Source organism: Telopea speciosissima, chromosome 10, assembly GCF_018873765.1.
Source record: "Telopea speciosissima isolate NSW1024214 ecotype Mountain lineage chromosome 10, Tspe_v1, whole genome shotgun sequence".
Lineage (NCBI taxonomy): Eukaryota > Viridiplantae > Streptophyta > Magnoliopsida > Proteales > Proteaceae > Telopea > Telopea speciosissima.
Window position 1 is genome coordinate 59,218,256 of NC_057925.1, and position 112,585 is coordinate 59,330,840.

Here is a 112,585-nt window from a genome sequence, read left to right on the forward strand (position 1 = left end):
CCCTGAAATCTGAATAGGGTGGTGGGTAAGTTTGGGTTGTCATATGGTTTCAGAAATCGTAATCTGGTCGGTTGAATCATCTGATTCTCCGTTTTGTAGCGGTTGATTCAAGGGTTTTTTGCGACCTGATCACTAGTTTTGCCAATTCCTATCTGTTCCCCATTTTTTAATTTAAAACCCTAGGGTTGTTTTCTATCTTTATTACTGCACAAGGTTTGGACTTTGGAGTCTGGACAAGGGTTTAAAAAACCTGAAAATGACGATCAAATTGGTCAGAATCAGCCAAAACATAACCAAACGTTTTGGTATAATGATTGGCCGAGCTAAATCAGCCAAAACATACCCTAACCCTAGAATCTTGATATGTGACAGCTGAGGTCTGACTTGCAATCCTTATGTTTCTAATAATCAATTGTTCTTTATCAAAAAAAAAATAAAAAAAAATCATCAATTGTTGAATTTTCTACTTTATGGGGGAACAGAGGTCAAAAAGTGGTGTGGTAAGTAGTATCATTCAGTTTCGTCCTCTCTAGGGAATGTCCCATATTCCACAACTACTACCATCCCTTGCACTCTTCCCGTAGTTTGGGTTTTAATTAACACCCAAACACAGCTCATTATTTTCTGTCTGCGTTTTCTTTGCTCTCTTCTTCTGTAAGACCGTTTGGTGACTGGATGAATTATTGATGATGGTGATGGGGATGGGGATGGTGATGGTGAAGATGAAGGTGAAGGTGAAAGTGATGGTGGCCCACATTGATTGATGTAAAGAACAGAACTTGCCTACTACTTCAAGTATAGCTTAGTGAATGGAAAAAGAAAAGTATATCCATCTAGGGTCTTAAATGTTTGCTCTAGTCGATTATAGTCCCTATTGTATAGAATTGATAATATCCCGGTATTATTTTCTGATACCCTTTGTATACCATCTGAATGCTTCGGTCTCCCCTTGGTTGTGGCTAAAGGAAAACCGTCCGTATTAGTAAATATATGTATGACATACATAATATATATTTTTTTTTGGTACGATGACATACATAATATATGAGTTCTTATAAAGTGGCATGGCTTGATATAGAACTTGGTTTGGAATCTACGCTTGAATGTGAAGATATTGACACTCTGGTTTGTAGTGGCAATTTGAGTCATCAATGCCTAAGAACCAATTGATGTGAATAAATATGATTCATGGATTATATTTTGTAGGATTTCATGGGTTGTATATCATATGATAATATATTACTTGGGGAAAAATATCTCTATTTGGTGTTGTTTCCTACATTCTCTCATAGGACACCGTGAGATGACGTCTCTGTCCACTAGGTAGATACCCAGACATACTCACCTATTGACCCAGACACTTGTGTAGTGACCATGCGATGAAGTAGAGATTTGTTGCCCTATTAGTTAATATAATAGTTGGGATGATGACTAGGTTATTGATACATTGATGGGAGACTTCCTTTTGATAAGTTTTTTTATTTTAAAACCAATTAACACCCTTGTCTAGGGATTTTTATCCGCTGCTGTAACTGCAGCGTTGCTGTACTCATCATGCGGCGCTGCAGATGTCATGTGTGTCATGTGGGATCTGTTGTGCATACATGGCACCTGCAATGCCGCATGATGAGTATAGCAACACTACAATTACAGTAGCGGATTAAAGAGCCTAGTGGCCCATTTACACAAACATACATTCACACTCACCCACAAAATTATTTTTTTTTTTTAACTAATGGGCCACCTGGGAAAATTTCTAGTGAATGTTCACATGAGGGAAGAGCTGCTCCTTTTGTAGTTTTGTTACCGCTTTAACATTACAAGACACACAAGATGTGACTGCAAACTGCATTATTCCTAGGTTGCATTCATTGTTTAGCCTATATTATTGAACCCATCCAGCACACACACACACTCTGTCTCTCTCTCTCAAAAATGACTTTTGGGATCATATTTTACATTGAAACTACAATAATGCTAAAAGAAAATACCTAGATTTCTTATGCTATAACCATGGTTTAAGTCTCGGTATTCATTTCGGTTTCCAAAAAGAAAATTCAGTATTAATTTCAGTCAATCCGTATCAGTATCGAGGTAGTTCAATATTTATATGTATCGGTTTTGGCGGAGCCTGATATCGATATAAGTCTGATCCTGTATCGGTAGTACAATTTCTTATGCAACATGTGGGCAATAGTTATAACCATCAATGGTATACTTATGAATTGAAGAAAAATGATATAGAAACATCTAGTTAAGGGTATCAATTCAGGATTAACACCGTCAATAGTCCCTTGCTTCGTGGCTAGAGACATCTTGGTGGATGCTGTGTCTCAGGTTTGAGACTCTCTAGCAATCCGTCCAACCAAAACCTGACCATTTGAAGACCAGAGGGAGAAAGAGAAGGAGTTGAATAGAAAAATCCAACCCTGACCCGCCTTCAGGGTTACCCAAGAATTGTTTTATGTCTTATAGATGTTAGCATTTCTATGATTAAGAATACATAGTGTTCCCATTCTTGTTTAAGAATGGGAATGCATACCAGCCACAACCTTGATTTAAAGTGAGTTTAAAATTATAAAAATGTCATTTTGTCATAGTAGAAACTTAATTTCACTTTTGTGGAAAATAAATTTTATGACATTTTTCCAACTTATTTTGGGTCAAATCTTGACCACTGAGGTGAGTGTGTAGTCCTTTATGACCTGAAAATCCTATCTGCCATGTGACAATAGAATGCCACCAACAATGGTTGTATGTAAGCACCCACTTTCTTTGGGGAGGGGTGAGGTAGTGAAGTCTTATTTGGTTTTAAAAAATTATAAAATTTGGTATTTGTGTAAACTATTCATATTTTATTATCCTTGGCATATATTATATTTTAATAAAAAACTATAATAATTAAATAAAAAATAAAAAATTATTGTCTGTGTTTCGTAGCATTTCTAGAAAATTGTACCCTTAACCTAAGAAAAATGTTCTCAAATTATCATAAACTCTTTCTCCTATTCTTTATATGTATATAATGGGAAAAAGAACACTAACCGATGTTGTACCTCGTTGTATACCTACGCTGAGGCACAGTTGCATGCAAAATTTTTGACACACCCCTGGTCATTTTCGTCTTTGCAAGGGGTGCATCAATCATTTCACATGTGACTGTGGCAGAATGCAAGTACACGCCAAGTCACAGCACCAGTTAGCGTTCTTTTTTCCCATATATAATTGACAAACAAGTTAATTTTTTTTTGGTAAAGGACAAACAAGTTAATTTACCATACAGTACTAATACAACCATTCTTACCCAACCATTGACGCGTTGACACATGTCATCCTTGAAGAGTAGATCGGCCCAACTGACCTGAATCTAGGGATAACCCAAGTTGACCGACGAGACGCGATGGTTCAAAAGGATTCGAGAACGACCCAAGCGTCGTGTGACCGACGTTCAACATACTCGATGAGGAGATCAGCACGACCATGACCAAACCGATCTCACCCAGGTCACGCAAGCCTTGTGAGCTAGGGTCATGCATCTGGGATGACCCTCCTGGACAGGTGTCAGCCCAGGTAAAGCTTCACCTACGCATCCGCCAGACTCAAATAACGATCTATCATCAGCAAAAGCCTATGACGGTCCAAGGCGCAGAACCTATAAATAGCCAGACATCCCACGGTTAAGGGACGATTTTTAAGCTCAGATTTCTAGATCCTAGAGTTCATCTGTGTGCGCGATCTAACTTAAGCATCAGAGTTCAATCCGACGGCTTAGACCAGCACTCCCTCTGCCCAAGCTTGTTGTCTTATAGGACAGTTCACGATTACAGATTAGCAAGACCAGATCACGTCATAACAAGTACGAATTATGGTCAATAATTTGAATGTATTCTGAAACGAGAAAATAGAGAAAATTTATATTTCAGCAAATATTCTAGACCCATAATCTATTCTAAAAATACATACCAAACGCAACCTTAATAAAATCCCAAGCACTGCAATGGCGCTTTGGTTAATCCAGTTCTAAATAAGGTCATTAAAAAGAAAAGGGCTAAAGTAAAGGTCATCGATTTGATGAACACTGGAGTATTTTCTACAAAATACAGGGTCATTTCCGTCACTTAATTCCACAAAAAAAACTGATAACGACAACATAACAAAAATCGGATTCCGATCCAATTCCATTCAATTTAGATTCCGCTCTGTTTGTTCCTCTGCTCTTCAATTCTTCCCAAAAAGTTATTATAAGACGAAAGTCCAACTCATGAACAGCGATTGTTTAATTAGTCCAAAGGGTTTATCTCTATCTTTTTCACAGTAACAACCGACGAAAAAACCTTAACCACTCGTCTTCTTCCCTGTGATAACCATCGATGGAGATATACACTACTACTCCTACTACACTACTACGGTTTATTGTTCTTATTTATACTCTACAATCAACAAAGAAAGAGCTTCGAAGATCGAAATCTTCTGTCTATACTGTGTTCACGGACGTTCCTGTGAATAGGAACGACAGTAAATCCGTGAATTTGATCTGTCGTTCTCGCGCTCCTCCCAATAGTGTTTTGTTTAATCTCTTCAGATTCCTATATTTTTTCATTTTACGCGAAATCTTTCTTACCTTTCACGAGAGGGTTAAGTTTGATACTGACTAGTCCAGTGGCCCGAGTTATAAATAGTGTTCTATGGATTGCTTCTCTGTTTTTGAGCTGAGTTTTTGAACTACATGTTTGAAGTTTGATCGTTTTTTTTTTTTTGGGGGGGTTCAATTTTGGTGAGATTTAGAGTCTAAATGGAGATATTCAAGCTCTCTGTTTTCTACTTCTTCCTCGTTGTATTGGTTTTCTCTTCTGGTTTTGTTTATGGGAAGGAGTGCACGAATATTCCAACTCAGCTCTCTTCCCACTCGTACCGGTTCGAGCTCTTGTCGTCAGAGAATGAAACTTGGAGGGAAGAGATGTTTTCGCATTATCATCTAATCCCAACAGACGACTCCGCATGGATCAACTTGCTTCCTAGGAGGATTTTGAGCGAAGATGGGGAGGAACGTAATTGGGCGATGATGTACAGAAGAATGAAATACTCTGATAACACTAATAAGCCTCAAGAGGCAGGGAGTTTTCTCAAGGAAGTCTCGCTACACGACGTGAGATTGGATCCGAATTCCCTACATGGGCGGGCTCAGCTGACAAACTTGGAGTACTTGTTGATGTTGGATGTGGATAGCTTGGTCTGGAGTTTTAGAAAGACGGCAGGTTTGCCAACTCCTGGGACGGCGTATGGAGGATGGGAGGACCCAACTACCGAGCTTCGGGGTCATTTCGTGGGTTAGTTCTGTTTGTTAATCTTTGCTTGTTTATTGTTTTGACTTGTCGTTTCATTTCCCGCATAACCCTCTTCTTGTTGGTTTGCTTTATTTCCCCTTTTAGGGGGAGAGGGGGGGGGGGGGGGAGGAGAAGGTGGGTAGTAGTTCCTTATTTGCTATACTTACTTGGGCTTCATGTACATTGAAAATATCAAATATGAAACGGAGAAGCATACCAACTAGGAAAACAATACGAACTAACTGAAAGATGAGAGCAGTAGTTCATAGAACTGAAACATTAGCATGGTATAGCTCATAGGCCTTAAGAGAACTCCATGACGCCATCCTGCTTTTAGTCCGTGATAATAGAGTTTTAATTTGTTTGACTTGCAGTTAAACGTGCCATTCAAAAGTTGTATTTTTTTTTGCACTTGTGGAGGAGTGCGTTAAGCAAAAAAAAAAATGCTCCATTGGAATGGGAAATATATATCATGTTTTACAGACTGAATTTCTTACATATTCAGAACAACTTATGAAACCAATTAATCCTCCTGGACCCTGTAAATGACTTTTTTATTTTTATTTTTTTGTACAATTGGATTGGTCTAGTAGAATGATCTAAGAACTTGGTAACAATACATTCTTATTATCCAACATCAGCCCTTTCATTTGTTGGTTTATACTTTATACATGTTTGGTTGGTAGTTCCATAAACGACTGTTTCTCGTATCAGAAGTTTGCATTGAACTAATATGTTCTGCAGCACTGTGTAACATGGGTTGAATTCGGGCTCAACTTTGAAGCAAACTGCGCTGAGCTTTGCCAGACTAGTGCTCAATCTCGTTCAAAATTCATCAATTTCCTGACACAGGCCTGCCCGAGTTGCACCCCATACTCCTATGCCCTTTCCTTGGTCAATTCTAAGTTGATATCTTTCTATAATTTTATCGTTAAATGACTTTATGCCAGGCCATGCCATCTTTTGTGAGATTGAATTCATCATGAACCTCATAATGGTTGTAATTTCCTAGACTTTCTTTCTTATTTCTAGTTTTTTGAAGGTTTGATCTGCATGCTTTATGACAACCTTCTTTTGGTTTGCATCTTGAAGGGCATTACATGAGTGCCTCGGCACAAATGTGGGCTAGTACTTACAATGCCACTCTACTTGAGAAAATGTCTGCTGTGGTTTCTGCACTTGATGCCTGTCAGAAGCAAATGGGCTCAGGTTACCTATCAGCTTTCCCATCTGAGCAGTTTGACCGTTTTGAAGCTATACAACCAGTGTGGGCACCATACTACACCATTCACAAGGTAGCATCGTCTGATTCAAGAATCTTATTATGTGTGCTCAATAGGAAGTTAGGTATCATAAACATTATTCTTATTTACTTTGACAGATCTTGGCAGGCCTTTTGGATCAATACATGTTGGCTGGTAATACTCAAGCTTTAAATATGGTGGTGTGGATGGTTGAGTACTTCTACAACCGTGTTCAAAATGTCATATCAAAGTATTCTGTTGAAAGGCATTATCTGTCACTTAACGAAGAAACTGGCGGCATGAATGATGTCCTTTATAAGCTATACAGCATAACAGTAAGATTTATGTCATATTATTTTATTACTTAATATGTTATATTACAGCATGCCAGTATGACTTATCTGGTTCATCTCAATATCATTTTCTTACTTAGTATGTTACATCGTCTCAGACAATAGTTAGTATGGAAACTATATCATGTATGATTCATTTCTTGTTTGGTGTCTTTCATTCAACTGCTGTATATTACTATTTCCGCACCATTGGTTCCCAAACTAGATAGTGCATCTTCCCCTATTTGGTTCACTCACCATGTATGGTTTCAGGCACAACCCTTGCCCTTGTAAATATAAAATAGTTTTTATCTCTGAAAGTATGATGCCCTAGTCACACCATCATTTTACAATAATTTACTAGAAAGATACCTGTGCTGTAAAGAGCACCAACTTCTATTTATATGGGAAGCTCTAATAACATAATAAGATTAGTTACAAATTTGACATTTGTAGCTTGACCAGTTTGGAAGGCAGTTGTTTATTGAATCTTTGATTTTTGATTAATACTTGAAGTTCAAATATTTTTCGAATCATTTTTTTTTCTGTTTTGTTGACTTAAATGTTTTATTTTAAAATGTCTGCAGGGTGATCAGAACCATTTGGTATTAGCTCACCTTTTTGATAAACCATGCTTTCTAGGTTTGCTTGCAGTGAAGGTAATTATTATTATCGACAGCCATAATCATTGGTTTTCTTTATCTTGTAGATGTTGTTTGCTTCACCATTCTATTACAAGATCTCTCTCTCTCTCTCTCTTGGCCTTTTCAAGTTCAGAGAAAGTGATCTTCTTTAGTTGGGATAAAGCATAGTTGAGTTGAGTTAAGATAATGATCCTTTGAAGTTGTTTTCTTTGTATAAAATGGTTTGTTGATAAAAAAAATTATGATAGGATCTCGCAAGATTATAAGGTGGACAATAGCTTGTTATCTAATCTTCCCCCCCCCCCTCCCCCCTTCCTTTTATTTTCTCTAAATTAGAAGAGTAGTCAACTATGAGTAGAGTACCAGACTTCCAGTTGTTCACGGGAAATATAGGGAAAATGAGAGATATGTATGTGCAAACAATAGAGAAGTCTGACATGTGGAACTATCAAATCTAATTCTTTGGTCAACTATTATTGATGTTAAACTTTTATTTGAATAATGAAATTTTGTTTATTTAATACTGTGTGAACTAACTTCATTGGGGAATACTATGTTGGAATCTGAAGATCCAAGTTCAAACCCAAAAAGACAAGCTTAAGAGGTAAGAAACCTGAGAGGAAGGATTGCAGTTGGTCTGCACCATGCATGTTGATGTGCAATTTTCTGAATTAATGGGATTTCTATTCACCTTAGGGATTAGGGTTTAGAAAACCCTGGAAATTCCAGAACCACAGGATTAGGATCTAAACCAGAATTGGAGAATTTTATTCACTTACTGAAATCAGTCTCATTGCCCTGAAATTTTGGTTTGAAGGGCAGAATCGATGGCCAACTAGAAAGGTCTGAAAACAGTGCTGAATCAATGAATAATGAGATAACAAACAGAAACCAGAGTTCAGATCAGGAATTCAGATTCAGAATCTAGAATTTTGAAGTCTTTAACTTGAACTAGGAAAACATGCAATAGATTGAAAATTTTGGAACTTGAGAACAGAAACCTAAACTAGAAACTTGAATGATAAACTGAATTAGTTAGGGCTGAAACTTACCGAGCAGAGCAGCCAATCAATAAAGGTTTTAGAAAAGATAAAAACAGTTAGCGGCAGGCAGGGTTTGAGAGTTCAGAATTCTGAGCTGAATTTGAAAGAAGAATAGATAGGATAGAAGATTCAGTTCGGGAATCCACCTAAACTGAAGATCTGGAATCCACCAGAAACCTTACCTGGAATCCACTGGAACCTTGCTACGGAATTCGCAGCAGCCTCCACTCAGAATCCAAAAATTACTACCTCTGGATCCACAGAACCAGCAAGCAACAAGCCTTTATAACAGCCCTTACATATATTTATAATGTTGTGCTTAAACTGAGTCACTCCAATCAGGAAAGACTACATTCCTGGACAGGTAAGGACATAAAAAATAAAAAGGGAAAGATTGAATAAAACTCCTCAATCGCAGGCTGTGATGAATAGTCATATTCTGGCTAAGACTTTGATAAAATAAAGAAAAACTACTCAAACAAGAACTGGAATTAATCTACTCCTATTCCAGCCAACTATGGACAATTAATTACAATTAAATACAACCTAAACAGGACCCATGATTGGACTGGTCATCAGTTTCTGAAGTGATCAGGAATCTGGAGCTGCAGGCTTTTCTTCTTTTTTTTTCCTGCTAGCATGGCTTAAATTCTGCATCATGAATATTTTTATGCAGGTGAGGGAGGAAAAGTCCAATATGGCTGCATAATTTGCTTTATTTTTTTAATTTGGTGGGTCTGTAGGGTAAATAGTTAGTAGCTATATGAAGTGCAGGGATATATAATGTAGTAATGCATTATTATAGGGACCACAGTCATGAGATAGATTTTTAAAAGCCAGTTGTTTTGGAAGCAAAATTGCAGCAATTGTAAGATCTCTAAATAACTAAAATATACGGGTTACAATATTTTGGTAAAATTCAACTCAATTCCAAATAAATATACAAGTGAAAACACAAATAAATCAAATGGAAAGAGAAGGCATGTGCTCACACACACAAAGAGAGGAGCTTCTTTAACAGTTCTAGTTAGTTGGTTATTGATCATGTGTACTTTTTTTCATGTGTAAAATCTATGTTGAATGAAAATATAAAATAATAAATGGAGGGGCAGTAAATTGAATACATTGTGAGTCCCCAAAAAAAAAAAGAGAGATGAGAAGCTAATACCATTCACATTGCACTTCTGATGAATTAGCTTTCCACTTTTATTTTCAAACATATCATTATTGTTTCTTATCATTAGAATTTTTGAATTTTTTTTTTTGTCCTTTGCTTGCCAGGCGGAGAGCATTTCTGGTTTTCATGCTAATACTCATATCCCAGTTGTCATTGGATCTCAAATGCGTTATGAAACAACTGGTGATCCGCTTTACAAGGTAAATGCCTAAATGGCTCATTTGTACATCATCTTCTCTCGTCTTGAGTTGAGTACTACTTTTTAAGTATATGTTGGATTGACTTCTTTAATTTTCACATCATGCAACTTCAAATAGTAAATCTTTTAGTCTGAAAGAAGGGATTTCATTTTCACCTCTCAATGTGAAATTCCAGAAGTGGAACATGGATTTGTATAACATTACTTACCTGAGGCCTTGGGTGCTTATTATTCTTGAGGAATTCCTATTGTGTCTTGCTTCTAATATCATTATTTTTCATGATAGTCAAAATGTAGATTGATTTTCTTAGTTTCTCACCATATAGTGCCACCACCACCACCACCACCCCCCACCCCCAAAAAAAATATAATAATAATTTTCTGGTGTTGAACAGTATGCTAAACTCAAAACTTTAGAATAGTCTCATATGTTTGTAAAGCATGCTTCAGCCTCTACTTAAGGTCTATTATTTGTTGGAATTTCTATTATGCGTTTCTTCCCATCTGTTTATTAGTGGCAGTAGTTCTAGAGGGAATCTTCTCAATTGAAATGTAAACAGTAAACCTGTTATATGTTGCCATGATTATTTTTCCATAAAATTCAGTATTGTAATTCTTGTTTAATTTGGTGTGGCAGGAAATAGGGACATTTTTTATGGATCTCGTTAATTCTTCACACAGCTATGCTACGGGTGGAACATCAGTTAGTGAGTTCTGGTAATATAATTAGGCATCCTTGTGTTTTAACTATCAATCGATCTTAGATAGATTTTTCCTGGCAACCAATGCTGTGGACTAAGACAGGACATGAAGCGCAATCCTGAGCTTTATGTAACCTTCAAGGCATCAATTTGATGATACAGGATCAACTATTGTTTCATGGCGTTCACTTTCTTGATCCATGTGCAGGTCTGACCCAAAACGCCTTGCAAACACTTTGCAGGCAGAGAATGAAGAATCTTGCACTACATACAATATGCTAAAGGTAGATCCATTTGTGTTTATCTTAATCATTCCAAGTGGGAACACTTACAGTGGGTGTTCTCTGTAAGTGCTACCAGTTGTAGCCCAGATGTATGCTGAGCATGGTATGCTAAAGATGTGGATCTTCATCCTCATCTGGCTTCCTTAAGACCAGAGATCAAGAGAGTTGGGAATAAAAACGACATCTATAGAAAGTTGAGGTGGATGGTTGATCCTAATTGAGTTTGCTGATTTTGATTGGCATTTGGAAGATGTATATTCACATTCTTTTGCAAGCAGAACACCTGGATTTGCTTTCATATTTTTGTTTTCTTTGCTTGATAAGACTATTCAGTGACATTATATGTTTCAGGTTCATATTACTTTCTGTGTAGGTTTCTCGCCACCTATTTAGATGGACCAAGGAAATGGCATATGCAGATTATTATGAGCGTGCCCTGACGAATGGTGTTTTAAGTATCCAGAGAGGAAGGGAGCCTGGAGTTATGATCTATATGCTTCCTCAGGGCCATGGGGTATCCAAGGCCCGAAGTTACCATGGATGGGGAACAAAGTTCAACTCTTTCTGGTGTTGCTATGGGACAGGTCTATACTTGAGGCTCCTAGTGTTTAACTTACATGCATTCGTTGTTCAGCATATCTCCTATCCATGCATTTTACTAATAGAGGCTGTGCCTCTCTCTCCCCTGGAGTAGATTTATCTTCATCCACTCACACTGGCACAAAAATAGTTATGATGATGACAAAAATAAAGAACCAGCTTCTGAGAAGTGGGGTTTTGGGGGGGGGGGGGAGGGGAGAAAAGGAAGTTTCCATTCCTTTTGTTTTGTTTTTTTTTTTTTTCCCCCCATTTAATTCTACTTCAAGTGCTCTATTTATTGGTCATGTCCTGATCCTTCATCTTACTTATCTAGGAATCGAATCATTCTCAAAGTTAGGAGATTCGATTTACTTTGAGGAGGAGGGGACACTTCCTGGTCTTTATGTGATCCAGTTTATATCAAGCAATTTTGATTGGAAATCTGGACAGGTTGTGCTAAATCAAACAGTAGAACCTGTTGTTTCATGGGATCCTTTCCTTCGACTGACGTTGGCATTTTTTACAAAGGAGGTATTTTGAAGCTAGTCTCAAGAAGTTGCATTTTAGTCTTCCAATTTTGCAACAAAATTCTTCTTTAGCTCTTGTTTTTTTTTTGGCAGTTTTTTCTTTTAGTGCACCTGCAATTTGCTTCTCTAATTACAGGCATTTGTTTCAATAAATTGGGTCCTCTGTCTAATTTATACAGGGAGCAGATCAATCATCAACCTTGAATTTGCGGATTCCACTTTGGACATATTCAAATGGTGCCAAGGCAGCATTAAATGCACAGAATTTGGATTTACCTCAACCAGGTGTGGATTACCATCTGGTTTTCTCTTTTATTTCATCCCTTATTTCTTTGTCGTTTCTCAACCCCCCCCCCCCTAACGTGTCATAATCATTTTACCTTAAATACTTTTTCTTATTTTATTTATATGCATATATACATATAATTGTATCATCTAACAGATATCGCATGCAAAAATAATGATTGCTGACTCCTCAATGTTCCCATGACCAGGTACTTTCCTGGCAGTCACAAGGCAATGGAGTTTTGGAGACAAATTGACTCTTCAGCTACCCATTGGTCTAAGAACAGAGGCCATAAAAGGTAGAATCAATGGAGCTTTTCAATATTCAAATTTTATTTTAAGCTGATATACCTGCCTGTGTATTATATAGATTTGTACTTGCATCTGTTGCACACTTACTGACATATTTTTGCCCTTGGAGACAACTGACAATCTCTTTGTATGTTCAGATGACCGACCTGAGTTTGCTTCTCTACAGGCGATCCTTTATGGGCCCTACCTTCTTGCCGGTCTGACTAGTGGCGACTGGGACATTAAAACAGGACCAACAAACTCACCCTCGGACTGGATTACTGCAGTCCCAAGTAGTTATAGTTCTCAGCTGATCTCTCTTTCCCAAGTGGTCAGCAATGAGACGTTTGTCTTTGTGAACTCCAACAATTCCATTACAATGGAGAAGTTACCAGAACGAGGCACAGATTCTGCTGTCCATGCAACATTCAGACTTATCTCCGAAGACATGAACTCCTCTAATTTCTCGTCTCCGACAGATGTCATTGGCAAGTCAGTTTTGCTAGAACCATTTGATCTTCCTGGGAAGCTGGTGATGCAACAAGGACCAAATGGATATCTTTCTGTGGCAAGTGCAACTAGTGACAGGGAGTTGTTTAGATTTAAGGTGGTGGCAGGATTAGATGGGAAGAATAACTCAGTTTCCTTGGAGTCAGAGAGCCATCAAGGGTGTTTTGTGTATAGTGGGCTGAACTACAAGGCAGGCACAAGTGCTAAGCTCAGCTGCCAGTCAGGGACAGCAGATGCTGGATTCCAGCAGGCAGTAAGTTTTACCTTGGATAATGGAAGAAGAAAATATCATCCCATTAGCTTTGTGGCAAAAGGCGCGAGTCGGAACTTCTTACTGATGCCATTGCTGAGCTTGAGAGATGAATCTTACACACTTTATTTCAATATAGGAGCTTAAGTTTAGGTGAGGAAGTGAGTTGTTCAATGTGAAGCTAAAAGTTATATTGTTTTAATTAATTTTATTTTTCTTTTTCTTTCTTTGCTTTGAGGGGAAAGGGTTGGTTAGTGATGCTACATTGGCCGTTTGTCCACTCCTTTCTTTCGCATTTCAGTTGTGAGCCCAACCTAATTCGATCCCCTGGTAAAAGCTGTTATTAAAGTATTGGTAACCAACCACATTAGGTATTGGATGCATCAAGGTTTGAAAATTAGAATGGTACCTCTCTGTGTTGCAATTCCAATGACTCAATTTTAAGTTACAAATTTTACTATTGGATTTTCTCTGTTTACACAGAACTTTCATAGATTTTATGCTTGATCAGATGAATTATGCTCCTCATTGTTTTAAGTATTGGGATTGTATTGGATGAATGCCCAATCTGGACTGATGGTTGCGTATTGGAGCAATACATGCTAGTATTTCAGGGATCATGAATCCGACCTGGATCACCCCATACAAGAGCTTGTGGATTGCTGCAACGGAAAATGCAAGAAATTTACCAGGCTTTCATATTTCTTTGATTTCTCCCAAATATTAGGTAGAAAAAAGGTTCCTAACATAGGGTTTAGCTCTATTTTGGGCAGATCTACTTTTCCTTTGCCAAAAAATCAAGAAAAAGATACATTATATAGGAGATTTCAAGGAAGATTTTCAGGGTTTTGTTTTTTTTCCCCCTCATTTTCATCCACTGTAGGATTCCAATGTACGTACTTGTTTGAATGAAATAAATAGGTACGCCGTCCATGCATCCATGAAAGATTACTTGATTTCTGAAAGTGTTCATATGATTAAAAAGGAAGAAAGTGTGGAATAATAGGAGTTTTCGCTTTTTTTTTTCACTGAAGGCACTAACACATAACACAACTGCCTCCCATAAATAGATCCACCGACCCTGACCCATTATTACATGACCTACAGGCACATTTCAACAAACAAACATACATAATTTATCTTAGGGCTAGCTTTATAGGGGCTTTGGTTTCTTCCATTTCTCATAGTTATGAAAAAGACTCAGCTGCAGTTACCATAGAAGGAAGCAAAAGCTAGTCCTGGATGTTATCACTGTAAAAGAAATGATGTTTCCCATTGTTTCTTTTCATCCATGATGTTATCACTGTTCTGGGTAAGAGGAATATCCATCTTTGTTTCAGAAATGCTGAAACAACGTTGCTTTGGCAATGGATTTTTATGAATCAAGTACTTACAAGTTACAGACGTGTTTAACAAGTTAGTTGAAGATGAGAAAAAAGAGCAACTCATCATCAAATTTCAGGGGGCTGTCTTTGAGTTTTGTTCATGTTCTTCTAAATGATACAACGAATCAAATCACTATGTGATTTTATCCTTCATACATGGGTGGTTGTGTAATGTGAGAATCAAATCACCGTGTGACTAAACCCACCGTTCTAAAGGAAATTGGATCAAATCTACCATAGAAAAGATGAAATTTGTGGCAAGTTCGAGTACACCTGAAGGCCGGAATCGGAATTTGATGAAATCGAGGTGTCTCTGTTGGTCCTTGGAGCAGGCATCATCGTTTCTGAGATCTCAAAACCTTATGGAAACTAAGATTGGCGATAAGATTTAAGAAGGGTAAACGCGTCAGTAGAAGTCTCTGTTCAAGAACATTGGCTTCTACCGTTTCTAAAAGAAAGTCTCTTCCAAGACATGTGGAGAATCTTCACTGCTCATCACATCAGGGAACCGCAGCCATGGCTGTCGGTTTTTCCTTTTTGGTTGCAGGAAGAAGAAGAAGAAGGAGGGTAATTTGGTCATTTTAATTTTACTGTTTTCTATTGAATAGGTGATAAGGGTAAAATAAACATTTTCATTTAAACACTAACACTAGACAAACACCGTCAGGTTTCGGGGGTGTCAAGTAATTGTTTCAAACGTTGTTAATCGTAAGCAAAATGGAAATCACCGTCTCCGATCACTTTCGCCATCATAAAAAACTCCATAAAATTGCGCTAGTCTACGAAGGCAAATCGTATTAAAACACTCGATTTGACAACTTTTGTATTATTGAAGACGTTTTCTAGTAAAGGTGGCAAATTGCCTTCCGCATTTCGAAGCCAATGCACTCAGACCCTAGAATTTCCACAATGTTCGCGCTTATGGGCGAACGCATTCAAATTGTGATCAAAGATTACAAAATTCCGGTTGATTCCATCATCGATATCCTGTAGATGCCCATCCATTGCATTTCTATGTTGGAGAAGATTTGTAAGCTCCCCCTGCATGGTATTTTGATTTTGTCGAATATCTTCCAATGCATCCGTCATATTGCTCATCGTTACCGTGAGACCTTTTTGTTGATCTATAAAATCTTGTTGTTGCCCCATAACAGTTTGCAATTGGTTATTCATATATTGTTGTTCATCTTGGATCTGCTGTTGTTGTACTAGAAACTGCTGTTGTCGATTCGTCAAATTAAGCTGCATCAAGTTCAGATTATTTACGTCTTGTGCAAGTTGTTCAATCTGTTGGTTAACTTGAAAAGCGGGTAAATTACGGAGGTAAGTAGTGTTTCTCGCCACACCATACATGTTATAGGCAGCAAGCACCCATTATGTGATAGGAAAAACCATTGATGTAATCAATTAATTGATTAACATCAAGCTGTGGAGGTTGTGGAGGGGGCCCATTCTGCGATTACGCTCTACGTTCCATCTGCCCCGCATTGTCTTGGTCCATCCTGAAATTGAAATGACCAATTAGTATTAGTATTAAACAAGTGGAAGACGAGAGAGAGATAGGTCACAGGTCGGACTCTGTGGAGAGAGAGATGGAGATGAGGAAGAAGAGGCATGTGGGAACAGCTTTTCTACAAGTATTGTTCATAATCTCAGGAGATGCATGCGGACTTGTCAGAACCTTAGGGGGGGCATGAGGAATATTGGGTGCATTTTAGGGGGTATCTGAAAAAATACAGACAAAAAAAAAAAAAAAAAAAACCAGAAGATAAATTAGGGATTTAGGGCATTTGGTGCAATAGCATTTGGGAAAGCAGCATTTGGGTTATAAGATAACCCTAATTTGTCCAGCAGAGGAAATCGCCGTCTCCGATCACTTTCACCATCATAACAAACTCCATAAAATTGCACAAATCAACGTAGGCGAACCGTACTAAAACACTCGATTTGATCAAGTCTTGTATTATTCAAGATGTTTTCAGGTAAAGGTGGCAAACTGCCTTCTGCATTTTGAAGCCAATGCACTCGGGCCCTAGAATTTCCGCAATGCTGGCGGTTATGGGCGAACACATTCAAATTGTGATCAAAGATCACACAATTCCAGTTGATTCCATCATCGATATCCTGCAGATGCCCATCCGTTGCATTTCTATGTTGGAGAAGATTTGTAAGCTCCCCCTGCATGGTATTTTGATTTTGTCGAATATCTTCCAATGCATCCGTCATATTGCCCATCGTGTCCGTGAGACCTTCTTGTTGATCTATAAAATCTTGTTGTTGCCCCATAATAGTTTGCAATTGGTTATTCATATTTTGTTGTTCATCTTGGATCTGTTGTTGTTGCACTAGAAGCTACTGTTGTCGATTCGTCAAATTAAGCTGCGCCAAGTTCAGATTGTTTACGTCTTGTGCAATTTTTTCAATCTGTTGGTTAACTTGAAAAGCGGATAAATTACGGAGGTAAGTAGTGTTTCTTACCACACCATACATGTTATAGGCAGCACGCACGCATCATGTGATAGGAAAAACCATTGATGTAATCAATTAATTGATTACATCAAGCTGTGGAGGCTGTGGAGGGGCCCCGTTCTGCGGTTGCGCTCTACATTCCATCCGCCCCGCATTGTCTTGGTCCATCCTGAAACTGAAATGACCAACTAGTATTAGTATTAAACAAGTGGGAGACGAGAGAGAGAGACCGATCACAGGTCGGACTCTGTGGAGAGAGAGATGGAGATGAGGAAGAAGAGGCATATGGGAACAACTTTCCTACTGGTATTGTTCATAATCTCAGGGGGGTGCATGTGGACTTGTCAGAACCTTAGGGGGGCATGAGGAATACTGGATGCATTTTAGGGGGTATGTGTATTTAACCAAAAAAAAAATCTATCTGTGAAAAAAAAACAAACAAAAAAAAAGAAAAAAAGAAGATAAACTAGGGATTTGAGGCAGCAACAGCATCATTTGGGAAAACAACATTTGGATTATAAGATAACCCTAATTTGTCCAGTAGACGAAATCGCCGTCTCCGATCACTTTCACCATCATAAAAAACTCCATAAAATTGCACAAGTCTACGGAGGTGAACCGTACTAAAACACTCGATTTGACCAACTCTTGTATTATTCAAGACGTTTTCTGGTAAAGGTGGCAAATTGCCTTCGCTTTTTGAAGCCAATGCTCTCGGGCCCTAGAATTTCCGCAATGCTGGCGGTTATGGGCTAACACATTCAAATTGTGATCAAAGATCACAAAATTCCAGTTGATTCCATCATCGATATCCTGCAGATGCCCATCCGTTGCATTTCTATGTTGGAGAAGATTTGTGAGCTCCCCCTGTATGGTATTTTGGTTTTGTTTAATATCTTCCAATGCATCCGTCATATTATCCATCGTTTTCGTGAGACTTTCCTGTTGCTCTATAAAATCTTGTTGTTGCCCCATAACAGATTGCAATTGGTTATTCATATATTGTTGTTTATCTTGGATCTGTTATTGATGACTAGAAGCTGCTGTTGTCGATTCGTCAAATTAAGCTGCTTCAAGTTCAGATTGTTTACGTCTCGTGCAAGTTGTTCAATCTGTTGGTTAACTAGAAAAGCGGGTAAATTACGAAGGTGAGTAGTGTTTCTCGCCACACCATACATGTTATAGGTAGCACACACCCATCATGTGATAGGAAAAACCATTGATCTAATTATATAATTGATTAACATCAGGCTGTGGAGGCTATGGAGGGGGCCCATTCTACGCTAGCGCTCTACGTTCCATCCACCCCGCATTGTCTTGGTCCATCCTGAAACTGAAATGACCAAGAAGTCTTAGTATTAAACAAGTGGAAGACGAGAGAGAGAGAGACAGGTCACAGGTCGGACTCTGTGGAGAGAGAGATGGAGATTAGGAAGAAGAGGCATATGGGAACAGCTTTCCTACTGGTATTGTTCATAATCTTAGGGGGTGCATGTGGACTTGTCCAAACCTTAGGGGGGCATGAGGAATATTGGGTGCATTTTAGGGGGTATGCGTATTTAACCAAAAAAAAAAAAATCTATTTCTGAAAAAATACAGACAAAAAAAAATAAAATCAGAAGATAAACTTGGTATTTGGGCAGGAGCAGCAGCAGCATTTGGGTTATAAGATAACCCTAATTTATCCAACAGACAAAATCGTCGTCTCCGATCACTTTCACTATAAAACAAAATTCCATAAAATTACGCAAATCTATGAAGGCGAACCGTATTAAAACACTCAATTTGACCAACTCTTGTATTATTCAAGACGTTTTCTGATAAAGGTGGCAAATTGCCTTCCGCGTTTTGAAGCCAATGCACTCGAGCCCTAAAATTTCCGCAATGCTGGCGGTTATGGGTGAACGCATTCAAATTGTGATCAAAGATCACAAAATTCTGGTTGATTCCATCATTAATATCCTGCAGATGCCCATCCGTTGCATTTCTATGTTGGAGAAGATTTGTAAGCTCCCCCTGTATGGTATTTTGATTTTTTCGAATATCTTCCAATGCATCCGTCATATTGTCCATCGTTTTCGTGACACCTTCCTGTTGCTCTATAAAATCTTGTTGTTGTCCCATAACAGTTTGCAATTGGTTATTCATATATTGTTGTTCATCTCGGATCTGTTGTTGTTGTACTAGAAATTGTTGTTGTCGATTCGTCAAATTAAGCTGCGTCAAGTTTAGATTGTTTACGTCTTATGCAAGTTGTTCAATCTGTTGGTTAACTTGAAAAACGGGTAAATTATGGAGGTGAGTAATATTTCTCGCCACATCATACATGTTTTAGGCAGCACACACTCATCATGTGATAGGAAAAACCATTAATGTAATCAATTAATTGATTAACATCAAGTTGTAGAGGCTGTGGAGGGGGCCTGTTCTGCAGTTGCGCTCTACGTTCCATCCACCTCGCATTGTCTTGGTCCATCCTGAAACTGAAATGACCAACTAGTATTAGTATTAAACAAGTGGAAGACGAGAGAGAGACAGGTCACAAGTTGGACTTTGTGGAGAGAGAGATGGAGATGAGGAAGAAGAGGCATATGGGAACAGTTTTCCTACTGGTATTGTTCATAATCTCAGGGGTGCATGTGGACTTGTCAGAACCTTAGGGGGGCCATGAGGAATATTGGATGCATTTTAGGGGGTATACGTATTTGACCAAAAAATAAAATCTATCTCTAAAAAAATACAGACAAAAAATAAAAAACAAAAAGAAGATAAACTAGGGATTTGGGGCAGCAGCAGCATCATTTGGGAAAGCAACATTTTGGATTATAGGATAACCCTAATTTGTCCAGCAGACGAAACCGTCGTCTCCGATCACTTTCACCATCATAAAAAACTCTATAAAATTGCGCAAGTCTACGAAGGTGAACCGTACTAAAACACTTGATTTGACCAACTCTTGTATTATTTAAGACGTTTTCTGATAAAGGTGGCAAATTGCCTTCCACGTTTTGAAGCCAATGCACTCTGGCCCTAAAATTTCTGCAATGCTGGCGGTTATGGGTGAACGCATTCTGTAGACACTGAATTTTGTCACCCCCCGGCGATGATGACAACAGGACACGGACAGACATCGGCATCTCTCTCAAGAAGGACTCTTGTCCCTACATCTAAACCAAATCACCCTAACATCCCTAAAATGACTTATAAGACCCTTTTACCAAATGCTGAAGGAGGTACTACTCACCCTCCCCCACCACGGCGGTCCCTAGAATTTCGAAGCCAATGCACTCGGACCCTAGAATTTCCACAATGTTGGCGGTTATGGGCGAACGCATTCAAATTGTGATCAAAGATCACAAAATTTTGGTTGATTCCATCATCGATATCTTGCAAATGGCCATCTGTTGCATTTCTATGTTGGAGAAGATTTGTAAGCTCCCCCTGCATGGTATTTTGATTTTGTTGAATATCTCCCAATGCATCCGTCATATTGTCCATCGTTTTCGTGAGACTTTCCTGTTGCTCTATAAAATCTTCTTGTTGTCCTATAACAATTTGCAATTGGTTATTCATATATTGTTGTTTATCTTGAATCTGTTGTTCAATCTGTTGGTTAACTTAAAAAACGGGTAAATTACGGAGGTGAGTAGTGTTTCTTGCCACACCATACATGTTATAGTCAGCACGCACCCATCATGTGATAGGAAAAACCATTGATGTAATCGGATAATTGATTAACATCAGGCTGTGGAGGGGGCCCGTTCTACGATTGCGCTCTATGTTCCATCCGCCCCGTATTGTCTTGGTCCATCCTGAAACTGAAATGACCAAGTAGTCTTTGTATTAAACAAATGGAAGACTAGAGAGAGACAGGTCACAGGTCGGACTCTGTGGAGAGAGAGATGCAGATTAGGAAGAAGAGGCATATGGGAACAGCTTTCCTACTGGTATTGTTCATAATCTTAGGGGGTGCATGTGGACTTGTCCAAACCTTAGGGGGGCATGAGGAATATTGGGTGCAGTTTAGGGGGTATGTGTATTTAACCCAAAAAAAATCTAATTCTGAAAAAATACAGACAAAAAAAAAATAATTCAGAAGATAAACTAGGGATTTGGGTAAGAGCAGTAGCAGCATTTGGAAAAGTAGCATTTGGGTTATAAGATAACCCTAATTTGTCCAACAGACGAAATTACCGTCTCCGATCACTTTCACCATCAGAAAAAACTCCATAAAATTGCACAAATCTACGAAGGCGAACCGTACTAAAACACTCGATTTGACCAACTCATGTATTATTCAAGACGTTTTCTGATAAAGGTAGCAAATTGCCTTCGACATTTCGAAGCCAATGCACTCGTGTCCTAAAATTTCCGTAATGCTGGCGATTATGGGCGAACGCATTCAAATTGTGATCAAAGATCACAAAATTCCGGTTGATTCCATCAGCAATATCCTGCAGACGCCCACCCGTTGCATTTCTATGTTGGCAAAGATTTGTAAGCTCCCCCTGCATGGTATTTTGATTTTGTTGAATATCTTCCAATGCATCCGTCATATTGTCCATCGTTTCCGTGAGACCTTCCTGTTGCTCTATAAAATCTTGTTGTTGCCCCATAACAGTTTTCAATAGGTTATTCATATATTGTTGTTCATCTTGGATCTGTTGTTGTTGTACTAGAAGTTGTTGTTGTCGATTCGTCAACTTAAGCTGCGTCAAGTTCAGATTGTTTACCTCTTGTGCAAGTTGTTCAATCTGTTGGTTAACTTGAAAGCGGGTAAATTACGGAGGTGAGTAGTATTTCTTGCCACACCATACATGTTATAGGCAGCATGCACTCATCATGTGATAGGAAAAACCATTGATGTAATCAATTAATTGATTAACATCAAGCTGTGGAGGCTGTGGAGGGGGCCCATTCTGCGGTTGCGCTCTACGTTTCATCCGCCCCGCATTGTCTTGGGTATCTTTTCCTCTTTACAACCTTCTCATTTGAGTGTCACTTTAACTGATGGTTCCTGTGCTACAGTTAGAGGCACTGGTACTATGCAACCCACTTCTTCTTTGTCCTTAACCTCTCCCTTATATTTGTCTAAATTTCCTTTTAATCTCTTGTCTGTTAGTCAACTTACCAAAGCCTACAACTGTTCCTTAACATTTTTTCCTGATTCTTGTGTCTTTCAAGATTTGCGGACAAGGTGGACGATTGGTAGAGGTAGGGTCTCGACGGGCTCTATCTTCTTGAAGACACATCTTCATTTGCTTGTTCGAGCATCGCTACCCCTCATCATCTTCATTGTCACCTTGGTCATCCATCTTTACAGAGTTTACAAAAATTGTTTCCTAGTTTGCGTTCCCTTTCAGTTTTACATTGTGAGTCATGTTAGTTTGGGAAACTCCACCGTGTGAATTATCCCCATCGTGTCAATAAACGGGCCTTACATCCCTTTTCTTTGGTTCACTCCGATGTATGGGGTCCTTGTCGAGTGTCTTCTAAGTTGGGTTGTACATATTTTGTTACTTTTGTTGATGACTACTCTCGTGTGACTTGGTTGTACTTAATGAAAAGTAGTTCTGAATTGTTCTCCATCTTTTCTTCATTTATTGCTGAAATTAAGAATCAATTTGGATTTTATATTAAGGTATTGCGTAGTGATAATGCACGGGAGTATTTTTCTGCTCCTTTTTCTGACTTTATGACCACTCGTGGAATCATTCATCAGTCTTCTTGTTCAAACACACCCCAACAAAATGGTGTGGCTAAACGGAAGAACCGTCACTTGATGGAAGTGACTCAGTCCCTTCTCTTTGAAATGAAGGTGGACAAGACTTTCTGAGCTAATGCAGTGTTAACTGCTTGTTATCTTATCAATCGAATGCCCTCCTCTATCCTACGTGGAGGCCTTTCTTATGCTTTGCTTGTTCCTTCTGAGTCTTTATTCCCTTTGTCCCCACGTGTCTTTGGGTGTGTCTGCTTTATTTGTGACCGTACTCCAAGGTTATCAAAGTTAGACCCCAAAGCCATTAAATGCATTTTTGTGGGATATTCTAGTGTTCAGAAGGGGTATCGTTGTTATTCCCCTGTTCTTCGCAAGTATTTTGCTATGGTTGATGTTCCTTCTTTGAATCTCAATCTTATGTGCATGAGCCTGTTGAGGATCCTTCCTTGGATGAGGATCTTCCCCTTTGTGTTATTCAGCCTCCTGTGCGGTCTCTTGTTACTTCACCTCTTGTGCAGCCCCCTGTTCGGCCTCCCATCATTCATGTGTATCACCATGAACCTCGTTAAAGAGAAGAAGTTGCTACCCACGTCTTTGCCGTCTGTAGATCCTATACCTGATCCTCCCTTTTTTGACTTGGACCATCCCATTGCTCATCGGAAAGGTACCCGTCGTTGTGTTACACATCCAATTTCTTTTTATGTTTTTTATTCTGGTTTATCTCCTACCTTTCAAACTTGCCTTTCCACTGTGGCATCTCATCCTATTCCTAAGAGCATTGCAGAGGCTTTATCTATTTCTGGCTGGAGGACAGCTATGGAAGATGAATTGCAGGCTTTGGACCATAACCACACTTGGATTTTGTTCCACTGCCTCCTGGAAAATCTGCCATTGGTTGTCACTGGGTTTATGTGGTCAAAGTTAATGCTGATGGCTCTCTTGCTCGCCTGAAAGCTCGGTTGGTGGCTAAGGGCTATGCCCAGGTGTATGGTGTCGATTACTTGGATACCGTTTCCCCAATTGCCAAACTCTCCTCTGTTCGTGTCTTGTCTCCCTTGCTGCCTCGCATCACTGGCCTCTGCACCAGCTTGATGTCAAGAATGCTTTCCTCCATGGGGATCTTCATAAGGAAGTGTATATGGAGCAACCTCCTGGGTTTGTTGCTCAGGGGGAGTCTGGGCTGGTTTGTAGATTGAAGAAGTCTTTGTATGGATTGAAATAGTCTCTGAGAGCACGATTTGGCAGCTTTACAAAGGTGGTTCTTGAGTTTGGCCTATCACGATGCAATAGTGATTATTCTCTTTGCCATCGTCAAACAAGTACTGGAAGAATCTTTTTCTTCGTATTCTTCTTCCGAGTCTTGTTCTGAGGTTGTGACACTCCAAAGAGATTGCAACCTAAGCATCCGTCTATCTTGCATAATCCACATTTATCAGATTCTGGGAGCGGCCGAGGTATACTCTGTTCTTGATCAAGTTCAGGGCTTGATTTAATGATGATAGAGGAAGAAGATGTAGTGGCAGATGAGTTGATCAATGGTGGAAGAAGGAAATGTTGAACAATGTCATCGTCGTTACTGCAGGTTCCACCGGAGATGACATGCTTGAGAGCGGAGACGATGATGGAGGATTCCAAGTCGCTGGTGAGAGACAATGAGAGAGAGAATTGGGGTCCGAATTCCTGTTTGAGCTTTTTCGATGTTGTCTCCATTTCTTAAATGAAAAAAAAAAAATTCCTGGTGTTGAACAATATGCTAAACTCAATACTTTAGAACAGTCTCATATGTTTGTAAAGCATGCTTCAACCTCTACTTAAGGTCTATTATTTATTGGAATTTCTATTATGCGCTTCTTCCCATCTGTTTAAGTATCCAGAGAGGAAGGAAGCCTGGAGTTATGATCTATATGCTTCCTCCGGGCCATGGGGTATCCAAGGCCCGGATCGAGTTACCATGGATAAGGAACAAAGTTCAACTCTTTCTGGTGTTGTTGCTATATATGGGACAAGTCTATACTTGAGGCCCCTAGTGTTTAGCTTATATGCATTCGTTGTTCAACATATCTCCTATCCATGCATTTATCTAATAGAGGCTGTGCCTCTCTCTCCCCTAGAGTAGATTTATCTTCATCCACTCACACTGGCAGAAAAATAGTTCTGATGATGACAAAAACAAAGAATCGGCTTCTGAGAAGTGGGGTGGGGGTGGAAAAAGATCCTGTCAATCTGGGCAGCGTGCAGCCGTGTGCAGCGCTTGAGATGAGGCAGGTGCATTGACCGCCTCACCCTTGCTCGGACAAGGCGTGGACAGGGGGTAAGGCGATAAATGCACACCACCTCATCGCAGGTGTTGCACATGCACCACTGCTGCCCGGATTGACAGGAGCTGGGCGATCCTTTATGGGCCCTACCTTCTTGCCGGTCTGACTAGTGGCGACTGGGACAGTATTAAGACAGGACCAACAAACAAACTCACCCTCGGACTGGATAACTGTAATCCCAATAAGTTATAGTTCTCAGCTGATCTCCCTTTCCCAAGTGGTCAGCAATGAGACGTTTGTCTTTGTGAATTACTCGAACAATTCCATTACAATGGAGAAGTTACCAGAACGAGGCACAGATTCTGCTGTCCATGCGACATTAATCAGACTTATTTCCGCCGAAGACATGAACTCCTGTAGCTAATTTCTCGTCACCGACTGATGTCAGTTTTGCTAGAACCATTTGATCTTCCTGGGAAGCTGGTGATGCAACAAGGACTAAATATATGGATATCTTTCTGTGGCAGCAAGTGCAACTAGTGACAGGGAGTTGTTTACATTTAAGGTGGTGGCGGGATATGATTAGATAAGGGAAGAATAACTCAGTTTCCTAGCTTGGAGTCAGAGAGCCATCAAGGGTGTTTTGTGTATAGTGCTGGGCTGAACTACAATGCAGCCGGCACAAGTGCTAAGCTCAGCTGCCAGTCAGGGACAGCAGATGCTGGATTCCCAGCAGGCAGTAATTAAGTTTTACCTAGCTTGAATAATGGGATATAGAGAAGAAAATATCATCCCAATAGCTTTGTGGCAAAAGGCGTGAGGGGGAACTTCTTACTGATGCCATTGCTGAGCTTAATTGAGATGAGATGAATCTTACACACTTTATTTCAATATAGGAGCTTAAGTTTAGGTGAGAAAGTGAGTTGTTCAATGTGAAGCTAAAAGTTATATTGTTTTAATAATTTTCTTTTTCTTTTTCTTTCTTTGCTCCTCTCTGTGTAGCAATTCCAATGACTCAATTTTTACAATTATAAATTTTACTATTGGATTTTCTCTGTTTACACACAACTTTCATGGATTTTATGCTTGATCAGATGAATTATGCTCCTCATTGTTTTAAGTATTGGGATTGTATTGGATGAATGCCCAATCTGGTCCGATGGTTGCGGATTGGAGCAATACATGCTAGTATTTCAGGGATCATGAATCCAACCTGAATCGCCCCATACAAGAGCTTGTGGATTACTGCAACGGAAAATGCAAGAAATTAACCAGGCTTTCATATTTCATTGATTTCTCCCAATTATTAAGTAGAATTAGAAAAGGCTCCTAACATAGGGTTTAGCTCTATTTTGGTCAGATCTACTTTTCCTTTGCCAAAAAATCAAGAAAAAGATACATTATATAGGAGATTTCAAGGAAGGATCAAAAGGGTTTTTTTTTTCTCTTCCATTTTCATCCACTGCAGGGTTCCAATGTATGATTTCAATCTCAAACCCTCTATTTCTTACTTGATTGAATGAAATCAATAGGTACGCCGTATGTGTTCTAAGACGATGGTATCCATGCATCCATAAAAGATTACTTGATTTCTGGAAGTGTTCATATGATTAAAAAGGAAGAAAGTATGGAATAATAAGAGTTTTCCCCCTTTTGTTTTTTTTAACTGAAGGCACACACACATAACAGAACTGCCTCCCATGAATATATCCACTGAATCAACAAAAATACATAATTTATCTTAGGGCTAGCTAGCTTTATAGGGGCTTTGGTTTCTTCCATTTCTCATAGTTATGAAAAAGACTCGGCTGCAGTTACCATAGAAGGAAGCAAAAGCTAGGCCTGGAAGTGTTTAGAGAAGCGAAAGAGAAAAAGATTCTGTAAAAGAACTGAAAGAGTGCAGAATCATCATCATTTCAGCCATGCCTTTTTTTTCATTGTTTCTTTTCATCCATGATGTTATCACTGTTCTGGGTAAGAGGAATATCCATCTTTGTTTCAGAAATGCTGAAACATCTTATTGATAACAGAAGAAACACAGACTATTGACTATTTAACCTAGCATTTAACCCAATGACCCAACTGGACTGCATGAGATGCTGTATATTTATTTCTTGGTATAAAAGAGATTTCATGAATATTGTTTTAAATTCATTTTAGCTAATTCACTGTACCATATTCTTTTTTAGTGGCTCATAATGCTTTGAACCCCCATTGCGTATTCTTTTTGAAGCAAGGTTTCTGACAATGTCTCGTGGCTACTGGTAGATTCTAAATTCTATTTGGTGGGTCTTTAGCTCAAATTGGTAGAACACTTGGAACATGAGCATGTCTCAAGCATGTTGCAAGGAGACGGTGGTTTAGATCCACTAAGACACTTTTTATTCAATTGATCGTTAGCATTAGTCAAGTAAAGTAATCATACACACAAAACAGTAACATTCATGATTGTGTCAACAATCCTTCTCTGTTGTTACAGTTCCAAATCAGATTTGCCTCAACCCAGCAGTACACGACATACAGGTATGGTTCTTTGATTCCATTGTTTATAGAAAAGGTCAGCAAATTGAGGTGAGGTATTGATCTTAAATTTTTCATTTTTACAAATATCATCAGATGCTTGCATGCTGTTGATGTGTCAAAAACTCTACTAAGATTATTTTTTTGGATTTTGGAATAAATTGGCATGTTGGAACATCAAAATATTCTTGCGATATATGATGGCCGAGATTATGTAATAAGGTAATTTTAAATTTAGCTCTACTTTTGTTCAATATTATGATTTGACTTTAGATTCATGTATACTTCCTTAAACATAAAAGTTCTTCAATTGAAACCAATTATCTTTGAAATCCTCCCCCCAAGGTCGTAGTTAATGCTTTCAAACTTACTAGTTTAAAGTTTTTGACTTTGAGGCTCGTATGTGCTTGCCACCAATACATCTTGCTTGATATCTTTTTTTTTTTCTACAATATAATTTTCATAATTATTATTTTTTTTTTTTTTTGGGTGCGATTTTCATAATTATTGGATATAGTGTCAAACATGATAATGGCATTTTCATAATTATTTGGGTTAAATGTGAGGGTAACGAGTGATTCTGTCAAAGGTCTTCCAAACGTTGTTTCTGTTCTCTGTTCTTGGAATACTTCCGAAACTGTTTTACTTGACACTAATGAAAAAAAAAACACTTCTACGTCAAGAACAATCTCCTGTAACCGAAGCTTAACTAGGTAGATAGTAAAGAGTTTAACCTGTATTTGTATTATAACTTAAAGACCAAATGATTATTGAAGCACTAGTTCTTGTGAATTAACAAAAAAGACGCACCCAGTGCACGAGGCTCCCGCTACTGCGGGGTCTGGAGAGGGTCATAATGTATGCAGCCTTACCCCTGCTTTCTCAGGAAGGCTGAATATTCCTCAAAATGATTGCAAAAAAAAACAACTGATTGGCAGAATTTTCTTCATTCATCTCTGTAATATAGAATCTCAACATGGAAGAAATTTGCATCTTTTCAACATCCACGATACATTATTAAAAATGGAGCCTAGCAATTTGGGTTATGGTCTGTAAAGACATGGTTAACATACCGACAAAAGCAAATTGCTGCAAGCAAATCATCCTCCAAATATGGAAATGAAGTAATTGATGATAAATGCCTGCATTTTGACTATCTTAAAAAGTAAACCTCAATATAAATAAAAGAAGACCCATAACTATTTAATAATTCTATTAAAACATATCCAATTAGGCTCGTACAAGAAGAATAACTGTTTACTTGAATAGTTAAGCATAAAATGCTTCAACTATATTTGCTATAAGTTATTGTTAGGTTCACTATGTTTTGTGATATTCTCTTTGCCTTCACCGGCGGGCCAACTTTTGAACAAGGTGATCCTCGATTTCCATTCTCTTCTTCATAAACAATGTGTATTTGGAAAACAGTTCTGGATCTCCGGCTGTCTTTGAAAGCTTGCAATTGAGAGATGTTTTCTCCAATTTATCCTTGTACAGGCCTAAGATGGGTACAAAACTCTCCTTGCTATTGCACAGCCAACCATGGGCTGCCCTCAAAGCAGCACCTAGGGAAGCAGAATCTGCCAAATGGGGAAGACAAATTATGAAATAAGTCCTAAAAAGGAATAGGTAGAATTTAAGAGAAACAAAAAAAAGGAAAATATCCATCAAGGGAGATTATTAACACTTGCTGAGTAAGCAAACTGGTTCAAGATTGACCATTGTGGTTTAGAGTCATAAAAACTAAAAAGAGAAGGCCAACTTGAACTGCTATCCCTGTTGAAGGATGCAGAGAAAGAATGGGCAGTGGGTGGGTTTAAAAGGGACATACTTGTATCAAGGACGTGAGGATAGAAATAAATGAAAATTGTCACAGCCACATTCAACATTTGCAGTTCCACACAATGACATGAGACTCCCAAAACAAATCCCATGCCGGAACCTGGATCTTATTTTAGTAATTGAGTCTACCTGGACTCTGACCAAACACAAAGTAGTCAGATGGGAATATGGATCAGGCCAATCATTTATATAACTATGACTGCCTCATGTAGTGTTTGTTTGGATGCACAGGAAGAACGCACTTTTTAGCAGCCACAATTGAAAAGCTGCTGAGCAGCCTACAAAAAGCAGCCAGATAAGAACCATGGTTAGGCCAAAAATTGTGTGGACACTCACGTGTGTCCAGACACAACCATAATGTGATTGAGATCAGACAGCAGCATAGTTGTCAAGGCATTGCCTAGGCGACTGGCATCCAATTGCCTTTGTCGCCTTGCATCTAGGCCCCGTCCAATGCCTCAGGTATAATGGGGTTGCCTAGACTCCATCTCCTTGACAACACTTGACAGCAGTATAATTTCATGTTTCAATTTTTGAGGAAAGTAGTAGAACTAGAAATATGGGAAATAAGAAATGATGATATAACAGGTTCGCACCTGGTCTTTGGACTGTATACACATCACAGCCAAAAATGGTAGCAATTGAGTTGAGAATGCTCTGGTTTGCTGAAGCCCCACCTGTCGCTATCATACGTTTTGGAGGAATTGGCATCCCATACCTTTCTGCATGAGCTCGCATTGAGAGCAACTGGCCTTCAATAATTGCTCTTACCTTTAATGAAAGAGAATAAAAAATTACTGTCATTTGCCTTATTAAAGGAACTAGAGATCAATAGATAATGAATTATTTACAAATAATTCACTTTGATTGTCCTCTTCAAGAAACCCATGTGGACCCCCCACATAAAAAAGTGTAAACGAGGGCTCAACAGATGGTACTTGCTAGTTGCAACTAAACAGTTCAAAATGACTTGGTGAAAATTACCAACCTCTGAAGGAGCATCAAATTCCCTCACTTCATGCTCTTTCAACCCATCCAAACAGTCACCCGCAAAGTTTTCAAGAACATAACGATGGAAACCAACTGCAAGCATACATATATGTCCAAGTTAGAACTATTAAACGGTTCATTCACTTACAGAAGTTTACTTGTTTAATAACATCTGCACATCCGGATCTTAGCCTAGCTAATGCTACAAAACTGGTACAAACAAAGAAGTGATCCACCATTTAATGAATCTTACAAGTAGATATCCTAAGCGAAGGGTTTCCCCAATCAGGTCCAAATCCTTTTTCTTGTGGTTGGTCTTCTAACAATTTAGAAGAATGTCATACCCCAGATCAGGTCAAATGTTAAACCAATTGATGAAGACATACTTTTGGGGAAGGAGATGGCCAAGCAGAAAAAATTAAGGGAAAATTGCCTAGGTCTACTAGATAAAAAAACAAATAACAAAACAAGTAGGGTTGACTTTGTTTTACACCTATTTTTCTTGTAAACCTACTTGTTTTGAAATTATTGTTTAATCTATAGATCTAAGAAATTGTCGCAAGAATTAAATGGTGAATGTGAATCATGTTACCATAAAATTAACAAAGGAGATGTGGCATGAAGGTTTCCTGACATAAGTATTATTGATAATAATACAGAAATATTTTGCAACATATGTCATTGCATTATTGAATGAGGAAGATGTGCAAACACTGTTACCACCTGGGAGGGGAGGAAGAATTTCATGCTCCTTATAGTAGAATCCCAGCTTCCCACCTATTCCAGTAAATGCCAGGAATTAGAGAATAAATAAAGGGTAATTTTCTATCACTCCCCTAGTTTGAATAGTAGAGTTTGAGTAAATGTAGGGTAACTATAGGAAGAGAAATTTTCCCAATAATAAATGATACTCAGGTTAATCAATTAAACATAGACTTGAACCATTTAGAGCAGGCGTTTCATCCAACAATTTGCCGAAAACCTCCCAAGATTGATCTGCACACTGATTGCGTACATCTAGAACCACAAATTTAGGCATCACACTGTCAATAAGGATATAGAACTTTTTTCTTTTGGGATGAAATCATGAATATATATACAAGGATAGTACCTTCCCGAGTCAAGGACCCATTCTTATAGCAAAGCATTACCATATACCCTTTTGTATCAACAGGATTTGGGAAGACATGTCCTTCTAAACTTGGCTTAGGTTCACTGGTAATCCCAAACACCTGAATGGTAAGGATGACATATCATAAGGAAAACAATTAGTCAATGGCCTTCAGGATGGATGGGAAAATATGTGAGTATTTGAAGCAAGTAATGTTTTTGTTGTAAAGAAAAATATGGACTCTTTACAACATTAAGTGCATCATTAAGAATCTCCTACACCAATATTCACAAAATTGGGTAATATTCAGCACTAGAAGTTACTCGATAAGAACCAGGAAAAAAATGTAATAAAGCTATCATATTGGATGTTGTTGCGAGAGACCATCTAGGTTAGATGAATGAATATGTGATTTTCATTCCTTTGCATTAGAGCCACATGTTCAGCTATGCTGGTTCAGGTACATATGGTCAATAAAATGAGATGGGCAATCGTCACCAAAACAGAATGCCCATTGGCCAAAAACTAAATGATTACTACATAGCTTACAGTGTCACTTGTGCCCAGGCTAATTGCCAGATCCCCTGGAGTATTAAGGGTCAAACCTGTCGAAGGTCAAACATGGATAACACATAATCAATAATCAAGGTAAGGATTAGGAAAACAAGTATTTACTCAGAAGGAAGAAAAAAAAAATTTCCCATACAAAAAATATGCATGACTGTTTATGAAAAAAAAAATGGTGGCTAAGAACAGTAAACGAGAATAGATAAGAGAAAATAAGTATACTAAATTCTGGAAGATTATAAAGTGCTTAATGTTTCCATGTAGCTGTTTTTTCATACATGTCACTTGGAGAAAGCAAAAATATCTAAAAAACCCAAGATAAGAAGAAACCTTATCCAAAAGGGAAAGGGAATTTCAAATCAATAGAAGGGTCGAGGAAGGGGGCCATATCTCTTGATCACTTCTACAGTTCTCAGCATGGTGAATCATACTAAATAACAAAAATATCCTCACTGCTAGCATAAAATATAATTTTGAGAGCTTCATTGTAATTTTTGAGAGCATCATTGTCACTTTCATGATTGCATAAGGATTGTAATTAGAGAATGAAAAATATACATTCTTTAACAGTATATTTTTATGTTTAAAACATGCTTATCAGGTGTATCGGTTTCCTTTTAAAAAAGAAATGGTTTTTCCCTTTTATCATTCTCCTAATATCCAAATTAGACAGCGGAAAACCAACACCTCAGCTATCACCTGGTCATTTAAGAACATAACTTGAACTCTAGGTGACCAACTAGTTAACATTGACAGAGCCTGCCTCACATACAAATCCCATTACTGAATTTGCAACCCTCAGCAAATTGATGGAGTCTTCTTGTCTCAATCATGTTGTTGGAAAGACTCTATCTCTTGCACAAGCCAGGTTTTGGGATTAACACTCAGATGCTCAAATCTTATCTGAAAATGTGAACTAGCACATGTATTGCATGCAAACTTGTTGCCAAACAATATATGCCATGCAGTTACAGCTAATTAATGAGACCATTTTCCAATGTGTCCTGTGTCTGTCTCCCAATACAACCTCAAACAACTTTCACAGCATGAGCAGGTTCTTCTACGACATCCTGTATCCATGCTGGACACTGATATCTGTGTTCATTTTTGTTACCAAGGGTTTTAGGAGCTGTTAAGCAGACTATGTAATTATTTCTGTGCAACTGATTCTTTTCTTTATCATTTATTGGCTGGGAATATGTTATGCATGCTTTTTTGCAAAGGAAACAACAAAGATGGGGCTGTTCAAACAGGTATATTTAGCTCATCAAATTTGAAGTATCACTTGGATATTGTATGATGTTTTGTAAAACAGATAACTCGTGGCATTAGTAGATGTCTTTCATATGAATACACAAATATTCACAGGAGAAGGAATTAACAAAAGTATGATAGGAAGAAATTATAAATGAAAAGTTATGTACCTGCCACGCTATTTGGGTTGTCCCCAGACCACTGAATAACCAAACAGTTCTTATTGAACTGGAACCTGAAAACATTTCAAAAAAGTTTCTTGTCATCACTGTAATATGTAAGAAGGCAGCTTTATAGTTAAGTTAGTTAGCATTATTGATGATAGTAATTATGTTATAATTTATAATTATATCAGTTAGAATCTGACAATGACATTAATACTTTCAAAGATCGTCTAGTCAAACAACAAAATGTTAACATTGAAAAATCTGATGTGTTCTTTAGTAACAGTGTGTTATGAGAACTGAAACCTTTTCCTGATCATTCTGACAAGGACAGGGCAGCAAGCACTTCAACTTCACTGAGGCCCGCTTAAGCTCCAACTCTACAGAGTTGCTTGGAGGGTTCTTTGAGGTTAGTTGTAACCTGCAGATAGTATTAATTTTCATTTTTTTTCTATCTTTAAGTTCTGTGACTTATCTAATTGTTCAGCTGCACTAGGGTAATAATTCTGTCATTATGAAAATTACTTTTACTATAATGCTCAAGTCTTTTAAGCAAAGGCAAGAAAGGAGAGCATGGCATTTTAGATGTTAACAAATTTAATCTTGCTTTTCTAGCAATGCAAGCTAGAGGCTGATTATTAATCCGAATTCCTCATGTAAAACTACGAGGAACTGTATTATTTGAAGGAATGCTCTCTTAAAATGAAAGTTTCAAATTAATGCTCCAAGGATGAAGAATAATAAGGTCATGCTCAAAGCGGATCAGGAAAATCGAAGGGAAGAGGGGAAATAACTGAAATATGAAAGGTTAAAATTTTACATGAGGAGCATAACTGCTACATGGAGAGATGAAATGATATCATCGCTGTCCAAAATAGCTTGTTTGGAAATTGAAAAACCCTGTCTACTGACTCTACTCTATGTCCAATTTCCCACGTTAAGGGACAGTCCATTGGTCTCTGATGTTTGGGGTGGGGTGCAAAACATGGCTGAATGGTTAAAATAATATTTTGATTATGCATACCCTTTAGAAGATCAACCATTATACCGTATGGCTCAAACCTAAATCTGTTGGAATATATGGTGTACCATGAATGCTATGTCATTCTGACTTCAATCCTACTGTTGTGAAATCGGGACATAGCAAACAATTCCCTGGGAGGCAGTCCTCTTCACACTATAACCAGAATCTGAAACCCTCAGAGTAACATGCTTGGGAGACTGGTGAGGCTTTATATGCTGAATTGATGATTTGCTAAAGCATGTTCATTAGAGATGCTAAGTTTTTTCTTCTTTTTCCCCCTCTCCTGGTTACTGCAAAGTTAAATTATATTCCAAGTTCCCCCTGTTCAAAGACAATTAAGCAGCTTCGATTGGCCACTGTTTTGTGAAATCCCTTGGTGCTGAAATACCTGAATCCCCAACATTTCATGTGTCTTAATTATGGAATCATTTCTTTCTTTTTGTCAAATAATTTTTGGGTAAAAAATTGGAAGGATGACAGTCGCTACAGAACAGGAGGGGTAATCCACCCTAGACTCATTACTGTTCCAACATATTTGATAATGTTGTGGTGAGGTAGGCTGGTAACATGAATATGGTTGTTCACAGACTCGAGGAATCAGAAGCAACTGTTTTTTTTTTTTTTTTTCAATCGCCAACTAATTAATATTCCTAATACATGGCTCTATAATAGATTTCCTTCATGTTCATAGCACTAACAAACCCATGTCTTATCTTCCCGTTTTCTTTGTTCATGGAATTTACTATAATTTTGGCATATTCTCAATGCACCACAATAGAATTATCATACTGGGCATAGGTTCATACAGTGAATCAAATGTAAGAAATCATGAGAAAGAATGAGAATCCAGAGGCCATCTATAAGTATAAGATTTACAAAAAGTGGACTGCTGACCTCTCCACAAAATATGCAGCTATAAAACCAGCGACAGCATGGGCAGGTGCTAGTTTCCCAAGCTTTTCTTCTGCACCCGGTGCGGTAGCCTATCATGACAACAAGAAGGGGAAAAAAAATTAATAACAGTAACAATATTTAATTTATGTTCATCATTGACGAGGTAGAAATATGAGAATTCTAAAAATAATATTAATAAATAGACCTCCAAGGCAATTTTAGACCAGTCACGCTGTTGGATATCCATCAAATTCATCCCTGCTCCATCGGTGTGATCAATACTCGCATAAGCTCCAGTCAAAAGAGAAGCCATGAAGGAGCTAACAAGGGATATCCTCTCCGTCTCATTATACACATGTGGCTGTGTCTCGAATATCTTTCGGATTTGTGGACCAGTGAATCTCTCATAAGCACGGGAACCTGTAAGTCGAGACAGTTCCAATGCACCTCCAACAGCTTTCTCTATCTCCTTGCATTGCTCAGTTGTGCTACTATCCATCCAAACTGGCGATTCTTTTGTGGAGAAGGCATCATGGAGCTGTTCCTGTAATGTCTTCTTGGGATCCAGAGAAGCCAACTTGAATGAACTGCCGTTCTTCCAGTAGACACTACCATGTTGCTGTCCGCTGCCGGAAACAGCAGCAATCCTTCCGAAATCCAATTTCGATTTCGTGAACTTCTCGAGTAGGATGTCGAGAGCTTCCACCCACATTAAAGTTGGGGACACGATTCTACCATTTCCAGATGGGTCTCTATAAACTCCATCTTTGGTCTTGTAGTGGGGCAGCTCAGAATCAAACTGAACAACCTCAGAAGTCACAATGTTAAGATTGGAATCCAGAACAGTGGCTTTCAGGGACCTAAAGCAATCAATAATTCAGTGTCTCAGTGGATTCGAAACTTGTAATTACGCCATTCACAATTAAACAAAATCGAACAAGAACAACACCAAATTTTAAATGTACTGAGGTGCCGATAAAAACACAATCTGCGACCGTAGGAGTTCCATTCGATTACAAATAGTGAAATAGAATGGAATGAAGGAAAAAAGGGAGAAAAAAAAAAGTAAGGGAACTTACTGGGTAGAACTATCGAAACCAAGGAAGAGGGAATCCTCAGGGAGAGAGTAATCCTCCATTGTCGAAACGAATCCGCTAACGCCAATTTTCAAAACGGGGATCAGAAGAAACGAACACGAAGCAATCAAAAAGAGAAGAAAGAGATAGATAAATACCGACGAAATTGAAGGAAATAGGAATTGCTTCGCTGATTATACGGAGAAGGATACGAAGATTTCGTAACGATAAAATTTAAATTACCAAGAAAAGGATTTTAAATATGATCGAGTTTTGTATTAATACAAATCCAATTCGAAGATAAAGAAGAGGGATTCTATTATTAGAGAAAAAATCTTAAGCAGTTACAAACAAAACTGAATTCTTGGAGAAACAGATGGCACCAGCCAGCTGGGATTTGCACAGTTCTCATGCGAATGGGTTGGAGAGTTGGATTCGGAATCCCGAACTAAATCCACCGTGGAAGCGTGAAAAATATATGAGCATGGATTATCTCCACGTACGCGCAGGTGAACGTATATGTGAGAGGTAACCACTTGTCTTTTTTGTTTTCATTAATATCCCTCCTTGTTTTTGTAAACAGTAAAGATGGGAGAGGTGCTTATCTCTCACACATATGTCTTACACGTACGTGTAGAGGAACTGGGCTCAAAATGTAATGCTACTAGAGCCATGGAATAAGGTATTGGTGTCAGATCGATTGGTTCGTATAGGTATCGATCGAGGTTTATACCAATATATCACCGACCTTGGACTGGGTATCTATATCAGATCAAGTAGGGGTACAAGTTTGGCTCTGTCGCCTCGAACCTGCTCTGGCCTGTCTTGAGGCCGAACAGGGCCTCAGCTAAGATACGTGGCCCTGAGGACCTTTAAGGCTAAAAATTTCTACCCCAAGTCAGGGTCGGGTCTGACCAAGGTTGAGGCCTTGAGCTAAGCCCGGCTCGGACCAGCCCAGTCCTTTTTTAAGTTATACTATAAAATATATATTGATATATTATATATATTATAACCTTTAAATGTCATACATATTTTGTTATATAATATATTATATATGAAGAAAATAAGTGATAATATATTTTATCATAGTGTTATTTTATGTAAAATTTATAATTTTCTCCCCGATCTAGCCCAATTCAGTCCACTCCATGCATCTCTCCCTTCCCCCACTCCATGATCAGGGCCAATCAGGGTCAGCCTGGTCCGATCCTAAGGGTGGGTCAAGATTGGATTTTCCAAGCCCTGAGTTAGGGTCAGGTCGGGCCTCGACCCAACTAAGGGGATTTAGGGTTGGGCTGGGGTTTTAAAAAGCCCGACCCAACTTGACCCTGTTGTAGCCCTAAGATCAAGTGTAAAACCATTAAAAAGCCCAATTTTTTATGAGAAGCAAAGGTAAAATTGTCCGATCGAGGCCGATATTGATCGATCTAGATAGGTATCAACAATGACCGATACCAATCTTGATACCGATATCTCAATCCTTGACTAGGGCACACACTCATTCTCACAAAATTGGATGTGAGAGAGATTCTCTTTATAGAATGGGAGGAGAAATGCTTGGCCTAGTAACAAACCTAAACCGATTTAGCTCTATTGAAATCGATTCAAATCAAACAATTTGACACACTTATATCACGTAGTTATTCTCTTACTAACTAAATATTATAAGAAATTTAAGTAATTTGTACAATCATGTTGGTTAATGAGCACCAAAATTTTATTTGTAGGTTTAAATTTTTTTTCACTTTCCTTCTCCTTATGACATATCATTATTTTTACAAAGGCATGTTGTTTTATATATTTCATCACGTAGATAGATGATGTGTCAATTCCGACCATTGGATAGAAGACATGGTCCATATTAATTACGTGTGAAATTTTAAAATCTAATTCAATCAAATGCCCCATGTATGAAAATTAGTGTATGTTAAACTATAAAAATGTTATACAAAAAAAAAAAAACTATAAAAATGACCAAAAAAATGAATGGTTTCAATTTGTACTGTGTCTACCAAAAAAAAATAATTAGTACTTTGTGATTTTTCGGAAACGTCACGTGCATTGTTACATGAAAAGCAAAAGTGTTTTTGTTTTTGCCCTGTGAAATCAAGCGCATTGATGAGCCGGGATTCCTAATATATGTTCCCGAATAAAGCATTAGGGTTTCTTCAGCTGCCGAAAGCGAGATAGTTAGGGTTTTGGTCCCGAGAGAACTGCAAGTCTGCAACAATGGTGGAGAAGCCGAGTAAAGGTGGAAGAAAAGAAGAGGTGGTTACTAGAGAGTACACCATTAATCTCCACAAACGTCTACACGGATGGTAAGGGCGTATCTCCATGACAATATAATTTCGTTTTGTAATTTTTTTTTTGCGTATATTGTTAGATGAGAAATGGCTTAGATCTGTATGTACTTGTATCGAAAGCTTACAACTCTCCCTGGAACCGAGTTCTGGTTGTCCCCGTGCGTTCCATTTTTTCTTTGTTTGTTTTAGATCTGTTACAAAACTTTGTGCATTTGTTACCATTTAATTGCATCTTCTGTTGATTGAGCGATTATTATTGAATGAGATTGGAATTGAGCGCAGACACTGCCATTATATTTGTTTTCACGCCTCAGTATCTTTTACTACTGTTCTGATGAGCTCTTGATTTGCCGAGTTTGCTTTTATTGGCTGTATTTATTATCCTAACAGCGGTTTTGTATGTGATATGGGATTGTGCACACCATATGTTGGATACATCTTCTTGTCTTTGAAATCATTTTCACCTTTATTGGATAGTAGTTCGCTATGGCTGTTGCAGGGTGTGGGTATCTTGTCCATTTTCTTGATGTGAGTCTTTTCACTCTAGATGAATAGTTCAATCTCCAGGGTTTTCCCCACCAGTCACATTTTTGTTCTTCTCCCAATCCAAAAAGATAATTTTAAAAATGAAAATATTGCCAACTTTTGGGCAAAAAATTAGAAAAAAAGTGTATAGAGGTGTAGTTTTGGCTGTGTATTATATGAATTTTTCCAACAGAAAGTTCTGGAAATTTACACTTTCCTACCACCCTGGCTGCCCTCTAGTTAAAAAACTGGGCTATGGATCTTGAAGTTGTGATCTTTTTGGTGGCAGATGACATCAAGGACTAAGTGAAAAATAACCACAATGGGTTCTACTGGAGGGATAGAAGCCCTCAAGAACTAAAGTCAATGGGTTCTGGACAAACAAATATGAACTATTTTTCATCCTCTATTAAATTCTAAATATTTTTGGAGGTGATAATCTATTATAATCTAAGTGGGAGTTTTACCCCCATGTCAAATACATCACTTCTAATCTACAGAATGTGATATCTAAGTTGTATTTTTGCCAGGCCTGGGAATTATCATTTCATGCTTCATGGACCCTTCTACATCTTCGATTCCTCACATTGACATCTTTTTTATTTATTTGGGTAATGACACATCTTTGGGAACACGATTTTGTAATATAATAATTTTATTTGGCCATGGTACAGTAGGCAATTCAATGTGTCATTTGTTATCTATTGCTACTATTGATCGTGCAAAAGTTTTATCTGCCATATGATATCTGGTCATAGTTTTCAACCGCTTCAATAATACTCTTGCTCTTAACATGGTTGTCTGTTTCTTTCCCTCTATTGCCTTGTATGAATCCTTTTCTTTATACCGCTTGCTTGCATTGTGATCTTGTTCACAGCACATTCAAGAAGATGGCTCCCAAGGCTATAAAGGAAATCAGGAAGTTTGCCCAGAAAGCAATGGGGACAACTGATATTAGAGTTGACGTGAAGCTGAACAAGCATGTATGGAGCCGAGGGATCAGGAGTGTGCCAAGACGGGTCCGTGTACGAATTGCCCGAAAGAGGAATGACGAGGAAGATGCCAAAGAGGAGCTCTACTCATTGGTTACTGTTGCAGAGGTCCCACCTGGGGGGCTGAAGGGTTTGGGAACCAAGGTCATTGAAGAAGGGGAGTGAACTAACATACTCTTTTTATTGAGGTAAACTTTCAATTTTGGTCCATGTAGTTTGGAAATTTGTTGAGGTAAAACTTCAATTTTGGTCCATGCAGTAGTTCAGAAACTTCGTCCTTGGTTTTGGATTTTGCAACAAATTTTCTGGGAAAGGCTAATGCGATTTGAATTATTAACAGCGTCATTCCTGTAAGATTGAGACTTGTTAATATGTACTATTGCGCCCCAAATAGTATTAGCATGAGACTGTGACAATCAAATTATGCAATGAATTTGTTTACAAAATAAACCAGAGAATGGAATTTCTCTTAGGTTATGTTTGGATGCCAAGAAAATATAAGGCATGATAAGATAATGATTTATGTGTGCATCTCTGTGTGAGAATCAAATTATGCAATGAATTTGTTTACAAAATAAACCAGAGAATGAATTTTCTGTTAGGTTATGTTTGGATGCCAAGAAAAGATAAGGCATAATAAGATAATGATTTATGTCTCTCTCTCTCTCTCTCTCTCTCTCTCGCCCTTCAAATTCAAAATTTTTTTATTTTTCCCCCTTTTCTCAGCATTCAAACATAGCCTTAATGAAAAGTGTCTCTGGACCGCTAGGGTACCCTACACCTCTGTGCATCAATTTGTTTATTTTTTTTTGAGAAGAGGGAACAATAAATAAAATATGGGAGAGGGTAATCTGAGCAAGCAGCATAGAGAGCATACTAATGAGGTACAATAAAATGATATTGTACTTTTTTTTTTGTTGATGGAAGATATTGTACGTTGAAGGGCATCAAAGTCATCTAGAACAAATTCTGAAACGTGATTCTTTATTTTTTAATGCGTTCTAGACCATCTATTATGAGAATGCATGCCAATGAATTGTATAATTCATAGTCAAGTATGAAAAGAAAAACTAGGGATTCAAATCAGCTTGAGGAAATACGCAGTGCACTGGGCTCTCTTCAAATGCGGGTTGGTGAGGCTGTTTTGGGATTCGAACCGAGTGAGACTACTAATTTGCAATGGAGCAATCATCGTGCAATATTTCTCCTTGATTCCTCATAACCAATCTCAATCTCCAGGAAGTGGCTTAAAAACATCTAGAGCATGTCTTTGGATCGATCTCATCAAGGTGTAACTCTTGAATTGACTGATTGAGGCTTCCAAGTTCCAACCACGACGAAATCAATCCTTTTTCCAAATTCTCAATCGTCAAGGTGTTGAAGTAGTGAATCGCATTCTAGTTTGAGCAGCTTCAAAGCAATGATTTCATGTGCCACTTTTGAAACGATTCACTAGATAGGCTATAAATTAAACTGGTGGCAGTAGTTTGAGGCTTGTCATTCCTCATATAATCTCTATTGTGCTGCAAATCAGTCCTCGACAGAAGATCACCCACTTCAGGAAAGTTTTGGTGTTTGACAACAGCAATCAATACAGCAAAAACATATTGCGGAGTGATGCCAATACCTACAGAAATGCCCTCTTCCCTCGAGTCAAATTTTGGGATAACAAAAGGATCCATACCATGTTGGAGGTTCTATTAGGTGGAGACAGCTCCTCAAATATATTAAAGGCACCAAGAACCAGAACAAAACAATGTAAAACAATAGCTCTATAATTCCAACATCTCAACACCTTACGTGCAACTCCTAATCTCTCTTTTTATATAAATATTGGGAAAAAGATCTCTGTCCAGGAGTGTGGCCTATGCCAGCACTCCTATAAGTCTATCTCTCTCCTCCTCATGTGAAAAGACACCTCTGCCCCCTTGTTTTAAAAAGAAAAGAGATAGACACATGGGAGTGCTGGTGTAGGCCACACTCCCGTACAGAAAACTGCTTCCCATAAATATTTTATCAGCATACAAAGTCCCAAACCTCAGACTTAGAGAAGATCTTCATGCCGTGTCAGTATTTTGATTGAGTCCATTTGTATCACAATTTGCTCCAAACCCAATTCTTTGGCTTTCTTAACAACTCGTTGGTTGCATTAGCTTCACCTTCAATGTTGGGAATTGATAACTGTATCTGAATAACTAATTCATTGGGTTTCATATTGTGGAGGATTTTTTATACGATGGGACCTCAAAAGAGTCAGGCTTAATGATGTATCAAAAGAAAAGAGAAATATTTTTGTCTCTAGCTTTGCAATTGGTTAACTATAATTTTCTTCATTTCCTTTACTTTCAAATCCAAATTTTTAACCCTCCAAAAAAACAATCCACTTTTTTATCTGTACATAAACAAGAGGTATATATATGTATAAATAACTTTGCATCACTCAAACAGACCAGACCTCCCTAAGGAGTTCATACCTCACCTGCCCTCCACTGTAACTGGTATCCTGTTTGTGATTTCCATTTCCATTCCCATTTCCTATGGTTGGCGATGGTGGCATTTTATCAATGATGGATGTTTGAGGAGAGTCCAATTCATCCAGTTCTTCGTCACTGGTATACCCTTTTCTTTGAACCATCGACACATTCCTTTCCAACTGCAATTTTCCTCCAACATCTCCAACTTTCTCTGTGATATCAACTAGGGAAGGAGGGATGTAAACAACTGGGGCTGCTGTACATGGGAAGCTGCTGACTGACACCCCATTTGATAATCTCCGTTCCACCACACTCTGAGAGTACATCAAAGATAATAATATCATTCACCAATATTATCACAAAATTCTTAAAAATAGAAAAGAAGTTCTTGCAAGTCAGCAAGGTTATGAAAAGTGTGATGACTTTTTTCCATGTTGAAATTGAAACCGGGCTTGTTCCCAATTTATTCTTACCTTTCATCAATATTTTCTCTGCAGTATCATCAATCAGTCATAATTTTTAGAATATTAAATAGAGTACAAAAGTAGTGCTTAAACATAGTATTTCAAAACTAGTCTATACTGATTTCATCTTGTAAAAACTACAAAAAACCAGGTGGGTGAACTTGACCTGGTGAAAGACAAGATGGTGTGAGTCATGATATACCTATTACAGTGGGATATGGGGACATCTAGTGCCGAAATTAGAACTGCAGGATGATCATACCCAACCCTAACAGTTGTTTATTTTGGGGTTCCTCTGACATGTTATCTTCCCTGGTAATCCCGAAGAAATATGCTGCATTGGATGCTTATAATAATTCTATTGGACTTTGGCAAGCAAAAATAAAATGAGGGTATCCTTAGCCAATGTACACTACAGTGTCATATGGTTTAATTGTTAGCTTAGTCTCCACAACGGTCAGAAATTTAAGTTTAGTAAATTGTACCTCAGCATTCAGGAACTCCAGGACAGCCCCTGGTACAGGATCCGGGCAGAACTCATCAGGAGTAAAATTGCATAGGATCCGCTTAATTAAGGGGAGGCTTATGGAGGGGCATACCTGAAAAAATAAAATTGGAAAAAAATCCTAGCATTAGGGTTTTGATGAAAAGACTGAAAGTGGATCTTGCAAATTGTAATATAAAGAGGCAAAATTGACCTCTTTCCTGATGGATCTGTCCATAAGCAGGTCTTTTGGGAGCATCAGAAGATCACTCAATTCATTAAGTAGGCGGAAGGACTTGGGTTCAGCATTCCCACCTCGTCTGTCTTCGTCTTCACCGTTGACCTGTTCTTCCTTCAGGGACTCAGTACTGTCCATACCAAATATATCTGCCAACCATCTAGACCAATTGCCAACCTGCAAGGAGAGTTTTGTCCTCTAGCATTAGCATCAATAAACTTGAAACAGTTATACAACCAGCAGGTGTGTCATCCAGGGAGTGTAAGGGCAAGCATATATCTTCAGGCGTATGTGATTAATGCATGCTAAACAGAAAAATGATTTTGAAAATATGATGCATACAGAATTTTTGAGTTGTGCACCGGATCCAAAGCTGAGGTCGCCAGCTGGAATAGGCAGCACCTTGGGATCAACAATTGGATCTGATACAGGATCAGTTGGAATCTCATGGGCCGACTCACGCAGAATAGCATTAAACATTGCAACATCCAGCCTGGCCACACATTGTTCAATTACCTGACAACAGAAATGTAAAACCGTATTACATTCCAAGACATATGAAGCTATAGTTTAAAGCTTCTCCCTCGTGTAACGAGTTTATTAAGTAGTAGGTTAGAGACTGCTGAAATGATATTCTGCCTTAGTTTTGCAATATCTTTTTCCACCATCATGTCCATCACAAATGAATTGCTCTATCTATTTAGTCAGCAAGAAGATTGGACCCTAAATAAAGTTTAATGGTGATTGGTGAACAGGTATCTAAGATTGCTTACCATTCTTGCCAACACTGGCAAGCAACCGCACTCATGCCTTCCTGATCGGACAGGACACAGTTTTTGTGAGGCATCCTGGAAAGCACTTCTCCAAAGGTTAATAGAAAATCTTCCCTGCTGCTGATCACCTAAAGCTGGTCCCAAGAGTCTTTTAAAGCTTTTGTTGGCATGCACATCCTCAACTGGAGATTGCATGTACGGAGTTAAAGCCTGAAACAGATTATTTATATCAACTCAAGGAAAAAATCCAATCTAACATCAACAACAGTACTAAATATAAGACAATAACTTGTATATAATCCAGGTTTGTAGAGTCTTCAAAATTGTTTGAGTTCATGTTAGAATGATTAGTCAATTGATTGCTTCAATAAGATGTGGACTCTTTCAAGTTATATGCCATATTAACTTATAAACCTTCAAAGAACACTTAAACCACTTCTTACCTGCCACCACACTGACTCAACAATGCGAGAGAAAATCCAGCATTCAACCTTTTCTAGGGCAGCTGTAAACGTGCTTGTTTCCTGCCAGTCATCAACAAGTTGGATGAAATCAAGTTTCTTCACTTGTTTACCTCCAGAGCTCCCCTTCCACTTGAATGACGAAGGTTTGCCTTCACTTCTATAGCTGACACCATTTGACTCGGTGACCCTTGGTCCTGAGTGATGCAGATTGCCAAATGCTTGAGAGATAATCTCTCTAAGGACTATGGTATTTGATAACCAAAAGGTTAATCTTACATAGTAAAGAGGGAAATGGGGAGAAAAGAAAAAGAAAAAACAGAAACACAAAAACATACCCCTGTATTAGTTTATGAGAAAGAACAACTTGCATTAGATTCTATTTGAGAGGTGCAATAGTTTGCTAATTACCTTGGGACATCGTTACCACAAGACTTGGCTATCATTACAAGCCCTGAGACTGTGTTTCTAGCAACACTTGCTTGCTTGACTTGAGTCCAATGCTTACAAGCATGAATATATATTCTTGAAAGACGTCGAGCTGGGGTGTGCACCTTATGGGCTGAGCTCCCATGTTCTGATACAATAGAATAAAGTGAAATCTCAAGAGCAGCAATTTCTCTTAGCTCTTCTTCAAGTTTCTCTATTCGCAGTTCCATTTCTTCAATCCTTTGATTTAAAACTTCTTTTTCTTCATCCAAACCATCTCCTTCTGCATCAACAGATTCATCTTCACTTCCAATGCTCAGAGCACCATGTGGTGCCTCATCCAAAATATCTATCTCCTTCACCTCTTCAATAGGCTTATCATCAACTCCTTCAGATGATTCCGATGAAGACCTAGGATGAACTTTCATATTCTTTGGTTTGTCATCATCAACCGTTTTAGAAATCACTTTAGAAGGCCCTGTTTTGGATTTCACGGATTTCTTTTGAGTATGTGAAGCATTGATTTTTTGTTTATTCAATTCATGCCGATCAGTTCTTGCTCTTGATGCATGGGAATGGATTTCAGAAGATTCCTTTTTCACAAGCTTTTTAGGAACCTTAGGAGTCCTTTCTACCTTGTCATCCTGAATTGTCTGCCCATCCCCTTGAGATGATACAGAATCTTTCACCGTCTCACAATCAGATTCTTTATTGACTTGCTTTGGATTCTTTTCCATATCACTGGAATGTTCTTCTAAATCATCCTTGTTCTCTCTGGCAGCCATTTCAGGGGCTTCTGAATCTACTGCTGCCTCCTCAGACCTGTAGACATCATCCACGTAACGTATAACCATGTCTTCATATACCTCAGTAGACTCTGTGCCTGAGTTTGAATCTCTTACTAAGATGATGGAGCTTGGATTAGAGTCCAAAATTTTAGATTCAAATTCTTTTGCATTAAACTTTTTGGAGGTATTCTCTTGAAGTAGTTTATGTTCTCCCTTATCCCCTCTCCCAGTACGTTTTACATGATTTTTGTTTGGCAAAGCTTTCTTCTTTTCTGTCTCTCTCATACTTTATCTATTTCACCTTTTCCAACTATACAATCAAAAGCACAAGCTATTGAGGAAGAGAAAAATAATAAGAAGTTTCCCTTGGAAAACTCTTCAATTTCTTTTCTACTTGTTTATCAACTATGCACAAGACACTTATTTCACACTCAATTTTTCTGGATGACTGTATCTACGGTTAATGGAAATGCTGTATGAAAGATGAGCTTCCTCTGACCTTCAGCTTTGTAGTCCGGGTTTCTGCAATTCAAGAGCAAAGCCAGTCAGAAAGAGTTGATTCCAGGCAGAGCAGAAGATGCGCAATTGAAAAAGAGGATATGTTAACTGAGAGTGCACATCAAACAGCAGATGTCTGAACAACAAGAATTACCTTCTAAAAACTGAAATTTCAAATGTGAATCAAGCCAAAAATCAGTAAAAAAAAAAACTTAACTTTACCACATAACGCATAAAACTCTGCAGATTGAGACACTGATCAGACTTACAACTTGGAATTAAGGCATTCCAACACTTCCTACCTACTCATTCATAGATTTCTAGTAATATAGTAATACTGAAATTTATCAACTGTTTCTCAACTCATGGTTTAAGTGAAAGGCCAATAAAAAATTCCTCAAAGTTGTAGCCACATACTTAAGTAAACACTTCCACCATTTGCCATATTTTTTTCACATAGTAAATTATGAGCTTACTTCTGAAATTAACTCAGACAATGTCACAAGTAGGAATACCATTATGCTGTGAAATATAACCTAAATGCTTCGAGAGAGATTACTTTTTATTGCTTTTATTAAGTAAAAATTATTGACAGATAATAATATGAAAACTGAAGTACTGAAGTATGTTAACCATGAAAAGAAGAAAAACTTAGGCAAGTATAAATGAACATGAATTAATAACTTCAGTAGTATGTTAACCATGAAAAGAAGAAAAACTTAGGCAAGTATAAATGAACATGAATTAATATATATATATTAATATATATATATATATATATATATATATATAAAGAGAGAGAGAGAGAGAGAGAGAGAGAGAGAAAGAAAGGATGCATGAGATAGCATTCTCATCAAGCTCTCTTCATCTCTCAGGGATAAGACGGCTAGGCATGGGAGGTTTCGGTGGCATCAGATGCGAAATCCACACTAACAACCAATTCTACAGATGCCATAATTGCATAGGTTAGGTCTGTGAGTTGACACCACAGATAGGGACTGAAATCCATCTTCAAGCAACCCAGTCAAGTAAACACTAACCAACACAGCATCAAGGCTAGTATTGTATAAACCTAAATGGACTGAAGCAAAGAAGGATAATGCAAGTCATGACGGAAACCTCTGGGATATCAGATCCACCAAGGATGTATGGACTATCAACTAAAACACCAACTATCATGAAACAGTACATTTGCTATATAACCCATCCAACAAGGGGAAATTGAACTCCCACATCCACCTTTTTTTTTTTCTTCTGATAGTTAGGCCCCAAGGAGAGTTGAACTCATGACCTAATAATTGAGAGGTGTTGGTCTTTTGCAAACTTAGCTACCCCCTTGGAGTTTTTTTCATTTTTCTTTATTTTGGGAGGGGGTGGGGAGATGAAAGTAGAAGGCCCAGAGGAATTTTCTTAATCAGTCTATGTTTCCCATAGGGGATATCCCAGATTAGAATCAGAAATGATTCAATTAATAAAACCAACGACCCCTGCATGTTTGTCTTAGACAGAGTATACTGTTCATGGACCTTAAATAGACCATGGAAATTAAAAAAAAAATGGTTCAAATAATGAAACCAATGAACCTCCATGTTTGTTGTAGACACAGGAAAGCTGGTCATGGCCCTTAAATTAAACAGAGAACATTAAATAATCTTGTAATTCTGGAAATTCTGTCCAGGGGTAAGAAATCAACAGTCAATTGAGTCATTCTAAATCCAGATTGCCCAAATTTTAGGTCTCATTATGACAAGACTAAGCACACATATTTTATGTATCATTATGAGAAGATTAAGAACCAGATATGATTCTCTAACTCATTACCAACTCTGTACAAACTGTAGAAAGTCAAAATAGCAAAAAATGAGGACAAGTTTGGATTTTTAGCTAAGGGGCTTGATATGAACATCAAAGGGCAGTAAAGACTACAAACCAACCACTGTTGCTACCAAAATTTTGCAGAGTTGAGCCACAAACTATGGTTGGGAATAGAATCAGGATATGAATAATACATCAAATTTGGGAAGTATCCTGTCTAAATTGGAATTCCCAAAATCCTAAAGAAGTCAAAGAAATAAAATCGCAACCTCACCTGAAGAATTTCATCAGATTTGCTCCCTTCACACCTTTCTAAAGTCTTCTTCCATACGAAAGGAAACAAAACCGGATCTACTAAAAATTCGTCAGTTCCAACTAACAACGACCAAAGCATGAACAGAACTAACTATTAAACTTAAACCAGATATCAGGACTAAAGGAATCTGTAATTGTCATCTGAAGGGAGAAAGCTAAAATTCAGTTTCACCAAACGCAATTTCAGAGAGCTGCAATTACTATTAGACATGATGATCCAACATATGGAAAACGACACCAGGACTTCAAATTCCTCAGAAACGTATGATGGAGCGTTATGGAAAACGATACCCAGGACTTCAAATTTCTCAGAAACGCATGATGGAGCATTGTTCGGATACTAAAACAAGCGACTTTAATCTTCCTCCTCTGGAATCTAACAAACCGGAGCTTTAGCCCATTCAATAATACAAAACATAGCAAGGGCAGTTCAAAGATCACAATGCCACATTAGTAAAACCACATAAGCACAGTGAAACACGAAATTATATAGAAAAGACATGAAAAAGCTTTACAGAGAGTCAGATCAGAATAGTTTCAGTACGAATCAAGAAAGACGAAGACGACAAAAGATTACTGAGCAACGACGTTGATATCATGTAAAAGAAAGGCCAAGTACAGAACTCACCAGAACCACTTTTATAGTTTACTTGGTCTCCGAGGCTTAAGAAAATTCAAATGCAAGCCTCGTTTCATGCAATTTGTATCTGCTGAAGTGAGAAATTGCAGTAGAAAAATCACGGGGATTGGCAGAGTTCTTATACTACGATTGACGAGATTGAATTTGAAATATTGTTTCTCCTTCACGAGAAGAATATCGGATTGGTTGGTTCGAGGCTTCGAGCTTCGAATCGACTCTGACTCTGTCTCTGTCGTCTTCTTCTCTCTGCGTCTACGTCCTGCAAGCTGTCTGAGAGCTACACAGAATTGGGCAGTTCAGTACGAAACAGGAACGATTCCCCTTTTTCAAAGAACGGACGTTCTCAGGTGACCGGGAAGGGTTGTCGGTGGCCGAAACTGACCGGGAATTTCCAGTAAGTTACCCCACCGGAAGTTTAAAACCGTCAGATTGGAATCTCCAATGTATGGTCAAAGTGGGACCTACTCAATTCGGGCAATCAATATAAAGTACAGTAATAGTTAATAAAAGCACTAAATAACGGCTTTTTGGGATAACTTCCAGAGGAGCCCTTTTCAATTCCCATGCACGTGATTTTATTGGTTGAGCTTATGTTGGTCACGTGACTATATTTGTGACCGTATGATTGCCATCCAAAAGGAGAGATATGATTTATCTTCAAATGAAGATAAATCTTTGGATACACGTGTCCCACTCATGCTTGGGTGATCAAAAAAGTGGGGTCCTCAATTTAAGTTCGGATTAAAGATCGAATGAGGGGTATTAGTGTAATTGTGCATCCACTCATCGGGCACCTTCGCAGTCACTACCTGGCACCGACAGGTGACGCCTTTTTGTGAGTGGGGTATGGTAGAGTCGTCACAACCGGGAAGTTTTTTGTATCCAAATTACCAAATTAGACCTGAACTTCAACGGGAATTCCCGATTTCCTTCAAATACGCTGTAGGATTGGAATCGTTCTTTGGTGGGTGGGGCCCAAACAGTAGGCCGATGAGGAAACATCAGAATCAAAATCATTAAATTGCTTGATTACGAAAGGGGTCCTACCTGAAATCCGAAATAATGGCTCCATCCTCCATTATTCTTTACTGGGAATAACAATTTTAATGAGTTAATTATTTCTCACCACTTAAATCCTTCCCCTGTGAGGTACTGTCTCGTTGCCACGTCAGCAATTGGGAGAAGCCATTATTAACGTTGCAGCTTTGTCTTCTCTTCCCAATCACCTATTAGTGCATATCGTCACTCGTCAGGCTTTGTATTTTTGTCTTTTAATTTTCCTAAAATAATACATTAGAAGTTGGCGCCAGCTTTGAGTGGGCCATATCAATGGGCCTGAAGCCTGATGGGTTTAGTCTAGGTTAGAGTTTGACCGGGAGTTGATTGTTCTCTTCCCATTTAGGTTGGAAGAAAGAGAAGTGAAGTATGGCGAATAGGGGCAAGGTCATAAAATACAGAATCGGTATTATATCTGTTAGGTATTTAACTGATACATCAAAAGCTTTTTAATCTATCTCATACTAAATTCGCCTAAATTAACAGTCACACACTAGATCGAATTCCATCAGGCATATTAAAACTTAAAAGTATTGGTCATTATCGACATCAGTATTGGTTTAGTTTGACTTGGATTGTATTGTTAATGATATTGATAGGTCTTCGATTATACTAATACGTGTCAATCAATACGCTATTGATACCTAAAACCTTGACAGAGAGGCCATCCTTACAAAGGTCCACTCTACTACATTTTTCTTTTTCTTTGTTTAAGTAGTGATGGCTGACCTGAGGAAGAGCTAGGGGATTCATCCGGTCCTATCAAATGATGGGAAAAGGAACCTATTTATAATAATACATAAAAGAGATAACATTGTTAAAATAGCTTAGATATTAAACCTACTCACATTTCTACCAAACAAAAAAAAAACCTACTCACATTAGATATGGAAACATTCCACCACATATACAATGAAGCGACAATGACAGCGTTTGATGGGCCAAAAGCGTGTAACCGCTCTATATAATAGTACTTAGTTACTATCTTTGATAAGCTGAATGATTAGGAAATTTATCCTCTCAAATGTGGTGCAACATACTTAAGAATCCAGCATTAGGTATTTTATACCCACTCCTATACCTCGGCCCAGCCCAGCCCGACTCAGTCTCTATGAAAAAGCACCCTAGATTCCCCCCGACACATTAGAGAATGGAGAGCCTCTCCTTTATAAGGGGGTAAACCCGCCTTTCCAAATCCAACTCCAGCCCAATGTGAAAAATAAGCCCAAGTCCAACCCAATGTATAAAATATAGATATTTTATATCAACTCCCACGCCTCATCTCATGAAAAAGCACCCCAAACCCCGACACATGAGAGAAGGGAGAGCCTCTCCACTAAAAGGGCTTGCACCCTTATAGAGATGAAAAAACGAAAAGGGGTTGAGTTTCCTCTCACCACATTGAAAGAGAACGTCTGGATGATACTACGGAATGATGTTTTCGAGGATCGTTATTCATTGCTATAATTGTAGTGTTGCTGTACTCATCGTGCGGCGTTGCAGGTGCCATGTGTGTCATGTGGGGTCTGCTGTGCACACATGGCACCTGCAATACCGCACGATGAGTACAACAGCGCTGTAGTTACAGCAGCGGATAAAAATCCTGTTTTCGACTTCTTACAATAGGGGCAAGATTTAGAAACTCACTTGCTAGATGAGTTCTCTTGAGTTCATATCAATTGTGTCAAGGCAACCACTCTTGGGTTCTACCATTGCATAATAGTCATTTATGTCATAGTCCAAGAGTCCAATTATAGGGTCACATAATTGTAAATGAAGAATTTTTCTAGAATCCAATTATAAGATCACATCATAGTAGATGAAGAAATTTCCTCCCTCTTGGATGATGAAAAAACTTTCTCCAATAAAAAAACAAAGAAGAAAAATGTTGACAACTATAGATTATTGAGAGATGTTGCAAATGAAAGGAAGTTCCTCCTCTTGTGGTCCAAGGTAGGCCTCCCACCTCCGCTTGGAATCAGTCCCTGGGTCAATAGGTTTTGTTTTGGAGGAACAAGAAAAAATAAAAACCTGTAATCTTGGGTTGCAATGTTTCCTACTTCCTTCACTATCCTATGCATGTACAATAAGGCGTCCACCTATGGATTCGTTCAAACTTTTTGAGTCTAATTGTACCCCTTCATTTCAAGTTGTTGACTTTGATTTCCTTATATAAGACTCTCTATAGTATGATTCTATTTCTAGTTCTATTCTAATATTTGTGATAAATTCTTTTGAGAACAATTTATGGGTCAGCTAAGGCCCTGGTGGACCCATACTCTCTTTCTTCATTAAACACCCCTCTACTAGACGTTTCGATCATCCACCCCCCCATTGGTGGAAACTACACTTTGACATCATAGTGACCTCTCTCCAGTTATTTAAGTACCTAGAATGCAAACTTCATTTTGCTCTTTTGGTGGAGGTTAGTAGGTCTGAAGCATCTTTCCTTCTTAAACAAATAATGGATGGTAAAATATAGGACATCAAAAACCAAATACATGAGTGTATGCTACAAGAGCTCCATGTCTATTAATTAAGTGAATGTAGAATTATAAAGATTTGAATGTATGTATCATTAAGCAATGAATCTGAAATAAATGATTGATAATAATTTATTTTTTAACCTCTTCATGTTAATGTATCTAAGGGAAAAGTTTAGGATTAGAAATTACAAAGAATCTGATGGAAACATGATTTTTTTTTTTTTTTTGGTGAATAAAAATGCATTAGAAATAGGAAACAACAGTTCAACAATATTTTCATTAAAGATACCTTGCATATGACATAAATGACTATTGTGCGATGGTAGAGCCCAAGGATCGGTTGCCCCGACACAAATCATTTCAGCTCGAGAAGGAGTTCTTATTTTGAGAAGGGGCTCAGAATTCCCTCTCGATATTGATATGAACTCAAAGGAACTCATCCACCTCAAAAATCAGCTTGTAAGGTGAGAGAACCCAAGAACATGTCAACCCCCACCATGTCCCTTTATGGAACTAGTGTCTTATATATGGGAACGTAAATTTTGCACCCACAATAGGCCCTTATGCAAAGAAATGAATGATTTTTCACTGAATGCCGACGATCCAACTCGCCCATATTGGTCCTTCCACTTGTCTTTGTTTGCAAACTATTTGGTAGTTGAAGACTCCATTATTGATATTCTCTCTCTATTAGTTTTTCTTAAAAACGACAAAGTTCTCTTGTTTTGAAACTGGGTAGAGGAATGCATCGTCTAAATTTTTTTTCGGCTTGTAAATCCCCACAAATGAGGCAAATATCATATCAACTATATTCCTGCGCTGAAGATTTGCAAAGACCCCAACAACGTTGATGCAAGCTTTTCAGAGGAAGGTTTGGACCTTTGGGGGTATATTAGAGGACCAAATAATCTTCCATACAACCTTTTGTATGGCAACAATCCTTAGAGTTAGAGGAGGAGGAAGCTAGAAAGCCTCAGGCTCCTAGACGATAAACAATCATAGAGAAAATCCCTTTTGTGTGTGGGTCCCAACAAAGCATATCCCAACAATCCTCTTAGGTAAGAGGGATCTTGTTGGAATTTTTCAAAATATTGATGTGGACTTTTAGTCCCACATCGGTTATGAAAGGAAAGCTCATTGGGTTTATATGTGTTAGTAGTAAGTAGTTATTATTATCACATGTAATGCTAGAAGAGATTGTACTGTGCACTTGCGAGTGAGGACGGTACCCGTCCGAGCGCGTACGCGTGCGCGTGCGCGTGCATGAGGCGCAATGTGGCGCTTTGATGGCTCACTTTGCACTTTGCACGTGCGCATCATCGCAGTATGTCGCCTTAATCTTTTCGGGATCGACGGTGTTTGATCAAAGGGTGCTTAGGATCGATCCGACCGTTGGATCGGTGGCTGATCAAAGAGGGAGTGCAACCCTTGGTTTAACATTGACCCCAGGAGTTGCAGCCCATACGAACAGCCAAGGGAGCCCAGCCCAATAGTCATGACCTATCAGGTCAAGCCATATGAGCTAATGGGTGTGACCCATCTGAATAGGCCTTGTGGGCCTATAAATGGGCCACGAATTCTCTCAGTCCAGATATTAAAAAAATCTCTGATAGCTTCACAGTGTTACTGGCTCTGCAACCAGTAACAGTCCGCCTGATTTATCTTGGGAGGCAGGTTTGCTGCAACCCTTTGCAGGATTATAAGGGTGCAAATACTGTCTTAAGGATAGAACGATTTCGTTCGACTCAGGCCTTCTTTCTGTCCTCTCCTTTTTGTTCAGATTTCTAACAATCTTAAGACAGTATTTGTTCAATGGAGGAGACTGCAATCATGAAGATACCTGGGAACGAGATAAGCAAACTTGAGAAGTTTGATGGGTCATTTTTCAAACGTTGGAAAGGGAAGATGTATTTCTTCCTCACTGCTTTGAAACTTGCTCATGTCCTGAACGAAGAGAAGTCAGTAGCACCGACACCGACAGACACCACTGCAGAAGCTTCAAGTGGAGAGACACCGGTGCAGAAACAGCAGCGCCAAAAGTGGGAGCAAGATGACTTCATGTGCAAGGGCTACATCCTCAATGGGTTATCAAACACACTTTATGATGTGTATGAGCCCAAATTTGCAGACAGCACGTCGAGAGAACTATGGGAGGATCTCGATAAAAAGTACAAAATTGAGGATGCTGGCAATAAGAAGTTTCTTATAAGTAAGTTGTTTGATTACAGGATGGTAGGAGATAAGTCTATTATTTCACAAACCTATGAGTTGCAAGGTCTCATGAATCAAATCATCTCTGAGGGCAATTCTCTTGACGAATCTTTCCAAGTGTCATCTATTATTTCAAAGTTACCTTTTGCTTGGAAAAATTGTCGGAAAGAGTTGAAACAGAAGAAGGATGCAATGACTATGCAAGAGTTGATTAAGTATATCCAAGTTGAAGAGAATTCTCGCAAACTGGATAAACTTGAATTGGAGGAAAAATCTCCAAAGGCTCATGTCATAGAAAATGCATCTTCTAAGGGCAAGAAGAGAAAGTATGATGGGAAAGGCACTGTTTCTGAGAAGAAAAAGGGTACATTTATTAACCCCAAAGCGGTTTGCTGGAAATGCAGAAAAGCCGGTCATTTCAATAAACAGTGCAGAGTTTATATCAAGGAGAAGCAACAAAAGGACCAAGCCAACATGGTTGACAATGATGACTGGGCTGCTATGATATCTGAGGTATATGTAGTGGGTGATGATGAGGAATGGTGGATCGATTCTGGTGCAACCAAACATGTTGCCAAGAACAAAAATTTGTTCAAAGTTTATGAACCTATAGCAGATGGACAAGATCTTTTTATGGGAAATTCTTCAACTGCTAAGGTCATAGGTAAAGACATAGTGGTTCTGAATCTCACATCCGGAAAAAAGCTTACTTTGAATGATGTACTTCATGTTCCTGATATTAGGAAGAACTTAATGTCTGTAAGCTTGCTTGACAAACATGGATTTAAAATCATGTTTGAGTCAGGGAACATCATAGTGTCCAAAGGGGGAGTTTATGTTGGGAAAGGATATGCATCGAACGGGATGTATAAATTTAATATGATTAATGAAAACTCATCTTCTGCTTACATTGTTTCTACTTTTGATACATGGCATTCTAGACTTGGGCATGTTAATTATAAGTGCATGAGAAATATGGTTAAATTAGGTTTATTACCAGAAAGTATATCTTTTAGTCATGACAAATGTTCTGTATGCATCAAGTCTAAAATTGTTAGAAAATCTTTTAAGAAAGTAGAAAGGAATACACAACTCTTAGAATTAGTACATTCTGATTTGTGTGAGTTAGAAGGTATTCTAACTAAAGGTGGTAAAAGATATTTCATCATATTTATAGATGACTGTTCAAAATACACATATGTATATCTGTTAAGGACTAAAGATGAGGCTTTGGAGAAATTCAAAATCTACAAAGCCGAAGTGGAAAACCAATTGGATCGTAAGATTAAAATCTTACAAACTGATAGGGGAAGAGAATACTTCTCCACTGATGATTTTTGTGAAGTTTATGAAATTATCCATCAAACAACGGCACCCTATAATCCTCAACAGAATGGAGTAGCAGAAAGGAAAAATAGGACTCTAACAGAAATGGTGAATACACTTTTACTTACTTCTGACTTACCAAAGAATTTATGGGGGGAAGCATTAATGACTGCTTGTCATATACTTAACCGTATACCCTATAAAAAGACTAATATCACTCCCTATGAATATTGGATGAAGAGAAAACCTTCTCTTGGATATTTCAAAGTATGGGGATGTAGAGCATTGGTAAGATTAACTGATCCTAAAAGACCTAAATTAGGTGAAAAGGCAATTGAATGTATTTTCATTGGCTATGCCCAACATAGCAAGGCCTATAGATTTCTAACGATGGAATCTACAGAGACCGTTAGCCAAAATATAATTTTAGAATCTAGAGATGCTGAGTTCTTTGAGGATTCATTCTCTAGGAAACGAAAGAATGAAAATACAAACAAGGGAGATCAAGATATTATTCAATCAAATTCTGAGAATAATGAGAGTGTTGAACTTAGAAGAAGTAAAAGAGTTAGAGTGAAAAAATCCTTTGGTCCAGATCTCTACCAATTCTTGGTAGAAGGAAACAGAAATGAAGTTACATATTCTTGTGTGTATAATGTTGAACATGATCCATTGACTTTTCGAGAAGCCATGAATTCTCAAGATTCTGTTTTTTGACAAGAAGCTATAAATGATGAAATGGATTCTCTCATGGGTAATAAAACATGAGTTTTAACAGATTTACCTCATGGATTTAAATCTATTGGTTGTAAGTGGATTTTTAAGCGAAAGCTTAAAGCTGATGGAACCATTGATAAGTTTAAAGCTAGGCTTGTAGCAAAGGGCTTTAAGCAAAAAGAAGGCATTGATTATTTCGATACATATGCTCCTGTTGTTAGAATTAGTACAATTAGATTGTTAATTGCTTTAGCATCGATTAATAAACTTGTTATACACCAAATGGATGTTAAAACTGCTTTTCTAAATGGAGATTTAGAAGAAAAAGTTTACATGGAACAACCTGAAGGGTTTGTTTTGAAAGGCCAGGAAAATAAGGTTTGTAAACTAGTCAAATCTTTATATGGTCTAAAACAAGCTCCTAAGCAATGGCATGATAAATTTGACCAAAAGGTTGTAGCAAATGGATTTAGAATAAATGAATCTGATAAATGTGTTTATTCTAAATTCAAGAATGGACATGGTGTTATAATATGTTTATATGTTGATGATATGCTAATCTTTGGTACTAATACAAGCACTATTTTGGAGACAAAGGCTTTCCTATCTTCGTGTTTTGATATGAAACATATGGGTGAAGCAAATATAATTTTGGGAATCAAAATTATTAGATCCTCTGATTGTATTTCTTTAACACAGTCTCATTACATAAAAAAAATATTAAAGAAATTCAATCATGAGGATCTGTAAACCAGTTGCTACCCCATATGATCATTCTATTAGATTAATTTCTAATGAAGGAAATTGTATATCTCAATTGAAATACGCTAGTATCATTGGCAGCTTAATGTATGCCATGCAGTGCACTCGTCCTGATATAGCTTTTGCAGTTGGTGTTTTGAGTAGGTTTACTCATAACCCTGGACAAATTCATTGGAATGCAGTTTCTAGAGTACTTAAGTACTTAAAGGGCACAATGAATTATGCATTAAGTTATAAGGATTTTCCCGTAGTACTAGAAGGATACACAGATACTAATTGGATCACAGGATCCGATGAATCAAAGTCCACAAGTGGTTGGATATTTACTTTGGGTGGAGGATCAATTTCTTGGGGATTCAAGAAACAGACTGTAGTTTCACACTCCACTATGGAGTCTGAATTTATCGCTTTAGCAATGGCAGTAAAGGAAGCAGAATAGCTTAGGGACCTCTTAACTGAGATTCCTCTGTGGCCTAAGCCAATACCTGCTATATCAATATCTTGTGATAATGAAGCAACATTATCAAGGGCTTATAATAAAGTCTACAATGAAAAGTCAAGGCATATCAGTTTAAGATATAGCTATGTAAGAGAACAACTCATCAAAGGAGTTGTGACTATTAGTTATGTAAAGTCAAAGGAAAATTTGGCTGATCCCTTTACAAAAGGCCTGGGTAGGGATGTGGTATGGAAGACTTCCAGGGAGATGGGTTTAAAGCTTTTAAATGAGAGGTAACCTGCAAGTGGAAACCAACTAGACACTAGACCAACATCTAGTCAACTAGTTCAATGGAAAAACACTTGTAGTAATAACCGGTAATGCACTCAACTAGTAGAGATAAGATCTCTTGACATCTCAAGGTAGTGCATGTTTGTATGGAGAAACCGACAGAGGGTAGGATCAGTCCTTCAATGAGTCTATGCCTTATAGGAAATGCAAGTCATACAATTGCATTTTATTAGATTCACCTATATAAGTGCAGGAAGTGGGGCCGCTTATGCGAGATTCAAAGCTTGTCTCTAAGGCACTTATGAAAACCTAAGATGAAAGCACAAGGCCATAAATGTGCGGGTGTTATTGAAACTATGTTCAAGTAAGTCATATGTCTAGTATATTAGATTTGTCGCTATAAAATTCTAAGTTCAAGGCTACGGCTACTTCGTTTTTGACAAATATTAATGTATTTTGACAACATAAAGGTTCAAGTCGAAAGACACCTTTATGTAAATATGATTTAGAAGTACAGAGAGTTTATTGACTGAGGCTCAATTATTTTAAAAATTGGGGGAAATTGTTAGAATTTTTCAAAATATTGATGTGGACTTTTAGTCCCACATCGGCTATGAAAGGAAAGCTCATTGGGTTTATATGTGTTAGTAGTAAGTAGTTATTATTATCACATGTAATGCTAGAAGAGATTGTACGGTGCACTTGCGAGCGATGACGGTACCCATCCGAGCGCGTACGCGTGCGCGTGCGCGTGCATGAGGCGCAATGTGGCGCTTTGATGGCTCACTTTGCACTTCACACATGCGCATCGTCGCAGTATGTGGCCTTAATCTTTTCGGGATCGACAGTGTCTGATCAAAGGGTGCTCAGGATCGATCCGACCGTTGGATCGGTGGCTGATCAAAGAGGGAGTGCAACCCTTGGTTTAACATTGACCCCAAGAGTTGCAGCCCACACGAACAGCCAAGGGAGCCCAGCCCAATAGTCATGACCTGTCAGGTCAAGTCATATGAGCCAATGGGTGTGACCCATCCGAACAGGCCTTGTGGGCCTATAAATAGGCCACGAATTCTCTCATCCCGATATTAAAAAATCTCGATAGCTTCACAGTGTTATTCTCTCGCAACCGAAGATGATCGCTGATTTATCTTGGGAGGTAGGTTTGCTGCAACCCTTTGCAGGATTAGGAGGGTGCAAATCTTGTCTTAAGGACAGAACGATTTCGTTCGACTCAGGCCTTCTTTCTGTCCTCTCCTTTTTGTTCAGATTTCTAACAGATCTTCAACACCACATCCACCTCTTATACAGAGAACTGGGCTCTCAGCTTAGACATATCCCAGGGATTATCTAGAGCTATTAATTCAGCAACCCAAATAAAAAGACAATGGGGAGGTTGGAGGGAGAGATGAATCCAAAAATCACTCAAAATATTAACACTCCTCCCATTACCCACAATCCAAATCAATCCCTTAATTAGAAGCCCTCTCTGCTTTATAAGATACTTTGTTATGTCCAAGATGGACAAGACCCCGACAATGCTTGGAGAAATTTTCCATCATGAAAATAAATGCTGCTCAAAATTTGTCACTCGAACTTTGGCAATATGGTCAAATTATGGTTGCGAAGATCTCGAATCTCAAGCCTACCATCCAACTTTGATAAACAAAAGCAATCCCTTTCATTCTTCTTTTGCCCCCACAAGTATTTGGGAAAAACTCATTTGAAATTATTTCAGTATAGAATTCTAAACCCCCCCACCCCCCAAAAAAAATAAAAAAAATCACTATAGACTCGGCGATCCTCTCGGCCGGTTCGTCTGCCCAGTGTGTGAGTTGACTGTTCCGAGTTTTAAAACTACTGGTGGGACAGAGAAAGTTCCAATTGCTCGAAGCCTCGAAACCGTCTGCAATCTGCATAACATATGGTGTCGTCCTTCGTTCCTTTACAGCATTGAGTGAGGAAGAGAGTAAACGATGAGCGCAAGTGAAATTCCAACGAAGGAGGCTAATTTGCTAAAAGGGCACGAAGGAGCCGTCCTCGCCGCTCGGTTTAACGCTGACGGCAATTACTGTCTGAGCTGCGGCAAAGACCGTACCATCCGCCTCTGGAATCCCCACCGTGGCGTTCACATCAAGACCTACAAATCCCATGGCAGAGAAGTCCGAGACGTCCATGTCACCGCGTACGCTCTATCTCTCTCTAAATTGAAAGTTATCTCTTCCATTCGATTTACTAATGTTTTCTTTTTTAGTCTTCTTTCTTCTCTTTCCCGTGAACTTGCTGCATCACTTTATATTATTTGATTCAGTGAACCTGTCAGTTGTTCTGATCATGATGATGTAAAGCTTTGCATCTGGATTAGCGAATTGGTTCTATAACTTGCATGGAACAATTCTCGAATTCCTGCTCAATAGTCAGTATGAATGGAGTATATCTTTACCGCCTAAGACGATATGTAGGGTCACATATTACTCTATTGCTAATCAAAATTTGAGGAAAAAGAGAAATTTCTTGTGTAATATCTTTTGAATCTTAGAACTCAGACCAGATGAGCCAAAATATAGAATATTAAACGAGCTTATGCTGGCAAATTTAAGTTCTTTTGAACTACTAGAAGTATGGATCTTGAATTAAACGAACCAACGAACCAACGAACCAGCTAGCTGTAAGTAAAAATGGGAGCACAAAAAGGAGATTGAAAAGAAACCCAAATTATTGCCTCCTCAAAAAATATTCCCTGTTTGCATATTGGCATATTGCAAATGCTTGAATTAAATGAAAATGCAGTTCTTCTGACTAGTTTTCCAGTAGATATATAATAATGAATAGTTCTGGAAAATATAAAGGTAGCCCTTTAGGTTTTTTGGTGTTTCCCTTTTCTTTCTTATAAAATTCCTTTTCGAAAAAAGTAAGATTTATTGATAAAAGGTAAATATAAAGGTACAACAATATTTATTTAAAAAATAGAAAAAGGAGTACAACACCTAAGTGGAGAAATAAGAAATTGAAGAAAATTCCTTCCCTGAGGTTCAGAGGAAAACACATTCTACCTTCCTGTCATAATATTTTGACCTCTAAAATATTAAATTACTGAGAATGGGTTTGTTGAGTATCATATGTACACATATTAGAAGTCCTTAAAGGAGAAAACTATGACTGTAGTTTTCAAAGACCTTCACTAAAGAGGGTTAGAAGGTAGAAATGTAAATGCTAAAATTATGAGATGTTCATGCTGTTGCAGAATGCTCTATAGATGTCTCAACCCAAAATGATTGGCTTTCTTTTGGCCTGGACATCTTAAATCCATGACTGATAGGACTGCAGTAATAGCAATAGATAATTCTAATGAGTTTTGCAATTGCTAAAAATCTGAGAGTATTGAGAAAGCATGATAGTGATACAAGTTTCCTTATGGGTTCAATTTCATGGAAACAATGATTCCCTGAATGATCTGGCATCATAAACTCTCCAATAACCTTGAACCTCATAAGGAAAAAGTCATTGAATCCTAATTGGCTAGGGAAAGGAAAAAGAGGGGGTCATTGGGGCCCTAATTTCTTTTATCATCATATGGGTGCAAATGGGCCATATAAGTTTTAGTTATAGTTATTGAATAGAGGTTCTCAAGAGCGTAGCTGAAACATAATTTGTAGTTTAATTTAAAGTTTGAACCAAAACAATGCAAATGAAAGGTAAATCCAGATCAGGAATTTTTTTTAATATACATAATGATGAAGTAGTGGGTGATTTGTTTTCTTAATCAGGTTGAATTATCTTCATCATACAAATTACAAAGATGTTAAGAATTTCTGAACTGAAAACTTTCAAACTCTCCATTATGCCTTTTATCCATTTACCTATAATCATATACCAGTGACTAACATGTATTCATCTTCCTATAGGGACAACTCCAAGCTATGTTCTTGTGGTGGTGACAGGCAGGTCTTTTATTGGGATGTATCCACTGGTCGTGTGATTCGAAAATTTCGTGGTCATGACAGTGAGGTATGAGGTTTCTTCAATATTAAGTTCCTTTTTTTTTATTAACTTTTCCATTATTCTTTAAGTTCTATTTTGTTTCATTTTTGTCTTGTAAGTGGCTCTTTTTAAAATATACAAGAATACAACTAGGGGTGTGACACTAGTGGGTTGGATCAGGTTGAGAGCAACCAAATCCCAATTCCAGGAGCTGAACAGTCAACTTTTTACCTCACCTAAACCAACAATTAACACAATATTCAAACACAAATCAAATAATTAACCTCTCAGGTTGGTTGAGCTAAGTAATATCAGGTTTGGAGTAAAAAAATGTTATATAATTCTTCTTGGTGGGATAACAAGAAAAAGATAGAGGCTGAGAGTTGCAGCACAAATACAATATTTGATTGACATCTCCCGGGATTGCTGAACCCATTGCTTTGCAATGGTCAGGGATCCCATAGACTTTGGCTCAAGTTGCACCAAATATTCATGCTTTTTCACATGATTTGTGATAGCCAACAGGCAACCTGAAGCTCCAATCAAAGAGCAAAACACTTTTGCAATTGAAAAGAAATGGAGGAGAAAGGATACAAGAGAGACAAGAAAATATATTTAGGTAATCTTTCCTAGGTTTTATAGCAATCAAGCAAGGGTTCTGTAGCAATTGCACTTAGAAGTTGAACTTGAAAGCAATGCTTCCAATTTGAGAATAACTCTCCAAAGCAATGTTATCGTCCTTTTAACTTGAAGTATAGTGAGTTTGTGTATGCACTTGGACTCATTACTCCAGAGTGACTTTGGCAGGGAGGGTGCGGATAGGGACATCATTACATAGGGATAGGGCCCTACCATTACATAGCATATGGTTTTGTAAATAAAAGTGCAATTTCAGTTGGATATACTGTCTGTATTTTGAGCATAACTTCTCCAAATCAGCTGGGATTTGCAAGTTTTTGGTCACGGTGGAAAAGGCAATCAAATAACCTTCATATGAAAAAAGTAACGCATACATTTAATTATCTTAGACGTATATCCTCCGTTCTTTCTGAAAAATTCACTTAAATGAGGGTTAAGAAAAAAAAATGACTCAAAATCCAAAATTTAAACAAAATGTTGAACTAGAAAAAAAAAAAAAAAAAAAAAAAAACCCTCACTAGGACCAGAGACACCACCACTCCTGATGCAGATTCATCACCAAATAGAGCTTGTTTCATTGGGAATAAGTCTAAGGTTGGGTTACATACATGTTGGGCCTTGGATCCCATGGGTTTCTAATGTAATAGGCCACTTTTATGGGCCTAAAATATGGGTACATAGGTTGCATACGGGATTAGTCCAATACTTAGTTAATTTTTATGTTTTTTAATTGAACCGGTTCAAATTGGTTGCATCCAATTGGTTCAATTTAAGTGATCATGTGACTTGGTTAAGTGCTCATGTGATGTAAGTTGGGCTGGATTAGGACTCTATAAGTCCAGCCATGTTTTGAGTCTATTTCTTTTAGTATTTTAGTTTCCTAGTTAGTTTAAGTTGCCTAATAGGTTAGGGAGAGGATTAGGCCATTCTTTTTTAGTGTCTAAGTCTTTTTTGAGTCTTCTATATAAGTTTGTAAGGGAGGCCAGCATTACAGACGAATTTTGATTAATAAAAACTCAGTTTTATGCTTGCTGCCTTTGTTGCTGCCTTTGCTCCATCGTGAGTGTGCCTTGTGAGTAATATCAAGGTTGCCTTTTGAGTAATATCAAGGTGAAGGGATTGGTGAACTCCGATCGACTCCTGGCATCTTGTAGATCAGGAGGTCCTTCTTCTTCAATCAAGCTTCCTCAACTTGCTGCTACTGCAGATCTGCAGATCCGGTGAGTTGTTTGTTAATTTAGTTATTCCCCTAATCCACACACCCCTCCGTCTATCAACCCTAATTCTCCATTAAACCTGCATTCCTACCTCCACTAGGATTCCCCCATAACTCCAGATTTAGCCTTCACTTTCAAACCCTACTACCAGCCTACATTCCCCACATCACTCCCTACATTCGACCTTAAACCTAGCCCTTAGTCTCCTCTACAACCCTCCATTCCTCCACTCCATTAAAACCCAAAACCTGCAACTCAATTCTGTCCAGAATTGCAGAATTTTAGAACCTTCCCAAACCCTAATATTTATACACCATTAAAGCCTCCTCGACCTGCATATTAAAACCCCATTACCATTATTCAACCCTAACCCTAATTTCTGCCCTAATTAGCCTAAGCTGTCCCAATCGGCCAGCCTTGTTAGGTGATCCTATTACCCTGGTTCCTAGTGGGACTACTCCTACCTAGGACTACATTAACTCCTGGACATTCGCTTCACATCGTTACATTAGAGAAGTATATATTCTTGGGGTGTAAATTTGTACCTTCTTTTCTTTCTTCTTATTGTGCATCCTTATATTCAACTCAACTCAACTAAGCCTTGCCCCAAGTTCCAACAACTTTAGATCAGGCACAGAAATCATGTTCCACAATTCCACTCCACCAGGACTATGACTTCTCTCACTTCTACCAAAAATCATCTTTCTTACTTTTTGTTGTCCTTCCTTTCAAGATTTAACGCCTTCTTTGCATCATTTTCATTTCACTCTCTTACTGGCACAATATTAGCCTGTCATTATCTTATGTTGTCACCTATTGCTGCTATCGCTATGTTTCACTTGTATATTAATTTCTGATTCTACCTTTCTTTGTTTTGCCACTCTTTTATCTCAACATCCACATCTCAGGTAGAAACATTTTATTTATGTGCCTTTTGCTGTTGTGTTACATTTTGCTCTGAAACATGGATGGCCTTATATGGCCAGAAGTGCCTCTTGACTTCTCTGTCAAACTCCGATTCTATATGCAGCTCCCTTTTCACCATCCTTATGCGTGATACAATCACTGCTGACTCTTGGTTATAACTCTTTTAAGTCTGAACTGCTTCCTTTTTTTATGGTGCAAATTATTACTAAATCAATTTATTTATTTGGGTTTTAAGTCCTTGTAATCTTTGATTTTAAATTAGGACTTAATTGACTCTTTTTTTTTTTTTACTTTTGATTTCTTCTTATTTCAGGTGAATGCTGTAAAATTCAATGAGTACTCATCTGTGGTAATTTCAGCAGGGTATGATCGTTCAGTTAGAGCTTGGGACTGCAGATCTCACAGCACTGAACCAATTCAGGTTAATCTTTTGTCTGGCAAACTCGATTATTATATATTGACTTCTTTTCCTAATTTTCTGGTTCATGTGCAGATTATTGACACATTTTCAGATAGTGTAATGTCTATCTGTCTGACAAAAAGTGAAATTATTGCTGGAAGTGTTGATGGTACTGTTAGGACATTTGACATTCGTATTGGTAGGTATGTAGCATCATAGTAGTCAAATTCACTTCCTATATTCAGTTTTAGAGCCTTTTGCTTTTCTTCTTCCCAGTCCTCCTTTTCTAGTAGCTTAATTCTCTTTCAATTTTATATAAAACATGAAAACAGTTCTTCTAATGTTGCCTTCTTGTGCCTTAAACTAGAGAAATATCTGATGACTTAGGCCAGCCTGTCAACTGTATTTCAATGTCAAATGATGGTAACTGTGTGTTAGCCAGTTGCTTGGATTCTACCTTGCGTCTTTTGGACAGGTAATAATTGATAATTTCTTATTACTGTAGTTAGAGTTTTGAAAGGGTAGTAAGGCTTACACCACAAAGTGTGAAGGACACATGGGGCAAGCACCTTATGTTAAGGGTATGCACCATTTTCATAATAATAGGGTTTTCATCGCAATATTGTGGCTTAAAAATATTTACTTCCTTAACCTATCGCTAAAAATAAATTTTTATCATATGTGGGAGAGGATTTTTCTCTAAAATCCCTTTTAAGTTGTATTTCGCATCTAGAGAACCATACTTGCTAAATGGAGTTTTGGATCCACTGGCCTGCAATGTGATTCATTATGACTTCTTTGCGACCATTTGTTGGAACTGAAATCTGATTTTTGTATTATGAATCAATGACTACTTAGCTTTACAAACATGCTCGGACATTATCCTACAGTAAAGGCAAAACATGGCCAACGAAGTTTTTACCATGGCACCCTCCAAAAGGTTCCTTCAAAACAAAAAAAAAGTAGAGAAATTTCGTACCATGTTCCTTCTTTTCTTTTGGTGATCAAGTGTCCTTAGCTGCCTGATATAATACCATTATATTTTAGAATTCAAATTATTTTTTAGCAGTGATTGAGTTGAATATGCGTTTTCCTCCCTTGTTTTGTCATCGGTTGTCCGAAGAGGGTGCTAGTACCATTTCCCATTCCTTTTGAGGCTATGACCTGCTGGACAGACATGACCCACTTTGGAGGCCTGAACCAAGAACTGGTCCTGAACCAGTTTTCTGGTCTGGCAAGGGCTGGTAGACGTTTGGCAGTTTCTTATTCAGCTAGCAGGGATTTTATTTGTTATCTTTTTATTCCATCATTTAGTAGGTCCTGTAGGGATTGTTTAGAAGTTTCTCTTTTCTTTCCTAGTTTACTTAGTTACCAGTTAGAGAAGGGATTTCCTCTTTATTTATATGATGTAATCTGGCAATTAGAGACAATTTTGAATGAAAGTATAATGAGGTTTTTGCATGGTTCAAGATCTCGGTCTCCCAAGTTTCTGAGACGAAACCCATATGTATTACTGTATCAACCAGGTTTCGACATATTTCAACATTATTTTGGAAATTTTGATAATTTCGACCAAAAAATACCAATTTTAACCAATTTCAACCAGCCTATGACATGTCGAGTTTTGCTCAAAAACCTGGGAAGGCCAGTATCGAAACCAGCCTCAAAACCGAGATTTAGAACCTTGGGTTTTTGTTTGCTGTTGAGCCGAGAGTGGCCGTGAGGAGATTTTCCCCCTTCCTGTGAACATCTTCTTCTTTGTTTTTCCTCTCTTCCCTTCCGACTAGACTTTTCTACCCTTGCTGTTATTTTTTTTCTCTTTGTAATCCTTTTTCCTTTACTGCAATTCTGTTCTGGCAGCAACTTGGGTTGGGTTGAAACTCAGCATAACTCCGGTTATCAATCTATATGGACTGAGATTCTGGGATTCAGTTCAATCTCTCAAAACAATTATAACCCTTAATTCTAGGCCCTTATCACCTTTGCCGTGAACTACAGGTTTGCAACTTGCTGGTCCTATTTATCGCCTTCAATAGTTGCAGGGTTTCGAAACAGCCCCTTTTGGTTGCTGATTTGACTCGGTATTATTGGAGAAATATGAGGGAATCCTCTTACGGTACTTCAGCTAAGAGATTTGCGACCATCTAAGGCCATATCCAAGAGCTCCCATTCGAGTTCCCACATCTTTGAAGAAGAGAGAGATGGTGGGTGGAGACAAACATTCAAAGGAGGAATAATTTGCTGGATTGCTGAACTTCTGCAAAAATCCACCCATAGACAATGATAACGGGTAGTGGTTCAGCTGGTCTCCACTGGAGAAGATAATTCAATATTGTTCCAATCCTCGCCCACATTGTTTCTGTTTTATAAGAAAGTTAGAAGAAAATATTTTTACCAAAATGTTTGTCATCCATGAATTTGAGTGAAACATTTAAACGAGAACAAATTCCTGTTCGAGAGAATGGAGCGAGTTTTTATCAGGGAGGATAGCACAACTGTCATTTACATTTTTGAAATTAAAAGACTATGTCCCTTTTTTTTTTTATCAGTTTAATTGTAAAAATGAGGGAACCAACCCCAAAGCTCAAGCCTCAGGCCTCAAACACCTTTTGCCTTTTCCAAAACTATATGCTATAGACATCTCTTCAGCCTCATGTTTCTATCTATTTATTTTTTTCTTATGGCAGGACCTCTGGGGAACTATTGCAAGAATATAAGGGCCATACTTGCAAGGTTTGTACCACAGTTCTAGCATCGAGCAACTCATTCATCACATTGCAAGATGTATTCTATTGTTTTATCAATTCATTCATTACTGGTTGCCAAAACTTTCCTTTCTGTTTTGCTGTGGAATTTTTGTCAAATCCTTGCATAGTTTTTTGACTCTTGGACATGATATTTTGTTTCTGTTATCCCTATGTCAGTCTTACAAGATGGATTGCTGCCTTACCAACACTGATGCCCATGTAACTGGTGGATCTGAGGATGGCTCTATTTTCTTTTGGGATCTGGTAGATGCCTCTGTGGTTTCAAGTTTCCGAGCTCATGCTTCGGTGGTAAAGTTTTTCCTCTAGTACAGCAGCATTAATGAAGATTATCATGTTACTGCTTCTAGTAAATTGCCAAAGATACTCTGTGAATAAAATAGATGACTTGTTTCCTTTTAGGGGATTGTCATTATCATTCTTTTAGCATTCTTCTGTTTATTCAAAAATTTTTTTCTTCTACTTATCCAAAAAAAAAAAAAGGTGAGAGTTTGCTATAAAGAAATTACATTGTCATGTATTTTCTGGTCATGATACTTCCACAGTCTTTATGGACTGAGTGGCTACAATATCATGCGTAGCATAATTTCCTTCCGACACTGAAAGATTTCTTGTGTTGGCCCAAGGATACAAATATTGGTGGATCATGGGATATGTTTTTCTGATCTTGAAGAACAATCACTTAATTGTGGTGTATGGGAACTAAAGTTTTGGATTTGTCAAATTCACTTGTAACATTGTCATGATGGTCTCTTGCCACCGTTAAAGATTGCTAACTTGAGGAGGAGTGTCTCTGTTGAGTAGTAATTGTTGGGTTATGTTGAGTGGTAGTTGTAGTTTCCTTTTACTTGTTTACTTGCTTTTAATTATTTACTTTCATTGGAATCAGACTTAGACTTAGTAGGTCTCCTACAAAGAGTCGATTGCTTGAATATGATATAAATGATGGGGCTAGGCCACGATAGAAATAGATTCTGAATTCTATCGTGGCCTAGGATTCTCTTCCCCTGTCTCCTATCGTGTTGTCTTTCTCTCTCTCGGTTCTTTATTCTTTTTCATAGATTCAGGTTGGTGATATTTGATTTTGCCTCAGTCACAAATATGTTTAAGATGTACGAGTGTGTGTGCACACGGTTGCACACACAGAGACACTAACTAAACATAAGGTTGTATTGGTAGTTGAAGTGTGGGAAAACAGAATTTCTCATCTTGTCCGTTAACTTGGAATATGATCATGAAGGTACCAGTGGGTCCCATTTGTAGTTTGTCTATGCAGTTGCCCTACCAGGGATATGGTTGCGCCTCGCCTAAAATACCTATAAAAAAGGGATCATGATGGTCTTTTTGCAAAATATGTTTGGGCCCTACTTAATATTTGTAAAGGCTAGTATAGGGTTGTATAGATGGTAAATAAAGCATACTTGCATTCCTCTTTTAGAAGTTCTTAGGATAAGTGAATCCAAGGAGGGGTACCTCTTTTAGGCGCCAGTACATCACCCCACTCAAAAAACTTCATACCTTTCTTATTCTTGTTGTATGCTTCTAAATTGTTTCAATTTTCTCTACTAAACCACCCTGAGTCAGTGATACTCCATGTTAATTATGCTTTCAATCCTCATTATGGTTATGAAATAAAAAAACCCTCTATCTGTTTATGCAGGCATCCTCCTAGTCCAATTTTCTTAAAATTTTGTACTACTTCTCTTAGTACCCTTTGGTCTCAACTTTCAAATCCTAAAGTGTATGCAAGATACCGCATGAGTATTCCTCTAATCTGGACTTTCGCATCAACTCTAACCTGAAGTCTTCGCCTCACTTTTTAAACCTGAAATTAATTTTCATGAAAACTAATTCAGCTCCTGCAAAACCTAACCCTGTGGTCCATCATATAAACAAATTAGCTCCTAAAAGCTCTCACTCAATCTCTTTTTCCAATTTTCTAAACCATGCAAACTTTGGCAATGTCCCAACGACATCTCTATGCCAAACCTTAACTTCTTAACATAGCATGGAAATTTATTGGTGTTCTACATCATTGAACTGGATAATGCTACCAAAACCAGAACCATTCTCTGCTTCCAAATGGTACCATTCTTTGTATCAGATGGTACCATTTATTGGATATACACTGTGGAGTACATAAATTGTAATCCTCTACCCGGAAGGGGTATTTAGTCATTCTCTATTAATGAAACTAGTTTGAGCTTGGGAGAGGGAGTCGTCCAACTCCATTGAGCCATTCTCTTCTCTCTTTCTACCTTCCCTTCTAAATCACAATTATGTTACTCCATTTGCATCAAGAACCAAAGTCTGTCTTTATTTAGCCACATTTAGCAAGAATGCCGTGTATAAAGACTGCTTCCTGACTAAAATCAAACTGAAAACTGAGGAATTTCTGTGCTGATTGTCCGTTTCATCTATGGGTTTGATGTAACGTACAAAGTTTATTTCTTGCGTGTTTTTTTTTTTTTTGGGTGAATTTATCCTTGCATAATTATTTTGTTGGTTGCCATGCTTGTTCAGTATTCTAAGTGCAATTGCTTGTTGATAGAGCCAATATATGGTGGCTGTAATCACTCATTTTAATTATTTGTTTCCATTATATAAGATGAGTAAAATAAATAATGGTTCATGGTTCTTGTCAGGTAACGAGTGTGAGTTATCATCCAAAGGATAACTGTATGATAACATCCTCTGTTGATGGCACCATTCGAGTGTGGAAGACAAAGTTGTAGCAGCAAGTAAGCTTTGTTACCTTGCTCACTCTCTCTAAACAGTGCTGGCATTCAAGCTCGCAATTCAAGTTTCTGATATGAATCTTTTTAATTGAAATTAGAGATGAAGTACATGTTCTGATTCATAGCTTTAGGTACTTCATTTGGAATGATTTTCTCAGGAGGGAGATCTGGGTTCCATTTTCTTTTAGTTTGGGAGGAGTGTACTCTATATGCTTCAGAAAAATTTATCATTGTTCCCATTGAAGAAAAAAGTTAACACAGGATGCTACATCTTCATATGCATCTCATACGATGCGACAGTTATTTTCTTCATGTTCCCCATAAAAATACATAGTACTTGCCATTGTTCAATGTTCGAGTACAGTTTTGGAATAATGACTTCTTTTTGTGGGAGATGGATCATTTCCTACACAAATGTGGTGTTGCATGCATTTGGTGTTCTAATGCTTAAAAATATACTTTACATCTGCCACTTGGTAATTCCATGCCCTTCATATATGTCTTCTTATTACTTGTTAACAGGTGACATAAGATGGCTAAGTTGCATACGTTTGATAATTCATGAGAGATGCGACAGGAGATCTGATCAGTCATGCAATAGCTATGCCGTTTTCTTAGCTCATGTGCAATGGAGGCCTCTGGAAGCTCCAATAAGGAGGCGGTGATATAATTTAGATTGGAGGAACTAAAAGTATCAGGGGTGGTAGGCCTAAAATGACTCTAGGAGATGTTGAGGAAACACATGCATAGCTTTGGATTAGTAACAAATGAGGCTTTGAATAGAGTTGATTGGAGAAAGGTCCATGTAGCCGACCCCATTTAATTGGGATTAGGCTGAGTTGAGTTGAGTTGTTTGTTATGCAATTCATCCTGGCTAAAACCAACCCAGGGCCTCCTTTTGTTGTATTGCTGCTTTAGCCATGACTTTGATCTAACTTCTGTCTTCTAGGTTATATGTTTTTTTATAGGTTTACAAATAGAATAACACTCTACTGGCATTCATGCAGGTAATGAACTAGTTTCTTGGATTTCCTCAACTGAACTACTGGCTTGACAGATCTGTGGAGGGCTTGCAATCATCTGATGTTTGGAATTAACTCAATTGTTCACCATCTGTTGTCCTGTATTACTCGGTTGGATTTTTACTTTTTTTTATTTCTTTTTTTTTTTTGGGGGGGGGGGGGGGGCTGGTTGGCATTTTTAGTCTCCCTGGCCATTTCCAAGCACAATGCTGAGGTATATATATGCAGGCAGAGTAGTAGTCAACTATTTTACATCATGTAGGCTAGTTATTTTGAGCATGGCAATGCGATTTCCACATTCACATCTCATGAATAAGAAAGGCATTTGAATGCACTATTAGGTGAATTAGACCACCTAAACATCAAAAGCCATGGCACCTTCCGTTTGCCAAAGACGTGCACTACCAGATGAGGACTAACCATTTGAAAATTTTCCCCCCAATGAAATCAACGGTATTGTTGAAGTTATCTAGCAACTGCATTGGATTGGATCAATGCATGTCTCAGGAGTTTAATTTCACTCAACAAACAAAGCATATTACCCGGCACAACGTAAGCTAACTTACTAGTACTAGTGACTGTAAGAGGGGATTTGTACATCTCGTCCGGTACCCAATGATCGGAGCTACTGGAGCTGCCATATCACTTCTCCACAAAGCAGAATTGGGTTCCCAACAACCAAGGAGCTACCATATGACGACTCCACACAGCAGAATTGGGTTTCTAACAACCAAGGAATCTCTCACATGGTCTGCCAATAAGGGAAACTTTTACCGTTTTTGTTTTCTTTTTTTTCAATTTTTTGGTGCTTGAAATTTTTCACCAACTCCTTTAGCCCCCATAGTCAATCCAAACTCTCAGGTGAAGGCAAAGAGTGAAGTCAAAGATTCAATCCCAGAATTAGCATAATTGAGACAATTAGCACCTTAGAACACACCCATTGTTTGTCTGCAAAGACTTGAATTCATTTAGGCTGGTGTTTGCTTGCAAAGAAGATTCATGGTGATGTATAAGGGATGTTGATCGCGCTCTCTTAAGATATTTTTTGCCCATGGCATATGATGAAGACCAGAGTATTTGATCTTGGCTGTCTATGCTACCTGTGCCATTAGTATGGAGCAAGGTTTTAAAATGCGGAATTGATCAGTGATGATATCGATCTGTATCAGATCGAGGAATTTCCTAGAATAAGTCCTCAGATCCAAAAATAGGGAATTTCTAGGATTTTTAGGTATGAATCGACTGTATTGGATTGATTGGAGTTGGGATCAATCACGATGGATTCCAATATGAAATTATGAATCCGCTGATACACCAATCTGATTCCGAGGAATTACTTGAAATGACTCCGCTAAAGAAAAAAAAAAATCAGAAATCAATTGGTCGTACACTAGAATGATGCTATTTTTTTGGCATGAGCAATCTCTAAGAGGGGACAAATCTGAGTGTGAATCCATATCCCACATTTTGGCTATTTGGGGGCCCTACGTAGGAGCAGCTCGTACTGTGGGCTGAGCCAGCATTAACTCTTGCAAGTTACAGCATATTGGTATGGTTGCGAGTTACGTACTTGTAAGTTAATTAATCTTGTTTCTACCCCATAAAAAAAAAATTTTAAAAAAAAAAAGTCAATTAATCTTATCTAAATTGTGTTTAAGAATAATTAAAAAAACTTATGATAATTAACAGCAACTTGTGGCTGTAGTTTAGTGGTAAGAATTCCACGTTGTGGCCGTGGAGACCTGGGCTCGAATCCCAGCAGCCACATTTATTGCCGACCTTAGCTCAGTTGGTAGAGCGGAGGACTGTAGTGGGAAAATTTCTGGTAGACATCCTTAGGTCGCTGGTTCGAATCCAGCAGGTCGAAATTTTTTTTTTTAACTCATTCTCATTGAATTATATTTTAAACTTTCTAGGATTGAAATTTTGAGTCGCTCTGTAAATCAGTATAATATGATTAAGTGGGTGATTTATTACTTGATTTTTATTGGAATCCCAGCAACAACAAATATATCCGACCTTAGCTCAGTTGGTAGAGCGGAGGACTGTAGTGGGAAATTTCCTGGTGGACATCCTTAGGTCGCTGGTTCGAATCCGGCAGGTCGGAATTATTATTATTTTTTTTTCTCATTCTCATTGAATTATATTTTAAATTTTCTAGGATTGAAATTTTGAATCGCTCAGTGTAATATGATTAAGTGGGTGATTTATCACTTGGTTTTTATTATTCGTATTTTAATTTTATTACTTTTTTTTTTCCCATAATTATTTTCCTTTATTTTTATTTTGGCAAAATCCTACTTGGTCGATGGTTGTCCTTGGTTGGGCCACTAAAATCCATTATGTACAAGGATCCAATGATAAAATAAACCATTGGATACTAAGGAGATGCTTTATATAGACCACATTCAAATGTCACCCTCAAATTCAATCATTTATGCCTCCCCCATGTGTATGTCTATACAATCCTTCAATAGTCGCACCTATATGTCAGGTTCATATTATCTGTTTCACAAAATGGTAAGAGTTCTGTTTGGACTGAAACTTAACATGTGAGTAGCGGATCCTGAAGTCTACTAGTTCACAAAATTTCAGGCTAATCTGATCTTCCCCGTGAGGGAAATGGGCACCAAACACCAGACCTAGCTTGGTTATCTAGATTGCCAGACTAGAGAGCCTTCTGCCCTTTATTTCAATATGGAAAAGAGTAGGACAACTCCAACTATGGTATAAAAGTGGTAAAAGTATGAGGAGCCTACTTGTCACCAAAATTTGGGCCTTGTAAAACCTGCCACATGGCAGATAATGCCACTGTATTGCATTAGGATACCATCTTGGACCTACACCCTCTTACAAAAAAAGGTTCATGTTCTCTGTGCCGCAGCGCAGGCTGTGCCCAGACACATGGGCCTGCCACTTAGGAGGATAGGGTGATCATTGAGCCCATCCCCATTTGTCTGGGCGTGTCTGGGCACAGCCTGCGTCCCTCGGTACAGAAAACATTCTCCCTACAAAAAATTAGTGGTTTAAAATGGAAGTCAAAAGGTGTATCGGCCAAAAGGTGGATTTTTTAATCCCGAATCAGTCTGATACAGCCCAATGCAGCCAATCTGTACTGGTATCAGCAATGACCAACACGGTACTCGATACCGTGTTTTATAACCTTGTGTAGACCAGACTTTATTACATCCGGAGTCTGGACTAACATCTCCAGACTACTGTTGTAATCCTGTAGAATTGCAGATTGCTGCTGCTATACTCTTGGTTTGGGCTGCGATATGCACATACTAACCTTACTAAGTCAACCAGGGGACTTGGATTCTTCTTATATTTAGGCCTATGGGTTGATGAATTAGTACAAAAGTGTCTCTGAGATTGTGTTAGTCTTAAATTGGAGACTAGACTCTGCTTTTCTGAAATTGTTATATCTCAGTTTTTGCTGTCTGGTTTGATTCTTATTTTTCCAGTTTCTGTTCTGTATCCATTGATTGGCACTTCCAGCTGGAAATGGAAGTCTTTGTGGTTCAGACAATGGCTTGTAAAGAAATTGATCAGTAAAACATAGAAATCTTTACGACTTCAATATAATATAAGTCATAGCCTGTTCCATCGTTTTACAAGATGAATCAATCAACTCAGATTGAAACTGAAGCAGAAGACTAAATAACCCAATTGAGTTAGTACAATGATATTAGAACATCAAATCAAATTTTTTCCTCCTAGATTTGAAGAGAAGTAGGATCCTAATCGCCTCTGCCAATATCGCAAAGACATGTTCCTTGAGGAACATGAAGAGCTCCTCCCCACTATTCTTCTAATTGCTAATGATATTTCTGGTATGTACACTACCAAGCTACAATGAAAGCTTTATCTGAGCTTCAATAATTCCATTTTCAACTGGTTCAAGTGCATTGATACTGTGCCAAAATAAAAATTGAGGAAGTAAGGAACAGATTTTGCAAGTAGACATAAGTCAAAGAGGATGTAATCTTTCTCACAAATAAATGAGCAAATCAAACAACTATTATCTGAGTCCATTCATTCAATTCAATTCTTTTGGTAATGCAAAGAATATTTAAGCTCACCACCACCTGAGTCTGCTGAGGAGTTGTAACTGAAAACAGAGTTCTCCGATGGATGATAATTGTTGTAATTGTCTCTCTCCCAAACTGGTGGTTGCAGCACATCAACTTCCCACAACTGTTGATGCTGATTTTGTTGTTGTTGACATCTTGCTCCATTGAATTGAAGTTCAGACCACATCATTGGCTCAACTGTTAGTGTGCTGGGGAAGCCACCAGTACTAAGGCATCCACTCTGCGAGATTAAAAATAAGTACTTTGACACAACAAATTGAAATTAAGGCAAAAATTACACAATGGTAAAGTAAATGGGTAACCAATAGAGAAGGTTAAAATCAGCAATAGCTAAATTAGATTAATCTTGGTGGTAACACCTATGACACATCTACCTTATTAAGCAAATACAGGGCATTGGGAAGGAAACAAGTATTGTTATTTACATCTCCCACTATAGGGACTGACTAGTAGACATGCATGAACATTTGATCTATAGCTTTACATTGTTTAGCACATTTTTACATTCGAGGCTCAGAATTTGGCTGTAATTAACGAGTAAGAACGAAAGCTTTTTTACTAAAAATATATATTAAGAAAAAGTTAAATTTGGAAACTTAAAACAGAAAATTCTGAAAAGTATACCAATTAGTAGGTACATACTTCTACAGCCAGTAAGTTGTCAAGGCCGAAGTCGATTCTCGGGTTAACCGCTGCGAGTCTCATTGATAGAACCTGAAACCCAATGTTTGGATCGAGTTAGAACCAAATAACTAAAAATAAATTAATGAATAAAATAAAATAAATGGCACTTTTGCCTTTACAGTGTCTTAGTGTAGAGAGGCTTTCTTTACAAGGGACTCCTAATTTTGCCACATCAGAGGATGATATAGCAATTTCAAACCATTGGATAAACAAGGGATAGTCAAGATAATCCACTAGTCAAGTTTTATACTCAAATTCAACCTAATTTAAACCCCTTTAGATATCATTTTTTTTCCTGCTAATGAGGGTATCTAGACCTTCGGTTGAAATTCCACCGGCACATGCATACATCCTTACACACGCACCGGGTCAGCACTGGATCCTATGAGAACCATAGAGGCTGCAGGGCTGGTCCCAAGGGATTAGGACCATGCACTCTCATTTCTTGAATTCTTTGAACCCCCATTTGGCCACTTGGCAACCTCCATTTAGGTTAAATCTTGACTTGTGAGCAGGGGACCAAGGGTATACCTACCCAAAAAATTTGGACCCCACCAATCTACCATGTGGTAGGTCTGGTTCCAGTGAAAGAAGTTCAAGCCTTAAATAAACAAAATGATATTAAAGTGACAAAAATGCCCAAGGAGCAGTGCAAATAGTTAGGGTATTATTTACAGAAGGGTGGGGGGAGTATAGAGTCAAGTCCTTTAAGTCCTTTTCTTTTTATTTTACCCCTTGAAGTAGCAGGCAAAACTCAAAAAGCACAAATAAATGGAAAGTGGAAACAGGGGGCAGGGGGGGGCGTTTGAGCTTAGACTCTGACCTCCACTTGACGCTGCAGTGACTGTACGTGGTTGATGATCTCGTCCAGCACTAGAGCCGTACCTGATATCTGCAAAAGCATTTCTTTTTCGTAAAAGAACGCCATTAAAGCAATGAAAAAGAGACACGATTAAGATAACAAGAGTTACCCTCACTTTCCACTTGAACAGAAGTCAGATAGAAACCAGACTTTTCTAGTAGACTAATCTACTCATCCTCTCTATTTTGTTGTCAAAATGCCCGCCCAAAATGATAAACAAAAATGCCAAGGACGAAAGTACCAATCTGCAAATTTCCAGAGAAGTAAAATGCAGATTTTACTTCGTACCACAGCTTCCAACAAAAGCATAAACATAAGGCCAACAATGGTGGCCCCAAACTCCCAACAACGTTTCTGATTTTCTGCTATTCAGTGACCCTCTATAACCTTAGTTGGGTCGATGTCATGGTGGGGCATAGCTGTTCGGTCTGACACCTACATGTAAGAAGCCTTATTGAATCAAAACCTGTTATGAAACAGAGGCCACACATATACCCATTATACAAGATATTTTTTACAAGGGTTGATGAATCCCAATATCCACAGCAAACCCATCCACCACTAAACCATGCTACCAAAGGTCCAAAAAACCCAGTTTTTTGAAATCCTTGGCAATGAGTATAAATTGTTTATACATAAACCCAATGAAGGGTGTAGTTTATTTTATTCACAGCCCACTTCCCAGTCTTCACTCTTATTCTTACACACTTGTTAGGTGGTCCAGAGTGCAGACCAGAGCAGAAAGAGAAGGCTATGGTACTGCTATGGTGTTAGACAATATAATTTTTGTGAATTCAGGTCAGAAATGCAGCTAAAGAGGTTTAAGGGTCATCCATTGAGGACCAATGAACATTGAAGTTCTGGGACCAGTTCATTTGTTACTTACAAATTACAAATTCCAGTATTCCAGTGGTCCTGTTTTCATAAGACAATAATAAATACTTGGGTTCATGGCTTCCATGGATAGGATGATAGGACCACCATATGTATATGCCTACTCTACCGATCAGGTGACCTTTAAAGCCCATTTGGTCTAATTCACTCCTTCAAACCATCAATCCATAAAGATAAGATTTTATCACTTCCTAAGGTCTCAATCGTTGGATTTCTACAATAGACTCAATCCAACGGTGAAGACATGCAAAAAGGCCTAGTAGACGGTAGGATCACATCGAATCTTTTCCATATCTATGAAAAAACGACCCTTGGCCTATCATCTCATGTTTCCACACTGTTCTGTTTTATCATTTGTAGTTTCGTTGTGGTTTTTTTTTGGTAGAGATGCTTTTATAAAAGCTCTGCCTTTGTCGTTTCACTGCACCTTTTTCTCTTCTTGTGCCGTGAAAAAGACACATAACGAATATACCAGATGGTCCACATCCCTACCATGTTAAGGGTATTCTCGTCCATCGATCCACAACTTTTAGTTATGAGATTCACACAATTCCCAAAGTATTTTTGTGTACCTGATAAAAGCCTTGGGATTTCTGCTAAACTCTAATAAGATGACGAACTTAACTAGGGTTTTCAATTTCAAGATAATGCCAAAACTACCACAAGACTTTTCTCATTTTAGATTAGAAAACTACATGGGCGTGTGTTCTATAGTTTCTCTGTAGTTCTCTTTTGACAATTCTTCCCCCTTTCACACCTCTGAATTCTGACCAAAATATGAAAATGTTGAAAACGACTAAACCCTTTGCTTGAAGTCCTTACTTAAAAGTTTAGGTCGCGTTTGATATGAATTCTTCAGAAAAACATTTTTATAACTCTTACAAAAATTTATTACTATAATTTCATATTTATGTTAAATTCTTTCAGGGCTGTCAACTAGTGGGCCTGATATAATTTGAGGTATTGGTATCCTGATTCCCGATCCATATCTGATTTCCCTATCCATGTCGGTATTGGCTATGGCCAATATGATACCGATATATATCATTGGTATTGTTCAAAAATTCACAGAATTGTCTTAATTTTGGAATTGATTGATACTCGTTTCAATATCGTGAATTAAAACCCTAGGGCTTGGTTAGTTTCGATTAGGTCTAATCAATCCCCACCAATTTAAGGATCCACCAGTACCACACGTTTTAATTAACCTGGCCTCTTAAGCTAGGGATGGACATGTTTATAATCAATTAATCGATTAATAATTCATAATCAAACTAATCATACTATAATTGGTCTTTAAACAGGCTAATTGAGTTAATCAAGCTGCAAACATGCCATAAACGGATTGGTCAAGTCATAAAATGAATAATCAGGCTATAAATGGTCAGTTGCGGTCAAGGTTTTAATGGCACAAATCGAACGAAAATTCAAAAAAGACAATCTTTTTGATCGATACCAAACACCGTGGTCTTGATCGGTTTCAGTGTTAGTCAATCCTAATCGAATATACCGTGAAAACACCAGAAGAATAATCAGTCTAGCCCCAACACTGTACCGGTTGACCCGATTTCAGGCTTTAACCAATTGAGCCTACCGGAACCGGCCGACTTTCAAAAACAAAATGCAGCTTCAATTTTTTAAGAAGAAAAACATAAAACACAACCAAACGCAGCTTTAATAAAAAGGAAAGTTACACGAAAAGAGAAGCAAAGACTAGAGAAGTAAACCTTGCTACAACCGGGAACCAGTTCCTGAAGGAGCTTCATCCGAGCATTTATCTTCTCTCTCCTCGCCTATCATTATTAATAAACAATGGGATTAGTTTCTTTATTAATAAAATGATTACGATAATTAAATATTAAGATCTTCTTCTTCTACTGTTAATAACGTGATTAATTACTCTTTCAGCTAGGCTATGGCTGTCAGTAGCTTGCCCACGACGAGCTCGAACGTGAACGTAAGGAAGCTTCTCACCATCGTTTTTGCTCTTCTTAGCAGAGCCTTTGACCTAACTTACCCAAAAATGAAGAAAAAAAAAACAATGAAGCTTTTCAATCTCTGGTAGATCTTCTCGAATGAAGGAATACCAGTTATCACAAATGGAAAGAAACCGGAAACCCTAAAAGAGTTTGTTACCTTCTCCCGTTCCTTGCGCTTAGTCGATTTCTGGTTCTCCTTTGGAACGTTTGCAGCGGAGGAGGGAATCGGAGATGAGCTCCGGTTGGACTCGGACTCAGCTGGTTCGGCCTTCAATTTGGGAGAATTCTCTCTTGAAATTGACGGAACTGAGCTCGATTCCGGCGAATCTTCTGCGGCAGCGAAGACTGAGAACCTTGCGGCTCGTTCTACTAAGGCAGCATTTGTAGGGAATATGGGAGAGCAGTTGAATGAGTAGCCAAAGTTTCTCTGATCTTCTTGAGTATTTTTCCAGATATCTGCTGCGAGGATCTCCTGAGATTTCACTGGTTCGTGAAGGAGCTCTAACGCTTGATTAGCTGGGAGACCGAGGAGAGCAGTGAAAGAGTTTTCGGTTACAGGCACTACTGCTGCGTCTTCAAGAACGTTCTCCGTCATTAGTTCCTGAATTTCTACACTGAATTGCTTATCGTCTCTGCAATTTCCAGATCTGCTTCCTGAACTTGTAATCAGCTCCATAAACTATCGAATTCACGAGAAATCCGACGGAATCGCTTAACTAGATCAACAATTTCGCTTTCTCTGTTACTTTAAAACTACACCCTCTCTTCCTTCTTCTTTGCTCTATGTCTTCAGCCAATTCCGAGCTTCCAACCTTTTGAAAACTGTTATATTTCACATTCAAATGATAAGAAAACCAAAGGCGGGTTTACACATTTAGATGAAATGATGGACTTCCCAGCTCGAATTCGACTGAGACAACCCGAATCCACCTTAATCCTTACAGTGGAAGAAATACCGAAACTGGAACTCTTTCTCATATATATATATAGCAGAGCATCCATGGCTGTCAACTGTCTTTCTCTCTTTCTTGTCGATTACGTTTTGCGGAAATTTCTGTCAACCCCCTAAATTTAAACCCATATTACCTAAACTCTCCATGGAATATTTCTTTCTTCCCCAATTTTTTGTAAATTGGCTTTTTAAGACATCCAATTACCCCTCCGAACAGGACTGGGACACAATCCTAACCATGGGTCCTACATTGACTCTTTCTTTTTTCGTGAGGGGATTAAATCTAAATCAAACCATTTTGTATTGTAATTTGTGTAAGGCATGAGAATCTCCCTAGCATAGAAGATGTGGCCGAGCACGACTGACTCATATGGTCTTTGTTGATGATCTTATCTTTTTTGGAGACGCATCCATGTCGGAAGCCCGAGCACTTAGTGAGTTATTGGAATCATACTATAAAGCTTGGGCAAATCATCAATCTTAATAAATCCACTACTCAGTTCAGCCCGAATGTCAGCTCTACCACAAAGCGTCAGCTCAGGGAGTTCTTTCAGATTATTCCCACTAATGCCCTTGATAGGTACCTGGGTATTCCTTTTATCAGCAGCAAACTAAACTTCACTGTTCAAGCCTGCTAGCCAGAGTGTCGAATAAATTGCAGCTTTGGAAAACCCAATATCTCAATCTGGCGGGTAAGACAATCCTGATCCAATCCACTCTTTCATCGATGCCTCTTTATGCTATGTCCTGCTTTAAGCTTCCTTCGACAGTACATAAAGATCTGGACAAGACTGGTCGTCAATTCTTCTGGTCTCGAGGAAGCTCCTCTGTGGTTCCTACTGTTTCCTGGAACACCATCCGCCAACCTAAGCGATGTGGTGGGTTAAACATCAAGCTATTGGCTCCCATGAACTCTGCTCTCCTAGCCAAAAGAGGTTGGGAACTCCTGCTACCCCCTACTTCATTATGGGCTAGACTTATGAAGGAAAAGTATTTTCCCAACACTTTGTTTTTTCAAGCTAAGTGCCCCACAACTGCATCTTGGGGATGGAATTCGGTTTGCTCATCTCGGGATCTGCTTCAACTTGGTATTTTTCATCAGGTGGGCAATGGCAGAAGTATTAATCCCTGGCTGGATCATTGGATTCCATCACAGCCACCCTCATCGGCTCCTTTTCCTCTTCCCTCATCTGCTCCCTCTGCAGTTGATTGGTTCATTGATCCTACCATTCAAGCATGGATTCCGGAAAGGGTCTTTCATTGGTGGCCCCCTGACATCGCCTTTTAAATTTTATCCTTTCCATTTCCTACCTTTCCTGTACCTGATCGCGTAGTGTGGCAAGGCACTTCAACAGGCAAGTTTTCAGTTTCCTCTGCCTACAATCTTGCTATTAGGTCTAACTCGCAGACTATGGATAAGAAATGGTTGAAGATTTGGCACCTTCCTACTACTCCAAAGGTGCAATTTTTAATATGAAAAACTCTACACGATCGCTTGCCTCTTTCGGATTTTCTCAATTCAAGAGGTTTTAATATGAATCCTTATTGTCATATTTGCCAGCAGCATATGCAATCGCCTTCTCACCTTTTTGTGAATTGTATTTATGTGGAAGGCATCTGGCGCCAAACTGGGCTTTCACATTTGTTTATGGCTCCAGATGTTCTCAGTGGAGTCCAAGCAACGTTGCAGATCCCTTTCCAGCTTAACAAGGATAATTGGATAAAAGTCTAACTCTCTTGCGGACTGTTATGGCACATCTGGACGGCCTATTGGGACTTAATTTTCAGGGGCACTCCTTTCAATCCGGCCACTGTTACTCTCAGGGATTGCTTCTTCACGAGAACATCTTCAAAATTACTTGCCGCCTAACCATCGAGCAGTCAGGCTTGTTCGTTGGATCCTAACGATCTCCCCCTTCATGAAATTCAACGTCGATGGTGCCAGTCAGGGCAATCCAGGATTGGCTGGGCTGGGAGGTGTTTGCAGGTCTCCTAACGCTACCTTTCTTTGTGGCTTCTCAATAGGGGTTGGCTGGAATTACGCCCTTGTAGCTAAAGCTCTGGCGGTCTGTGAAGCGCTTCGTATGGCTGTCTCGCAGGGCATTTCGAATGGCATCATCGAAAGTGATAATCTTCTTGTGGTCAACTCTCTTTCTAATCCTTCCTCGGATTGTCCTTGGCGGATCGCTGCGATAATACGGGACTGCATAACTCTAGCATCACATTTTGGTCAAGCTATATTTGTTCATGCCCTCCGCGAGGCCAATTCAGTGGCTGATCAGCTCGCTTCTCTTGGATCGTTCTCTCAGACTTCTTCCTTTTGGCATCACTCCCCACCCCTTGATTGTATTCTTCTTCAGTTGTTCTCTGACTCGTCTGGAACATTGTTCCAGCGTTAATAAAATTCCATTATCAAAAAAAAAAAATAGAAGATGTGGGAAACCCTCTCCCTTATCGCAAGTGTGAATTTGACACCAAAACCGTTTATCAAAATTGAACCAAATGTTTTAAATTTCAACTGATAATCCAATTTTATTCAATTCAGTTTTCTATTTTATAGTAATTCAATTTTGGTTCAATAAATCATCGTTCAAAAATGTTTAGAACTATTTAAAATCGGTAGAATAAATCTCTACTTGGTGGTGTTTTCTATGCTCTCTCAAAGGGCACCATGAGATGACGCCTCTACCCCCTAGATAGATACCCAGGCATGCTCACCCATTGGCCTAGACACTTGTGTAGAAATCATACAACCAAGTAGAGATCTCTTGCCTGTAAAAATATTAAGTTATTGTTGTTCTTGAAGTTTCGAACGAGGGAGAGCGACTAGGGAGAGGAGAGACAGAAAGCGAAGCCCAAAGCCACCGTTAGTCCACCTTCGTCTTTGCATTCTCTCCTAGAACCCTATGGTGGTGCTTCAGTTCCACAATGAATCCGATTCTTGCCTCCTTGTCACTGTCTTCCCCCTCCCCCAAATCCGAATGAAAATCAAAATCAAAAATCAATTTTAATTTAAATTGACCGATTCAACCCATTCGATCCCGATTCCTCGAACCCTAATTTTAGTAAAGGCAAATTGAACACAATTTTCTCCCCTTCCAATGAAGTAATGAAACGAAGATGATGAATTGATGATAGCTTTCCCTTCGAGATTAAATGGGAACAAAAGAGAAAACAAAGAAAACAAAGGAGAGAGAGAGGGGGGGGGGGGGAAAGAGACCCAAGAGAGTCATAAATGCGACGTTAGGAAGAGGCGAGGCAAGGCGGGACCGTATGTCTAAGTCCACCAATCACATAATAGTGACCGGTACGTGTCAGCTGCTGTTACTGTTCCATAATCGCATTTTGATACGGCATAACCGTAACTCATAATTACGAAAATAAGAGTGGAGGAGGGAGGGAGGGATCGTAGGTACGGCGGGGACCGAAAACCAAACCTTACCCAACGCCGACAGCACTTTAAATCGGTGAGGGGGTGTGTGTGTGACCTGTCATTTTCCTTGCATTTATAGGGAAAGGGAAAGGCGTCAACCTTCAGAAAGGGAAAGTTCCCCTTACTATACCAATTAATACCCCCTCTCTCTCTCTGCTCTGCTCCCACCTTCAACCCCTCCCCCTTTAGATGCTATTTTGACGCTCAGACGTTTCTGACCTCCTGGTTTTTGACACGTGCCTATCCTTCTCATTACGTAATACAAGACATATCCGAGTCAGTGAGTCTGGATTTCCTTCCCTTTTGGACCAAAATGCCCTTGTAATAGTTCTAACTTTTAACCATGGTTTTAGTGCACGGTATCAGAACGGATATCGGCAACATGTAAAATCGATACGATACCGGCCTGAAGCGGCTTTATCGAACAAGAATACCCCTGAATTTTCTTAAAAAATGAGTTTTTTTTTTTTTTATCATTTTACCCCTTGTCCGTATTATGCTACCAATACAATATTGGTATTGATGACTGGCAAAATCGATACATACCGCCCGATACAGGTGATACGATACCAATACTTAGAACCAGGGTTCTAACTTTCACGTCAGTGGTATCAATCGGGTGTCCATTGGTTTGGTTCGATTTGGTTCAATACACAGATACGTACACATTGAAACCAAATCGAATTTGTTCAATTGTAATTAGTTCAACATACAATATGTACAAACCGTAAACCAAAATCAACTTGGTTTGGTTTTATTTTGTTTCATTCAGTCTGCAGTAGTTCGGTTTAAATGAAAATGATCTGACAAAACAAATAAATTGGGAAGAAAATTACAGCGTCATGAAGATACGGTGCCACAATGTCAAATCTCATACCTTTAAACCTTTTTACACAACTAAACAAAGAAAACCAGAATAGGCAATTTCAAACATTATTTGGTTCACACCGATGATTTGTGATCTAAATCCAAAAGTGTGCCGAACTTTTTTTTATTTTTTGTTATTTTAAAGGGCCATTTGATTTTGGTTTTTCGATTTCGATTCTACATTGATACTCTTATGTGGATAAATTTTTCTTGCAAATTACCGTTGCCCGTAATTGATAGCACTGAAATAAAATCTGGCTCCTATTAAAAGGGATATTTTGGAAAATACAAAAACTAAGGCTATGTTTGGATGTCAACAAAAGAAAACAAAAAAACATACTGAAACAAAAATCATGATAATGCAATGATTGATCTGTCCTCAAATTAAATTTTTTTTCTTTACTTATCTTGGCATCCAAACATGGCCTAAAGAGGTATTTGTGAACCCATAAAGGAAGGGGATTGATTATTCCATTTCGATGCATACAATTACGAGCACTCGGTTTGTAGGAAAATTCTTTGCGATAGGATTAAAATCCTCTCCATTTCCTTGATCGTCGAGTACATTGTAGTTTGGGGTTGAGAGGTTGATACCTGGTAGACACAACATCTAACGATCTGAGGTCGACTGAGTTAGTTTTTTTTTTCTCAAGTTCAACACCATTTGTAGGAAAATTCTTTGCGATAGGATTAAATTCCTCTCCATTTCCTTAATCGTCGAGTACATTATAGTTTGGGGTTGAGAGGTTGACACCTGGTAGGCACGACATCTAACGATCTGAGGTTGACTGAGTTAATTTTTTTTTTCTCAAGTTCAACACCATTGGATGTTGCGCATGCCAGGTGTCGACCTCTCAACCCCGAACTACACTTTTAGGGAATTGGATAGGATTTTTTTCTCATTACGTTACTTTTAACTCAAACTACACTCGGGTCAATGTTGATCCAGGCTTACTGACCAGGGCTACACTTCAATTACTTGGCTTCAAACCAAAAACACATATGGGACCTTAACCATTAAGGGTCATAGAAAAGATGCCAAAAGCCCACTAGAGCCCATCAATGCCCTATGACTAAGAGTGTGATGTGATCAGGTATTAGGTTAACAACCCCTGCAAAGAGCCAGACATCCACTGGAACTCATCTCGTACAGGCTTCAAACCTAAACGATGATGCCCATCTATTTATCATTTTCACAGTTTTGTCCAGCTCCAGAATCCCATGTAGGCTGCCGGCCCATTTGTCCATATCTGGGTCTAGATTGTACCCTCTACTGGAAAGTGGCACACAATTAGTCAGGCCTAAGAGCCCATCAAATTCTGGTAGACTTCCATTGTATGCCCACTTATGCCAAACACGTGGATACTACAGGTGAGGTTGGTGGGGACCACGGACCACCTATACTCCTTTTTGTTAATCAAAACCCTAATAGCCAATAGAAGATGATCAGTCCTAGCTAGCATTGTTTCTCTCACTTAGGTGAGGGTGGTAGCAAGGACAGACAGGAGATGGTTGAAATGTCACTATCTGAGTTTTATGATAGTATGGTCAAGGTTGAACCAAAACCAGAAACTCTACCAACCCAAAATGGTTTGGGTTGTGTAATTTAGTGAACCAATTAACCTTTTTGTATACATGTAAAGTAATGTACGTACATAAATCTTAAGGTTGTTTTTTGTATGCATTCTTGGAATAGATTCTAAACTTAAAACGTATTCTAGAGACGAAAAAAATTAAGGAAGAATTGGGTTTCAGAATGCGTTTAAGATTCATAACCTATTCAAAGAGTAGACATCAATGTAATAAGATTATATGTCTTCTACCCACGCGGGCGGGGGGGGCCTTTCAAATGCTTTCCTTTTTTATGAAATAACCTTCTAATTTTAAGGATAGGTGGTGGATATGGTAGTTGAAGAGCTTGCACACTCTTGGCCTCATTAAAACATAATGACTTTCAAGATTCACACAATGAAGTTGATACCGGTAAGTTAAACAAGCTTCTCAAATTCAATAAATGATATTTTAATGTTGTTTATGGCCATTGGGGGAGATTAAAAAATCTTTTATTGTTATTAAAATTTATTTAATTATTATTGGAAGGGAAATACTCTTCAATTTTTTTTTTGTCAAATTGTTTCACACGTTATTTAGATGTGTCTCAACAATTTTAATGTCAAGCACAACTTATTTGTACACTATTTTCAGCCATATTCTAATGTTAAGATTTTTTTGAGTTTGTCAATTGAAGCAAGTTGCTGATAATATTAATGCTTAGAAATTTGAGAAATTAACAATATAATCACAAGGCGAAAGGGAGGGATGGGAAGAGAGTTGAAAATTTGTATATGTTTTTATGTAAGTAGGATTTAGTTATTTAATCTATGACCATAAAGCGTTTTAGAATTTATTATGGTATCCATCAACTTGATAGACAAACAATTCCCTCTTGATGGAACGATCTTATTAATTTAATTGGTAAGATATACGTCTGGATACATTCTTTAGTACACTTTTATTCGAACTTATTTAATTTCCATCAACACAACAATCTACCAATTGTTTTAATTGGCATCCCATTAATTTCAACCATTGCTATGTCCTTATAGCTTCTTTATTTATTTTATTAAATTGAATTTGACAACCCTATTAGTTGGATGATCTTCACTTTTATAACAACTTTTGAAAGTGCCTTTAAGAAATATTTTCTTCATAAAATGATTATATTTGGAAAAAACGTAACTTTACAAAGGAAAAAAGATTTCAGCATATAAAACCCCAAAACGGTTTCTCGCACCATACCTATTTCAACCATATGGACTGGTGATTCAATAATTCTACTTGTTTGATGGACTGAGAACTTCATAAATCGGCCACATGACAAATACATGGTTCTATCTCAACCATATGACTTGTCATATGTGGAATTTTTCTTTATTTTTCGAACATCTAAATTCTTAAAATAGTCCTAAAGATATTTGACCTATGAAACAAATTTCAATGTCAGTATACTAACACATGTAAGTTAGATTTGTTTAAAAATTAAACCATGACTACATAATGGTGTGGATAATATATCCACTGAAATTGAGTGCTAATCTAATTACCATGAGATAGTTATATTAATCATATCCAAAAGCCTTTGTTTTTTTGGTAACACATATCCAAAAGCCTTTCATATTGTCTATGTTGATGACCCCCCTTTACAAATAACCTTCCTAAAACTAACATATATTTTTTACTATTTTGTTAGAACATTAGTTTACTAATATTTGAAACAATAAACACAATAAAGATCATATATTATTTTTATTCTTGAAATAATGGCTAGTATTCTTCAAGTCATACAATTTTTTATTACATTGTAGTTTTCATATTTATTATTTATTGATTAGATATTAAAGGAAAATGATATACAAATGATAGTTGGAAAACCAAGTTTTCTGACTCGACTCGTCTTTTAGAAAAACCTGGTGACTCGACCTTGTCAAACCCGATCAAGACGAATCATTTTTTTTTAAATTATTTTTTATGCCATAAATCTGTATAAATTAATAAAAATCAGAAAAATATAGGAAAACCAGAAAAAATATATTCATGGAATCACATATTAATGCATTTTGAGTTTATACCATTAAACAAGAGAAGGGAGTCGAGGAGTTGAGGGTTTCGTAATGTTTTAGAATACAGATTTGTTATTTCAAATCATTTTCTAAGTAAGTTGGCTTTATAGTTTTTTAAAAAAGGACAAAACTTACTGAGTTTGTCATGACTCAAGTAAAAATACCGAACCCTATTTGACTTAGATGGTTTATGATCTAGTCTCGTCATTTTTACTATGACCTACCACACAACTTTTGACCAGGTGTTCCAAAAATTTAATTATAATTCCGTTTTATTGTTGTTGCAACACTTCTTCATCCTCCTTATTATTCTTTTTTCCAAAGAATCAGCTCATTAAAATTGTTATGTTTTATTTTTTTTTTTATTATCTTCTATCGTTTTCTTTTTTGTCATTTTTTTCATGTGTTTCCCCGTTTTTCATTTCGTTCTTTTTGGAAATCAAACCACATCGACTTTTAAGTTGCAATTTGTCAAGTCATTATCCATGGAAGGCAAATCTTGTTTTGTCGATGTTGCACTTTGTTTAAAGTTGCATTCAAACTTAAGCCAATCAAGATATGTTTACAAAAGTCAATGATGTAAACAACTATCAATTTTTTTACCAAAAAACACAAATATCAATTTTAATAATCAATCCATGTCAAGTGGTTCTTTACTCTTTGGTAATCATTTAGAATTAATTTTTAAAAAAAAATTTAAATATAATCTTCATTTAAATGTCTTGAAACACAATCTGTTTAAGAAGCATTTATAAAAGTTCAAAAGAATCAACAAAAAAGTATTAAATAACAAATCGTAGTCAATTCCATGAAAACCTAAAAGAAGAGAAGTAGAAAAAAAAATAAAAAATTTAAACATACAATTATTTCAAAAGATCTAACACAAATAGTTTTTGTTTTGTAGAAATGTTGTATGCATTAGTAAAAAGGATTAAAAGCCAACAATTGGTTCACCAAACAAAAAAAGGGCGAACAATTGGATAATTCTCTTCCGAAATCAATTAACTGTAAATTTTTTTTGGTCATAAATTAGCTGTAAATTTAGTATGATTAAATAATGGTTCATAATCATCTAACACTCTTAACTTCAATATGATTAATCAAGCTAAATCCATTCATACAAAAAAAAGATCTACATCCTTACAGTTTTTTTCAGATTATTGGAAGACTATTGTAGCTTTTTCCCCTTTATTTTTTCAGTTTAAATAAAAAATAAATGTATAACAAAGTACCCCTTAATGTCCCTGATTCCCAAATATAATCGAGTTGAGCATGTGAGAAAAAATAAAGTTTGAATAACAACAACAACAATAATAAACTCAACATTATCTTAACTTAGTGGAGTCGGCTACATCAATGCAAATTAAACAAAATAAGAAAAAATGGAAAACTAAGTTTTTACCAAAAAGGGTAAGAAGAGGTGGAAAAAGAGAGATGGAGACAGAGGTGAAAGATAGTAAGAGAAAGGAAACACAACTTAGCATGTCAGAAGAATCTCAACTAAATGGGGTTTGTTATATGGATCCATGCCCTTCAATAGGCTCTATTCAGGGTCATACTTGGTACAAGACCTAGGCTAAGCATAGAAAAAAGAGCATGGTCCCTGTGCCCAGACACAAGATGGGGCAAAATGACCACCCTATCCTATGAAAGACGAAAATATTGCCCATATTGACACTTTCACATGCAATCCAATTGGCCCCGCGCTGGCTTAGAGGCCATGCTCTCAAACAGAAAATTCCATCTCATAAAATAATTATATATAATAGATGATTGAAATAGTACGTGAAATGTCAATACATGAGAAGGTATATGGTTGAGTTTTACTTTAAATTTAACATATGGCTAACTTAAAATTGTGACATCATGCTTTCATGCGGCTCAACTATGCGAATCGTAAGGAACTTTAATGTTGATGTATATATATAACCCCAAGAAATATATAAACATGGAAAGATTCATGAATAATTCGATATTCAATAAATGCAATTTGTTTGTGTATATGCTCACAATGAAAAGTATTTATGGTGGACCCCATTTGTGAACAAAGATCCAACCACTATTCATTATATGTCTATATGCCGTGAGAGTGGGCCAGGAAACATTGCAGCAGCCTAATATGTATGGATGCAAATGGATAACATTCGGGTCGGGTTTCACCAGCACTTCTGCAGCGGGTTAGGGATCTCACATTCTCACCCACCCAAGTCTATGCGTTCTCCATGGAACCTACCATCGGCACCGGCTGGCCTGATTTTGGACCGACTGGTTAGTAAGTTACTTGATGCCATATCTGGTGTGATTATGGAAAGAGACGAAAATGGTGTTTGGTCGAAGCTCGACGGATGATCGATTAACTTGTTAAGGCTATTAGCCCGATTATAACCTGTTTATGTTTCATTTAAGGTTTGATCAAACAATTAGTATGTTTAAAGATTGATTATGCCCGATTACCAGGAGCACTATTATGGACTGATAAAAAACCGAATTACCTAAAAGGTCTGTAATAGTGCATGGAAAGTGGTAGAGACAGATTAAGCCCGAACAAACCGATCAGGCCCAACCGGTTGACGCCCTCTTGAATAGGCATCAAAATTAAGGGGCATTTATGTAAAAAGAGGCAACTATAGACATAAATATGGATACAGATATAAGTCGGATCCGGATTCAGATCCGTATCTAGATCCAATATGTTTGGATCATTTCCCTATCATCAATTATTGACTTATTGGTAACGCTTAGTAGGCTACAGCAAAGAGAGCAGGCTGGAAGCAGTGAATGTTGGTCCTAGTAGCAACCTGGGTCACTTTCAGTCTTCAGATATGGGCCCAAACCCTGGCCCAGATGAATTGTATGTGCCTCTTTCCGCTGTCCTCTCACCTCTGGGCGACAACTTTGCCAGTTTAGTATTGCACTACAGCAAAGTAACAAGGACAGATTGGGTTGGACTGGCTAGTGATGCGACACTTGGCAGTACACTACAGTGATGATGACACTTGGTAATGTTTGATTGCAAACAAAATACAATTATTTTTTTCTGGAAGGAGTGTGGCCTATGTAAGCATTCCCATTAGTCTATCTCGTTCTTCCTCGATGTAAAAATGTCTATGACCCTTTATTTTAAAGAGGAGAGAGATAGACACATGTTAATGCTGGCCTAAGCCACACTAATGGACAAAAAACTACTTCCATATATTTTATGGATAAGAGATTAGTGGCTTGGTTGCGTACTCGCGTGGCTCCTCACCCAATGTAGGGTCAATGAGAGCATGCGCAGAGACATCAATATGGATGAGATTTTTTATCACAAGGTGGGGCAATAATTTCGTATGCTCTTGTGTTCGGGTGCAGGGCCACATGACCAGGCAGCGTTATTAATCCCATATTTTATGGTAGGGATGTAAGTTTGGCCCTGTCGGCCCGAACCCGCCCTGGCCCGCCCTAAGCCCGAACAGGGACTGGGTTAAGATTTCTGACCCTAAGGGCGGGTTAGGGCCAGAAATTCCTGGTTCTGAGTCAGGATCGAGTTGGGTCAGGGTTGAGACCTCGGGTCAGCTTGACCTTGATTTTGGCCCTGAAGAAATTTCTTTATTTATTAAAAAATAAAAGATATTAGATATATATAAAGTACTTAGTGCACTTCGCAGTTTGTATAGTGTAAAATCCAACTACTATCAAAATGTCTTGGGTTCAAGCCTTTTCTCTTACATCTTTTGTCTTGTAATTTTAATTTAATTATTACAGGGCCAGGGCCGATCAGGGAGGGCTTGGGCTGGGCTTGGCCCGTCAGGGTCAGGGTTAGGGTCAAGGAATTTAGGCCCTAAATCAGGGTCAGGGCGGGCCTGGGCCCAGGTAAGGGCACTCAGGGTTGGGCTAGGGTTTTAAAAAGCCCGGCCCAACCCGACCCTGTTGCAGCCCTAAATTTATGGAATATCAAGATTGTGCCATCAAGCAATGTTTTCATGGACCCATGTCGGGCCGGGTGATAGAATCAAGAATGGATTGTTACATGGATGGTCCGTATTCATGGGCTGACAGGAGGGAAGTCAATTAACAATAGTCTACTCAGAGATTAGTCTAACACAAGTGATGGGCTTGTCCAGATAGGATCAGATCTGGGTTTCTTGCATTGGTAATGTGTAGTAGGTTTCAATTCTTAAGCGGTTAAACCCATTCTCATTTTAGGCTGGTTCGTGGGCTTTGTAAACCCACAAAATTATTGGATAGGCTTGAGATTTAAGGATTTTCCCGGTGGAACATGTAAAATAGTATACATGCTTTTGAAAAAGTGCAAAAGTTTTCCTTCATCTGTACAGAAGAAAGAATTTTTTTATCACTGGTTATTTGACTTTATGATTGAACTCTTGTATCATCATAAGCTCTCACCCCTTATAATACATGTTCAAATATACCCCTCCCTAGTCTAATTAGACGGGGAGAATTTTGAGTTGGACTCCGCCCAAGCCCCAGCCTTGTGCAAATCAATTCACAAACCCACAACCCAATAGGATTGCACTGCATGTTATCACTTATTTTGTTGCCTTTTTTAAGGAATAATTCAATCTGGTGCAGGGTTTTAAAACCAGGAAATTGGATCCATATTGGTCCCAGCTAATTATGATCCGGATCAGATCGGAATTGGTCAGAATCGATCCAGAATAGGAAGAAATCAATGGAAATCAGCCTAACCCTAGTATCTTCTAGATGGACGACCTTCGGGTCTGGGGTCCCCTACATATTTTAATTAAGGCTCCGATTATTTCCACTTAAAATGGGTTGCAGTAAATTTTTATATAAATAGAAATTGCATTTTTTTTCCATGATTTTCATGGCCTTTTTCAGAATGGTCCTCTATTTCGAGCAATGTGGCAATATGACGTGGACAATTCTAAAGTTGGATAGATAGATCAAGGTCTGGATTAACCACGTATCAAATTTGAGCCACTTCTCCAATTTGCCAAATGGGCAGATATTTGAACCATTCTGATACCTGATCAGAACAACCCATAGAAGAGTTTGGGTAACTGTAAATAAAGTCAAGTTTAATGGACAGACACAACTTTCCCACTTTTGTTTTTCTTTCACCCTAATTTTATAGGGTTCTTATCCAAAAAAAAAATAAAATAAAATTTATAGGGTCTATGATGGCTAGTATTCCAAGTTTGCCGACATTAGATTTTTAGGTGAAAAATAAATGTTTTCCATCAGTCATCATTGAGTGAGAAAAATCTTTTACCCAATGATGATGTGACCATAGCATGAGATTTATCACATCAATAAACTCCTACCCTTATATCTGTGGCCAACGATTCAAATAAGATACAAGGTAAACACCTCACAGTGGGTTGGACCCTCTTTGGTCATGACTTTGGGCTTGAAAGAGAAACTTAGCCACGTTCGAAGTTTTGACTGGGCTGGGCTGGGCTGAGCTGGGCTGAGCTGGGCTGAAAATCTCATAACACCAGCCCTTCAATTCCAACTTTTTTTTGGTCATCACCTCTTCCAACTTAAATATAAGATATATGCATGAATTCACCACCTATGCTATGCAATGTTGGAGCTTTGTAGAGCCTTTTCTCTTAGACTATGTTTGATACGTATTTTTAGAATAGATTTTAGGTCTAGAATGCATTCTAAAACAAGAAAATAGAGAAGAATCAAATTTTAGATTGCGTTCTCAACCCAAAATCTATGAGAATACATACCAAGAACAGCTTTATTTAATTTATTATTCCTAAAAAGTATTCCCACGTTATTAATCAGTAGACAAAGTCACGATTTTCGGTATCGATATCGTCCGACATCCACTGTGATTGATACCAATACTTGACCGAAATGATATGAATGTCTTTTTTTTTTTTGTTGAAAAAAAAATGTTTTAACGCGTACGTACAGCCATTAAAGTGGAGCAGCCCACGTTCAAGTTTAAAACCTCATACATAACTTAAAGGGACATCTTGGGCCACTCGGCCCACTCCAGACAGCTGCCGACATTTCCAGTTTTCGGTGCTTGTACTGGAAAAAAATTTCAGGTGCAGTACCAATGGTGACTAAAGCTAATTTCAGAGCTAATCGGGGGGCTTCTATCACGACTTTTGTCCCGTTTTGGTTCTGAGGATGGATTCTTCGAACTTTCGGGTTTTTCATGCCTTATATACTTGGGGATCTATATCACATAATACCATAAAATTTTGGATTAGGCCTTCCTCCAACATGGTATCAGAGTATAGTTCTCTTTGTTATCTTTTCTAAATTATCCGTCTATTTATAGAGATCATGATAGGTTATTCAACATACTATACCACTGATTTACAATTTTCGACCATCGTGGAAAGAGAGAGAATTAACGTTGATTAGGGTTGAGATCCGACTCCTCTATTTCCGCTTGTCCGGTATTACCGTGTGCCCTCACACACAAGTGCGATGGAAAGTACCGCCTTACCCCCAATCGGGCAAGGTGCTCGGGCAGGGGTAAGATGGTATACATTCCACCTTGCTTGTGTATGGGGTCGCATATGGCAATAGGGGGAAGCGGAAGTAGAGGAGTCGAATTGTAAATTGGCAAGTCTTGGGTAATAATATCGGTCACGGCCGATACTGATGAGAGAGAGAGAGAGAGAGAGAGAGAGAGAGAGAGGAAGAGAGAGTTTTTCAAGTGTTTTGCGAGGGAAGAGGTTGGACTGACCACCGTGTGTTACTCTTTTCTTGTCCAGTTTCTGGCGTCAGTTGTGGTGAAAGAGCTTTTAATTGCTGATGCCTTGGGAACGACTGTGGACTGGGGACTGGGGGGACTGGGGATGCAGTGAAAGAGAAAAGTGAAATACTTGGTGCTTGGTGGGACTCCCTCACTCACATGGCTGGGGAAGTAATAATTTAAGAGGTGGAGAACAAACGGGAGCAGCTCTGCATGTATGAATGTTCAATCAAATTTTGCTACGTGGTGAATTGGATGAGACTGAAATTTTAAAAGTTAGAAGATAGACCACCTGAAATTGAAAATCCATTGCTTCCATATTAAGTTTCAACTTGGTCAAGTGGGAAAAAAATTTATTAAAAAAAATAGATAGTTATTCATGTAAGGTGATGCTTGTGAAAAATCACAAAATGTATCTGAACCCTTTATTTTTATATCTTTTTAATCTAAATCTTCTGTTTTCACTCAGAGTTGGGAGAGTGCACAGTGATGTCTAGAGTATTTAACCACATGGCAAAATAGATATTTTGTGACATTTAAAAAAATAATAAACCTTTGTGACAATAATAATTTACCTAAAAAAATTTAAGATTGAGTTTTCCAATCTAATAGAATATAGTAGACTTGTTGAAAGATTGATTTACCTCACAATAATAAGATCTGACATAGTTTCTGTTGTACAAATTCTTAGTCAATATTTATGAACAAACCTTGAAATCCTCATCTTGATGTTGCATGCATTTTGGATTCAAAGTTACTTGAAGTCATGTTTGAGGAAAGGAATTATGCTATCTTCTGCTAGCACTCGTCAAGCTAATGCTTATTGCAAATCAGATTGGACTAGTTGTGCCATATCTCCCAGTTATGCTATTTCTCGCTGCTCTATTATGGGGTACTGCAGATTGCACCTTTATTGGATCAAGTCTCATCTCTTGGAAGAGTAAAAAAATCGATTGTTTCTCGATCTTCTGTTGAAGTTGAATATATAACAATGGCTAAGACTACTTATGAACTGACTTGGTTACATTACTCGCTCAAGGACTTAGGAGTGCCACATTCAGTACTTATGGATCTTTATTGTGATAACGAGGCAACCATACCCATTGTAGTAAATCCAATATTCTATGAACGAACAAAACATATTGAGATTAATTATCATGTTGTCTGTGAAAATCTTTAGGTTCATCAGATTCGAACTGTTTATGTAACAACAAAACAACAAGTAGTAGATATTTTTACAAAAGCTCTTGATCGAGAACAATATCATTTTCTTCTTAGCAAGTTAGACGTTTATGATATTTATGCTCCAACTTGATGGGGAGTGTTGAGTTGTATCTGATTGGGTTATTACTTATACCCAAGGGAGAGAGTTGAGGACTCTATATATACCCTTGTAATGCTAAAGGAAAAGATACTAAAAACTCCTAATTCTTCCTCGTGGATGTAGGCTTACAACCGAACCAAATAATTCTTGTGTTTCTTCTCTTTCTTTGATGTTTCAACAATTAACATGGTATCAGAGCGGGTTTCTTCAGTTTTGTTGCAGGTTTCTCCAGATTTACCTTCGTTCATCCGTGCACATGTATGCAGTTTGTCCTGCCTACATGTGAGAGGGAGTGTTGGGAGAATAACTCACATAGATTTACACTCTAAGGCCTTCTAATTCCTCATATACTTGTAAATATACTTGTGAGTCACTCACTCACTCCATCTAGTAATTCGAGCATTTGGGTTGGATATTTACAAAGGAAGCCAAGTGCATCGATACTATTGTATGCCCAAAGGAGAGATGCTTTCGAGTTTCGACCCCAAACAATAGGGGGTAGTTTGTGAGGGAATGAGTCTCATCACATGTTTTTTTTTTTTTTTTTGTAAATTTCATCACATGGTCATATCACCAGTGGTGAGGAAATTCTTCCTCCCTCCATGAGAAGAAAAAATTTTACAAAAAATTTAAAACTTCCAGAAAAGTGAACGCAATTAAAGTAATTGTTGAAAGAGTACATGTCAATGAATGGGAATTGATAGATTAAATTTCAATTTTAAATCTGACACATTACTAATCAAATCTATTTACTAGATATCCAACGGTTAAAATTGCCAAGTCATCTATCCATATATGACACAATAACTTGAGTCGCCCATAGGTATGCCATAGGCGAACCCGTCCATAAAACCTTTAATCCTTTAGCCAAAACCAAAATTTTGGCAGATTTGTAGTCTTCGAATGTTGAGATTCTACTCATAATTTTTCAAGTAGAAACTTGGGTCACATGCATACTGTAACCATGCACTCACCACACGAAGTTGTCATGATGTTTTGACCTTTGTTCAATAAGGATATTTTAGATAATAATATCACCCTCATGAATCCATGATAGTGTTTTATCTCATTTGCAAAACCTTTTTGTCTTTTCTATGCCCACATTAGTGGTGTCAATGGGTCGATTCGGTACGATTTTGGTTTGGATTTTTCGATTTTGGTGTGACTTTTATAGAAATCGAAACCGATTCAATAAGAAATCTTCGATTTCAGCTCTGTTTTGGTTTCGGTGCGGTTTGGTTTCGTGTCGATTTCGATTTATAATAACGGGTTGATATCGGTTTAGATTCGATTCGATACCGATTTTATATAACTAGTAGGATTCGGTTAGTGATTATTTTTCTTCTCTTTCTCTTTTTAACTACATAAAATATTTCATTAGATGAAAGTTAGAGTACTTGTCATTTAGGATTTAATCTTCATTTTATTTTATTTTATTTTAGGGAAGTAGATACATAGGAGATAGTTTCCAAGTTAGAGTCAAGTTCTGTTTTTGACAATTTTATATATGCATAATAGTTGTAATCGATGCAGTAAGTTGATTGAATGAAATTATGGTGAGTTACATATGCTGCAGTGAGTTACATCTTAGGGCATTTAGATTTTAGGGTATTTAGGTTTTAGTACCAGGTCGGTTCGGTTTGGGGCCAATTGATCGGGTTTAACGGTGCACCGTCGGGCTAGTCCGAACCAAACCAAAACTGAATGATCTCTAAATCTACAAACCGAAATCGATCCAATAAGAGATCGGTCCAGTGTGGTCCAGGCTCATTCGGGCCAATTTTGTCAGTTTGGGTTGGGTATTGACACCCCTAGCCCACATAAATGGTAGTAACGATTGATGATGACAAGTTCATTGTCACAATGCATGATTACATGAAGATTAACCTTAAGAATTTAAATGAGATAAGATTTTCATCCACAACAATGTATGCACACTTCGTCTTGTAGGGACAAACATAGTAGGGAAATTTTCAGCGACCCCTCCTCATTTGGACCGTGGAATTATTGCCACCCCATTAAGTGTCAATATATCAATTTGGGTCCAAAAACAAAACGGGGTTAACTATGTGTAAAGGAAATGACTAAACTACCCTCTACACTAAAATATTAAAAAACAAATGATAAAATAGAAAAAAGGGTTGGGGTTTTCAAGGGTGTCTTTGGACCATTGGATCGGAACAAATAAATCTTAAGTGTTGATTTGGAATAAAACATAAATTTGGGAATCCACTCTTCCTCTCGAAACCCCATTCCCTCCCTGACCTGCATTTCGCTCCGGCAGCTTTCATCCCCGACTCCATGCCTCTGTCGTATTTACCCTCCAATAAATTAGTAGCCATTTGTTTGTTTGGGTATAAATAAAAAAAAAATCTACGAAGGTAGTCATGGATGCCATTAAGGGACAGGGAGACTGGCAATGGTGGTTGCCGGGGTGAGGTTGTCCTCCCTCCTATGACCTGTGATCGCTTTAATAAAAAAACCCTGCAGAAATGGACAGCAGGGTGATTGGTTAAAAGGCAGCGACAGAGATGGTCGCCGGAGTGAATATCTCTCTCCGGTAACCTGTAACTGTTTAGATTTAAAAAAAAAAAAAAAAAAACTGGGCAGCCAGGCTGCCATAACCGTGATGCTCTCATGGGCCAGCCCCAGCCGGACTTCCCCTTTACCAGTTTTGTTGCGGTCGCCGGCCTCTCCGGTAACCTGCAGATTTTAACAAAAAAAGACAAATTCTGCAAGTCACAGGGTGGGTTAGGTAACTGAATGAGGAAGAATGGGTATTTTTTTGGGTTGTTTTTCCGGCAATGGACACCGACCGAAGTTTCATTGTTGTTTGCCGTGGTTTTTGAAAACCGGAGCACCATCGGGTGAAGCCGCAGTTGGCGGCGATTTAACTCCAAAGTATCTAGGCACAAGTGTTGATTCCCATCTTTCCATTTCTTCCATGTTGAATCAAACCCTAAATGATTTTAAGATGAATGTTGAAACAAAAAAAATTAGAGAAATCAGAAGAGAGCAGAGGGAAACCCTTCTTCTTGGTTCGATTCAATTTCTTCTTCCTTTCGATTAAAGGCGAGCATGAGTCCTTGGGAAGATCCATTTGAATTTTTTTTACCTAAATCTGAATCCATTTGCAGGTTTGGGAAGATGAGTTGCAGGTTAGGGGGAAACGATTTGAGGAAGAAAGAGGGCATTTTGGTCAGATGAATTGGTTCACTTGTTTTAAGGGGAGGGGCAAAATAATCTTTTAAAAAAATCTAACCTACTCACATCACTAATTAACAGCTCAAAGACCTTTTCCGTTAGTGTTTGGGCTCATATTGATATATTGGGACTTAATGGGGTGGCATTAATTCTGTGTCGCCAAAAATTTCCCAACATAGTATTACAAGTTATCACTTTATGCCAATGTTTTGAGAATCAAGATCAAATCCGAATAAGTCAATCTATATTCCGATCAATTCCAAATCGGTCAATCCATACTGCTTTTCGGTTCCCTGTTTTTCTAGGGTTAGAGTATATTTTGGCCAATTCTGGTCGATTCCTAATTGATCTATCGATTGGAATATGTGAGGTTTGGATGACTAGACCATTGTCTGCTCCCATGAAAAATAAAAATCCCACCCCTATTAATTCTTTAGCGTGTACTCCCATTAGTTCCATGTTGACGAGGGCCATGCTGCTGGACCAAAAACCTCTTCTCCTAATTTTTATGATAATAAAAGTGAAAATTGAACAATGAGAGAATTTAATTTAATATTTATTGTAAGCAAACTTTAGGGGGTGGGGAAAATGAAATTATGAAAAATATACAATAATAAAGGCAATCTTATCCTTTTTAAAAAACTGTGACCTGTGACCTGTGACCTGTGACCTGTCTCTGTTTCTTTCACGTGCATGCCACAAACTTCCTTACTCTGTAGTCTGTAGTTTCAATTTACGAGTAATAACATTCAGGACTGATCGGATTAATTATAAGTAAAACATTTCTTTAATTAATTACCAAATATCCGTTAATTAATACAGAAGAACTTAGCTATGGCGCCCAGGTGGTTACGTTGCGAAACGTATCAAACATCAACAAGCTTTGAGCGGAGTTCCACAAAGGCAATCGTTGCTAACAAACGATGACGCTTCAAGATGATCAAACGGTGAACCCGCTGGAATCCGGCCGCACAGGTGGTTGTAGCTGAGATCCAAGTGACCTATATACGCCGCCGACGATATCGACTTGGGTATCTGACCCCTCAATTTGTTGTACGACAGGTCAAGAGCCGTGAAGTACGATCTGCGCCCGAAAGCATCCGGTATATAACCTTCGATCGAGTTTCGGCTCAGGTTTAGTATGCCTATACCTGAACTTCCGAGTAAACTCGCCGGAATCTTACCCGAGATTCGGTTGCTGTCTAGGTTTAGCGTCGACAGAACTTGCATTCTCCCCAGCGGCTCCGGAATCAGTCCGGAGATCTGGTTCTCCGACAGATCTAAATCGGCGAGTCGGTAGATTTTAGAGATCGAACTCGGAATCGGTCCGTGTATCTGATTCCGACTCAGTAACGCTCTGCTCAGCATCGTGAGCTTTCCGAAGTCTCTAGGGATCTCGCCGGAGATATGATTGTTTCGGAGGTCGAGGTGCATTAAACTGGGAAGGTTGACGATCGACGCCGGAATCCCTCCGGAGATGAGGTTATCAGCGACGTTGAGTACGGTGAGTCGACTCAGCCTTCCAATATCGGAAGGAATTGGACCGGTGAGTCGGTTTCCGATGAGGTCAAGGATTCGGAGGTAAGGAATAGAGGTGATGCAGGTAGGGATCTGACCGTCGATTCCTTTCCAGTCGGCGATGACGATATTGGTGAGGTGATTGAGACTGCAAATGGATGGAGAGATTGTGCCTGTCATGAAGCCAGTACGACCAGCTTTTTGGAAGATGGGATCTTCGGACTCGCCACGGAGGTTTATGTCGGCGACACTACGAGTTGTTGGATCGCAGCTGACGCCGTACCAGTTTTGGCAACAGTCGTTGCCCGACCAAGAGTTGAAGATGCCCAAGTATGGCTCATGTAATGCTGCTTTGAAGGCTAAAAGTGCTGCTCGCTCAGACGGCGGGCAGGAGTTAACGACCGGTGTTGTAACGGCAACGAGGATGACGACGACGGAGATTAAGAATAGGAAGAGACCCATCTCTGACGAACAAGTGTAGTAGTGTTACAGTACAGTACAGTGTAACTGCTACTGTATAAATATACGTTAGCCGTTGAAGGCTCTGCAACTGGAAGCATGGGAACTTGTGAGTTGTGACGTTTATATATATCTTTCAATGACGGCTATGCCCCTGGTTCTGTTTTAGAATTACGGATCTTATTTTTGACTTTTTTTTAAGGCCAAAAGTTGGGGCGGTGGTATGGGCATGTTGATAAGTAGTGCTTTTACCCGAACCACATGGGGTAGTAACCATGGTAGGATAATTGATGTCTATTACCCCAAAATAGAAAAACAAAAACCATGGTAGGATGCCTGGTTTTCTGGTCTTATTCTTATTAAAGAGGTGTATTTATGTTATTGCATTGTAATAGTATTAGAATTTAGGGCGGAAGTTCTCTGTGCAGGCTGCGCCCAGACACATGGGCTGCCCATTCAGGGGGTAGGGTGATCATTTTGTCCACCCTCATGTGTTTGGGTGCAACCTACACTATTCCACAGAGAACATTTGGCCTAGAATTTATTAGAATTTTACAATTTCTCAAACCTCAAGATTGGTATAGGTGTGACCATTGGAAGGATCTATGCTATCTCTCGTGGCAACCCCCTATTAGGGAATCGTTTTACCGTCTTCATTGGCCAGCGCCCCCATCATGTTTTAGGTGAGTCTGGATCCTCTACTTCCGTGTGCGCCCTACACACAACGAGGTACACAAAGACCGCCTTACCCCTGCCTAAGCTGGGGTAAGGTGGTCTTTGCACGCCTCGTTGTGTGCAGGACGCACACAGAAGTAGGGACAAGCAGAAGTAGAGGATGTCGATTCATTTTAGGTAGGGTGTAAATTGGTTTGGACCGGTTTCGATTCGGTTCCACTGGTTTCAAAGAGAGAATGAGTGAATTCAAAACATGATCCATTTAAGGTGTATTGGTTTCAGTTTCTTATCGGTTTCTTTTATTTGTTTATACAATCGATTTGATTTCGATTTATCATTTAAATATATCTAGAAATATGAAAAAAATTGTGATTTTTTTAATGAATTTTGAGCTTGTATCGGGTTATATCAATTTCGGTCCAATTTTTAAGTTCGATTCGATGTTATTAGTTTTGGTGAGGTCCAGTTTAGTTTTATTGTCAGAAAACACCAATCGAAAACATGATTTAATAAGGTCATAGTAGTTTTGGTTATGACTAATACAGATCAACTTGATACGGTACATATATTCATTTTTCTATTTAGAGAAATGATACCAATGTTGATAAAAAAAAAAAAAATGTATCCGATACACAAGGCTCTCGCCACTACAGGTTTGGAAAGATCATAACATATGCCATTGCAGAGTCATACCGATGCTGATACCATGAACTAAATCTTTGCTTGGCACTAAGGGTGTCAATTTGGAACCGAAACCGTGTACCGAAACCGAAACCGCCCGTGTAAAACCGTACCAAACCGTACTGTTTCAAAAACGGTACGGTACGGTATAGGCAAACGGTTTTGATCACGGTATGGTACGGTATCGGTATTGGGTATAATACCATCGGTATGTACCGTTACCGTACCGTTATACCGAATTCATACCGAAACCATACCATTTTTTGGGGGTATTTTTGTAAAACCAATTTCTAACTCCTAAGACCCTAAACCTAAATCCCTAATTTCTTAACGACTTGGCCTCTCCGCCCTCTCGTCCTCGACTCCTCTCCCGCTTGCGACTTTCGAGTTTGAGACCTTGAGTCTCACAACAATGGAGCATTTCAGGCTTTCGATTCTCAAAGTTTCGGACTTGGTCTCATAATGGAGTAATGGAGTAACCTTAACCTCTTCAAAGTTCAAACACAACTCCTCTCACAACTCACAAGGGTCATCTTCTTGATTCACCGAAAACCCTAACATGAGGCGGAGATTTATCGGTACACAATGAATCTCTCTCGTTCTTGGTTACCTTTGAGTGTAGTTGTGTTTTTTTATAAGTGAATCACTGGAAAATCGTGAAAATCTCGATTCGATTTCGTTCTCTGTGATGTGGTTTCTTTTATTTTCCGATAGATTTTCTCAAAAGCTCCGCTCTCTCTATATCTCTCTCTATTTTCTATACTTTTTAGACTGATAAAACCTTGAATATTGCAATATGTGATGACCAAAGCAGCAGAAATCTGTTCATAATGTTTCTGAAATACCAACAGAATGCGTTGATGTAGCATTGTAGCCTATCCTGGGCATTGAGAGCTCCTGTAGATGCACTCAAGAGTTGAAACTGGAAAGACATTTCTACTGATGGTGATGGGAACTTTAGCAAATATATCCTATTTGACAATTGAGAACCCCTGCAGTTAAAAAAAAAACGATTTAAAAACCATTTCATTCGAATTTATAGTGTTTTTATATCATTTTTTATAAAAATAGAATTCATACCGTTTTTGTACCGTTTTTATATTATACCGAAACCGTACCATGAGTATACCGTTTTATATACCGTATTCATACCGTACCGAAACCGTACCGTGACGGTACGGTTGCGGTATTAAAAGTAGACCTTCTAAACGGTACGGTACGGTATCGGTATTGGGTACCTATTTTTGGTACCGTACCGAAACCATACCGTTTTACCGAAACCGTACCGGTTGACAAGCCTACTTGGCACACCACCACTTTTAGAGAACACTTTCCCATATAATTTCCTCAATTTACCATCCAACCTTTTTTTCTCTCAATGATTATCTCTCCCAGCCTCGAAGGGTTCAAGGGAGAGAGAGAGATATCACTCCTCAATATAAGTCAACTTAATGTGATCATTAAATAATGGAATTTCATCTTTAACCAAGATTTATTGAACTACTCAAAAAGGATGTGTTTGTTTCACCACAAAGTGCCAAGGGTATCAATAATCTTCTCTTGTTACTGCACGATGCAGCATCGTGTGGCGTTGCAGAGGCCATGTGGCACAGTAGATCCCATATGGTACAGTAGATCTGTCACGCCCCTATTCCAGACAAGGAATATAATATCATATAAAGGGTGACTAGGACGACGCGTGTCATCCTACTAAACCGCCCGGATCACCGACACGGTGTCCCAACGCACGATCATATCCAATATTAACACAATATAATATCGAGAATGCGAAAAGAGGAATATTACATTCCAAGGATCGTGAGTATTGCGAAGCGTATAAATCGAATAGTTACAAGATGTTCAAAGCTAGATGATAAATACGAATTAGTTACATTTCCAATGATCATCTAATAACTATCAAAATGGTATTACAAGAAGTATTTCACCATAGGCCTTAGCCTCAAAAGTAATCAAAAGGGATCGAGTCCCGAATATCCTCACGGCCCGTAGGCACAATCATCGCAAGGACACCGCCGCCATGTTCCTCAAACACGGCCTCCGGTTCCTCCTCACGAGATCTCATCGTATCCCGAGGGCTGAACTCCAAGTCCCGCGAGATATCCGTCACCGCACCATAATCTAAAAAACGTGCGCACGAGGGGTTAGCTCCACGAGCCGGTGAGGGGATGGGAATGCACAAACACGCAATTCATATAGTCCAATGATGCATGCACATGTTAAGTCCATTTTTCCACCTAACAAACAACTAAGTCAATGGCATATGCTATCTGGACAACTCGGGAGACACTGTGGTCACTTAACTTATCGCCACAATGAAACCTCAATTGTCACGTGGGACCTACGCCGATCGAAGCCTCCAAGACCACTCGTGCAAGGACCCACGATAACCAATACTACCATGACTGGCCTCTCCCACCTCCACGAATCCGGTTACGATTACCCAACACCTAAACCCCTGTTGGTAAGGGTCGTAGCATAAGGGTGTGAAATCCTAGCCACAAATATACTACATGCAAGTCCTATCGCCCCGAGAAGTAATCCGGCGCATCAACTTTTCATCCGGTTTAGTGCCCGGTTACAGCACGACACGGCACTAGATTCAACATGACATTCAACATAATTTCTTCATAAATGTTTATAGAGTTCGGAGTTCCGCACCACCCACCACCGCACCGAGACCCATCAAGATACAACATTATCAATCAACATTATAACACATAGATATAAAATTATGCAATATGCGCCATATGCTTATTAATTATAATGAGTACATAATATATAGTGCAATAGTAATAACAAGCCCAAACAACCAAACCCACTCACAACGTATACGCCTAAGCACCCGGTTTATCGTTGTCGCCTCGATCAAGCAATAAGCCACAAAAGTGAATATTTTAACCTATACAAAGAGTGGAATAAGGTTAAACGAGCGAAAGGAACGGATCCCCAAAAGATCTCCCATAAACACTTAAGTATAAGGTTTCGAGACGAAGTGGTTGCAGGAGTGGTTTCATGCCCAAATTCCGCAACCACATGTAAATCCTAGGAAACCGGGACGTTTTAGTCAAGGTCGGATGCAGATGTGGTTTGAAAAACTGAATCCAAGTGTAAATCCGAGCTTCACGGGGCTCGGGACAATTTTTGCCAAGGTCGGATGCGGATGTGGTTTTAAAAACGAATCCGAGTGTAAATCCGACCTTCACAGTAATCCTTCTCGGAAGGTAGTTTCGGGGGGTTTCTTGCAGTGCGAAATCACATGTAACCCTCACACCTTCAGGTCCAAAATCCGAAGGATTCCCTCCAAGGACCCCATTTTAAGTGGTTTTTAAGGCACAAGGACTTCTAGAAAACTCTATCCTAAGCTCCTTAGGGTCCAACCTTAAATCCCCCAAATGGCAATGAGAACCCTCACATTAGAGCTCATAATGGAGTGAACTAACTCCACCATAGCTTGGCTTTAAAGCTCCATCTACACCCTAGGTTCCAAGAGAGATCTAGGTCAATCTCTCCCATTACCCAACCCCTTTTTGAAATCCAAAATAGAAGAAGGAAGAAGCTTACCTACCCCCAAGATGAGAGCTCCACAATTTCTCGCCCAAGAGATGGGGTCTCCACCTTCCTCCAAGCCTCTCTCTCCTTCCTCCTTCTCTTTCTCTCCTCTTTCTCTCCTCTTTCTCTCCTCCACGATTTAGGGTAGAAGAGGATGTTGAAGAAGAAGTAATGTTCTCTCCCCTCCTCCTCTCTTTTATAATAAATGGGTCTATGGGTACCCTTAGTCAAATGGGTCATGAGGCCTAATGGGTCAACCCATTAGTCCTATGTGGGTAAGTGGATGGAATAACCCATCATTGGGCCAATAGGTTAAATGGGCCTGCCCACAACCTTAATTAAGGAAAAGCCCATTCTTAGATGGGCTCATATGAGATGGGTATAAGTCCCCAATGTACTTCCTAAAGGCACGCGGGACCCGAACTTAAATTATTCCCTTCTCTCATGAAATAGCTCGAGCGGTTCAAGCCCGGACCGCGCCGAGGTTACCAAGGGAAGAATAATTAATAAGACTTGAGGCTAGAACTTACTTTTCCCCTGTCATGGTTTATTACCCATGACCCCGAACAACTTTGCCACTGGCAACGCTAAGCTCATCACCGAACGAAATATCCGTGAGGTGACGGTCCAGGATGCTCTCTCTCGAACTCCTCGCTTCCCGGGCTGGTACTTGGAGGGTAGTCGTAAGTCGCCGTCCACGAACTTTCCCCACGGCGGTTGAGGAATCTTTCCTCCACGCAAACCCGTCTTGTGGTCAACGATTTTGTAGCTAGGTTTGACCATCATGGAGAACAGTCACCAAGATACATGGCGCGGTATCTACACGTCACGAGAAGAAATGATATTTAATTATATCCCGGCAGGTATAACATCCCCCACCTTATAAGAAATTTCGTCCTCGAAATTTGACGTACCTTGTAAATAGGCAAGAAAAGGGTATTTTGCCCGCATTTCTACCTCTGCCTCCCAAGAAGCTTCCTCTTGGATGGTTGCACCATTTTATCTTCACATAATGAATGGGCCGGTTGCGAAGATGAACAACCTTGCTGCCAAAATCTTTTCAGCAGACTCTTTATAGGACATGTCGGCCGCAAGTTACGTGGTTCATGCGTCAATACATGGCTTGGATCATGGACATACTTCCTCAACATAGACACGTGGAAGACGTCGTGCACACCTTCTAAAGATGGAGGGAGTGCTAACCGATATGCCACCGGTCCAATCCGTGCAAGGATCTCAAAAGGTCCTATAAATCTCGGACTCGGCTTGCCCTTCTTCTTAAACGCATCACCCCTTTGGAGGGTGATACCTTAAGGAACACTTTATCGCCAACGGTGAACTCAAGGTCCTTCCGTCTCAAGTCCGCATAACCCTTCGCTGGATCGAGCCGCCTTGATCCGTTCACGAATCAAGTCCACCTTCTCGCATGTTGCCTGAATCAACTCGGGTCCAAGAATACGCCGTTCACCTACTTCGTCCCAATATAACGGTGTCCGACACTTCTTCCCATACTGAGCCTCAAACGGTGCCATGCCTATAGTAGCCTGGTAAAATCGTTATTATAAGCAAACTCAATAAGTGAGAGATGCTCGTCCCACTGCCTTGCATATCAATGGCACAGCTCGGAGCATATCTTCTAATGTCCGAATAGTCCTCTCCGATCGCGTCGGTTTGAGGGTGGAAGGCTGTACTAAAACTCAACAAGTGTACCCATTGCCTTCGAAAACCCCCCGAACTTAGATGTAAATCGGGATCCCGATCGGAGATGATGCGACAGAACTCCGTGTAGACGAACTACATTATCAATGTACAAGCGAGCCAGCTTGTCCATCGAATAGGTAATCTTCATGGGGATGAAGTGAGCCGTCTTTGTCAATCGTCAACGACAACCCATATGGTATCGACACCTCTAGGCGTGCAAGGGCAACCCGGTGACAAAATCCATGGTAACATGCTCCCACTTCCACTCGGAACAGCAATGACAGTAAGAGGCCATGAGGTCATTGTCTATCCGCCTTCACTGCGACAAGTAAGACATTTTGCCACATACTCAGCCACATCCCTCTTCATTCCACTCCACCAAGTAATATTCCTTGGATCTCTATACATCTTCGTACTACCCGGATGAATAGAATAGGGAGAGTCATGGGCCTCGCCTAACACTTCCTTCCTTAATCGAGGTTACTAGGAACACATAGCCGTTGTCCGAACATGAGAACACCACTCTGTTAAAGTAAAATCCAGTTCCCTTGCGTGTCCCCCTTGATAGCCTCAATAACCTTTTGAATCTCCTCATCAAGCCTGGGCTGATTGAATTCGCCCTACCAAGTGTGGATTGTATTGATAAAGCCGATAGAGATAAGGTAACACCATCAACCAAGTAATTCCGTGTCCATCCTTCTAGCTTCCTCGATGAGTTTTCTCCTGGCCGCTAGTGATGCCATGACAAGGATCGAGATTTTCGCTCGCGCATCCGCTACTACATTTGCCTTGCCTGGGTGGTAATGGATAGTACAATCATAATCTTTCAACAACTCCAACCACCGTCGCTGCCTCATATTGAGCTCCTTTTGTGTAAAGAAGTATTTGAGGCTCTTGTGATCACGTATATTTCGCTCTTCTCACCATATAAATAATGTCTCCGGATCTTTGAGCGAAAACCACAATGCAAGCTCCAAATCATGGGTCGGGTAGTTCTTCTCATAGTCCTTCAATTGCCGAGAAGCATAGGCCACTACCTTCCCATCTTGCATTAGAACACAACCCAAGCCCATTTTAGATGCATCATCAGACTACCATCCCTCCAGTACCATTAGGAATGGTAAATCTGGAGCGGAAACCAACCTCTGCTTGAGCTCTTGGAAGCTCTTTTCACGCCTATCGACCACTCGAACTTCACTCCCTTTCGGGTCGGTCGTGTCATAGGAGCGGAGAGCCTTGAGAAGTTCTCAATAAATCTCCTGTAATAGCCACTAGTCCCGGGAAACTACGAATGTCCGCCACATTCTTGGGTATCGCCTATCAACTCGACTTCACCTTGCCAGGGTCAACCTCTATACCCTTACCGAAACAAGGTGTCCTGAAATGCCACCTGTTGTAGCCAAAACTCACACTTACCGAATTTGGCGTACAACACGCTTTCCCCTTAGGCGTTGTAATACTAGGCGAAGATGGTCTGCGTGCTCCTCCTCGCTCTTGGAATAGACCAAGATGTCATCAATGAAGACAATGACATACTTGTCTAGAACATCGTGGAACACCCGGTTCATCAACTCCATAAAGGCGGCCGGGCATTGGTCACCGAAGGACATGACCAAGAACTCATAATGACCATAGCGAGATCTCGAATCTTTGTCTTCTTGCGATATCACTATTTCTCGATCTTCAATCGATGGTACCCTGACCGAGATCAATTTTCGAGAACACCTTCGCACCTGTGTAGTTGATCGAATAGGTCATCGATCCTAGGCAAAGGATACCGGTTCTTGATTGTCAATTTGTTGAGCTCACGGTAGTCAATGCACGACGCATACTACCGTCCTTCTTTTTCACAAACAACACAGTGCTCCCCAAGGAGATACACTGGGTCTAATGAAACCCTTCTTCAACAGGTCCTTCAACCGCTCTTGTAGCTCCTTTAACTCGTTGGGGCCATCCTGTAAGGTGCCTTGGATCTGGGGCTGCACCAGGAATCAGATCTATCATGAACTCGCCTCGCGATCCGGTGGCAACCGCGTTAGATCCTCGGGAAAGACATCCGGAAAGTCTTTCACCACGTACAACTCTTCCAAAGGCCTGCCTTTGGCTTCGTGTCTATCACGGATGCTAGATAACACCGACATCCCTCCGCCAACAACTTCTCGTACTTGGAGGGCGAGATGATAACTTTCTTGGGTCTCTCCCGCTTAGTACCCATAAACACAAACTCTTCACCTTCAAATTGGTTTGAATAGAACCTTCCTCTCGAGCAGATTAGATCGGCTTTGTGAGTTGATAGCCAATCCATTCCCAAAATCACATCAAAGTCTTTCATATCCAAAGATTACTAAGCTTGCTTCGAGTCCGTGACCACCCACACATACCGGCAAGGATCACAAACCGAGTTAAGTTCAACCTTGCTACCCGTTGGTGTCGACTATCGGTTCTCGGGCCATTAGCTTTGGTTCAATGGACATCTTCTTAGCAAAACTAGGGGACACAAAAGAGTGTGATGCCCCGAATCAAATAAAGCATAAG

The 112,585-nt window shown here is 38.7% G+C and overlaps 7 protein-coding genes and 3 non-coding genes across 17 annotated transcripts; 6 read left to right on the forward strand and 4 right to left on the reverse strand.

Moving 5' to 3' along the window:
• The first annotated feature begins 4,744 nt into the window (after nucleotides 1–4,744).
• LOC122642154 lies at nucleotides 4,745–26,206 on the forward strand. 3 transcript variants are annotated; one of them, XM_043835578.1, is made up of 13 exons: nucleotides 4,745–5,327; nucleotides 6,417–6,619; nucleotides 6,706–6,903; nucleotides 7,488–7,559; nucleotides 9,869–9,964; nucleotides 10,601–10,680; nucleotides 10,873–10,948; nucleotides 11,322–11,532; nucleotides 11,862–12,058; nucleotides 12,225–12,339; nucleotides 12,549–12,638; nucleotides 12,789–13,543; nucleotides 26,132–26,206. In XM_043835578.1, the coding sequence occupies exons 1-12, from the start codon at nucleotides 4,793–4,795 to the stop codon at nucleotides 13,535–13,537; spliced, it is 2,622 nt and encodes an 873-aa protein (XP_043691513.1). In that variant the 5' UTR covers nucleotides 4,745–4,792; the 3' UTR covers nucleotides 13,538–13,543; nucleotides 26,132–26,206. The 3 variants fall into 3 exon arrangements, with proteins under 3 accessions (XP_043691513.1, XP_043691512.1, XP_043691514.1); XM_043835577.1 differs by lacking the exon at nucleotides 26,132–26,206 and having other exon boundaries at nucleotides 12,789–13,627; XM_043835579.1 differs by lacking the exon at nucleotides 26,132–26,206 and having other exon boundaries at nucleotides 4,746–5,327; nucleotides 12,234–12,339; nucleotides 12,789–13,627.
• Nucleotides 26,207–28,869: 2,663 nt separating this feature from the next.
• LOC122642594 (xylulose kinase 2) lies at nucleotides 28,870–36,825 on the reverse strand. Its single transcript, XM_043836109.1, has 11 exons — nucleotides 36,667–36,825; nucleotides 35,793–36,447; nucleotides 35,588–35,676; nucleotides 33,676–33,740; nucleotides 32,234–32,289; nucleotides 31,685–31,805; nucleotides 31,516–31,590; nucleotides 31,297–31,350; nucleotides 30,572–30,666; nucleotides 30,180–30,354; nucleotides 28,870–29,321 (listed from the first exon to the last, which is right to left on the reverse strand). Exons 1-11 carry the CDS (start codon nucleotides 36,723–36,725, stop codon nucleotides 29,089–29,091), a joined length of 1,677 nt encoding a protein of 558 aa, XP_043692044.1. The 5' UTR covers nucleotides 36,726–36,825; the 3' UTR covers nucleotides 28,870–29,088.
• Nucleotides 36,826–38,808: 1,983 nt separating this feature from the next.
• On the forward strand, nucleotides 38,809–40,956 carry LOC122641460 (60S ribosomal protein L31). The gene is made up of 2 exons (XM_043834699.1): nucleotides 38,809–38,981; nucleotides 40,369–40,956. The coding sequence occupies exons 1-2, from the start codon at nucleotides 38,893–38,895 to the stop codon at nucleotides 40,646–40,648; spliced, it is 369 nt and encodes a 122-aa protein (XP_043690634.1). The 5' UTR covers nucleotides 38,809–38,892; the 3' UTR covers nucleotides 40,649–40,956.
• Nucleotides 40,957–42,874: 1,918 nt separating this feature from the next.
• On the reverse strand, nucleotides 42,875–69,786 carry LOC122641458. 6 transcript variants are annotated; one of them, XM_043834696.1, is made up of 10 exons: nucleotides 69,780–69,786; nucleotides 65,465–65,466; nucleotides 63,802–63,813; nucleotides 45,789–46,628; nucleotides 45,360–45,651; nucleotides 44,917–45,126; nucleotides 44,486–44,659; nucleotides 44,120–44,320; nucleotides 43,907–44,020; nucleotides 42,875–43,271 (listed from the first exon to the last, which is right to left on the reverse strand). In XM_043834696.1, exons 4-10 carry the CDS (start codon nucleotides 46,589–46,591, stop codon nucleotides 42,924–42,926), a joined length of 2,142 nt encoding a protein of 713 aa, XP_043690631.1. In that variant the 5' UTR covers nucleotides 46,592–46,628; nucleotides 63,802–63,813; nucleotides 65,465–65,466; nucleotides 69,780–69,786; the 3' UTR covers nucleotides 42,875–42,923. The 6 variants fall into 6 exon arrangements, with proteins under 6 accessions (XP_043690631.1, XP_043690627.1, XP_043690629.1 ...); XM_043834692.1 differs by lacking the exons at nucleotides 63,802–63,813; nucleotides 65,465–65,466; nucleotides 69,780–69,786 and having other exon boundaries at nucleotides 45,360–45,541; nucleotides 45,590–45,651; nucleotides 45,789–47,124; XM_043834694.1 differs by lacking the exons at nucleotides 63,802–63,813; nucleotides 65,465–65,466; nucleotides 69,780–69,786 and adding an exon at nucleotides 46,709–46,811.
• On the forward strand, nucleotides 54,002–72,987 carry LOC122641459 (WD repeat domain-containing protein 83). Its single transcript, XM_043834698.1, has 10 exons — nucleotides 54,002–54,020; nucleotides 61,105–61,332; nucleotides 63,053–63,155; nucleotides 66,225–66,332; nucleotides 66,405–66,514; nucleotides 66,679–66,786; nucleotides 68,999–69,044; nucleotides 69,236–69,367; nucleotides 71,722–71,817; nucleotides 72,822–72,987. Exons 2-9 carry the CDS (start codon nucleotides 61,124–61,126, stop codon nucleotides 71,809–71,811), a joined length of 906 nt encoding a protein of 301 aa, XP_043690633.1. The 5' UTR covers nucleotides 54,002–54,020; nucleotides 61,105–61,123; the 3' UTR covers nucleotides 71,812–71,817; nucleotides 72,822–72,987.
• A 1,544-nt stretch (nucleotides 72,988–74,531) lies between these two features.
• On the forward strand, nucleotides 74,532–74,603 carry TRNAH-GUG. Its single transcript has one exon. It is a non-coding gene; the product is annotated as a tRNA-His (tRNA).
• Nucleotides 74,604–74,610: 7 nt separating this feature from the next.
• Nucleotides 74,611–74,703, forward strand: TRNAY-GUA. The gene is made up of 2 exons: nucleotides 74,611–74,647; nucleotides 74,668–74,703. It is a non-coding gene; the product is annotated as a tRNA-Tyr (tRNA).
• A 147-nt stretch (nucleotides 74,704–74,850) lies between these two features.
• On the forward strand, nucleotides 74,851–74,943 carry TRNAY-GUA. The gene is made up of 2 exons: nucleotides 74,851–74,887; nucleotides 74,908–74,943. It is a non-coding gene; the product is annotated as a tRNA-Tyr (tRNA).
• A 1,474-nt stretch (nucleotides 74,944–76,417) lies between these two features.
• On the reverse strand, nucleotides 76,418–82,319 carry LOC122644081 (transcription factor bHLH48-like). Its single transcript, XM_043837685.1, has 7 exons — nucleotides 81,510–82,319; nucleotides 81,274–81,381; nucleotides 81,101–81,166; nucleotides 78,441–78,509; nucleotides 77,576–77,647; nucleotides 76,928–77,153; nucleotides 76,418–76,753 (listed from the first exon to the last, which is right to left on the reverse strand). Exons 1-7 carry the CDS (start codon nucleotides 82,026–82,028, stop codon nucleotides 76,704–76,706), a joined length of 1,110 nt encoding a protein of 369 aa, XP_043693620.1. The 5' UTR covers nucleotides 82,029–82,319; the 3' UTR covers nucleotides 76,418–76,703.
• A 19,928-nt stretch (nucleotides 82,320–102,247) lies between these two features.
• On the reverse strand, nucleotides 102,248–103,447 carry LOC122644107 (DNA damage-repair/toleration protein DRT100-like). Its single transcript, XM_043837707.1, has one exon. It carries the CDS (start codon nucleotides 103,424–103,426, stop codon nucleotides 102,320–102,322), a length of 1,107 nt encoding a protein of 368 aa, XP_043693642.1. The 5' UTR covers nucleotides 103,427–103,447; the 3' UTR covers nucleotides 102,248–102,319.
• Nucleotides 103,448–112,585: the final 9,138 nt, after the last annotated feature.

What these genes read in the sequence shown, in the direction of transcription:
- LOC122642154 (XM_043835578.1), top strand. Translation starts at nt 4,793, where the DNA reads ATGGAGATATTCAAGCTCTCTGTTTTCTACTTCTTCCTCGTTGTATTG. An exon ending in CTACATACAATATGCTAAAG is followed by an intron (nt 10,949 to 11,321) that starts GTAGATCCATTT and finishes CTTTCTGTGTAG; the next exon opens with GTTTCTCGCCACCTATTTAG. An exon ending in AAGAACAGAGGCCATAAAAG is followed by an intron (nt 12,639 to 12,788) that starts GTAGAATCAATG and finishes TTGTATGTTCAG; the next exon opens with ATGACCGACCTGAGTTTGCT.
- LOC122642594 (XM_043836109.1), bottom strand. Translation starts at nt 36,725, where the DNA reads ATGGAGGATTACTCTCTCCCTGAGGATTCCCTCTTCCTTGGTTTCGAT. An exon ending in TGGGTCCTTGACTCGGGAAG is followed by an intron (nt 31,591 to 31,684) that starts GTACTATCCTTG and finishes TTGTGGTTCTAG; the next exon opens with ATGTACGCAATCAGTGTGCA. An exon ending in TGAAACGCCTGCTCTAAATG is followed by an intron (nt 31,351 to 31,515) that starts GTTCAAGTCTAT and finishes TTACTGGAATAG; the next exon opens with GTGGGAAGCTGGGATTCTAC.
- LOC122641460 (XM_043834699.1), top strand. Translation starts at nt 38,893, where the DNA reads ATGGTGGAGAAGCCGAGTAAAGGTGGAAGAAAAGAAGAGGTGGTTACT. An exon ending in CACAAACGTCTACACGGATG is followed by an intron (nt 38,982 to 40,368) that starts GTAAGGGCGTAT and finishes TCTTGTTCACAG; the next exon opens with CACATTCAAGAAGATGGCTC.
- LOC122641458 (XM_043834691.1), bottom strand. Translation starts at nt 46,879, where the DNA reads ATGAGAGAGACAGAAAAGAAGAAAGCTTTGCCAAACAAAAATCATGTA. An exon ending in TTGAGTCAGTGTGGTGGCAG is followed by an intron (nt 45,127 to 45,359) that starts GTAAGAAGTGGT and finishes AATCTGTTTCAG; the next exon opens with GCTTTAACTCCGTACATGCA. An exon ending in ACAGATCCATCAGGAAAGAG is followed by an intron (nt 44,021 to 44,119) that starts GTCAATTTTGCC and finishes TTATTTTTTCAG; the next exon opens with GTATGCCCCTCCATAAGCCT.
- LOC122641459 (XM_043834698.1), top strand. Translation starts at nt 61,124, where the DNA reads ATGAGCGCAAGTGAAATTCCAACGAAGGAGGCTAATTTGCTAAAAGGG. An exon ending in TTCGTGGTCATGACAGTGAG is followed by an intron (nt 63,156 to 66,224) that starts GTATGAGGTTTC and finishes TTCTTATTTCAG; the next exon opens with GTGAATGCTGTAAAATTCAA. An exon ending in ATAAGGGCCATACTTGCAAG is followed by an intron (nt 69,045 to 69,235) that starts GTTTGTACCACA and finishes TCCCTATGTCAG; the next exon opens with TCTTACAAGATGGATTGCTG.
- LOC122644081 (XM_043837685.1), bottom strand. Translation starts at nt 82,028, where the DNA reads ATGGAGCTGATTACAAGTTCAGGAAGCAGATCTGGAAATTGCAGAGAC. An exon ending in TGGTTCCCGGTTGTAGCAAG is followed by an intron (nt 78,510 to 81,100) that starts GTTTACTTCTCT and finishes ATGCTTTTGCAG; the next exon opens with ATATCAGGTACGGCTCTAGT. An exon ending in CACTGCAGCGTCAAGTGGAG is followed by an intron (nt 77,648 to 78,440) that starts GTCAGAGTCTAA and finishes ATTGGGTTTCAG; the next exon opens with GTTCTATCAATGAGACTCGC.
- LOC122644107 (XM_043837707.1), bottom strand. Translation starts at nt 103,426, where the DNA reads ATGGGTCTCTTCCTATTCTTAATCTCCGTCGTCGTCATCCTCGTTGCC.